This window comes from Falco rusticolus, chromosome 10 (assembly GCF_015220075.1).
Source record: "Falco rusticolus isolate bFalRus1 chromosome 10, bFalRus1.pri, whole genome shotgun sequence".
In the NCBI taxonomy this organism is placed as follows: Eukaryota; Metazoa; Chordata; class Aves; order Falconiformes; family Falconidae; genus Falco; species Falco rusticolus.
Genome location: NC_051196.1, coordinates 12,253,955 through 12,398,133, shown reverse-complemented (window position 1 = coordinate 12,398,133; position 144,179 = coordinate 12,253,955). Strand labels below are relative to the sequence as shown.

Below are 144,179 nucleotides of genomic sequence, written 5' to 3'. Positions count from 1 at the left end.
GTAGTTTATTTAAATCTCAATTAGTCACAAAACTCTTGCATTTAATGTGATACCAGTTTCTGTCAATCATATGTAATATATTTGTTTCAGTTTACACTGAGTCTTAGAAAGAGTCATTTAAAAAGGAATTAGCGTGACCTGTCTTTTAATGTTTCCCCAGCAAGTTCTTACCCTGTGCTTAAACTTCGTCTAAAGCATTGGTTTGCCAAAGGGTAGCCAACATGACCACTGGATCACCAGTGCAGTTTTTATATTTTTTGTGTAAGCAATATCAATCACTGAGTTAAAGTATGCCATAGAACGTTTTCATACCAAAACAGGTTGATCCAATATTCCAGATATTAAATCACACTTCAGTGGTTTCTGAAGTCTAAGGTTATTTGGTAGCATTAGCACAAGGCTTTGTTAGCTGGAGTTTTAAAACTGTAACCTTCAGGAGTCATGAGGATTAGTTTTGAAAATAAGAGATATTAAAATACACATTATATAATGTCTGCATCCTTACCTGGAAGTTACAGGAACTGAACATACTTCCTACATCAGTGCCAGTTTTTAGGGTGAGAAGGCAATGATAGCAGAAATACTTTTTTTTTTCTCTTCTGGCCTGGTTTTTGCCATAGCATGGAGCATCTGACAGTGGCATTTGCCATTGCAGAGCTGAAGTTTCTAGCTTGTGAAAAGCTGCAAACATAAAACAAACTGGTTGTCATTTTAGGAGCCTTGATTTGTAAATGTGCAGGAATTTGTAAACCAGCAATAAATTTATCTATCTAAATGATACTTTCTTTTAAAGCAGAGATTAGTAAGAATACTTTGCACTTACATAGCACTTTTTCATTTCTCTAGCACTGTTTTAAAGTGGTGGAATATTTTGTGTTTCTCTACACATCATAATCCTGCAAGGCAGACTTAGAAAATACCTGTAGCAAAGAAGAACTTGTCCATGCATGAAAAGCAAAATAATGAAGGGGGAAAAGAAAAGGAAAAAAAAAAAAAGGAGGAAAAGCTCCAGAAAATTAGTCTGCTTCAAAAAGCTATTAAATTGTTCCTACCCCTGAAGCTTTACAAACGTGCTAATTGTTGTGTTCTGGTCATGTAATATGTTTCTGCATGAAGTTAAGGCGCTTTCCTGTTGCCGAAGCCCTTGTGCTGTCAGGGGGAGGGACTGGCGGGCCATGTAACACGGGGTAATGAATCTTCCCTTTGGGCAGCGCGTGCTTCAGGTCTGAACGCCCAGAAATGCTTCACAGATGTGCTGGGCTGCCTAGCAATGGAAATTTTCTAATTCTAGCTGACCTAAAAAAGTAAATAGACTACTGAGCATAGAGCTACTCCCAGTATAAAACAACAATACCCCCCCAGCTAGGATTTCCATTTTGCCCCCTATGCACTCGTCCTTCATAACCAGCAACTTGCCAAACCTGTGACACTGGTCTCTTGAAACAGAGGCATTCAGGGACATATTGTATGGGTGGTTTGCATTGTGTAGTCCAATGTAAAACAATACAGCTCACACTGTCTCAGCACTTTCTAGAGCAATACTGCATGCCTTGGAGAGATTCTGTAGGTAAACACATTGGCCATTATCAATAACCCAGATGCAGTGATAAGTAATGTGTGCATTTGCATGTATACTTACATGTTGCATTTGCATTTGTACACACAACTCCTGCAACTGATGTACAGGAGGAAATCAGCATTGTCAATGCATGCAAAATTGAAAAAACACTGAGGCAGCCCACAGCTGGGCTGGTCCAGAGTCTCAGTGCAGCTCCTATTTTCTCCTGTTCTTAGGAAAGCACTTCATTAAACTCTAAATTTCATAGGCTCTATAAAGACTAGATACTTGAAATCAGTGGAAGTTTCCAGGCAATGTGTATTTTAGCAATAGCTGACAGAAGTATTCAATCCAGAAGTCTGCTTAGGTTTTTTGTTGTCTTTCTTTTTTGAGTTGGCAAATCAGGCATTGAAAGCACTTGTAACAGAGTTACCTGTCTTGGAGCATGTATAAGAACATACCTTTCTGTGCAGTGTTGAAATCTATCTGGACAATTTTATCAAAAGGCAGAACACATTTTATCAGTTATTTGTGTTGTTGCACCTCCTCGGATAAAATGGTGGGTTTTGAATGGGTGTATTAATGAAGTGAATGTCACATTTCTGAAATGTGATAAACTATTTAAACTGAGACAGTAGCCAAATAGATTATAGTGCACTTTTAACAGATAGCTTTGGATGCAAACTCAAATATTTGGTTAGTTTTCCAACTTTGCTGAAATTATAGAGGGTAACAGTAACAATGTGGTATATCGGATCTCCTAGAACAGATGCTTTTGTTTCTGAATGCTATTTCACCCTCCTCCTTACTTATATAGCTTTTGCTTGTACAGACAATGTCCTGAACACTTCTCAAGCTTCCCAGTAGAGAGACCCGAGTTGTTGTAGAGCAGCGCAGGCATCACCAGCAACCCCGGAATGTTTCCAGTGAACTGTCTGTGGTTTCATATGAAATCCATACTTTGTGGCATGTTGCAATGGCACCCCAAGAAAGAGGAGATACAGTGGAGCCACTGACTCAATGAGAATCTTCAGACAGTTTCAGGACTGAATTCCTCTCCTTGGTCTTTTACACTCCAAGTTGAGAATTTTGGTTAAGCTAATCAGCCCAGGTTTCCTGAATAATCAGCAGAGATGGGCAAGCACTTGCAAGGGTGATTCATCTCATCCTAAGTATATAATATAGGTTAAACCGAGTGGCTGACTTGTAGACAGCTGCAATTAGGTTGAATGAATCTGACAGGGAAAAGAATGTGACATTAACATTAGCATCCATCCGGGCTATCCTGAGAGCCCTAGAATTACTCAGACTTGCATCACAGGTCCCACACTCCTCTGATATAAGCTCAGAGAGGAGAAATTCAGCAAAAAGACCAGGAGAAAAGCTCATCTGCTTGCTTTGGACGTAGGTGATACCATCAGCATTTCCCTTCAGCATTTAGACAGTGTGCTCCAATCTCAACTATAGCATGCCTAGATAATATATCTCCTCCTGCCCTCCATCTTTCCCTTTCTTCACTCCATCTTGTCTTCAGCCCTTTGTCACTTAATTTCTTCCCCTCTGGCTGTTCTCTTTCACTCACCTTTCTATGCAATACTTCTTTCAGTTAGAAGGAAAATAAAAAAAAGCTTTGGCATTAATACAGTGTTTATATATCACAGTATTTTCCCTTCTGTCTAGATATTTTATCTTTCACTTCTTCCTTTTTACCCACTTTGCATATTCAGCCTGTAAACTCTTCAGGACAGAGACGATCTTTTCAATATATGCTTGGTAAGAGCTGGGTCAGTAAGTATTACAATAGTACTTAGTACAGTTCTGGTCGTAAGATTACCATGTATTTCTCTGAATTTTGGATCAGACAAGCAGTTGAACAGCTGTAGTCCTTGGATAGCCTACAACCATCACTGATTAATCCCACCCCGTTTTTAACACAGGGAGCTTCTTCATGATGCAGAGACTACGGTTATACCATGAAGCGGGTCTGGGATTTGTACTTGATTTAGAGCACTCCATGGTGCCAAACACCCAGCATTCTCAAGTGTCAGAGAAAGTAAATCTTCCTGATATTTTTATCTTTCCCTTGCCTCCCTTCACATGTAGCAAATCATCCTTAGCACATCTTGGAGTTTTTCTTTGGAATGAAAGAGTTTGTTCAGGCAATTGTCTGTACTTTCCTTTCCTGCCACGGAAAAGTAGTGACTAGTGCTGCACATACGAAAACCCACCCGTCTCTACTCACATGTTACTGGAAATAAGCAATCGGTACCGCTATCTCTGAAAGATTTTCCCTTTGCAACAGCTATTGTTTAATAAACCGAGTTTTAAGTTCAGGAATTCAGGTTTTAAGCACTTTGCATAGTTTTCTGGTCAGAGAACAGAAACAGTACCATGTGGCACATCCAAACGAATAAGCACAGTTTGAACTGAATCCTCCTGGATATAATCATACCACTTCTGTAAAGCAGATACACTGGAAAGCTGCACTGAAGAGGCACATGCTAAGATTCAGCATTCTGAGACATAAACCAGCTTTTATAAAGTCTGTCACAAAAGGAAGGGGGTTTCTGAAGGGTTCTTAATTTTCCCAGGTGTCTTTTGAAGTCACTGTTTAAATAATCTCTTTGTGGTGTTGGAAACCCACAACAAAACATCACTGTCCTGTAAATGAGGTGAAGTGAGAATTACCCTGGGTTTATTTTACATTCTGCAAGTGATGGAAAATAAGAGTTTTAGGATTGTGTTCAAGTATTTTAAGTATTATTAGCTATATAGAAAAAATTATTTTCATATTAGCAATGTGTCCTTTAGGAGACAGGGATATGTAGGTAGAAGTATATTTATCAGCTATTCTTAGTGGAAGACTTCTCCTAACACCTGATGTTAACAATAATTAATTTTGACGGCTCAGATTGTGCTTCAACTTAAAGAACTAGGAAATGCATATGGTAGATGTGCTTATTATAACATGGGTTGATATAGTTGTGATTACTTATAAGTCAATCACAGTTACCTGAAAAGTAGAAAATTTTAGAATGCTCTTTTTAAAAGTCAAGTCTTTTGTCTTTATAATCAGTTTAGAAAATTTCTGCATTGCTGGGATCTAAAAATGGCAATGTAGCATCTGTGAATATAGCAGAACAAGAGAAAACTGAATTCATGTCCATTATACAGAAAAATAGTTACCAACTGGTTTGTCTCCTGAATTTATTAAAACACTGAGAAAACTGCAATGTGAATGTAAGAGATGCATAGTAAACGAGTTTTAAAATATTTTGCCTAAGACCTAAGTGCAGTTATGGGAGGATAGTTTGGCACCATTCTCTCCGTTAGATAAATATTGTAGATTGTGAGACACACCATTCTCTCCACAAGATCAATATTACAGCTTGCAAGACACCATCACTATTTGTGAACCAAATTTCAGGACTGTCACGTGATTTCAGCCTGACACAGGTCCAGGCTGGTTGGAATGACTTTTCTAGTCCTTGCTGTGAAAGCTTATAATGTCTTCTCTGGTAAAGGGCTTACTGTTTTGTCATTGATAAGTGAACTTACATTAACTCAAATGTTTTTTGTAGCATTAATAGGAATTGTATATCTTTTCATAGTAATATTGTCAGATCTGTATGTGAGTTGTTACAGAGTTGTGTCAGCTTAAGTGATACATCAGTACACTACGTATCAGACTTTATACCTGCACATCTTTGTGTTTATTAAGCCCAAAGGCAGTGATTTGTTTTTGCCAAGAAGACCGGTTAGTTACTATGCTTGGTGATGAACTGTTAAAAAAGCAGTAAAGTTGTTGACTGGCAAGGCTAAGATGCTTCTGAAATGAGTATCTCTTAAGGAGTTTGTAACCATTTGGCAGCTATTTCAGCCAGAAATGCAAGGTGTGTCCTGTCAGGGAAAGCTGTTTGTTTGGGACCTCTTTCACCATGTAAAAAACATATTACAGTGGCCTTGAAGCTGTTGCTCAGGGCACCGCAGGGGATCCGTGCCACATGTCACCATTGCATTGAAGGTACACCCGATGTCCCTGGCGGGCTCAGCCACTGCTATTAAATCCTTCCCCTTCCCAAATAGCAAGAGCAGAGCAGGTCCAGAGAAGGCAACCAGGGTCACCACCAGTCCTGGTGACTGCCAGACAGACCCACAGTTGTGCGGTAAGCCCACTGTCAAGCTGAGAGGTCAGGGCAGCAGGTCAGGATCGTACCCGGAGCAGCAGGCTCCATGTTGGGGCCCTGGAAAAGCGATAACACAGGAAAATGGCCATGGCCCGAGCAGAGTGCAGCTCCCCACCAAAGCGGGGAGCCCCTGGTGGGGCTGTGCGGGCTGCTTCTGGCACAGCTCCTTCTGCCCCAGCAGCCCAGTCTGGGGGAGCACAGCTGCACAGTACCAGCTGGCCGCCGGCACTGCCAGCTCAGGCCTCCCGGCTGGGACAACCATCTTCACGGCAAGAAGAGCCAGCCCAGCGCCTGGGGAGGGATTTGGCATCCCTCTGCTGGCTCCCTCTTCTCTTAAGATGTAGGTTGCTTGTTTTCTTTTCCAACGGCCTCCAGGTCCTGTTCCCCAGCCTGCCTGTGAGATCTTAATAATGAATAAGAAATCGATTTCCAGTCAGCTAACAGTGACAATCACTTGACAGTTTTGATAACTTTCAAGCAAGTAACAGGGTTCTCCACTCTAAGGGGAGGTTTTATAAAGCTGCATTGCTAACCTCCTGCCAATTTCTCCTTAAAACCCACCTTTTCCATGATACCTACAAAAATGCTGAAGCCTTTTCCTAGGTATTATGATAATAGAAATAATTACTAGTAATTATAAATGAAGTAATAAGATATCAAAGGGAAAACATAATGCAAGGGCTGCATTGTGGACATCATAAGCAGAAGAGGAAACAGTAACAGGAACTCGGCCTTTGTACCATGGACTGTTCCTGTCCTCTCTTGTGTGGCCTTTAAGGAATGGGGAGAGTTCTGCTTCAAAGAGAAATAAGTAGGATATAAAACTCCCCAGCTAGAAGTCTGCATCTTTCTTTTTCCCAGCATTCCTAAAATTCTTCTCCCCACCCCCCTCTTCCCCTAAACCAAATCCCTTCGGCTTTGGTGACTTCAGTTTTCATGGAGTTGTAGCAAATGGAACTAGAAGGGATCTAGAGAGGTCATTAACCCATCTCTCTGCCCCAAGGCAGAACTGCAGCCATAGTAGACTAATAAGCAATTTTTTTGGTCAAAGATCCAAATAAATGGAATTTTAAAGATATTTTTTGTAAAGCTTAACTTCGGGAAGTCTGGGCTCAGTTGTTGAAAGCTTCAGTAGAACTGTTAGCAGAGTCACAAGGTTAAATTCAGTGGGATTACTTTAATATATATCGAATTAAAAATAAACTACCACCACTTTTTAAATGAGATTCAATGATTTTGCATCACTCTTTTTATTATGTATTTGTTTGCTAATGTATTACATTTATAATAGCTACCAAAGTAAAGATTTTGGAGTAATATGAGGAAGAATTACTTTGGGTTTAGATTTTTGCCAGTATATGTATACCTGCTTATCATATTCATGCTAAACATGTTTATACTTTTTATTGCTTAAAGCATTTTATAGAATATGTGATTTTAGTAGCCCTCAAGTAATTTTATGAAATTTTTCTGTATCTTGAGTGTCTTCTACCCTCAATTATTTCTGCGTATTTTAGCTAGTGTAAAAAACAGTCTGTGCAGGCATACATTTCCTCAAACCTGAAAAGTAATTTTATGAACTGATTGTTGTTTATACCATGTAGGCATAATACTGGATTTCACTAGTTGTCTCCACAGTGCAGTGCAAGTAGATTCCTTCAGAAGTATGTGTAGCTTATGTGTATCATTGTATAGTAATCAGTTCTTTAACATTATCTCTAGTAGCTAGCTCTTTGTTTAACCTGTCTTTGGTTGCTTAGGTTCAGTCACATGGTTTTTCTTTTATTTTCAACCTCTTTTATAGTCAGTTAAAGCCTGCATACTGTTTCTGTGCATCTTGTCACTGAGGTATAATCAATATCTGGAGAGGTTGTTAGGAAAACTGCTGGTCAATCCTCTTAATACTGAAGAGAAAAAAAGTCTTACAATGGAAAGTCTGCTTTTTATAATAAATCCGTAAAACAATCCCTTTGATACAATAAGCTACACTGGCAGAAGCACCTGCTAGTATTTTTGTCTACTAGGGATTTTGTTGATTTAAAAAAATAAATTACACCCTAACCAAATGTACCAGCCAACTGGAAGTTCCTCGAATAGCCTGGATCTTTTTACATCCCAGTCTTACAAAGCAGACCAGTGTCAGAAAACCGTCAGGGCTCTTATTTGGTCCTCAGTGCTGGGACTGGACTAGCTGATAGCTGGGTGTCCCTTCTGGCCTGTAGGTTTACATATTCTTGTCTTCCACTTTTTTTTTCCCCATTGAGAATAAATAAGGTAATTGGAAGTTTTCTTCAGGCAGAGGGAATGAGCAGAGGCAAAGTACGTAATAAGTTTTGTCTGAACTGTTTTCCTTTTGTAACACATGCCCTAAAGCTGTGTGCTTAGCTGGGTTCAGTGTAATTGTTCCTATTGCCACAAAGCCTTCAGGACCTGCCTGACACGGAGTGGACAGGAAGCACCAGCACTCGCATCGTGCCCTTTCCTAGCCAGGCCTGGCACTGTAATAGCCTGCTCCCATCGCCAGGTATTTCTTAATCAAGTGAATGAAGCTTAGAGTCCAGTTCTGAAGATCCCAAGTTTAAACCTTTCTAACAGCCCGCATGCGTGAAAATCGTGTGTGACCATGTAATTAAACACACTATGATAATGCAGATACACAGTCAACTTTGCACAAAGGAAGTTTACTCCAGCACTCTCTAGTTTTTACACTGACAAACTTTACATTTCTTTGAAATTTCTTATCACAAGGAGGTGATTATAGGATCCTGTTTTCACTTGCATATTTACTTTTGGCAGACTATGACCATTTTGCCTTAAAATATTGTTGTCCTGCCAGCTTACTGTAGGCTGCAGTAGTTTTGTTTATCCACACACTGAAATATTTTAGCGAAAGACTTCAATTATCTAAAAGTACAAATGAAAATACGCAATTTTATGTCTAGCATTTATGCCAGGGACGTCGTTTTGATGTCCTGCAAAAATCCACCTCTTTGGCCAAGGCACACGCAGTGCTGCTGTCACAGTTTAACCCTGGCCGGCAGCTCAGCCCCACGCAGCTGCTCGCTCCCCCCCCGCCAGTGGGATGGGGGAGAGAATCAGAAGGGCAAAAGTGAGAAAACCCGTGGGTTGAGATAAAGACAGTTTAATGGGCAAAGCAAAAGCCGCACATGGAAGCGAAGCAAAGCGAGGAATCCCTTCCCCCCTCCCCAGGGGCAGGCAGGTGCCCAGCCACCCCCAGGACAGCAGGGCTCCGTCACGCATAGCGGTGACTTGGGAGGACAAATGCCGTCACTCCCAACGTCCCCCCCGTCCTTCTTCTCCCCCAGCTTTCCATGCCAAGCGTGACGCCGCATGGGATGGGATGTCCCTTTGGTCCGTGGGGCTCGGCTGTCCCGGCTGTGTCCCCTGCCAGCCCCTGGTGCCCCCCAGCCTGCTGGCTGGTGGCTGAGGAGCAGGAAAGCCCTCGGCGCTGGGCAAGCGCTGCCCGGCGTGAGCTAAAGCATCCCTGGCCACCAGCGCTGTTTGCAGCACGGATCCCAAACACGGCCCCGCACCAGCGACCGCGAAGGGAATTAACGCTGTCCCAGCCAAAACCAGCACAACCATGTATTCAGCTTGCCCCCTTTCCAGGGATGTACCTGCTTCCCGGACCAGGAGGCGAGCCGCTGCCTGTGCCCGCACTCTGGGCCCAGTGCCGAGGGACAGGGACAGGAAGGGGGGACGGAAGGCAGTGCCAGCAGGAGAAAGAAGGACAGATCAAGAACAACAGGTGGGAAGAGGAGGAGGACAACATATAGAGGATGAGGAAGACAAAGGGCTGAGGCAAGAAAGGGTGGCCTGGCGCTCAATTTGGATGTAGGCATTAGGGACGGGAGCAGAGGATGGAATATGGGCAGAAACAGGTGAGAGAAACCCAGGACTGGCAGAAGCAGGAATGAAGAGCTTGGAAGCAGAAAGCTGAGAGTGACTGGAGCAGAGGCTATGGAGAGCAGATAACCGGAGAAGGAGTGCTTTTGTCCTGAAGACCAGTTGCAGGATGGGAGGCCTGTGCAATGAGGACTGGGATTGCTGACATGAGCAAATTCAGCCTCATTCTTTCAAACTGATAAGAGAAAGAGAGATTGAAAGGGGTGGAGGTCACAGCCTCAGAAATAGCAGAGAAGGCTGTCCACCAGAAAACATTTTGTCCTAAACTGGGACTTTAAATGGGATTGTTTCTCTGTGGTCAGCAAATATCTGTGAAAATGTCTGATCGTTTTGTAATGCTGGTGTTCAAAAAGGATCACAGCCTATTCATGCTATCACTTACTGCCTTAGTTCAAGTGACCGCAATGTCCCTATTGGTGCCAAAAATAAAGGCCTGTTGTTTAACCTGTGGGTGCCTGTATAATGCCACGCAATGCATTTCCAGTGTGTTCGTGGTTTAAAATTTAGAATATTTTTGTAATGGTCTTAAAATATTTAGTAGGGTTAATATTTGCAGCCCTGTTTTTATTTTTAAGCTGTGAAAAGAAAACGTAAGGAATTATATTTTGAAATGCCTATTCAGGCTTTATTCAGAGGTAGCGTGTGTGTGTGCGTGTGTGTGTTCTGTGATTTAGATCTTAGTAGCAGGATAATATTCAGCAGTTTTCAGAGGACCCTGGTGTTTTTATTGTTCAGAATACATCTGACCTGAGGATGAATGTGGAATATGCAGAGAAATATGTTCTCTGGAGAACCAGCAATATGTTGTGATGTTTGAAAATCTGCGTTGTGGAGAGGGCAAGGATTGCAGGAGGGATGGTCTCGTTATTAAGACAATTGAAGGATACTGTGGAAGGTCTGATGTGTCTCTGCCTATACCGCTGAGCTTCTGTGTGGTCATGTCGCTTCAGCCCAGTATTTTTATTTCTGTACTCTTATTTTCTGAGTGCCTGACTTGGAGTTCTTGAAGAAATACTAAGCACTCACAGCTGCAAATGAAGTTAGCATTTGATCATGTGAAATGCTGTGCAGTGCTAAACAATCTGGGAAAGCAAGTCCTAAATGCCTCATATTGTGTTTCTGAAATTAGTAGATACCTTTTGCCGTGTGTTTTATGTGCTTCAATTCCCTGTCCCTAAAATGGAGGTAACTTCACTGCCTTATCTCACAAGAGTGTTAGGAAAATAACACGGTATTTGCGAAGCATTTAAGTGCTGTGTACTGACATGTGTTATTGAAAAGCCATTCTGTCTTCAGAACAAGGTTTGAATAGTGTACAATAAATAAGTCAGAAAAGTTCAGACTAAACAGTGACAAGAAAACAAAATACTGAATAGCCAGTCACTAAATGAGCAGTGTACATCCTCTTCACAGAATAAGGTGGGAGAAGAGGAGTATATGTGTGTGTCATGAAACACCGTATCATAACAAATACATCTGTAAAAGCCTCATCCAGTCCCACCATCCAATCTGAGGATCTTTAATTTCTACTTCTCCTGTCTGAATCTTTGCAAATTTATAAATATCCTTCTATTTTCTATTTATAATATATATCAATGAACAAACATAGCAGTAACTAAGAGGCTGTGTAAATAGCAAGATTTTTTTTCTTTTGACCCCCCTTTAAGTCCAGGCCAGTGTGGCAGAGTTTACAGTTGTTCCCTAACTGTGGTATTAGTTAGTCCCTGCATAAGATGAGTTTGCTGAGTCTTTCTTTTTGCTCTTTGTCACCGTGCTTTGAATCCGTTTGGCAGACTTGGCAAGAGGGTCGCTAGTTGCAGGAGGAAGAGAGCGGGACCGCATTTCCCCTAGAGGAAGGCACCGTTCCCTGGTGAGGGCGGAGAGATGCTAACAGTGAGTGGGAGAAGGCTGGATGAGTCCACTTGTCTGTCTGCCTCCCACATACCAGATACCCTGCACCCTGCTAGCAGGGTACTACGCACTTTTTTGGAACGAAAATGTTGCTGAAAGATCTGCCAAGTCATCATCTGCACTTCACAGCTTTTCCTTGCCCTTCATTTTCCAGTGGTTACAGCCCCCCTCGTACCATCCAAGTTGTACATTGGCTCTTTGCTAGCAAACATTGTTCTCAGCAGACAAACAAGGTAGGCACGTGCCCTAGTTTATATCATGTCAATGCAGAAATGAGGCGTCATGGACCACTGTTCACATCCACATGCTTAGCCTTCTTAGGAATAAGGGAGGAACTGTAAGTTACAGCACAGATTCTGATGTAAGAGTGAAATGTGAGAGCATCATCATTACTAAATGGTGTGTAACGTGGGTGGGTTTTGATACATAAATGGTGCTTCATAGGCAAAAAGTGCTACAAATAAATACACGCATTTCTCCTGTTTCCACACTGAGGTATGTCATCTCAGCCTGGGTACAGGCTTTCCTACTCTACGTGTGTTACTTTACACATTTCCTTCCCTTGGAGAAGACAACAACCCAGCACACTTCTGGTAGGAAGCACTTTGGACCACCTCTCAAGTGATACTAAGTGCACAATCTCAAAGCCAGCAATGAACTGAACAGTCAGCCCACTGTAAATACAGATATTTCTTATGCTTTTTAATTGAATTCTTATCCTATGAAAGTTGCAAAGGTATTGAATAAAAGGCATCAGTATTTATGTGTTGTGATAAAAGCAAAAACATAGGAAAAAGCAGAATATAAGGGTAAGTCCACACCACCTCTGAAAATAGTTTTGCAGCCATTACTGTTACCCTGTTCCCTTCAGAAGCACATGCATTTTAAGAGAAGAGCCACACAGTTTAGCCTTTGCCTACTAAATCTTTCAAGAAATACGCTCCTTCCATGATACCAGTTTCATAAATTATTGCACTGAGCAGAAGATGCTCAACTGTCTCATCTGACCAGCTTTCAGTACCTCGCTGTGTTCAAAAGTGAGCCAGTAATTAACCAAGTAAAACCTCAGTTTTACATTCGTTTTCACCTTGCTTTACGAAAGCTAAATGGTAATGTCATGTCTTTTGTACATCTCCAGCGTAAAAGGTCCTCAGAGGGAGAGTTGAAATATTTTTGTCGTAGCTGAAAAATAAACTCTATTATGCAAGGACTGTGTGCTTGTGGACAACCGTGTAACCTGTGTCTCAGTCTCCTCATCTGTAAACTGGATGTAATGTTCCTAAAACTCACGAGGGGTGGCAAGGTTTAGTTAGCATATATGATTGCCTTATACAAATGCAACTACTATCACTGCGTGTTGTTATTAACTATCAGTAGAATATGAAGAAGAAAAATTGAGCAGAGTAATGCTGCAACCAGGGAGAGCCCACTCCATCTTTTGATCATCACATTTATTTTCAGACTCTGCCACAAAGTATGTGTGTTTGAAATAAACCTATACTGACGTTGTAATGCCATGGAAATCAAAGGATTTGATTTAGGGGCTGACATACAGGCAAAACACTTGTTTTTAAAGGAGAAATGCCCATAGATGTAATTAAATACCTTGTGCAAATTTGGATTTTGTTTAGAAAATTTTCATAAGGAAAAAATCTATTCCAATTTACAGAATCTATTGAAAATATACAAAACTGTTTCCAGGTCAGCCTAAAAGAGTGTCTGGGAAGTGTTTTATTTGTCAGTAAATAAAGTCACTGATCAGTCAGGAAAAAGATGGCATTTGGAAACATGCTATGGAAAATAAATTCTCCTGCAATTATTCTTTCTTTTTCTCCCTGTTTTTTTCCCCTCTCCCTTTCTTCTCTCTCTCTCTCCATCTCTGTCTCCCTCTCCCTCCTGAAAATCTCCTGCCACAGCGACTGCATTTGCCTCCAGACTTGTCAGACACAGTGAGCCGCGCAAGCAAACAGGATCTGGCAGAATCCGCCAAACTGCTGAGCTCAGGATGTGGTGCTATGGCCATCGGCAAGAAGCACCTGGACTTCTAGTGATTTCTACTTAGCAGTTTCACTCAGATTTATATGACACACTAATTATGAGTGTTAATTACTTATATAAATATTTTTCTTAATGATTTGACCCAGCAGTCTTTAAAATACATGTTATCATATGGTGCCTTCTTTTTGTTTTGTTTTGGTTTTGTTCTGGTTTCTTTCTATTAATTTGGGGCTTGTTTGAATTTTGCTTTTTGTTAAAGCTTCTGTTATGTTGGGTCCTGCCATTGTTCTGCTTGACTGGAAACATACAGGATTTTGTTCCTTTCCTTAAAATATGAAAATTACTCTTTCATTTCTAGATGGTTTTTTTTTACAGTAAACAAAAAGGGATATTTTTCCCAATGGAATTTTTATATACTTACATTTAATATTTTGTATGAATAGTAAGTCAAGTTGGATGGTTTATTGAAATAAAGGAATGAAACTAAGCAAATCATTGTCACGTGTTATTCCAAAAGCCAACTAGACAGTTACGGTTTTAAAAACATTATTTGTCGTAATAGAAATACCATTCTTAAATCTGAGCAAATATTTATATTGGTTTATTAAATATGTAATAATACACTTTAAATATATAAGAGAGTTTTTATTCTAATATGCCAGTAATTAATGGTTGTTTTTTACATCAGAATATATTATAGATAATTGCCTTATGGCTTCCTACATACATTAAAATGCACTTGGATGGAGTTTACTAACCATAGAGAAAAGAACTGATTTCCTTATGTAGTTCAAAACAGTAATCCTAAACAATTGAAGTCAGCACTATGAAATTATGTCAACAGATATAATTCTAGATTGAAATTCAAACCGACAGCTACATTAATGCTAGAAAACCAGAAGAGTGCATTTGAGCTTGGGGAAGAGTATCACAGCATGCTGGTCTAAAACAGGGCAGAATATACAAGTAATTCAGGCTTCTGTAGCCTCAGATACACAATTTGTGAACTTCCAGCTATTTTGTATGTAACTGTGTGTATATCTCGTCAAACAAAAGAACAGTAAAACAAAGCTGACCTGTAAATTAAAGTGGTTTGCATTCTTTCTTCTGAGGCTGCCTTCCATTTTGAAAGGTAATATCTTCTTCTCCGCAGAACTTCCAAGCCACCCAGCTGTAAGATTGCATTACAGTTTCAAAATTTAGTCTTTATAATAGTGTATTACATGGCTGGAGTGAAACTGACTCTTCAAAGAACGTGTTAATAGGATGCAATAACGGTAACTTATTTTGATGGGTTTGGAACCAGGAGTTGGTTAAGTGGTTTGCTTTTTTTTCTGCAATCCAGGTTCTACTTTATTTTTTCTTGACAACACTGTGTAAAACAAAGACATAGCTTTTAAAACTGTCTAACTAATATGATGAATGTCAATCACTTAAAAAACTCCACTGTAGCATAAACACATACTGTATACAGCTTTTATTCTGAATTAGAATAATTGAATCAATGACAGTGATTTGCCAGGATGTCAAATCTATCCATCATATCCTGTCACTACCAGTTTATTTTTTGTGATCAAAATCAAAAAGACTACTATTTTGTCATCAGCTATTTCATTAGTAGTAACAATCAGTTTTTCTCTTCTATATTTTTTAGATATGCCTGTTATATTTTTTGTTTCTAAAGACACAAATCCTTTTTAAATCTTTTCAAAATAAAGTTTCAGAACTGAACTGTCAGTTTAATAAAGCAAAAAGACATCTACTTTCTTATGCCAATATATTTAAAATATTATCATTGATGTCTCAAACATTTTTTCTCTTTTTGTATTACGTGTAACATTGAATAGAAGTTTTCATTAGATACTTAATTGTGCCTCTTGAAAGCATTAAATAATTTAAATACTTAGGATAAAGTGATTTTTAACAAAGGTGAAGTTTTACTTAGTACATCTTTTTAATGTAAATAACACAAAACAGTATTTCTTTGCAAAATACAAAGTCAAGACACATAAATTGGTGCCAACGTACTTAAATAGGTCATTGGCTTAACATACAGGGGAGAAAATATCATGAAAGTCAGTCAATTTCTAGTTAACACATTAACCAAAAATTGTTAGCAAGTAGCGTGTGTATTCCAGATATGTCTGTGTATGTGTGTGACCTATGCATTTATAAGACTTCAATTTCAAAAAATTTTGGTAGGTTAGTGTTAAAGCCAACAAATATTTTGAACAAGAAAGGGAGCTCCTGCAATTCTGGATTATTATTTTTTTTCTGAGTCACTAAACATGCTTTGTAAAATAAGTGTTAGAGTATACAGATGTACAGGGTTGTTCACCTAAGGCAAAAACATGGAGCAAAATTTCTCTTCTTTTCTTCCAAAAGAGCATATCAGTTACAACAACATATGACAGTGACTTGGCTAATCCAGTGAAACAGTAAGTGAAATAATGCTACGTACATGCTACCGCATAGTATGTACATACATAGTAGATACAGTGTAGATTCCATTTGTTGCACCGAAAGCGATTTTGACTTGAAAAGCAGGAGGAGCATTTACATGGTGATTTGCTGGGACTTCATAACCACTCTGTGGCTGTCCAGCTCCTGCGCACAAACCATCCTTCGGTTCCTTCTCTTGATTGAAGACAAATGTGTAACTAAGGGGTGCAGACCAGGTGATCAAAGAACGGGTGCAGCCTCTTTTGACGGGCTGCCAGCTTCTTTCTGCATCTTCAGAGCCCCCTTGTTAGCTTGGATGGAAAATCTGTGCGATCCTTACTTGTGCTCAGAGGGCTGTTTTCTGCAGAGACTGTGGTACGAGGGGGGTTTTGTTTGTTGTGATTTTTTAAGCAGAACTTCCTACTTTTTTGCAGGCTACAAACTGAAACCACCAAACTCTGCGGGGAAATAATAGATCTATCCCAGTAAAGATGTTCCCAATTCAGCATGAGAACCTGATCTTGACACACAGTCAAGAAAGCAGTAATGAAATTTAAAACGTTTTGTCTTTAATATGTCAAATAAGAATTCTTTATAGAATTTCTGTTGTGTTGAGGTTTTCAAAATATAAGTATTTGGAACATGAGAAGAATATTATGATAGATTAAAGCTTTTTCTATGTTTGTAAAGAAGTTTCAAAAGCAATTTCAAGAATGCAGCTGAATTCAATTTTCTGTAACAGTAGCTACAAGCATCTGAAAATGGGCATTCAGCTACTTCAGATTTGATACATGTGGTGGTACACCACTGGTTTCATCTTTAAATTTAATATAAAATAGTGATGTTCTACCAAACACAGCTTTCGGAAAAGTGCAAAAGTCTGACTTAGAAAAATCCTTTACTATGCCAATATTGGAAAGCGAGCTATTAATCAAGTTTTTCTGAAACCACAAGGATGTAACACATCCCTTTAAAAATGTATGTGTATTACAAGTATTACACACACACACATGTTAAACCAGTGTTTCTCCAGGATCATATATTAGAAATTAATAAAGTGTTCTTTTGCCTGCGCTGGAGAAATGTCATCCGTAAATACAGAGCACAACAGAAATAGGAAAGAAGGTGCTTTTATGCCTTTAAGAGGTGGTGGAAGCAAGTACTATCCCCCCATGACATCTCCTGAGGTTTTTATTTTCTCTTGTGAGCTACCTGAGTGCAAGGCCTACATTTCTTTTTTTAATCGCACCGAGCACATGATGATGCTTATTCAATAATAAATGTACCTGCATAGAAAAAAGAATGAAAGTGAATCCTCTTCATCTTAAGAAAAAAGGCAGCTCTAATGGAGGGAAAAAAAGAAAGCAAAAGCTCCACCACAATTTTTTTTTTTTTTAGTTTCTAGTCTAATATAAGCAAATGTTAGGCTTTTTAAAAAAAAAAAAAAACACGCAGATCATTAAGGTACTGGATGCCTACATCTGTATTTCAGCAACTGAATAGATAGGCAGATTTTTCAGGAGTGTGGAGCATCAAGCATCCCAGAGCATCTGCTGAAAACTTGGCTGCTCCACCTTTAAACAATTTTGAAAGTTATTAGGCACATCGAATTAATTTACAGAAGCTCTGTTCATGTCAAAATGAAGACATCTTTTGTGCTTTCTACGTTTTATTGCATGTGGATTTTCTGGTGCTGTAGAGCTTAATCTAAAAAAATCTTCCAGAGAAGTCAGTGATGACTCAGACCTGGAGCAAGCTGGGAGGATTAGGTCCAGTGGATCTTTTTTAAAAATATTAGCAGATCCGGAGAATCCTATTCCTCTATTTAAAAAATGTGGTTTAGGAGCTGCCTATTCCTCTATTTTAAAAATGTATTTTAATGTCTTATGGCATTGAAGGTAAATGTTAAATCCAAAATGGAGCAAAAATAAAAATAAAAGTCTTCACTCCATGCTGGCAGAGTTTGAGCCTGAATGTTCGTGCCCTCAGAATGCTCTCAGCACTTACGACATCAAAAGTCTTGAAATGTGTGAATTTTGGTGTACTTTCTGATACTTTTTTTGGAGTCAGGTTGTGGCAAACACACTAAAGAAAGCTCTTGCTGAAATTTCATGGGGCTAGACTCACTGAAGAACAGCAATGAGCTCTGGGTTGGGTTTAGATATGAAATCAAGCAGTTTTCAGTGCCAATATTTTGGAAAAGTATATTGTGTGGAGAAAAAGCTGTAAACTTGCTTAAAATGTTGCTTGAGTGAGACTTTTCTGCATTTCTTAATATTGTCAAAGTACCTCAGAGCTACTACTCATGGAGCAGGACTGCTTTGTGCAGGGCATCGTTCTTGGCCTGGGACTTGCACCACTGCAAAACAAATTTGCCTTCCTGATGTATATTAAATCAATAGGACAGGGATCGTTCTAGAAGGACTTGATGCCAGTTCTAGCCCCATCATCTTCAGCTAGCAGCCGTAGCATGGGAACAGCAGCTCTGGCACTTGATTCCTAACCAGGGAAGTTTTAGTGGGTTCATTTCCTCTCCAGGCACATTCAACATCTGTATGGATCCAGCCGATGAAGTGGTCAGACGACAGATGTGCATCTGCTATCCGTTGTGTGTAACGGAGCTCCTGCCACCAGCGTGGCTTTGCACTTGGGAAAGCTGAACTAATGAATGAAACGGAGCTCAGCCAAGACCAGATAGTGATAGACAGAGGAAAGCATTTGGAAGAATTCTCCAGCATGGTGAAATTTCCATTTATGGTCCTTCCCAGCCTTCTTCCAGCATGGCTCAGCGATTTTGGAAAATTACTTGAGTGAGGAGTTTGCCAGTATGCTCTTGGAGACACTGGAGTAGCAAGTCCATCTGTGTGAGAAACAGAGCCTTCCCAGGAGCCCCCTCAAAACTGGGGGGTTCCTCCCAGCTAGCAAAGGGCGCTAGGTACAGAGCTTCAAACGTACCCCATCAGTGTGCCGGCTTCAGACAAGCAAATAAAACTTCATCAGAACAAAACACTGGGAAGGAGGATGGGAGCACGAGGGCATGGTAGGCAGGCACAACTACTTCACACCTGACGGAGAGTACAGCAGGTAGACACAGTAAAAGAATGTATGCAAGGGAGCAGAACGGGGGGGTCATTTTGCAGTCCGTGCCTATAGAAGGCTAAACAACGTTTTAAATATGCCCCTGCCCAAAGAGGTGTAAATCAGCAACAGTTCATGCAGAGCAACTGACTCAGAAAATCATCAGACCCAACAGAAGTTTAAGAATCGAAGGGTTCGAATGCATATTTTGCAAAGTAACAGTGGTGACTTGAATTCAGAGAAATCAAAGTGGACAACTTGCTTCTTTAAAAGCAAAAAATTATAAAATTTAAATGACCAGATTTTTCTTTAATCCAGGCTGACAGAAGGACTTTTAAAAATAAATCAATCCTCCCCTGCAGTATTTGAAACACAAAGCTGCAGATGCTGAATATGAATCCACCTTTGTAGAGAGAAATGTAAAGGGTAAAACATAAATAGTTACAGGCAGAAATATACTTTTTGTTGTTGGTGTTGTGGTAAATTAACATCTGTATTGCAACAACCTCAAGGTGTTTATCTGCTGTATGCAATTCCATATAAATCAGAGTCCTTTTGTTGCCCTATATGTAACTTCTGTGGAATAACTGTCCATAAACTTCTCAAAATCCATTGGCGTAGGCCTGACCTGAAGGAGGTTATCTGTGAATCTACAAACTCCTCTGGTGCAGCTGGAAAAGCTCGTATGTCCCAGGAGAGGAAGAACTGCAATTCGCAGCCCTCACCGATTTTAGCTGCTGGAGTGTACGTGAGGTCTGTCAGGTGCCTGGAGGCAATTGCAACCTCTGCTGGAGGATTTCATGCAACTTACAGCTCCTGTCAGGCACCTGAAGGTAACAGGGATCCTCCTGGGTCACTCACAAAACCTCTGCTCCCACCTGACCCAGCTGCAATTCGACTTAGGAGGTCAGGCTCCAGCACCCGAGAAACCATAGACCTCTACCAGCCCAGCAAGAACAGTATCGTTGTCCTTTGTGGGGGCAAAGCAGCTCTGGCACACAGCCTGCCAGCATCAGACATGCATTTTCACCCCCTCCAAAAGTACAGTCGTCTCCCCAGGGATGTTACCTGGTGGGATATTACCTAGGGAGAGGGAGGGACCAGTACGGAAGGCCCTGGAATTCTCAGTGCGCTGAAACATGGTCATCGGAGGTTCACAATTAAACTTAAGGGAAAGCAGGTTTCATAGAGACTTTTCTCTAAAGGGCCATCTACAAAAGAAACAACAGGGATTCTGGCAGCTGGAGGTTTGATGAAACTCTGTCACACGTCTCAGCTGTACATGTTAAGAGACTGATCAAATGGTTTCATTCCTTTGAGGTTTCATTTCTGCAGTCCCTGTGAAAACACCTTCATCTTCCACACGGTAGCTACTGAAAACTATCTTAGGCTAGTGAACTATCCTAAATAACTGTCTGCTGAGACATTAGGTTTTTCTTTCTTTACTTCTAGGAAAATATTAGGGGAGGAATTAATTTAAAATACGTTCTAAAGCAAGGAACCTACCAACCTGGCTGCTATCCAAACTGTACTATCTTTACTACCACACGTCTCATGCAGATTGCTCCATCCTCTGCTATTTCTCTAAGAACTAGTAAACAGATAACATATGCGAGGGACTTGCCTAACGTCATTCTCCAGCAGAAATCCAAAGGGAGCTATATATCATGCTTTGTTTTCTACCTAAAGAGGAGGGACATTTCTTCTGCCTCTGCCACGCTGGGCAGGGCAGGGGCTTCAGGGGTCCCCACACGCTTCAGCCAGAGACGTGCTCCTGCGGCTGCCCCCTCTCCACAGCAAGACACGGAAATATTCACCATCTGAACAAGGCCAACAGCCATCACAGACTCTACTCTCACATCTGTAATACATACGCCTATTTCTAAAGGGGGGAGACACGTATTTCAGTATTTGCAGGTGCCACTCACACTTGTGATTAGAAACAGGGCTGCAGGAACTCGTTAAGCAAGCAGGTGTCTTGTCAAAGAAGAGTTATTTAAAAAGAAGATTCTACACCATTCCCAGAGCAAAGAGCTTGATCAGCTGCACGTGGAGCAGCAATAAGAGCAAATGGAAATGAACTGGGGAAAAAAAAAGAAGAATGATACATTTTCGGTTTTCCTAGTGCTGTTTATACCATGGAAATGCAGAACAAATTTAAACCTAGCATCACTTTAAAACTGCACATATTACCCAGAGGAAAGGAGATAACAGAGAAAATGGGTTAATATATTTTTGTCAGTAGTACCAGAAAAATCAATTAAAAATGCACACACACATGAAAGAAAAAAAAAAAAAAAAGAAAAGAAAAGAAAAGGCCAGACACCTTTGGCCATGGAAAGTGGATGAAACAAAACTACCAATGGCTGGAAATCCTGGGGGAGGTGGTGTGTGTGATCAGTCCCAGGTTGTTCTTTGTAGCAATAATCTTGCCCCCAAAGATAAATTCCACGTTAGGCTGCCTGAAGTAAACCAGCCTACAGGGGCATTTTGCTCACTTTATAAATAAAAACCTAGCTAAAAAGAAGCAGTGAAATCCCCTGCCTAGGTTGCAGCCTGGGTGAGAAAGCAGCTCTGGCTGCCTCCCGGAGCAGGGCACATGCTGCCGCATGCTTACCTTTTGAAAGCAATTAAAACCAGTATCTGCCCAGTGCGAGGCAATTCCAACATGTATGTCACCATATGCATGTCTGCTTCACCATCAGCATGTATGGCTCGTCATCTGTCTGCTCTGAACAATAACTGGTAGGTTAGCAGCCTTTTCACTTGTAAATGTAAATATTGTATGTAGAACACAATATTTGAAATACAAAATACAGTGTTATTAAGACAGCGCTCACACATCAATTCTTGTGTGACTATAATTTGTGAAATGCCTTAGGAGAGGCTTATAAATAAAGTAGAAGGTGTTATTATGAAATACATTTTAACCAAATGCACAGAAATGTCTCATTCCTATTGAAATCAATAGCAAAACTCCCACTAATTTCAGTGGTAAAAGGAGGAGACCCTTGGAAATTGCTGTTATGCTGAGCAATACATGACAACAGATTTCAGTCTTCGTAATACAGCTCGAGAAGTAGAAAGGGGATGAAAATGGGTAACGGAGGCCGCTGAGAGCACGCTGAAGGTTTCCATTTCCCATCTGTGCGGCTGGTAGCGGTGCCTGGCCAGGCGGCACGTCCCCACGCAGCCGCACGCAGCCCATTTGCAGCGGTGCCCCAAGGCGGGCTGAGCACTGGGCTGCTCCAGGGCCTTGCCTGGCCCCCAGCAAGCAACCAGGAGCTGGCACCAGTGCTCAGGCGTGGGAGCCCAGCACGCCAGGCCCCGCACCCCAGCCACCCTGGGGAAAAGGCTCTCGACAGGGCTGCAGCCGCACGGCGCAGTGCGAGGCTGCCCGTGGCCCGCAGAGCCCCCGGCACGCACGGCAGCAGCTCTTCCGGGCAAGCAACGCTCTGGGGACCACACGCCCTGACTTCTTCCCGATGTGCAGCCAGCCAGGGACGTCTTCCTGCCGACCTCCTTCCATAGGGCACAGTAATGAGCCAGTGAGCCAGAAATGTCTCCTCTCCACCGCGGCTAGCTAGCCTGTCACCAAAATAAGCTCAAGGTTCATCTGCACATGCAACCGCTCCGTAGCGCGGCTGCGACTGCAGCGGCGTGGGCTGCAGGAGGCTGCAGCCCCACAGAAGGCTTCAGAGGGGCTGGGGATGGCTCGATGGAGGCCACCAGCGGCTGGGCTGCAGGTGGTGGAGCTGCAAGGCTGGGAAAAGCCGGGAAGGGCAGGGAAGAGCCATGGGGAGCTGCCTCTGCTGGCATATCGGCACCTGCAGAAATGGCAACCACGGCACAAAAGCTCTCGGGGGAGGAAGGGATGGGAAGCTCATTTCCATTCCTGGTTGAGCAGAAGTTGGCATTTAGATAACAAACTACATTAGTAGGTATAAACACATTAAGTGGCTGTATAAATGCTGCTTTTGTACCTGTAATTAATTGTTCCCAGAATCGATTTAACTATGCGAGAAGGGACCTGCCTATTGTGGTGTTTAATACGATCTATCTGTATCTTACAAACTTCGAATGTCCCTGTGCATGTCTGATAAAAATATCTATAAATTAAAAAAAAAAAATAATCCATGCTTCATTAACATTTGCTAATCGATGGCTTCCAGGTAATTAAAACTACTTAATGCTGTTATAACAAATATACTTACAACTGACCAGTATCAATTAAAAAGGAAGATTTTAATCTAATCTTTTTTGCACATTTTTGCTTGGTTTGGGCTCTTGATTTTGTTATCTGTTTGTCTCGTGCTTTGAGCAAAGCTGCTCTTTGTCCCTAAAGGATTCAGAGTTTACGTGCATTTAATCTCATCTGCAGCGTTGCAGCTACCTCAGCACCGCAACTCTGCTACTCCAAGTTTACAGTGAAGCGTTATCTGTGGTGACAAATATGCCAAAAGGGAAACATACCCAGCCTAGATAGTATCTTTGCTTTACAAAGGCTGCTTGTGATGCCTGTGCTTTGACTCAAAACTCCCCGTGCATTGGCTTTTTAATCATGAGATCCCTTTTTCAGCACAGCATCACAAGTAACAACTGCACCACAATGAGCCAGCTTCATAGATATGGGAATGTTTAGATTTCCCTGCCAGTGACTAAAGGCCTTTAGCTTTCACTAGCCAGTCCCAGCTCGCATTGTTGTTGCCTGTTGATTTGTCTTCTCTCATTATTCCTTGACATGCAGCTCTCCACCCACGCCCACACTAACAACCCTCACACAAAGCGCATTGAGGTATTAACCAGGTTACAAGTTCAATGGAAAATTACACTAAGATTATGCTGTGTGGCAATATAAAGGGATGGTATTCACTCTCCCCAAAGAGCTTGTTAAAAACACAGCTGGTTTGTGGTTTTTCTTTTTCTTTTTAAGCATCCTAACAAAACAATTTTTAGCAGTCAGACATGTATATTTGTGTGTATATGTGTCTATACCTACTTTATGTATAATTACAACAGATAGACACGGGCATGCATCGCGTCTCCACCACGGACTGGCACTATGCAAACTCCCCGCTGGAAATTCTGCTGGATTCTGGAGTTCATTTAGAGCGTCCCCAGAAACCCAAGCTAAATAAACAACCTCCTCCTGCTCTCAGCTGCAATTAGATACATGAACCTATCTTCTTTTTGTTAGCCCAAATTACAGGCTAGTGGAAGGGCTGAAAGTCTATAAAAACTTAAGAATCCCTCCTGATTGAAAACTCAAAATAAATTCAAAATAAAACTTAATGAGATTAACCTAACACAGTAACAAAATTTGCAACACCACACTATAAGGTTAAAAAGAAAATAGTATAATAAAGGAAATACAAAGGCTTTGGCATGGTTTTTACAATCAACAATGGTTAATTTTGATATGTAGTTGTGAACAACTTCAAAACACTTAAGTTTAAAACTCTTGCAAGCACTTTTAATTGATTAGGAATGAATTCTAGATGCACAAAAATGATTGGACTGTGAACAGTAGTACAACTATATCTAAGAACAATTAACTCTTTCCGACCAAAAAGAAACGTATGATGCATGAAAATGTGTATAAAACATCTATAGAATATTCTTGTCAAATATAAATGAAATTAACTTTATTATAGAAATCATTCTGGGAGATTTCTAGGGAAGACAAATACTTACATTTCGACATAAAACAAATCGGATTATATCGAAGACACAATCTACCTTTTATCTATCAAACTCTTTTCTTCATCGAAGTTCTCTCTTTACCCCTGTTTGCACATAGCTTCAGCCGTTAACAACCTTTGGAAATACCAACAGATATTTTTCTTACATAAATCTAGTGCGTATTGTTCCAGGTTTAATTATATGCAATGGAATGATACAAACTTGGAACAGCAATCCATAATCTATGAACAGATTGGTAGAAGTATTCGATATATCTTGATAAAACTCTTAAATTCGTGGCAAAGCTTGTTGATCATGGCTTCTTTTTTTTTCCTTTTCTTTTTTTTTTTTTAAACAACTTCATGACCAACACAGATCAAACATCCATCCAGTCTACATTGTTCTTTTTTTTTTTTCATTATAACATACAAATGCCCATTTACAAATAATACACCAAAATGAATAAAAGTTTGGATACCAAAATGAAGATTTGTTCCAACTGATATAATGCCTTCAGTGTACAAAGGTCCGTGTGAAAGTCTTTTCCATGTGTTATAGCATAGGGCACAGTTGCAGTACAGAAGTACTCTGAGAGCCATTCTTCCTTTATAAAATACTGCTGAACATCCAACTGTTGTCCATATAGTCATTTACAGAATTAACACATGTTTTACTGTAATCTTGGCCAGTATTGAGACATATCAGGTTCACTGCCAGGAACTTGAACTGGAACTGACACTCCAGGGGAAATGAGACCTGAAAATTGAGGGGGAAAATGGATATTTTAGTTTTTCTATACATAGCACAATTTTTTGCTTTATAGTTTCATATATTTGTGCTTGTGTTCTGGTATTAAAGCTTGCCATCTACCAGCCTGCAGAGTCAGGTGGTGAGGTGGGTATATTTTAAAAAACTGTGCACATCTCACTGATTTGTTGTTATAAATAAACTGTCATGCTTTGAGATAAATGCCAGAGCTTCGGCTCGTTTGTATCAGTTGGGAATTCAGCCCAAAATACACTAAGCATTTCTATTCTTTTAAAATGTGTCCGGCTTGCTCCTGCTTACACTGACACTTACCCTTTTATACGCTGTTTTGCCTTCTTATGCATAGGTTAATATTTCTACAGGTTACCTGCCTTCTCAAGAACTTCAAATCGTTAGCAAAAAATAGCCTCTGACAACAGACACGGTAAAAACACCCCCAGTCCTGCAAACACTTTCACGTACACTGAACGTGATGGGTGTGGGTATCGCTGCTGAAATCTAACAGTGAAATAAATGCTGCTTTAGAAATCAAGTATACAGAGAAGATTTAGCAGGATGGGGGCCTCACTGAAGAGCTTTCCACTGTAGCGCTATTCAAGCGACACCTCTGTTAATCAGCTGTCTTTCATCTACCCCTCCAGTGGCAGCTTAAAAATCAGACTTTCTGCTCTAGCCCGCAAGGTTACACATTTTCATCTTCCGCCTGATTCAGCAGCTACTAAACCCGACAGAGACCTCTCCCAGCATTGGGGAGAATTCTCCCGGCAAATACATGGGAAAAACCTGATGGCTGGAGCAAGGAAGCCACGCTGGCAGAAGGGCAGGGGGAGTACGAGGCCACTCACCTGTGGAAGTGGTGCCAGAGGTGCCCATCGGCTGGCTGTTCATGTGTGTCTGCATGTGAGGAGGGGTGTATGTATCATAGCTCCGTCCATTCACCGATGGACTGGTGGGCAGCATGCAAGAGTAGGAGGAGGTCTGGCTGGGTACCGGGGGCTATGGGAGCAGAGGATGAAAGAGCGTTAAGTATCGGCCAAGGTAAACACAGCGTTATGCTCTTCTGGACGGATGTGCCAGCCCTCAGAAGCAGCGTGTGCAAGCCAAAACCAGCTTCGGTTTCAAATTCTGGGACCTAGATGTAAAGCCCTATGTAGGAGCTCAACCAAGAAGCCTCTTCCCAGAGGTTTTTTGGTCCACAGAAACAGCGTGGACAGTCCCCGGCACCTTTTCAAACACACTTGGTGAGCAGATCCCTACATCTAACGATGGTGTTACCTACCTAAGCCAAGGAACCAAAGCCTGAACGCTGCCCTTGTTTGTACCTGGGCAGAAGAAAGATGTCTCATGCCATTTGCAGCCAGAGACAGGGCTGGCATCTCATCTCACATTTGGTGGTGTAACTAAAAACTGTTAGGGGTGTAACTAGAAATTACTCCGCTGAGGCACACGGACTGGTCCTGCATCTGCAGGCATGTTGTACGTGCACATGTAAGTGTGGGGTTGGGGTGACCCAGGTTCTGAAGGGGGATCAACGTGCACGTTGCGCGTTGATCCCCCTTCAGAACCTGGGTCACCCCAAACCCACACATACATGTGTGGCAATCCCCTGTCAGAGCCACAGTCACAGCAAACCCCTGCCAGCAGCATCCCAGGAGATCAGACATTTGCCTAAACTCCAGTCCCTAAAACCCTATCTGCTGGGGGGGAGAGCAGCTGGAGGCAGAGGGTGCCAGGGAGGCACCAAGCAGGAGCATCTCCCACTCCAGGGTGCTGATGCGGCCCCAACACAGGGAGGCAACAGGGGAGCAGGAACCGGGATGAGTAATTCCCACTCCAAGTGCATGAGCCTCAACGAGTCCACACGTGTTTCCTCTGTCAGCACTTCCCCGACAGACACCGTCTCGAAAAATGCAAACAGCCTCGCTTACTGAGCACACACGCTGTGCTCTAGGAGAACCAGCAACGCGCCGTGCATCCACAGGGAGATGCCAACTGTTCAGCTGCCAGATCTCCCACTCTGACATCGCGTGGCCATCCTCCCGTGGTGGCCACATAGGCAGGACTTTCCAGAGCGGCTCACACATGCCAGGTCCCTGGCCCAGGTGCCCGGCAGCAGTGGATCAGGGGCCTCCTGCTTTCCCAAGGGTCCCCCTCCCACGTCAGCCTTTTGATCTTTTGTCATCTGCTACCGGGAACGGCGCCGCCAGCCTCCAACGTCACGAAATAGCGACCTAGCCACGTCATTTCTTTCTGCGAACTTGCGAGACTCTAACTTTATTTGGTTAATTTTGGTTCAGCAATTAGTAACATCGTAATTGCCACGGCGGAGGAGTCAGGCTCTCTAATCTGCTCGCCTGTCTCTAGCAGTGGTCAATGCTGTGTGCCTCAGACAAAGCTGTAAAACTCCCGTAATTGGCCAGCACCTTCCTAGGCCAACCCCACCATTAAAAAAGGAGGAATTTTGCATCTGAAAGGTCTATAGAAACAGACCCCAAAGGAATAGATTTCTTCCTAACCCAGCTGGTGATCAGCTAATGCTTTCAGGCATGAGGATTGACAGCTCTTGCAATTCTGGCTTAGCTGGCATAACCACTGATGCTAATCACATCCTTCCCTCTCTCAGGTGTTCCTGATGTGCCGCCACCACATTACCTACACGGGGAAGGATGGATCCCTCTGGCAGCTTATTCAGGCAGCAATTTCCACAATACCGCATCAGTGAGTTCCATAGGTTAACCATGGGGTTGGTTGTTTTTTTTCCTGAAAAGAGTTTTTTCATCCCAGAACTGCTGCCTTGTAAATTTGAGGACCTTTGTCTTTTAAAATTCGGAAAAAGCACTTGTTGAGCACCAGGTCTTACAGCACCCTTCCCCTTGTGACCCTCTCACATAGGGCATCTTTTCAGATGCCAGGGAAGCCTTTGGTGCCAGGTTCCCTGCAGCGTGGTGTGGGTCTGTAACCCCCTGTCCCACAGAGAAAGGGCCCCCACCCATGCTGCTGCACCCCCCAGGGGCCACTGGGTCCCGAGAGAGCATCATGCCGTGGTGGCAGCGCCAGACTTACTTGCATAGGCAGGTTGTTGGCCATGGTGAAGCTAGGCATGGGCGGCAGCGCGCTGTACGTGTTTGTGAGCGCTGTGTCCGTTCTGCCCAACATGGAACCTGATGTGAAAGAGGAAACTATAATAGAATAGACAGATAGATGAACACATTAGTTTAACCGCAGTTACAATGGGCGATACAGTCTCAGAGTCTCATTTTTTCCCCAAGAGGATGGATGAATGTGAGTGGGTTGGTGGCATTACCGGGGGTCGTTGGTTGCGGGATCGGCTGGTAAACACTTGTGCTGAAACTACTACTGATGGGAATGTGGCTGGGAGTGTTGCTGGCTTGTCTTCGCTGGTTCCTCAGCTTCTCTTCCCTTCTCCACTTGGCCCTTCTATTAGAAAACCACACCTGGAAACAGAGTGTTTGACAGATGTGAGTGACCCTACAAGGACTAGAGGTGTGGGGCTCCCCCCCGCCACCCCAGGCAGTGCTGATAGAAAGCTGGCTCACAGCACGGCAAAGCAGCATGCAAAAGCAAACCCCAGCTGTTGTAATTTTCCTGAAGGGGGAGATGGACAAATACCCGATCATAAATAGGGGCTGCCCTGTGCTCCAAGAAGCCAGGAATAGTAACCGTAAAAATAAGAACAGTTATAATTGCACAGCAATTCAGTACCTGTATTCTTGCCTCAGGCAGGTCTATTTTAGCAGCTAGTCTCTCTCTCGCAAACACATCGGGATAGTGGGTCCTCTCAAATTCTGCAGAAAGAAATATTGTTGCATTAGTTGCATGGAGTTAATGTGGCTGACCGTAAAATGCAAGTTGCTTCTGCACTGCCTATGCTCTGACTGCTCTTAACAAACATTGCTGTAAAGGCAAAGCTGAGCTGTGTGTGTGTGGTGTGTTGGGAAGGAGGACGCCTTGCCTGCTGGGGAGTATCGCTAAGGGGGCAGGCAGGCTTGGGTGCAACGCTGCATCTTTCAAGCAGCAGTGAGGGCTTCTGCCTCCACTGAGGGGGTCCCCAAGGCAGCTCTGACCCTGTCACCAAGAAGCAAAATGGCACGTCCCTAAATAACAGCAGAAAATAAGAACAAAGATCTGCAGCGGGTCAGAGGCGAGGTGCGCCCAGGCCGGTCAGGGAAAAGGGCACCTGCTCCCAGCCCGGGGCTGCAGCAGCGCTGGGGATGGGCAGTGAGCGTGGGGGCAGGCACGGGGGGCTGTGCCAGCCCCAGCTGCCTGCCCTCGCATGGCGACATGGCACAGGTGGCAGGAGGAGGTTTATCTCCCCGAGAGGAGCCCAGGGTGTAACATTGATGTTTCGGTATGATCTGTGCCTTGAGTATGTTCCCTTTGAAAACCTTTTAACAGCTTCTCGGTGGATGCCACAGCCATCGATGAATATTTGGAGCTCAGTGAATAAAAGAGGACGGAGAGCGCCACGGACTTAAAATAACATACATATATATACAGGGCACATGAATACCGTGCTTCCGCTCAGCTCTTAATATAGCCAGGGCACATTTTGCTTTCCTCTCCTGCTTCACCCGTAGGAAAATGTCATTCACCTTTCTCCAGGGCTTCGATTTGCTCTTGGGTAAAGGATGTCCTATTTCTCTGCAGCTTCCTTTTCAGCTGGAGTCTCATTTGGGCCTCGTCTGAATCTTCTCCATTAGAGCTGATGGAGTTAGTGTTTTCCCCTCCTCCCTCCTGTTGCGGACAGCCATCTGTGGAACCGAGAGTGGAAAAGTGAAACGCAGGTACCCTTGTTTTAAGATCCCTATCAGAGAAAGAAGGCAACTAGGGACAAGTTCAGCCATGTTTGCTGATACCCTCCCTTAAAAACCTCTCGGGTATCGAAGCGACACCACGCTAATGACACGGGTATCACAGAAACATTTCGGTTTCCAGTGTTATGATAAACATTGGAGATGAGGAATTCCGATCACCTGGTCTTAATTTCATTTTGTTTTCCCTCTGGAATAAAACCTGCATAAAAATACTTTTCCCCTGAAAGTGATTCTTTCCATGAATCGCTGCTGAAGTGCCATGGCAGTCTCCTCTGCCTGCTGCATTTATTTACCTATTGCTATATTTAAAATAGCAATGTTCAGTATTTCAGATTATCTATAATCATTAATTCCTATCTAATCAATTAGATGTTGATAGGTTTGCAGAAAATGCTATTAAGAAACCAAACCAAGCTTGTAATCTTTTTTAAAAAATATTTATCCAGTTTTTATTTGAATTCTGCACAGTCAATTTCATTTTAAAGGTTGTGAATTTAGAAGTGCCTGCATTGTTCTGCAGTTTTATTCAACTATTGTATGAGTGTGCATTGCCTTGACACCTATTACTGAGCACAGCTGTAATTATATCATCACCAAGAACAGGCTATAATTGCTGAAAATGGAATTTTATATTTAGATAAAAGGACTGTCCATTCTTTGTAATGTGTTGCACCAGAGAAAAGTAAGATTTCTTTTAAAATTTTAACATGTAATTTTAAAAGAAATAGTAGCGAGTTCGCTAACTAGCTAAATATGCTATTCTGCAGCTGAACGTTTGGCATATCATTGAAGTGGTACGTTTTTAATTAGGGCATTTCCACCACTTTTAATGTAATTTCTGTCATTAAACAGGGGAAAGTTTCATTGTGCCCCGCTTGCAGGCGGCGGCGGGGAGGCAGCCCGGGCCCGGCGGGGCTGGACGGGGACCCCCGGGCGCCGCGGCCCGAGGGCACGGGCGCTGCCGCCGAGGCGGAGAAGTCCTTGTCCCCGACATTAGCTCTCCCTCTCCTTTCAAAGCATATTTTTCCAGGCGTTTTGATGTCGCATAAAGGGGGAGACGGGATGGGGGAACGCATGGGCTGCTTATGCTAATTCTCTTGAAAAGTTACGGCAAAAATAAATAGCGACACTCCCGCTACATCCTTTAAATATTGTGGGAAATCAACTTTAAAGTAATATCATTTATAATCGGCGAACAATGGCCCCGGCCTTCAAAGCTCGGGGGGAATTGTGACAGGATCTGGTGGGACCCTTTCAACCACTTTGAAATGTTTTAAAACCCGAACTTTCTCCCCCATTTAAACACGGGGATTCAGCGGCCGCGGTGACCATATGGGCGGCCGCAGCCCCATTGAGGCGGCCGGCGGCGGGTGAATAGCGGGGGGGGCCGCCTTTCAGGGCACACAAAGCCGCCGGGCCCGCCGAGGGCCGCCGCGCCGGGGCAGCCGCCCTGCCAAGCGCCGGTGGCAGCGCCGGGGGCCGCGCCCGCCCGCCGCGGGGCCGCCGTAACCTCCGCCACCGCCCCCATCCATCACTGTCCGCACGGAGCGGCCCGGGGGGCTGCCCCCGCGGGGCCGGGGCTCCCAGCGCCTGCCTCTGCCGGGGAGCCCAGGGCACCCCGGGGCCGCTCCCCGGGCCACCACCCCGATTTCCCAACTGCTGCAGCCGCGGGTGCTCGCAGCCTCCTCGCTGCGCTCCGCGCTTCCCCCCCCCATCCAGCCGAAAGTTTCACCTAAACTCGCCTATCACCATTTAAAACCCCGGCGACGGACAACTGAGATACTTCTTTTTAGAAAACATCCCCCCCCCCCCCTTTTTTTTTTTATTTTAAAAGCCCCTAAAAGAAGCGATCTCAATAGGGCTGTTCCACCTTCCAGACCTAATCCGTAAGAAAGCGAGTGAATGTCCGTCCCTATTATCCTATAGCCAGACCATCTGACGCTGGGTATAGGATTTGTTTCCTGGAAAAAAAAAAAAAAAAAAAAAAAAAAAAAAAAAAAAAAGGGGGGGGGGGGAAGACGCTGGGAAATAAAATCATTCCTTAGTTTCTTAGTGTCTTAATCAGTGAGGCGGAAAACAAGCAAAAAAAGATAGCAAACCAATTGCGGCACCTCTCAGCTATAGAGCTGGGATCAAAACATTGTAGCATCTGTTGAAAGAGAAAGTGTCTAAATCCTATAGAAGGCTTTAGTCTTATAAGAGAAGGGGGGGGGGGGGGGGGGGGAAGATAAGAAACAGTGTCTCGGTGATCCCTAAAACCACTAAATCACTGGAGAATTTCTCCCGGATAGAGATGTCTCTTTTTGTTCTGTCAGCCCTCATGTATCCATTATTTTATTCACTGCTGCATGGCGTTTATCAGATTGAGACCATATTTGTACCCCTCTGAGACCTAACCTCGCCTTATGCTTTTTGAGTAATGGACTCTTAAAATCCAGTAACATACCCCTGCAAGGGAAAAACATTAGAGGGAGCATGAATATTCCAGAGGAAATCCATTTTATTAATTTTAATTTTGCGATGCGGATGTTCTAAGTGCCTGCCTGCCTCCCCCTCGCCTCTCCTGGCTCCGCACCCCCGCACCTCCGGCCCCGCCGCTCCGCACCGCGCTATCCCGGCTGCGCTGTGGGAGGGGGGCTCCCGGGGTCCTCCCGCCCCTGCGGAAACTGCGCTCACCCCCACGCCACGGGAAGGGATCACCACAAGCCCCCAGCAGCTCCACCGACACCTCCCCCACCTCCCCCGGGCACAGGCGCCTCCGCCGCAGCGCCGGCCTCCCGGCCCCAGGTGTGCCCGCACCGCACCGCGCGGAGCCGGGCCCGGGGGCAGCGCCCTGCGGCGGGGCGGCCAGGCAGGGGGGCGCCCCACATTTCTCTATTAACGCCTTTTCTGACAAAAAAAAAAAAAAAAAACCAAATACAACCGGCGGGAACGGAGAGCGCCCAGGTCGTTTGGAGCCGCACGGGCGGAAAGTGCGCACCGCTCCGCGGTGCGGCCCTCGGGTGCGAGGCGGAGAGGGAAGGACGGGGAGCCCCGGGGCCGCTGGCCCGGGGCAGGGGTGCGGGCAACGGGGCAGGGCAGCCCCCTCCCGGCCCCGAGCGCCGCAGGTAGGGGCGAGCCGGCGGGCGGCTGTCGGCGGGAGCCGTCCCGGCTCCGAGGGGGGACATCGGGCAAAACAAAATTTTAAAAAAACCAAACAACACAACAACAAAAAACACCAAAGTGGGGGTGGGGGGAAGCGAGGGCTCCGCTCTATCTTTCTAGTGTCCTTCATAGATTGTTTTCTTCTCTTAAAACTGACATGTCTAATTGGCAAGCGGTGCCATATCGTGTCCAGAGGTCTCCTGTGGAACATTTCTACAGCTGTCTCCTTCAACTAGACGCTTATTCATGTCGCCTTAATGAGAAACAAAACGATCTCTAATGAGCAATTACATAGCGACAGAATTGTTCCCATAACAAATTCTTGCGTGTGACAGAAACATCCTTTGTACCAGATATTCCGCACAGTTACCGATTTTTTTTTCCTTGCGGGGTGAAAACAAAAAGCAGGTTGTTGTATATAGACACCTCTTCTAAAGGACTGACCACAGCCAGGGAGAGCCGAGCCTCAACAGAGCCCGTATTCAAAAAAAAGCCATTAACCATCTTAAGTATGTAACGTAACATCCCATTATCCTTCATATTATCCCCTTGTCATTCCTACAACAAATACCTATTAATCTTCAGGATAAACAGTTTCCTATATTTACAAAGTTGTTTCGGGTCCATTGAGGAGCAGCTATAATCAGCCCTACGGAGATAGCTACCGATCTCCCCGGCTCCGCGGAGCCCGGCGCGGGCAGGCGGCCCGGGCGGGTGCGGGAGACCCGGTTACCGGGCTGCTGGGCGAGGTTACGGACCAGCCCCGGAGCCCGCCCGGCCGCCGGCACCGCGGCGCAGCGGACGCGGCTTTGACAGCGGCTGCGCCCGGGCTGCCCTGCCCACCGCCGGACCGGGGCCGGGGGCCCGCTGCCCGCAGTCGCCCCGGGAGGCGGCCCGGGGGACGCCCTCCGCCCCGCTGTCCCGAGGAACCTGCCCACCGCCCGTCGGGGAGCGGGCGAGGGTCACCCGCGTCGAGGCCGCCTCTGCCAGGCGAGGCCGAGCCGAGCCGGGCCGCCCCGGGCCGGGGAGCGGCGGCCGGGCTTTCCCTTACCTTGGGCGGGCTGCCCGGGTACCGAGGTGCCGGGGTACCAGCCGGGCCGGGTGCCCCAGGTCCCCGTCTGCCCGTTCAGCATCCTTAGCTTGTCGTACATCCCGTCGGCACCCATCTGTTGCTTTTCGCTAGCCAGGTTGCGTAGGACTCTGTTTATCGACGACACCTGGAAGGCAAAGGACAGGAAAGGCAATGGTAGTGCGGTAACCCGCTCGCCGCCAGCCACCCGCGCAGCCCCCGCGCCCCTCTGCGCCCCCTGCGCGCTGCGGGCAGCTCGACCTGGGCGCAAGTCAGGGGTTCCCCGAGCGCCGGTTGCGCGCTGCGGCCGGCCCGCACCGCCGTGTCCCAGCCGCCCCGACTCGCGTACTGCTGGTGGTGGTGCAAACAAACAAACAAACCACGGGGGGGGGGGGGGGGTGGCAGAAAAAAAAAAAAAAAAGAAAAAAGAAAAAAAAAGGAAAGAAAGAAAAAAACACCCCAAACCCAACCCTGCAAAACCAGAGTGATGGCTTTGACTGATGCTCGCAGTCCTAAGGCGCCAGGCGCAGGGGTGACCCGCATTTTTTTTTTTTATTTTTTTTCCCTCCTTAAAGGCATTTGTCAGATTCTGTATGAAAAAATGCGTCTGACCCTGCCACATGCAAATGATGTGAACCTGCTATCCTCTCATCTGATACCAAAACAAAGGAAGCAGAGGCTCGCTAGGGCTACCCAGCATTGTAAACGGCACACAGGAAGGTTTTTTTCATGAACTTACACTGGGTATATTATCGTTGGTACAGACCCCCTCTGATAGTAATCTGTCTCGAATCTCCCACGCAAAGATGGAGGGGCACTCTCGTTTATACTGCGCTATTTTGCTTACAACTTCTGGAGTCGCTACTCTCGGTTTACTACCTCCGATTGCCCTGGGTCTGATGGAGCCAGTTTCGTAATACCTGCCCAAAATTTTACTCACACATCCATTCGACACCTGGATAGGGAAGCGGACAGAAAATCACATTATTAATAATTTCAAGACAAAAATAAAATTGTTTAAGTATGCATTAAACAATGACAAGCTTACGTTTTGATTGTCCAGCACTTGGACTTTTGCATCTGCATGGGTCTATAACACAAAAATATACCTTAAATGGTATGAGAACTTACTTAGAGAGTCTTTTTTTTTTCTTTAAAAAAAAAAATTACATTCGTGGCCCTACCCTCTACAAAAGTGATACTTTAAAAACATTTGGAAGAAAAAAAAAAATCTGGTCAAAACGTAATTCTTTCAGTATCAATGTTAATATACGCCTTTAATGCGAACAATAGCTAAGTCAGGCTAGTCTCCATCGTCCTCACTGCTCTCAGAAGAGTATTTGCGGGGGACAGGGTGAGTGAGGGTTATCCAGACCTACACTTACAAAGTACCCCTGAGCTGCGCCAGATCGCGTTAGAGTCCGTAAAGACAGATTCCGGGCTAAAACAGCGTGGCTTTGAGGGGGGGTGGGTTTGTTTTAATTTATTTTCCCCCTTTCTCTCTCTCTCTCTTCCCTCCCCCCCCCCTCTTTTTTGTTCCTTTTTGAAGAAAAAAAAAAGTAAAAATAATTTAAAAAAAGGCAGTAAGCCACGCCAAATGCATACAGATCTTACAAAATCATAAGTAAATACGGGAGGGGGGGAGGAGGGAAGGAAAGGAAACTGAAATTATGCCGAGCCGTATAATTCAGTTTATTACAGCGAACTAACTGTAACGACAGTGCAGGTTACCACCGGATGGAAATAAAGGGGAGCGAAAAAAGAAAAAAAAATTTAAAATATTTTTAAAGGTAGATAGATATATACGCGTCGAAAGGTCTATTTGCAGCACCAATCAAGCGGCTGGATGGTTTTATTAGGCTGGAAGGCGGGTGGTGGTGGCGGTGAGGGTGGGAGGGTGGGTGGGTGTGGGGGGTAGCGCCCGGGCGGCCAGCGGTGGGCACAGCGGCTCTGGAGCGGAGCGAGGACGGGGGCGCCGCCGCCTTCACCTGCAGGATCCGGGAGATGTCGCAGGGCCGGGCGCCGCTGTGAGCGAGTTCCACGATCTTCTGCCGCGTGGAGTCGGGCAGCGGCCTCCCGTTGACGAACACCCCGCCGAGCTGGTTCACGCCGCTGTGACCTGCGGGAAGCACAGCGCCCACCATAGCACCCTCCGCTCCCGCCCCGCGCAGCCACCGAGCGCCGCTCCGCGCCCCGCCGCACAGCACCGCCGCTCCGAGGGCACCGCGCCCGGCCCCGCCGCGCCCCAGCCCGCCGCTCCCCGCCTGCGAGCCCCCAGCCCCAGCAATGTTCCGGGCTGGATCGCCGTGGGTAGCTTCCTTCCCTTTTTTTTTTTTTTTTTTTTTTTAAATCCTTCCTCCCCACCAAAAGAAAAAAAAAAAAAACAACCGCAACCCCAACCCCACCAAGCCTGCCTGCATCCGCACCGCCGAGCGCGCCTCGCCACAAGCAAGGCGAGGGGCTGCCTCGCCAGTGCCCGACCTGAAGCTCCAGGCTTTGGAGGTCTCCCTGGAGAAGCTCCGCGCTACGCGTCTCCGCTCTCCTCTCTTTGGAGCCTCCTGATAAATTGACTCCAAGAGCCCAGGCTTCTTAGCAATAAATAAGCTCCAAATATAGAAGAGGGGGAAAATATGATGAGCCTCTCTGACATTTGTCTTTAAAATAAAACTAGCTGCACGTCAAGTTTGAGCTTAATTTCTGGAAATAGGCGGAAGTCGCCCCAGATCATGCATGGAAGGCTAATTGAAAAGATCAGTTGGAGCACTTGTGGCAGGCGTGTCACTTTATGACAGTACTCTGCTTTTGAAAATTGCATCGTCACGACAAATAGTAGCATGATAAAACGACCCTTTCTGTCCGCATTTGGATATCACTCAGACTAGATTGAACTCTACTCGCTCTCCCTCCGAGGGAGGCTGCGGTTTGAGGTAGCCGGGGGCTCTGCGCGGACACAACCGAGGGGGCGCGCTCCCCGCGCAATGGATTCAAAGTGACATCGGGGCTGGGGAATTTGCCGCCCCGGCCCAGCAGCGCGGCCGGCGCCGCGACCTGCGCTTCCCACCGCGGGGAGAGGAGCCCCGCGTCCCTCCCCGCCTGCGCCCCGGGGGCGGTGGGCTGCGGCCCGGCTCGGGGCGGCGGGGAGCGGCCGGGGGGCGCAGTGCCTCGGTGCTCCCCCCCCCCGCTCCAACTCCCCCGCCCCGTCCCCAGCCCTCGCCCCCCCTTCCCGGCCTCGTGAATGCGTGCGGGGAGCCCATTTCGGGGGCGGGGGGACACACGCTCGCCGACATAAAAAATGGCAGCGGGGAAAGCAGAATCAAAGTTTCACTTAAAAGGTTAAGCCTTAATCATTATATAATTTCCCTGGAGAGCGGTGTAGATCTCGCCCAGTGGCAATGATTATGCGCCTTGTATTCTATTGCTAGTCATCTAATAGGAAAACATATGGTGTCAATTTGGATGCTCTGCACCATATACACCCAGGAGTTATTAACACAAAGCCTGAAGAGCCCGCCGCGACCTTTAAACAAAATAAAGGCTTCACCCGAATGATATCTTTTCTGCGTTTTGCAGTGGCGATCCCAAACGGCCGAGTGCAGGCATCCCCCATTACCATAAACCCCCGGCACGCCACGGCCAAGGGCAGCCGCCGCCGCCCCGCCAGGCGCAGGTGATGCCCTCCCCGGGCTGCTGGGGCTCGGTTTTATCTCGGGATAAATGAAAATACATCGCACGGACACGCACGCAGAGGCCCCGGAAAAAAAAAAAAAAAAAAAAAAAAGAAGAAGAAAAAAAAAAGAGAAGGGAAAAAAAAACCCAAACCAGCCAAGACCAACAAAACCACCAACAAAAAGCCAGCTCCACCCGAGGTTTCCTGAGAAACCCCCAAAACCTGTGTTTTTCCAGATGCTTCTCACACGGGGACACAACTTCTTCACCGGTTCAGCGGGGGGATGATAAAGGGGTCCCGGAGCCGTGCATCCCCGGCGACGTCCGGGAGAAGCACGGGGTGGGGGCCCACCGCCTCGCGCAAGGGCCGCACAACTCGGCCTGCGCTCCTCGCAGCTGCTGCCCCGCGCAAGATAAGCGCGCCCGCGGGGCCCCAGCGTGGAGCCCACCCCACGGAAGATCCGCGTCCCGAGGAGATGGGGCCTGCTCATGGCTGGCTGGGACCTCACCCCCGGTCCCTCCCGACCTCCGCGCAGCCCCTTGCGCCGGAGCGCAGGGAGAGGCCGCTCCTCGCCGGCCACCGCGCCCGACCCCGCTCCCCTGCGCTCCCGCGTTGGGCGAGTGCCTTCCCCTCCGAAAGCCGCGCAGGCCCCTCGGCCAGGTCTTAAACGACGTCAGCAATAACAACAACAAAAAGGCCAAAAAATATTAATAATCCACAAAATACATCAGCAGCACCGGGAAGCAAATAAACTCAGGAGGTGGCGGGGAACTGCACCTAGCGCGGAGCGGCTGCTCCCTGCCCAGCTCCCTCTGCGGAGCAGGGAGGACACACGGCAGGGCCTGGGCCACGTACCAGGCGAGCCCCGTCGGCCCCGCAGCCGTGACAGCCCTCCCGGCCCCGTCCACGCCGCCCCCGACGGGACCCGCGCCTCGACGGGGCGGGCGGCGCTCCCGGCCGCGCAGGGGCCACCGCGCCCGGCGGAGCCGCCCCCCCACACCCCCCCCTCCGCCCCGGAGCGGGCCCTCGGCCCCAGGCTGCCTGCCCGCTCCTGCGCGCCCGCGGCCGCCCCCGCCTGCCCTCCGCGGCCGCGAAGGGGCGCGGAGTCACTTACTGTTCTGCATGTTGGGCTGATAGAGCAGTATCCCACGGGGCTCGCCTATAGCAGTCTATCAGTGATAAAATAGGCGTTAATCAGGGGAGGTAGTGCACACCGTTAAGCTGCAGAGAGGCTAATATCTCACAGGCTTACTTTGTTATCCTTAGGCGTCTTCCCCCGATTAGCTTAAGGATTTGGGGGCTTTAATACCTCAGGGCAAAAAATGTACATATGCATCCCTAACACGCGAAAAAAATTAAGAAAAGCAACCCGCCAAGTGGTTTCTCGTTTTAATTGCATGCAGGTGGCGTATTGCCTCGTCGTTAATGCCCTTCGCTGAGGTGGTGTATTAAGTGGAGTGACAACAATCACAAAGAGAGTCCGAAGTCATGTTTTTAAACTTGCCTGAAAGCGGGGTGGACTGTCCTCTCATACAATTTAGGGACTCGCACATCTGCGTGTCACTAGTTAAAGTCTTCCCTCTAGGACAAAGCAGAAGAAGTACATTAAAAAGTGCGGAGCGACGCCGGGAAGGTGTGTGCTGTGCGGGGCGCGGAGCAGAGCGGGGCGGGCGGCGCTGCGCTGCGCGGGGGCTGCGCGGGCACCGGCGGAGGCGGGGGGGGGGGGTCTGTGTGTGTGTGCTCGGCCGGCTGTCCTGCCTGCTGGGAGCGGGGCTCCATTTTTACCTCCGGGTATTTTCTCGAGTTATTTTTTTTCCCCCCCCGCCCTTTCCCCGCGGCACTAGCAACTTTTTCTCCCCCAAACTCCCCGTCTTGTGATTAACTTCTTTTTTGGTCTTTAGATCTTCCCCTTTTTCACTGTACTGTGACACACGCTGTCTACCTCGCCTCACTGCTTTAAAAAGTAAGAACAGGAGGGGGTGAGAACTGTTAAACAAAGCCTACAGAAAGCGAACAATGGCCTCCATTCTGCTCCTCTACCCAAACCCCGAGTGCAGAAACCCAGGCTCCTTAACCGGCCGCGCAGCTTCCCAACTCAACGGACCAACAACCCTCCAACTTACAAAGAGCAGAGAAACAAGCCCCTTCTCCCTTCATTAGTGCCTGCCTTGACCCAGCGCCTGGACAGTCCCCAGCGCCTTTTTCTCTTCCCCCCCCCCCCACCCCGCTCCCTCCCTCCTTCCCCTGCTCCCTCCCTCCTTCCCCTGCTCCCTCTCTCCTCCTCTCGCCACCTTCCCTCCCTCCTCCCCCCCCCGGGCCACTTATTTATTTATTTATGCGTCCCCATGTATTTATTCGAAATCGTCGCGGGTGAAAATGGAAAAGTAATTTCTCGTTATAAATATCTGGCGGTAATTGTGTTACTGGTGCGAGTTGTTAGGGGTTGTAAAAAGATACAACAGCTCAGTGGGGTGCTCAATTGGGGAGGGACAATTACAATAAAGAGCCCATTCAAGGGGGTTGCTAAAAAAAAGGAGGTAAAATAATGAAATAGTCGCAGCCTTCATTTTCTCTCCCTTTTTTTTCGCCTAAAAATACTCATTCTCTTTCTTTTGCGCCTATAATGAATATTAATTTTACTCTTCCTGCATATGATGGAGAATTCAAAGAGGCACGTTTCCCCATTCAGGACTAGCCACGGTATAATTTATTAAGTAGCTTTTAGTAATCTTAAATCCATAAAAATAAACATCAAACAAGTACTTTCTCGCAGCATGAAGACTTTAGCTGGTAAATATTTACTGCTCTTTGGAGAGCTACCTGATTAGCAACAGAGCAAGCTACACTGTACTTCAATGGAGACGTGGCGATATCTCCTTCAGCTGAGCTGAACGTGAAGCCATCCCTTTAATACACCGAACACGTCTGCATAGACACACACCGAAAGGGAAACCCACTTCTCCAGACACAATTTCCTCACATATTTCACGCACAACTCGTAAACGTGGGGCCTACGGGGTTAAAGAAGCCATCCAGCAAGCCACCATTACAATTCCAGCCCTCAGCTCTGCCAACACGGACCTCAGAAATGAGAATGAGTGGATTTAAAAGAAAGGGGGGGGATGGAAAAAAAAAAAAAAAAAAAAGAGAGGGAGAAAAGGAGCGGGGGGAAAGCCACGAAACAAAAGCAAAGCAAACCCTAAACACAGCCGAAAGCATTTTACAATAGAGGGCGAGGGCAGGCGAGTGCTGCAGCAAGGTGAGGGGAAGCGAGGGGGCTGCTGGGCTGCTCTCCACCACCCCCCGGCCCAGCCCGGCCCGGCCCGGCCCGGCCGCCCCCGCCGGCCCCGCAGCCACACGATCGCAAACTCGCCCCTCTCCTGCCGTAACCCGCACCCGCTGCTCCCCGCAGGGACCTGCGGACCCGCACGGCTCCCCAGCCAGGAGGGGAATGTTTGTCCTAATAGGCCCGGCCTAAGCTGCCAGTCGGTTTTTAATCTCGAAATTTTGCTATCATCTGACGGCGGATAGCTTCCCCCCCCTCTCTCCCGGTGAAACCGCAATTAGACATTAAGATGACAAACTTTCGCATTCTCGGGGCAAATGAGAGAAAGATAAAAACGAATCGGTTCACTATTAGGCGTTGGAAAAGGTCAGCAGCTATAAACATTTATTGTCAAGGGCCACTTTTATCATTTTATGTCCCTAAAATGGAGAAGATGCAGTCACTTTTCGTCTCTAGGACGTTGCTGTCTTTTTCCAAAACGGCCTCTGCCAGGTACATTTAATCATTCGAGAAAGTTTGTTTTTAAACTTTCCAGAAATTATTCCTGCCCTGCGCGTCCATGTAACACCTCCGTGCAAAGCGTTACAAGGTTAAATTCAAATCCAGATTTTTTTTTCCAATTGCACTTGCGAGGGAAAAAGGAATCAAGTTTATTGTTGTGCTTCCCAGGAGCAAATGAGTAATTTTTTTTTTCCTTCCCTACAGCGAAGAGTTTGCAACTTCTTAAAAAAAAAAAAGGCTTTGCTATACTGGGGGCATCGCAGGGCTGGGGGATCAAAGGGGTGATGAAGTGGCTCTTGCAAAAATAAGCGAGGTTAGTTCTTTTTTAAAGAAAAAAAATTTTTTTGCAGCATCTCGATTTAAAAAGGCAGGAAAAGAGCTGCCCGAGCGGGGAGCGGGGCGCGCCCGGCGCGGCGGAGGAACAGGGCGGTGCGGGGCGCCCGGCGGGGCCCGCGCTGCGCGGTGCGGGCGGCTCCGCGCCCCCGGCGCTTCTCCCGCGCCGGAGCTGGGAAAGTTGCCGGCACTAGGGACAAGTTGGGAGGATCCCCGGGTGGCTGATTAAAGCTGACAGCCCTTCAGCTCCGCTCAGCTCCCCGCCTGTACCGCGCCTGGGAGCTGACTTGGCCTAGGATGTGACTATATTTTTTTAATTCCCACACACACTCCCACACGCAACTCTCTCGGCTACTCGCTCCCTCTTTTTCCCCCACCACCACGGGTGATCCTCGGCTAACCGACACCGCGGGAGCACAAAGCAGAAGCCGCGGACGCCCCCCCCGCCCCGGGGTAGCGAGGCGCCGCTCCCCTCCCTCCCACGCGGCGTGGCGTGGGGCCGGAGCCCGCGTTGGGTCCCGCCGCCCCGGCGAGCTGGGGTACCGGCAGCACCGGCAGCACGGGCACCGGCGCTTGTGGTCTCCCTGCCCAGCCAACGCTGCGTGGGAATTACTGCTGCTGGTGTTGGCAGTGGTTTCCGAGTCAGATGCTTTAGCTTTTCCAGAGGACACGGGCTCATGTGAAAGGCAGAAAGTTTGTGAGCTCCTGGGCTGGAAAGTTCCCTGGGAAGCTCTCCGGAATGCAAATGGGAATATGAGAGAGAGAGAGTGAGAGAGAGAGAGAGGAGGGGAGAGAGCGAGCCCTGCCTAAATATTAAAATGCAAGGAGGGAGAAGTTGGGACAAGAAATGAGCACTCACCTTTATGAGGCATCCTGTCTTGTTGTCAAAGCTCCTGTCAATAGTTTAAGAGCGCACTGATTTGAAATGATGGTGCTTTAAAAAGAGTTGCCAGCAAAATAGTTTTTCTCCACTGAAGCTGCTGGTTGTATGATCTTGAATTCCTGGGAAGGAGACAGAGATTGACAATAAAATGGGCTGTCAGTGACTGGAGAGCGAGAGATAAAAGAGTGTGTGAGTGAAGTGGGGAGAGAGAGACAGAGCACACCTATGCTGATTGGTGATGGTTCAAGTGTATTAATGTATGTGTGCCTTGGTCTCTGCCTCGCCTCCACTGCTCTTCACTGGCCCATTAGCAAAGCCTGACCTCTGTCATCATCTTCCAGCAAAACACTTCCTCCCTGCGCCTGAACCAGAGCGGGAAATGCGGCCGAGCCGGGGCCGCCGTTCAAACCCACTAATCACTCCACAACATGCAAATGCTCCGCTCGCTCCCACACGAAATATTGCCGTATGCAAAGCGCCGCCAGCGCCTCCCCGCCGCCGATTGGCCGCCCGCCGCCCGGCCCGGCTCAATTGGCCCAGCCGTTTGAATATGAATGCGCTGGGCCCGGCTCCCGGCTCCGCGCTCCGGCTCCGCGCCCGCCGCCCGCCCCGGCCCCGCGCTCCGCCGCCGCCGCGCCCGGCCTCCCCCCGCGCCGCCGCCGAGCCGGGGACCGGCGCGTTCTCAGGTCGGGACGGGGGAGGGGGCCGGGCGGGGGGGGAGGGGGGGGCTGCGGCGGGGAAAGGGCGGGGGGGGGGGGAGGGAGGTCAATTTGCATTTAAACAGTTCGCTCCGGTCCGACAATGGAGATAAGGGGAAAATAACATTCAAATGGTAAAGACATAAATATTTGGGAGACAGGCGCTTTGTGAGGGCCGGGGTCCCCAGGCCGGCAGCCCCCCTTCCCCGCTCCAGCGCCGGGGAGCGGGAGGCGCTGCCCGGCCGGCAAAGAGCAGAGCAAATACACCATTTACTTTGTGCATTGAGGGCTCTTGTGAAAGGCCCTGAAGAGTCCTTTACCAAACACTCACACAAACTTCTCCCACGTGCCATTTGTTGACTAAGGGCTGCAGGGCTGGTTTGGGCTTTTTCTTTTTTTTCGTGTTGTTGTCGGGGTTTTTTTCCTTTTTCTTCTTTTTTTTTTTTTAAGACACATGGAGGCGGGGGGGCCCGGCAGGCTGCGGCGGGCGCTGGGCAGCGCCGCTGCTTTGTGCTCGACGGCTGAAGGGGCTTCCCCCCCCCCCCCATCCCCCCCCGCCTTTCGTAAAGGGACCCCCTTCACTGGCTGCCAGAAACTCAAGGGGGAAAGTAAGTAAATGACTTTGCTGCTCTGACCACACACCACAAGTACATTTGTTGAATGCCGGACTATTAAGACACACCTCAGTAAACTCTAAAGCAACCCCTCAGCGCATGCATTTAAGGTTACACTGGGAGCACCAGTCCGAGCTCAGGGTGTCCCAATCGGTTATGGCGAGTGGTCCGGGGGAGAGGGGAGGGGGGGGTCTGCACAGGGGAAAGAAAAAAAAAAAAAAAAAAAAAAGTCTCGGGGAAAAGAAAGGGAAGAGGGAGAAGAGACAGGAAAAAGAAATTCCAAGAGCCACCGCGAAAAGTGGAGAGTATGAACGCGCAAAGCATAAAATGAAGTCGTAGCCGCATACACTTGACTTCTCTTGACATGTGAAAAGTGCTAAAAGTCAAAGCTCATCAATAAAGTATCTTGAAATTGAATAAGAGCCCTGACAACCATTGCATTCTTAAATAAAGTACAATGAGGAGACAAACGACTCTGCCAAGGAGTTTGCATGTGAGTGAAAGGGCGCCTCAATGGGAGCAGGATAATGGGCTGCCCGGCCGTCATGCACTGTCATCCCCGGTCCCGCCGAGAAGCTGCCGCAGCTCCCCAATGGCACAAAATGGGCTCTCCGGAGGCCGCTGCCTACCCCTCCGCCGCGGCTCCCTTGCCCCGACGCCGGGGTGCGGCGGTGGGCGCCCCGCTCCGGCCCGGTGGGCAGCTCCCGGGGGTCAGGGGCCGTGGCGGGCAGGCTCCCCCCGGCCCTCCCCCGAGGCCGGCACCGGCCGAGCCAGGCCCATCGGCGGTGGTTGCGGGCGGGGAGAGCCCGGCGCTGCTGCCCCAGGACCGGCGGCCCCACCTGCCGCAGCCCGGGACTGGGGCCGCTCCCCCCGCCCTGGCCAGGCCTGAGCCGACCTGCGGGTTTGGTTTTTTTGGGGTATTTTTTCCTTCCCCGAGTCATGCATATTTACAGAAACGGAGCCGAATATCGCCATGGACGTACGGGAGCATTGGGGTGTGATGGGATCTCCCCGGAAGGTAAGGCAGGGCAGAGGGGGGGCACCCCGGCCGTGGGGCACCCCAAGGGAGCTCTGCCACAGCTGGGGGCTCGGCCAGCAGCCCCCTCCCCCCGGCAGCCCCCCCTTTCCCCGCGCTCCCTCATCTCCTCCTCTCCAAAACTTCCCAAAGTACAGGCAGCCGCCAGGTCACCCTCCCCGCCGCCAAACATCACTTCGGGGGCGCCCAGATCTTTCAGAGCGACAAAAGAGAACCGAAAAGAAGGGCCAAGGGAAAATACGCACCAGTGTCCCGCTGGCCAGCCCCCGCGGCGGGTGGCGACCAGCCGTCCCGCGCCGCAGCCCGCCTGCGCTCCTACTTGCCGCTGGCCAGGGCCGGCCGCCCCGCCGCACGCATCCTGCAGGCGAGAGAGAGAGGCTGCGGTTTGTCAGCTCGCACCATCTCGGAGGCTCCAAAGGGACTTTAAAAGTTGGGATCTAGTCCTTTTGCTGGAGTCAGTCGTGACCGTGGGTTTTAATTTTTTTTTTTCTCCTCCTGATTTTTTTTCCCGTTGCACTCCCTCTCTAGCAAATGAGCGATTTATTTTTTAACTCTCATTCACGGGGCGTTAAAGGGGGAAAAGACAGAAACCACTTTGTCCGAAATTGCAGGCAAATATCATTTTTACAAGCTCTCAATTAGCCACCCCTTGGATTAGCACCTTCTTACGCCTCCTCGCCAGAATAAAGCAGCCGTAATCTTGTTGCTATTTTCCCCTCGGGCGCAGCGGGCTTTGTGTTCCCTCCCCCCCCAAAAACTTTTCACGCCCCCCCCAGCCGAAAAAAAAAATACCCGGGCAGGGAGGGAAGGGGAGGGCAGGGGTGAAGGCGGTGACGTCACGGGGGGGGGGGGCGGTGGAGCGGGAGCCCCGAGCGAAAGTTGAGAGGAAGAAAGAGCAGCGGGGCGGGCCGCCGGGGCCGCGCGTGGCGTCGCGCGCGCGTGGGCGCGCGCAGGGTGGGCGCGCGCGCCCGTGCGCGGGGCCGTGCGGGGCCGCCCGCCCCGTCGCGTCCCGCCGAGCCGGGTCCGTCCCGCCGCCGAGCCCCGCGAGGTCCGGCCCGGCTCCGCGCCGCCATTTTACCTCCGCCCGCGGTGGCGGGCGCGGAGGGGCTGTGCGGGACCGGCCCCGGACCGGCCCCACGGCCGCCGCCGCCCCTGGCCCGGTTGCCCCTCGGCCGCCCCGCGGGGGACCGGGCAGCCCGGCCGGCCCTGGCTGCCGCCTCCTGGCCCCCGGCCCCCAGCCCCAGCCTTCCGCGGCGGCGGTGCCCGACGGGGAAGCGGGACCTGCCGGGGCTGCCGTGCCTGGATACCTCCGAGGGAAGCGCTGGCTTTTCTTTTCCTTTTTTTTTTTTTTTTTTCCTAGCAGCTTTCCAGCCGCCGCTCGCCCTTCCGAGCAGGCTGCCGCCCTCCTGGCCCGCTCGGCCTGTTTTTCCTTTTTCCTCTATTTTTTTTCTGGTGGGTTTTTTTTTGTTTGTTTGACTGTTTGTTGGGTTTTTTTTAGGAAGGTGATTTTTTGACTTTTAAAACTGCTCCGCTCGCCTTTTTAATTAGGCGAGAGGAGCAGCAGCGCCGTGAGGTGCTCGGCGTTCCCCTCTCCCCAAAGCCCTGCCCTCCTGCCCGCGCAGACCGCCCCCCCGACGGCTGAGGGCTGCGCCGGCGGCACCCGCGCCCGCCCAAGCTGAGCCGTGAGACCCCGCGGCCCCGGCCCTGGCTCTCGGCATGGACCTAGGCACCCTTTGAAGATTGCTACTTTAAAATCCGCACAGGATTATTGTAACTAGCATTTTTCTGCATCTGTTTTTTCTCTTCCCCCCCCCGCCTTTTTTTTTTTTTTTAACTATTCCAAACAATAAGAAAAAAGAAATGGGCATAATAATAATTAAAAAAAAGTAAAAAAAAAAAAAAAAGGTAAGTAACTATTATATATGGCAAGGCTTTTTGTTTGTTTGTTTTTCCTGATTAAAATAATTTTCACTTTTTTACATGATCTCGTGTCTGGGTATTGATTTGTGTTAAACAGCAGCTTTTGCTTCCCTTTCGTATTTTGTTAGGTGCTGAAAGCAGAAAGTGCTGAGTTAGAGACTCCAGTATCGTCTCGTTGTATTAATATCTGGGCTGCAAACTACCTTTTTTAATACCCATAAAAATGCTTAAAGTCCTCTTGTCCAGTTCGGTCTAAAACTGAAGAGATACACAAATCCTGACGTCTTAGACTACAATGCTTTTGCCTTCAGGACACTTAATGCCTATTTGTATATGTAGAGACAGTGTTTGAAACCTATAATGCACAGGACACTGAGTTAAGTGGAGCTTTTCTAGTTTATAAACAATCTGCAGAAAGTTTGGAATCGATTTAACCTCTTTTATGTTGGCCTTTTGCATAAGGCACAGCTTTGTGTGGCAGGATAAAAAAAGGCTTTCTGGACCCTGCCGAAGTCGCTCTGAAACTGGAAGGCGAATATACATCTTTCTGTACGAGAAAGCCTTTGATTTTATATATATGTGTGTGTGTGTGTGTGTGAAATGTGTCATGCCACCGGCCCCGCTCGAAAAGCCTTCAGAAAAGAAGGGGGGTGATGGTGGTGGAAGCTTAGCGCATCCTGACGGGCTTTTTAAATGCTATTGATTGGGACAAGCTGTTCAAAACCCCAGTAACAGTTAATCTGCCTGTTAATCAAGCCACTAAGGAGCTCAATGCGAGTTTTATTAGCAACTGGAGAACACAGGCAGCAGAAAGGATCAAAAGCCTACACCCCTGATATTTGTAAAACCAGCCTTTCCCAAAAATATATTTTCAATTACAGAGTAATTCGGGGCTTATCAGGGCTCGCTCACAGCCCCGCGCAGATGGTTCCGCAGGCGCTGCCAGTGCCACAAAACCAAAGGCACCAGCACCGAGGTGCGGGCTCAAAATAACGCAGTTAAAGCGGGGGGGTGGGGGATGGGGTGGTGTGGTGTGGTGTTGGGGGTGTGTGTGTCCCGCTCTCGCCTCTGCCCCACCTGGGGCTCTCCTGGCCTCTCGAATTAGCAGCAAAACCTAAATTTGGCAAACCACGAGGAACCGATAGAGAAACTCCTCGGCTTCACGTCAGCTGCATTATTAAGCTGAGGGGTCGAGGGCTCTTTTTCTTTTAGCTGGCATATTTGATTTATCGCGGCAAGTTTGCAGGGTACGTTTCCCGCTGCCCATCCTTTTGGTGGAGCCGCTCATTTAATTCCTAAAAAGAAAAAAGGTTTAAATCGCAGGATTCGTAATTTGGAGAGCCTGAAAGTTGCATTTTAATTAATTTAATGACCAGAAATATTATTATATCGACTAAAATCAACATTTGATCTTGTCATTTTTAATGCAAACCGATTGCTTTATATGTCAGCGAGATATGCATATAAAAGACTATCTGGTCAGAGGTAATTATGTCACAGCTTTTTCTCGGCATGACAGCTGGATAAACACCATCTCCAATAAACATCTCTAATTAGGGAGGAGGATCTGAGATAGATGGTGTTTGATTTATTACTGAAGGAGAATGTCCATTTACCGTTATATTTTAGCGAAGCATCACGGGGAGCGTTCCTGCTAACGCACCGTCAGGAGTATTTGGAGATGCTCGAGGACAGGTGAGCGGTGTTTTAGATTTTACGCTGTTATTTTGTTTCGTGCTATTTCGGAGGAAGAGCGACCTTTCCAGGGGATCCCTCTCTCCCACGGACGCCCTCATTTAGCAGAGGCACCCAGCGCTGGAGGGGCGAGCTTGAGTTTAGGGGCCGAGAGGCAGTGGCTTCTCGGCTACCGGACCTTCCCCAGCCCGAGCGGGGCGACCGAGCCTCCGCGGCGACCGACGAGTCCCCGGCCTTACCAAGAGAAGAGCGGCCGGGACGCGGCCCCCGACGACAACCCGCCTCCCCACCGCCAGCCCGCCTTTCCGCGCCCCTCCGCGGGGGCGTGCGGGCCTGCCGCGCCCGACCCGCCGTGCCCCGCTCCCGCCCCGTCCAGGCAACCCGCGGGGCCGCGGCCCGAGCCGGCAGCCGGCTGTTCCAGGGCCCGGGGGGGCGGGGAGCGGGCCCCCCCAACGGGCGCGGTAACCTGCGGCTGCCCCCGCCACCTGGGATGGGTACCGGCGCGGGAGGGGGCCCGGGTCACGGGGCGGGGGGTACGGGAGCGGAGGGGGCGGCATCGCCCGCGCAGAGAGGGAAGTTTGGGAAGCGGCTCGCACCACTGGCCGCCCCCGCCGCCCCCTCCGACGGGTGGGCAGCGGCCGGAACTGCTCCCTCCCCCCGCGCCCCCCCCCCCCACCTGTTGTGCGCGGCTGCAGCCCTCTCCCCTCGCCTTGCCCCCACGGGGTGGGGGTGCCCGGGGTCGGGGTGTCCGGCCCCTCCCGTCGGGCGGGCGGCAGGGAGCGGCCCCGCGTCGGGGCGAGCGGTCGGGGGCTCGAGGGGCGTGCGGCGCCGTTACCTGTCAGCGGGCGCGGAGGGCCGGGGCGCGGCGGTCCCGCGGCCGGGAGGAGGCACCTGGCGGCTCCGGTCGCCAATTTCCACGCAAGAACCTGCCACACAGTTTAAATGTCAATGACAGCAAAAGAGGGGTGCTGCCTTTGCACTAACTTTCCCTTAATATCCACGCCAGCGCCTCCCCCATTGGCTGGGCCGCCCTGGTGACGTCACGGCGGACAGTCGTTAGCTAATGAGACATTTTAGGCGACACGAGCGCGGCCGGCGCGAGCCTGGACACCGCCCGCCCCGACGGCGGGCACGGCCCGGCACGGCTCCACCCGGGCTGCGCTCCGGGGCCGGGCCGCGGGTCGGGGCTGCCCCGGGGGCTCCTCCCGCTGCTCTGCCGGCAACCGGGGGCTGCGGCCCGACGGCTCGCCCCAGCCGCAGCGGTGCCCGCAGCCGGGCCCGTCCCCGGCCTCCCGGGCCAAGGTGTAGGCTGAGGTTTGGCTTCGTGCCCTGCGGAGCCTCCTCCGAGCGAGGACAGCCGTGCGTGGGTAGACAGAAGCCCCCACAACCCGGCCCAGCCCTGCGGCTCCTCGGAAGCGCTGTGGCCGCCCCAGCCCACCCGCAGCGCTCCTGGCGGAACGGGGTGCTGGCCCTTGCGAGAAGCAGAGAGGGCAGGACGCGGCGTGCCCCGGACACGCGTGGGCTGCCCCGCCACAACCCCTGCGGGTGCCCCGGCTCCCTGCTCTCCCCATCCGCACCCCCTCCCATTAGAGCGGGCGGGGGGGAGGCCGTTATTTGCACACACTTGTCAGGGTAAATAATTTATCAGCGAAGAGCCCCCTCCCCCCCGCGCCAGCCGATAGTTTTATTGAACTGCACTTAAATGTTTCATGAACCTGCCGCCTGCCTGGGCTGGGGCGGGGGCTGCCAGCAACTTCAGAACAGGCTTTGACGGGGGGCGGAGAGGGCTTTGCGGGGCACTGGGGGAGGCCGCCAGCACGGCCCCTGCTCCGGCTTTGCGGGGCGGGGGGCCTGGAGCTGCCATCCCAGGTGACCCTTTCCCCTCACGCGGCCCCGCGTAAGTCCCGCGCTTTGGCAGGTAGCGACGGCCCCGGGGGGGGGCGGCCCCGGCGGCGGGGGCCCGGCGGCGCTGCCAGGAAGGGGTTTCGCGGAGCGTTTGGAGCCGCTGCCATTAAGGGGCTTGCGGCTCCCTGCAACCCGGCAGAGTCCTCCAGGGAAGCGTTGGAAACACCACGGCTCCCGCCTGCTTATCTGGCTGTCAATAAAAGGAGATGGCTCCTAAAGCAGGGCCAGGTGCTGCCTCCCCTGCTCTCCAGCGCGCCGCTCTCCAGAAACTGCTCAGGCGTGAAGCCAAGTCTGCTTGGCCAGGCCTCGGCGGAGGCAGGCAAACAGTCCCCTCGCCAGCGCCAGAGCGCTCTCTGTTTGCCTTTTTATCTCCTAAAAAAAAAAAAAAAAGGAGAGAGGGAAGCGAGGCAGGAAGGTGGGGGAGCGCCGGGAGCAGAATCCGTATTTGGCTGTAAGATCGCCGCAGAGGCTTTAAAAAAAAAAAAAAAAGAAAATAAAAATAATAGGAAAGGATGGGGGGTGGGGGGTTGGGGAGGGAGGGCTGCAAAGCACTGCGGGGGCGGCCGGGCCGGGCCGGCTCTGCCCGCCGGGCGCTGGCTCGGGCCGCCCCGCCGCGGGGGCGCCCCCGGAGCGGCCCCGTGTCACCCCCCGGCGCGCGCAGGCGGGGGCGGCGGGGCGCGCAGCGGGCACCCCCCGTCGCGCAGCCGTGCGGACAGCGCCCGCGCCCCGCCGGGGCGGCTCGGGCAGGGAGCGGTCCCGGGGGGAAAGACGCCCCCACTCCCCGATCTGTGTGTGTCCCCGTTATTTTTTCCTTCTGTCACCGTCGGGTCCGCAGCCGTCACCTGGGCCGCAGAGGAGGGAGGCGGCTCCGCGGTGCAGCGCGGAGGGGAGCCGGGCTCGGCGCGGGCGCCGCAGCGCAGGGCAGGGGGTAGGAGTAGGGTCACGGCAACGTGTTACAAATTTATAAGCATTATACATATTTGATTTACACCACGATAGGAAGTTGTGGGGTTGGTGTTGTGTGGTATGATTTTTTTTTTTTCCCGAGGATGCCCCAAACCCCCGTGTTCACATAGATTGAGCAATTCTCAACACACACTGTAATAATGAGCTTTAATTCTCTATCCAAGCAGAACTTGAGCAATAATAATAAGCACATCAGAACAATTTGTTTACTGTGGCATTGCACAGGCTGCAGAGTCCAAGACTGGCTACAATAAACGGTAAAAACCAGAGGAAACTCTCTAGAACAGGAAAAATATTGCGATAGAAACGTGGTTTTGGCTTTCAAGGAAAGAGGCACTTGACTAGCATTTTAGCTGGGATTTTTTGCCCTTGTCCAAGGTACGTGTTTTTAAATACTTTCATTTTATTTCCCCGACACGTTTCTTTGCTTGTCTAACATTTATCTTTTGCCCCCAGGATTGCGTTTAAACCTTGGTGCAGAAATACAATTTTGCTCCTGTTTTGTTTTGGTTTTGTTTGTTGTTATTATTATTTTTTTTTAATCCTCTCGTCCTGTCGGTTCAGCCGCTCTTGCAGTTTGATAGAAACTGAATAGCTCCATCTCTTCGAATAAAAAATACCTGAGTTATTATTGAAATGGCTTTTCGTATGTTGCCATATAAAGTTCTGGGAGCTTGCCGGCTGTTGTGGGGATGGCAGCCTGAGAGGCTCTCCTGCAACTTGGTAAACGGTTGCATCCAGCCTTCTCCTGAGCATCCGCCAAGAGCGGGTTGAGCAGGCTGACAGGGGCACCCCGCTTTGAGGACCCTGGCGAGCCTGAAACTTGTTGTAACAAGAGGGATTAGCGTGCGGGAGTGTGTCTTTTGGGGGGTTGAATTTAAGATGCTGCAAGAAACTTCTGTGAACTGAAGCGTCCTAAAGACAGAAATTTAGCAGAAAGATAACATTTCCCCTTGTGAAGAATCCCGCTGTAGCCGACTGTATAATAAGACTATTATTTTCAATGCCGTCACCTTGTTTTCTCATAAAAAAAAAGCAGGATAAAAAAAAAAAAAAGCAACTCCAAGCCAACAAACCTTCTTGCTTAAAAAAGAACCGTATAGCTATAAATCATTTCTTTATACCTTAACTTTGTAGCTGGGCTTTCTCTCTCCATTTTTTTCTCCCGATGACTCCTAATGCTATTAATTTGTCTAAAACTTTATTCTGGGCTGTCTTGAATTATTTTCCTTCTCTATCCTTTAAAACATTTTCATAATAAGCGTGACTCCGGACAATGTTTGATTTGTTTTTCTCCCCTCATCCCGGTTTAGACTGAGACATTAGCTGAATTCCCTGGGGGTGATTGGATGCAATTCGCTGAAAGTCGACAGGCACGTCCTGGATGTTAGAAATTCACTTTTCCTCAACGTGACAAGGCTGAGTTCGATCTACAATTGTATTTGAAAGGGCAATGAGCGGAAAGATCTCCCATCATTAAAGCCTCCCTCTTCTTTAGCAAAATAACAAGATACTTCATTTGCACACAAACACTCAGGGAAAAAAAAATAATCCCCAAACCCCAACCGACCTGCGATAACTCTTTAATAAAACGCTATCTCTGCATAATTTGGGAGCGGGGGGATACGACATATCAAAAGGTATCGGAGGTCCCCCAAAGCGCCCATGTGATCAAGTTGACTTTTTACTTTAAATCTTGAATAAGATGTGAGTTGTAACAAGGGGATTTGCACTTACTCCATGACCCTTGTAATTGGATTAAATATAGACTGAGACGTACAAAAACATACCAAGATTGACACCTGCCAACTGGACTTCCTTATGATTGATTGTGATGCTTCGTGCTGGCAACAATAATGAAATAAATTGTATGGATAAAACAGCACATTTGTCATTTCCGTGCCATAAGAGAGGAAGGCAGCGCGTTAGGCAAGCTGTTATCTGACAGGCACGAACAGCAGCCACAACTAAAGAGCTAAACAAGGATTCCAGACATTGACAAGACAAATTATAACTTGTCACAACCTTTTTAAATTCAGAAGTTTTCAATTAACATATATATTGCTGTTACATATAAGATCGGGTGGACTTAAAACATAAACAGGCAGGGACGGAGGGCGTCGGGGGCCGTGGGAGGCTGCGCGCCGGGGTTGCCCCGGCTGCCGAAGCCCACCGGAGCCGCGGCCGCGGGGACGACGCCCCGCAGCCGCCCCGGGAGCCGCTCCGCCGACCCTGCCCGCGGGGCCGGCTCCCCCGGGGCAGCGGGGCCGGCCGGTGGGGCGAGCCGGCGGGGCCGCTCCCGGCCGCCTTTGTCCGCGGCGCCGGGGGGGGCCGGCACAGGTAGCGCATCCCCCCGCGGCGGGCCGGGCTTCCCGGGGACCACCGCCGTCCCCTCGGCCCGGGCTGCGGAACGCGCTCGGCGGCGGCGCGTCCCGTAGGAGATTGATTTGGATTTATGGCTCCCGGCGGCACTTGGCGGCGGGGATGGATGCGGCGCAGCAGGATGCTGCGCTCCTCCGCGCCCGCGCAGCGCTGCCGCCGCCGGGCTCCGCGCTCCCGCCGCCCGCCGGGTTTGCAGGGGCCCCTCCTGGAGCGGGGGGGAGGCAGCCTCCGCGGGACCCCCCTGCAGGGGCCAGGGCCGGGACCGGGACCCACGCCCGGCACCAGCCCCGCTCCCCCGGGGGCGGCGCCGTCCCTCGGTTCCTCACAGCCGCTCGTGGCCCGGGTGTCCCCGCAGGGTAAGGGCGCGGTCCTGCCGGAGAGGGGGACGCGCCCTGCGGGGGGCACACGGTGGTACCGGGCCTCGGGTCTGGGCTGGGGTCTGCAGGTTGCCCAGGCGGGCAGCGCGCCCCGCCAGGTGGGCCGGTGTCCGGGTGCGGGGCGCCTGGTCCCCGCCGGGTCACTGCTGGGTGGCTCTGCCCTTCCCGCTGCGCGGCTTAGGTGGGCGCGGACACGGCCCCCCGTCCAGTCCCGCTCCCGTCGCCACCCCCCAAAATGCCAACGAAAGCGCCGAGCGCTGGCACCCAGGACGTGGTGCGCTGTGCCCGAGGAGATGCTGACCTGGCCCGGCCCGGCGAGCATCCCCCGGGAGCAGAAGGCGACCCCGACTTTCCCTGAGAACTGTCGGGTCCCATTGGAGGGGCAACTCCAGCGCTTACACCAGTATTTTCCATCCCCGTTTCTTTTGCCTGAGCGGGCTTCTGCCGGGTCCGAGGTGGCGAGTGGCAAAAGTGCGGGGCTGCAGCAGCGCGGCTCTCCCGGCCATCGCCGGGGGCAGGGGAAAAGGACCCTCCCCCCCAAAACCCCGAGTCCCAACTTGGGAAAAAATAACTAATATTCCAAGGCGACCTTTCCATTTGCTGTAATTACTGCCGAACTCGTTCTTCTAAATTAAATGCTGCAAGTGATTTGAATCCTTGTAAAGCAAAACCCAAGTTCCATCGAATTAGTTGTAGCCTGCCTGCTTTCCCTAGTGACTGCATCTATTAACATTATAATCTCAAACACCATTTTTTATGTAACACTATTGTTAGTAAATCAACTCCTCAGGTCCACAGAGACGCTGACCCCTGGCAATTCAGTGAAAGTGTAATTATCTCCCCGAATCTTGGACAGATTTAAGAGATTACATTTCAACTAAATCTATATCAATGCTAATTTTTTCCAGACTCCAGGTGCTAGGCACTCCGTGATGGTGTTTCTGCCCAGCAGAATGGGTTACAAAGAGGAGAAGGCTTGCTGTGTAGAGGGCCAAAAGAAATGAAGCCCCACATAAAATTACACCTATTTTTTGCTACAAAACCTGGTTCTTGTATGGCAAAGTTAAACAAAGCAGCTATGCTAAATTAGCGTTAAATAAAGGCTAGTTTAATGCTCGGTTACAGTCAACTGGTGTATATTTGATGGCTAATTGTCTATCAAAATTAAAAAGAAAAGAACAAATGATTCGTTATAAGAAGGTGTTAAAAGCTTCGACAAAAGGACATTACACAAATATAATATCTGTGGATGGCGAATTGTCCTTTGGAAGCTTTTTTAATGTACTAAAGGCCTGGGACTCCCTAGATATGAATAATGGGGACAAACTCGCTCTTTTATTCGGAGAGAGCCTCTTTTAAACCAGTGGCTCTAATAAATGGGCAGGGACAATATTCCGGGAGGAACGGGGACCCGCGTTGCTGTGATTTCCGACGGCCACTTAAATAAATAATGCCTCGGCAGTAAAAAGGCATTTAAATGTTATTTGGTTTGCGCTTAAAGAGACCTAAGCGCCTTCCCGGTGGAGATCAGCTCTCACTTGCAAATCAGCCGGGATCAGCAGGGAGAAAACAGTGTTTGTAGGGCTGCGGGGCCGGGGCCGCATCCTGCCAGGGTGCCCCGCGGCCAGGCGAGGTGCGGGGCCGCCCGCCCCGCGTTTCTCTGTGTCAGAGCAATAGGCCAGGAAACATCCCGGGGAGGGGGGAGCCGCAAAAATAAGAGGGAAAGAGGGTAAATCCACCCACCCACCCAAACCCTCCCGTGCCAAGTTAATTACGGAGGACGCGATGCGGGCGCTGGGCAGGGTCACCCCGCTGGCTCCGCGGGTGCGGAGCCCTGCGCGGCCCGTCCGCGCCGGGAGGGACCGGGTCCGCGCCCCCGCGGAGGGCGTGTGGGAGAGCCGGAGTATGCAAAAAAGCCCCGGCTAAATCATGCAGCAAGAACGACAAACCGTCTGGAAAATGGACCCATGGAGCAGCAAGAATGTACTTTTTTATATCTTTGACAACTTGTGTCCTAAAGAAACTATCTTGAAGATAATTGAAATGATTACAATTCATTGCTGTCTTACTTTGAGTAGGAACAATCAAATAATGAAATCTTAGTAATACAGCAAAAATTTAATTTACATTACACCACTGCTCGAGGTTTCCTTTTTTTTTTCTTTATCCTTTTTTTATGCCCAACTTCCCCTAGAAATTTTGTGCTCACACATAATTCTGCACTTCGTTGCATTATTCATATTTTCGGGGTTATCTCCCATCCCCTCCCACCCTTTCTCCTTTGAATAATGGTCTTCTCTGAAACTTCCAGGTGTGGGCTGGGGTCTCTTCTGGAAGGAGAGTACACCAAAAGGCAGGGAGGGACCCCAAAACTAACTCCAGTGAGGCAGGGGTGTCTATGGGAGGGGGAGGTTAGCCAAAACCTTTGCTCAGGCTGTGATGAGCAAAGGCTGGGCAGGCATGGTGTGTGTCCCCCGCCACCAGGGTCTGTCCCACCCAGGGCAGCAGCAACAATTCATTTTTGGAAGCTGTTCTGGTGCTCAGCCCCTCCATCCTCATAATTATTATTGTTGTTGTTGTTATTATTATCGTTATCATTGTCATCACTATCACTCTTACTATCAGTATTTATTACTAGCATTATTACTATCACAATTACTATTGCTATTAATTACTATTTTCACCAGGAAAATGCCTCCTGGAAGCTGTAGGGTGTCCCCAGTGATGGTGGGGGTCTTGGCTGGGGTGGGTTTGGCCAGAGCTTTGGGCTGGAGGAGGGCGGCAGGGCTCACCTGCCCTGGGAAATGAGATGGAGCCAGGTCGACCCTCTGCCCCAAGGTCCCTGGGGTCCCTCCCCCGGACCCCCCACAACCTTCCTCACAGTTATTGGCCATGGTGCTGCCTGGGATGCCTGAGCCCCTTTTCAGCCTCACGCCTCGCAGATTGTGCAGGAGGCAGCCTGCCTTTTAATCCAAGTCAGAAATGGACCAGGATACATCCTCAATGCAACTAACTGTTTCTAAAAAAAAGACCATCTGGTAATTGTCTTCCTTTAGATCTTCCCTTAATTATGCTTTTAATTAAAGATGGTTCAAGGCATTGGACCACATGAAGGGCAGTAATTACAAATTACATTACAAACCCAACAGATGTAGCTCTATCTGCTGGGAAAAAGGTACCGGAATAAAATTTGACTAAACTTTAGGATAAATTAATCCGCTGCCTTGAGAACAGAAGCACATTTTTTATTATGCAGACTCTAGCCAGGATTTAAGTTCTCTGTCATGATTGTTTTCATATTTCTTTGACATCTATTGATTTGGAGGCAGCTGCAAGGCTTTGTCACAAGAGAGAAGAGCAGTCACAATATATTAGCTTGATGGCATAACTCGAATATGAGTAGGAAGGATAGAAACATGACAGGGAGCCACGTGACCAAGTGATGGGTCTCCAACAAAATAAAGAAATTAATTTTTAATAAAAGCTTTAAAAATACCACAGCTAGTGCAACAGTGAGGGGAACGACAGAACTTGTTAATTATCAAACGTTGGAGCCTCTGAAATTTACGCCTGAAGCTTAGGAGGGGACAGGCTTTCAACTCCCAGTTAGGGCTTGTGCACTGGGCAGGAGTCACAAGGAGCAAAGCCCCTGCACTGGGTGCACTCGGCTGCAGCCCCCCCTGGCCTGGTCATGCTGGGGTACCCGGGGAACTGCGGCCAGGCTCTCCTTCCTCGCCAGGCGCTGGAAATGAGCATCCTGCTTTGCCCATGATCCGCTCAGAGGCAAAACTCCAAAGCCCCGAGTAGAGTTAATGTAAAGCCCCCTTGGTGAGTGGATGCAAAGCAATGCGGACCCGATAGCTTCTGTAATGAGGGAAGGCAGTGCAGGCTCAAAGATTTCCAGAGGGAATATTGCCCTGCTAATCTGTGGTCACCGATGGTTCCCGACAAGCTACTTATAATGCATATTGCAGGGCGTAATACAGGCGTATGAACTCTTGTAAAATGACCTGGTTTGCAGGGGCTGGCTGGCACGTCGGGAGGAGATCAAGAAATTACGGGCGTAAGGCTTTATGAAACCCAGTTCTGGTTCAATGGATAAAGACATCATTGACGATCAAGGGGCTGTTTTTAAGTCTACCCGCAGTTCAAAGTATGCGCCTCTCGCGCTTTTTGCCAAAATCCTGTGCTAGATGTATAACTGGGAGCGCAAAGTATTTGAGCAGGTTTGGGCAAGGTAACAGAAATTCCCTGTCTGGGGGAGGCTGTTTGTTAAAAGCAGTCATTGAAGTCAAGCTGGAGAGCAGGGACAGTGAGGATTCACATGTCAGACGCTCCATCAGACCATTAAAAAGAAATTAAGTTGGGACATTTCGTCTTCCCCTCTCCCAGCTCCACCTCTGTGGGAAAAGCACCATAAAAATCCAGCCAGAACCTTGATGGGAGGGGGGGTGTGAGGCTGTCTCCCCTTCAAGCCGTGACAGTCTGTGATGCCTTTGGTGTTTCTTGGAGGTGAAATCGGATGCAGGAGGCTTTGGGTACAAGGTTGCTCAGAGTTCCCCCATTTTGCCTGCAACCACTTGCACCTGCACCCCCCGTGACTGTACTGGCTGTGGGACCTGGGCTCGGGCACCCCGAGTGCTCAGACCAAATGCGTGCAGGGTCGTATCGTGCTGCTGGCTTCCCTCTCGCACACGTAGGCACAAATGGTGGTGCTGTCCCCGTCCTGGCTCAGGCTTGATTTCCAGTGTGCCTCTGCTCAGCTGAGCACGATGGGACCTGGCCCAGCTGCTCTCAGCCCCAGAAGACGCCGCAGCACAACCCAAAGACAGATTAACGCACACGCACACCCCTTGCACCTGACCCCAGCTATACATTCACACTTTCACACACCCTCTGTTAATAGTGGCACGTTTTTTTCCTTCCGAGGAGTGCTAGCCCCTGTAAGCATCTAACCCATTTTCTTACCCATTTCTGGATTTCGTCTTACAGGCGGTGGAGAAACACGAGCAGATCCTCTCGGCTTCTCAGGGCCCTGGTGTCAGGAAGGTAGTTATTTGGCCAGATCTCTTCAAATGCCTTTTAATCAGCTGGCTCTGGGTTTCCAGTAATACTGTAATTTATGATTGCCAAGTGTCAGGAGGTATGGTTACACAGATACAGTGTGCAATACATTACCACTCCTACACTCTCACTTTCTTTTAAAATGAGCACCCACTCCTCTATTTGTTCAAATTTTAGGCCTGTATATTGCTATCATTTTGCACTTTCTACAAGTGACCTTGATGACAAAATTCCAGATCAGAAATGCAGAATAATTTCAGGTTTAAAAATAGTGTTCCTGTGAAAATTGCATATGCTACCCAGGAAAACCTAACGCAACTAGTCAATATAAGATTACAGATCCTCCTGGAAAGTTCATGCTGCTTATTTATAGAAATGTTTTTTATGTCTTTGTGTATCAGCAAACAAGAGCTTTTGCCCCAAATTGCAATAATGCTTTTAAATCAAATTTGATATAGAATAGAGATTTACTTAAATAGATTAATATCTATATGTATACCCTATATTTATATTCTGTGTAGAATATAAATATATATTAACAAAACTAGATATAAAATGGATTTATATCATATACAGAACATACAGTAATATAATATCGATTTCTACAATACTTAATTTCTTTGTGATTTGATTGCTCTGCCTATGGCTCCATGTGTCACTGTTCAGAAACAATGAAACGTGCTACCAGGCAAATGTTTCTTTGTGAAATATATGGAAGACTACAGATGTTTCACTGCTCTGCTGGGTAAATCTCAGACCCTTTTTGGTGACGTGGTCTGTACTTGTTTACATAGCAAGTAAGCGAGGCGTGCTTTTCTTTGAGTTGCAAGACTCACCAGGCACAAATTTAATGCCATATATACAGCTCTGGCTTTCACAACTCTGATCCAAAGCTCGCTGGCGTGATGGACAGATTCCCAGGTCCATGTGATGTGGTCACTAGGCTGAAATCACAGCTCGCATAGCACGTGATGGTGTTTATATCAATAACTGAAGACTGCAGGTTTTATTTCTATTCTTCCTTCATGATCAATACTAAGCACATAGTTTTTTTCTATTGTTGTCTAAAATTGAGCTTTCTCTTGAAAACTGAGTGCTCTTATAGCTATTTAGTGTGGAGAATGTACAGTCTTATGTATGAATTCCCTGGTTCTGGGGGTCTGCCCAGTGGGGTGGGTAGGGGTTGAAAGCAGGCAGCAGCCGAAGCATGTGGAAGAGTCTGCATCTTTAACAGCGTATCTCACAGCCGCGATCGCTATTCACGTGTGAATCGTATTTCATGCAGTAATGATGTTGCATAAACTAGCAGTTTCAGAGGTGTAGAGTAGATGCAATAATGTCAGCCTTTTTCGGCACCGAGAGCACGTTCTTTGGAGTTTCTCTGAGCTGACATTGCCTGTGGAGGCTTGTGAGTTGGGAACGTCTCCGCACAATTCACAGTGGCAAACCCAGCTCTGCAGGTTTGTCCAAGTGATCAGAAAATCCTTCTGCCAGGCTGTCATGCACTGTGTGAAGCCATGTTTTTAAACATGCATATAGATAGATTATTGCAGCTTTTATCCAGTTTTAAAGACAGATTGTCTCAACCATCCTAGCAAACAAAGAGTGAGAAACTAAGAGAAGCAAATTTAACACTTTCAGAAAGTGCTGGCAATTACTTTCCTGGGCATAGGGTTGTCATGTTTTTAAGGTGTAATATCTTGGAGTTCAGTCCCTGTTAGACGTTTATGTTAGGCACTGTATTCTGGGTATACCTTGCCCAGTGGTACCAGCTTCATCCATAGCGTGCTGGATATTGCAGGCTTTACGTGGAGACTGGAAAACTGCCCGTTCTGTGCCTCTGCCGGAGCGTTCATTCCAGTTTAGCCTGGGAACAGGTTACAATTTGGGTAAAGAAATAACAGATATTGATATAATCATCTTGGAGTAAGTGGGGAAAACCTGAAGCTGCTGTGGTGTTTGGAATGATAGGAACAGTGCCTGGGGACAATATCCAGGGTGCTGGTGGGAATTCCTCCTCATTCCAGCATGTATCTGTTACCTGGCTTTTCTCCTCCTCGGTGTGTGTATTTGATCTCAAAGATTAGCTGAAATCTGAACATTTCTTCACACATTTTTACTTTTCCTGATTAATTTAAAATGGAAAAGTTTGTGAAAGCAGTTTCCCTGCTTTCTGTAGCAAATTATTCATTTGTCCTTAGCCAAAGAGTTGCAAACCATTTCTTGTAAACATTTGCATTGCATTGAAGTTCAGTTACATAAAACATTGTGTAAGCGTGTATGTCGGCAGGACTCTGTGTGTGCATTCACAACCTATAGACATGGCCCCTCACTTTTCTGGGTATTTCAGAAAGAGAGTATTTCTTTTTGTTACAAGGACACATTTATCTGTGTAGGATCTGTTACAGGGCGAGCATGTCAAAGGGATAACACTATACATGCAAGCTCCAGATAAAGGTGCAGCAAGACAATTTTTTTTCTGTATGACCATTAGGATTTACTGATTTCCACTGAGACCCAAATGCTTCCCCCGCACCACCACCTCACCAAATCCCATCAGGAACGCTACGTACACTTGCACAGTACAAGTGGATTCCAAAACAAGGTAAAACAGGAACTTTCACAAATATTGCAAGAGTTCTCCTTTGCTTGTCTTAAACAAGAAAACGTTGCTGGTCTGCCTGTACTTAATTTGTGGGCAGTACACCTACCTGGCTATTGATAGTGGTGTGCACCACAGCCGGGGTTGGAAGGACCCAGCTGTGGTCCTGAGCCGCCCCAGCTGGGCAGCAGCAGAGCACTCTCTGCTGACATTAGCTTTTACACGGTTTCCCCAATGAAATCAGAAATCCCAAAGCAAACCCCATCACTCAGGGACAATGCATAGATTTGTCACAGTCCTTGGAGGGCTGAGAATCCTAAAATCAATGACTGGATTACACTGATCCGTATTTGTAGATGTCTCATCTACAACAGATACAGTATTGATAGTTTGCTTCATTTTAGCCAGGCGTTTCAGAACACCATGTGGAAAGGCACAATGGAACGGTAATTACTTTTTCTGGTGTGTGAAATACTTCTTAAGGAAGCCAAAGCCATGGCATTTGATGTGGCTGTAAATTGCTGCTACCTCCTGCGACATGTCTGAGCATACATTTGGTTGCGACATCTCTGTGCTACGTAAGTTTTTACAATAACAACCATACATTTCTGATCCAAGCACTGGGATGGAGAGACACACTAAGCATATCTGCATGTGGACAGGGAGACAGAGCCTTTCCTGGAGGTGTTCATCTCCAATATGTGATGCTGCTGTTTCACTGCTGATTTCTCCAGCTACACATGTCCAGTTAATACTAAATGGTGTGATGTGAAAAATCCCACGAACAGGGAAATCAGTTGGACTATTAGGACATTAAAAGAAAAATCAGGACTGTAATATTTTTTATTTTATGAGCAGTAGGACTTTGCATTACCAGTAACAGTGGGGTTTTGGGGAGTAAAGGGGTTTGTGACCTGGGTATAAATTGCTTTTTATAACCGATATTGTTAAATACAAAGAGTTAGAGAATACAGAGCAGTGAGCAATTGCTACATGCATCAAACAGAGATCCATATTGATCTAAATAATATGTGATTAACACTAACCACATCTGGCAGAAGTGTGCATCATAGCCCAAAGCCAGATTTACAGCTAGATGTGAAAACCAGAGACTAAAGCTGCACGGGGGAAAGCTTAGTTTCTCTGAGGCCGATGGAAGTTTAGGCATTGCCCTCCCCTTTCCCTGTCTGCTGCTCAGTGCTTCACTGCAGTGTTTTACCCAACCCACGATACTGCAGGTAAAAGGAAGGAGATATGACTCAGATATTGAAAATTTTGCAGATTTTGCATGCGGATGTCCAGGTTTTCCAGACAACAATGCGTTTTTTCTAAGGGTTTTTCATGAAGTCTCAGTATCCTGCATGATTTCTCTCTGAGTCACATTCTGAATCCCCCTATTTAAACAAAAATCTCCCCTTTGCTCTCAGATTTTGACTAAGCCATAACACCCTCAGATGGTTGTTTCAAAAATCTGCTGTACAGTTTGTGCACAAACACACAGCTCGCATTCATGAATAATTGTACGTCCCAGGCTCTTAAATTCATGACTGCGTGTGGAGGCTCAGGCACATCAGTAGGTGTTGAAATTCTTCGATTAATAAGGAATTTGCAGCAGCTTTACCATTGATTTTTTTTTCTTGTCTTCAGCCATGCCCTTAGCAATGTTTATTGCACATAGCTGTGTTCTTTGCATATTTGGAGGAGTAAATGAAGCATCTATGTTACATGCACATCTCTTGGAGCCTATGCCTGAAGCAAGATAGAAAAATGATCTAAAATTAAAGGAGTGTTACATTTTCCCTAAAAATATTATCCAATGAGCAAAGCTAATAGAAATAGTGTGCTTTATAGTAAATAGGTATAAACAAATTCATTGCTTCTACATGCCACCCTAGGAGTTCCAGTTCGAATCAAACCAAACCACTGAAAAAAGCAGTGGTAAGGAAATATCTATGAGGAAGAATGGATGTTAAGAGAGAAGAAACTTTAATGAAAGGAAACCCGATACTGACAGATTCTGCAGGGCAGAAGGAGATGGGGTAGAAAAACGCAGTCAAATACAGACAGAAATATGCTGTTTAGCAGGAGGGGGCAGCTACATAAGCCAGCTCCAATTTGTGCGATTTGTGCTTCCCCTAAAACGCAGAAAACTTTCCGGAGCTCCAAATCCTTGCAGGGAGAATGGATTCAAAAGGAACAAATGCAGAGACTTCAGTAGAGCTCTAAGCCACGTACAGCCCACCCGCCCACACCCCAGGCTGGCACTTCTTCACGTGTCCCGCAGATGCAGTAGGTTTGGTTTGGAGATGAGGTGCTGCCCACCCATCTCAGCCGGAGACTCTGGGATGAATCCTGAGTTTCTTGCTGTACGCAGGGTTAAGGCTCCGCCTGAATCCTTGCAGGCTCAGGGACCTGCACCTTAATTATAAAGTGGCATCCATGGTTGTGACTGATTTTTGGTTAAAAAAATCTTTGTGTATCGCATTTAATGAAGGTGTGATTATAGTAACAACAGGGCAAAGCCGCCCTTGTATTACAGAACTTAGAAGTAAATTGGACTCAGGTTTGATATGCTGTTTTGCAAATGACTTTTGTCTCATGTTACATGAAACAATTTTATTTTACTGATATGAGATACTCCAAAGTAATAAAGACTCTCCCAGTATCTGGCTTTTGCTTAATACTAGTAATTTATGTTGATTGTGTGTACTCTGCTTTTAACCACTATTCAGCCACCTAGAAATCAATCACCTGCGGAAATTCATTGATAAAACTGCAGAAATGCATTTTTGAGCACAAATCTCAGTAGGAGTTTTACTAAGTGGATTTTACCTTTAGGAATAAAACACTGCATGCAATAATTTTGCACGTTTTAAATTATATTTTATCACCCAGCAAAATGTATCTGCAAATGTCCTCATGTAAACAGAGAGCTGGTATTGTGGCAGAGCAGGTCTGCGCCTGTGTCTGAAGGGGTCATGGAAACTAGACGTGCAAGTTCCCACACGGCAGCATAAACCCGCTGAGTATTAACAGCAGTTTATACAGGGTGCTTCAGTGCAGAGCAGATGTAGCAAAAAATATCTTGCAGCTTGCACATAAGCAGTAAAAATACAGAAAAATATTACACAGACAGCAACTGCTTTGCAAACATTAGTGCCATGGTCATGGTCATGTAATAATTTTGGAAGTCTCATTGGTGATAGGTTCATAATACGGATTAAAAGCCAGAAAAACGTGGTGTTAAATGCCATACTCTCCCAAGCACAAACCAAAGCATCAAATACCAGGAAAACACACTGCTACACCCCAGGCATTTTTTTGTCAAGGCAAGAAGTTGTTCGTAGATGTTCAGTGCCCAGGACGTGCTTGAAACTCTTGTGCCTGATTTTCAGAAGCGTTGTGCCCCTACCCCTGGATGGGTAGCTTGACATATACACACACACACACACACACTCACACACATATATATATATATATATATAGTAATAGAATAGAAGGAAAAGCCCAGATGCTGTCACAAAATTGTAAAGTGATTTCCTATTTTCACTTGTATCTGCAAAATATTACCAGAATATTAGCTGCACAGTGCAGTAGGAAAGGGAGGCACTCTTGGAAGGTCTTAGGCTCATGAATGATTTCCTCTGGCAACAAGAAAACCTACCCACACCTCCAACTTTATGAAGAGCAAATGTACTCACAGAAATCCCCACTAGTCTCTGCCCTGAAGCCAGCTTCTTAACTTTGGGATCACTTTTATTTAAATTTCTTACACTTCAGCAAAATGCAGCAGAGCTTGAAAAATTCATTTTGCGAGAGAAAGTCTGCTACAACTTGTTTGCTTTCTGGGTTTGAAATGGGGACACAGTGGAAAGCATTCCTGAAAAAAAAAAAAAAAGACTATTTCACCACAGTTAAGCTAAATTTTACCGGGACTGTACAGCATCATGGTCTACACCGGCAGGTATTAGCATTGGTTAATAAGCTAATAAGGTTAATAATTGTTAAAAATCCTTGTACACATTTCATGTGCAGCTCTGTTATTTGGGCTTATAAATTTTACCCTCTCAGGCAAACACATGATTTTGTTTTGCAAATCAGATTTTTTTTTTTTAATGCAAAGTTACAATTAGTCTTTGAATAGCAAGAAATGACTACTAGACACTAAAAAAATCTCTCAGGACCTTGAAATTATAAGTATGCACTGAACTGGATCACTCTGTTTAATCTCCAGTGTCTTTGACTTCACTAAGTAGGTCAGACCAGCAGCGAGTACAGATGTCGTAAGATAAGGTTAAAAATCCCAGCAAAATTACAGAAAATGTGTGATCCCCAAACTCTGCAAGTAAATGAATGCTTAAACCCCCTCAAACCTGTTCTCAGGTAAGAAGTGATATCTGCAGAGGATCTAACTACAATTTTCTTCTAAAGACACAGTTCAGAGACAGCTGTTGGTGGCAGAGGCCATCTAAGGAGAGATGAGATTATGTATAGGTTCGTTAGGACTCTGCCCTTATTTTGCAAAGGGGGTTGTCTGCAGACAGGGGGTGGGTCAGGCAGGACAGACGCGTGTCCTTGTGATCCCCATCCTGAATGGCAGAACTGTGCTTGGACAGCCAGAGCCGCCTCAGCCATCCCCAGAAAAAGGTGCCTGGGGCTTGTTGCCCATCCAGGCTACCAAATGCTATGGGGAGGCTCACAGAAATGGCCTTACTGCGCGGGTGCTGCACACAATTACCCCAACAATGTACCGTGCCCACCTGCAGGGGTTGGGGATTGTGATAGCTTCCACGGGGTCCGGGGTGCCAGGTGGCACTGGGAGCTTGCCCAGCCTGGGAGGGTGTGGGGACCACAGCCCAGCCTCGCGGTGCTGCCTGCTGCAGGGACAGGGTGTGACTGGGGAGGGCATGTCCTGAGATGTGACCAGGTGTGGCATCTGCTGTGATGTGACCCAAATTGGCATGTCCTGAGATGTGACCAGGTGTGGCATCTGCTGTGATGTGACCCAAGCTGGCATGTCCCGAGATGTGACCTAGGCTGGCGTGTGCTGTGACGTGGTGGAGAGCAGCAAGTGCCCAGTAGCAGGGCTGGGGCTGCGGGGGGCAAGGGCGATACCTGAGTCACAGGGCTGTCACCGGGTCGCCTGGGTCTGCCGGCCCTGGCAGGCACCAGGGAGCAGCCTGGGAGCTCCTGGGAACCGCAGGGCACTGTGGCAAGGTGGCATCCAGGCAGGCGGCACTGGCACCAGCTACCTGGAGGTGTCCCCAGCTGCAGCACAAGTGCATGGCTCCTGGAATTAATAGGGACAAATAATTCATAAGGAGATTTAGGCCATGAGGTGCTGGCTCCAATGGGCAGAGGGTCTGGGCAGGGGGCAACAGGCGCAGGTGAGTGCTGGCCCATGGACATGACGCTGTCTAGACCAGCCACGGTGCTGCTGCCCTGTCTTGCCTTCTGAAATGGTTCGTTGGTGCCCTTTCTTAAAATCATGGAAAGACTATAAAAATAGCACACTTAGGGGTTCCCCCTGTCTCCTACTTTTGAGGTTTCCTCCCCAGTCAGATGCATTGGAAATGTATCTCTGAAGGAAAATTGAGCTGCTCACAGAAAAGCCTGGCCCTGGGAGCCCCCAAACAGCAGCAAGTGCCACCTGGCTCCTGGGAACCCACCAGAGCCAGGGGCACCGGCAGCTGGGCAGGAAGCTGGCGCTTGTGCTGGAGCAGTGCCCTGTGCTGGGAGCATCCCAGTGCCTCGGGGCAGGAGGGGCATCCTCAAACTTCCACCTTCCCTCGATAGAGGTGGGGGAGACATGGGAGATGCTGACATGGGATGCTGATGTGGGATGTTGATGTGTAGCAAGGGAGCTGGGACACATCCTGCCCATGTAGTGCCACCGGCTGAGGCTGGCTGTCGCTCCCTCAGGCCAGAGGAGGCCTTTGGGGACGATGCTCCAGTCTGGGACCCTGGGACTGCAATACAGCCCTGCAATGTCACGGCTGCAGATGAGGGCTGGGTGCCGGGTGCTGGCACCAGTGAGGCTTTCCTGGGGGCTGGCTGTGCCCGATCCCATGCCATGAGCCCAGCTCGGGCTGTGGCTGTGGCAGGAGCCGGCAGGAGCCCAGCACGCCCGGGATGTCACCCTGGTTCGCTCCCACTGCAGCCCTTGCCGCCGCCTACCAAACGAGGGGCACAGGGGAGATGACGGATAATGCACTGTATTGTGCTCCCCAGCACCTTGTTCTCTTCCACAGTCTAACCATTGTGTGCATTTTATCACGATTAAACTCCAGATGAACATCAAAGGGAAAGAAGTTCATCAAACCGGGAGAGAAACACACGGGTTTAAAGTGCGGGGCTTGCACACCAAGCCATGAAGGTTCACATTAAATCCAGACTACCTTATGGCACCGTGCTGACGGCGAGGGCAGGCAGCAGCCCTCAGCACCATCCAGCAGCTATGCTTGTTGCTGGAGCTGTTACAGCAAATCCCTCTCTGTTTTCGGGGCTCTGCCATGCGTGGGTGCCGGAGCTGGCTGAGGCCGCTGGTGTGCAGGGGACAGCCAGCAGCAGCCTGGGAAAGCACATGCTTTATTCATACAAGTGAGTGGCACTTTTCAGCTCAAAATATAAATAGTGAATGTTTTTTTTTCTAATGAAGTGCTCTCTAATGACGGTTGGGAGGCTTTGCTTTTCCCCAGGAATAAATGCTGGGAACTCAAATAACCAGGAATAATTTTGCAATTCACAATCAAGTTTACAAGCTATAAACTGCGTAAAATGTACTGGCCGCTAGAGAATTTTAAAATCCGATTGCAGCTCATGCACAAGCTCATTTTTTTTTACTAAAAAGCGAAAAAGGACCTAGTGGGAGATGGGGCGAGGGAAGGGCTGGGTAAGCGATTAGCACTTCTTGCCCAGGGAAGGCAGAGTGGGTCTCCTTAGGAAGACGTCCATTATCTAAGGTCACATGCCAAGAACGAGCCCGAGGGCTGCTCCAAAGTCCCTGACATCCAGGACAGAAAACAGTTTGTGATTTTAATGGGATTTTAAACTCACAAATAAATATTTATTACGTACTTGTTTACTTGCTTATTTCCCCTAAATGAGAAGATTTTTTTGTTAGACAAGTTGACATCTTCCCATTTCCCATTCAATAATCATTCCAGGGAGAGAAAACACAGCAAAGTGGAGCAGAAGGTGAGAAATGCTTCAACCCTCAATGAAGAGGATGAATAAAACTCATAGTTTTGAAGACAAGAAAGGACTTTTTTTGAGTATCTGTGGAGAAATACATTGTTTATGGGTTGGGAGAGCTAGAAGATGGAAAAAAAAGAAAACATCCCCTATTTACCAGCCTTGCAATCACCGAGCGTGCCAAACCCCCCTTGAGGTGATGCTCAATTTGTGCCAGAGACAGACCATATGGCACAAAGCAATTTTCATTCTCAACTCTAGGTAAAAAGTTTGTTACCCCGGGCTTACAAGGATACCAATTTATTCAACCCAAAAGTGGAAGCCTGTGAATGATGGGCTGTAAGGTCTGTTTTGGGGAGTAGCACAAGCCACTTCGTTAAACCTATGACATGAAAGGTTTTGTAGGCAGAGGGAATACGTTTATCTAAAACAACCACCCTGCTATTAGTAGGCAGAAAAACTGAAAGCAGCAAATACAAATAAAAACCAGAGAGGGAAAAACCCCTCTTAAAATCTTCTAATATCAAAGCCAGCCATGCCCTCCCCACGAGCTTGTTTTTAAAAGTGACCCATACAGGGAATATATGTGCCAAAGAAATCCACAGGCTGGAGGTATTACATGGTGTGATTCAGACAAAGAGGATTTTTTTTGTAAGTCCATATAAAGCTGAAGGCAAAGATAATCTACAGCTACAGAAAGCCTGCAGGTCGCTACGAAAACCCCAAGAAAGCCTCTGCAAGAAGGGGTAAACAATTAACACAAATTTTAAATCAATGCGCTGTCACCTTAATAGCCAGTGAAGTCAGCTAAGACGGGTGTAATATGATGAGACAGTTTAATTCTTGTTATGACATTAGCTGCAGACTTTTACAACAGCTGAAAATGCTGGAGTGAGAAGAGTTTCCAATTATCACTGAGCTACGCTACACAACTCTGGATTAGACTGAGGCATGAACAAGGGCTCCTCAGCCTGACAAGCAACACGGAGCAAAACCTGCAGAAGTTTCTGAAATCCGATGAAGACATTCTCCCTTCTCTCCTTTTGCTGCTACGCTTCTGAAAAGGTTTATTTCAGATCAAGTCAGGCCATTTTTAAGAGCTTAGCAGTGAAATCAGCTCGTGAGCTGTCTGTGATATGGTATTCTACATCATAAATCCGTACATCCAGGAGGTGAACTGAACCAATCTGAAGTGATTCTGTTTTCCCAGCATTAAGCTTCAAAAAATTAAAAGTCACCCAGGCTTGAAGGCAGATAGACAGGTAATAAGCCATGACAGCACTTCATGGGAATCCGCAGGAATAGGCAAGTAGGTCTGGGTGTCAGCCATATAAATATGATCATCAGACCCAAAGCTCCGAATAATACCGCCAAGTGTGAGCATGTCAATATTAAAGGCAAGCGGGCTGTGAAGAGGAGCCCGAGGCAGTGGCGAGTTCAGCTGATGGCCCGGCCGGCCGGGAGGCTGTGCCCCTTCCCCACGGGGGCTCAGCCAGCCGGGGAGGGCAGATCCCTGAGCTGGGAATGGGATGTAATTCACACGCCACTGGGAAGGCTCTCCTTCTGGCTAACATGGAGCTGGGCTCACTGGCAGGGGATTTCCGCCCCCCCCCCCCCCCATGTTCTGGGATATGCTTGCCCCAGTTTTATTTCACAGCTTGTTTTTTAATGCCTTTTTTTTTTTAATATTAATTTTGGAAAGATGGGTCACGCTTTCCTTTTCCCATAAAGAGAAAATTTTGTCAGGCCTCCTCCCGGACAGTGCTTCTGGGTTTCCTCCTTGTTATTTCTTGTAGCTGAGAATGTAGGATCTAGAAAGGAGAAAATAACAGCTTGGTAAGAAGATAACTGAAGAAAGGCCCACCCTGAGCTGGAAAAGCTCTTTGCTGAAAAATAAGTTGTAATTCACTAAAATGCCTTTTCCATTCTCATGAAAGTCCTGTGAGTGTTCCACTTCCACTGAGTACATCTCAGAAGTTGTCCCCCATCTCAGCTGGGTAAGGCTTTTGCTGAAAAAGAACTCATCTCTCTCTAAAGTGCCTTTCCGCACTCTTTTAAAAGCCTCACGAGCGTTTGCAGAAGTCACCCCAGGGGGCTTGGACGGCAGAGAGCAGCAAGGGTCCTGCTGCTCCAGGCACTGTCTGATAGCAGGCAAGGGAGAAGAGGAGGTCACAGAAGGAGAAAAGCTGAAACTCCACTCAAACCACCCAAATCCTAGCAGGGGAGACCTGAATAAAGTCAGTTCTTGTTTTTTTTTCTTTTTCAGCAGTCTTTATTCGGCAACTCAGTTTTAAATAGCTTGGCCCAAAAAGTCGCTGTGTCATGCAGTACCTTATTCTGCATGGGAAGGTAAGATAATTTCTCATTAAAATGGTTGGCTTTCCACCTCCTCCCCTCCCTGATGAATGAATAAATAAATAAATACGCTTGACTATGTCCAGGTTATGCTCTCTTTGCTATGTGCAAAGCAGAAAGGAAAGCTTTGGGTCTGGCATGCGCTGCCCTCTCCCAGCTGCTCCAGGGACCAAGGGGCAGTGGAGGAGTGGCTGAGGGGTGGTCGAGGGGTAGTCAAGGGGCATCTGAGGGGCACCCATCCCCTTGCAGATGTCCATTGTCCTGCAAAACACTCCTTACCTGCTTGGCTCTGCGCTCAGCCCCTTCGCACACCGGTTTCCCTACCCCAGTGCAGCCTGCAAAACTCTCAGTTCAGGATGTCACTTGCTGTCTGCTCCTCTCCCAGAAAATCACCTCCAGCTTTTTTATTTCATGATTCCAAATCCCTGGAGTGAAAAGGGGCTTTCATGCCTTTATATGGAATTGCAAACCTGTATTAAGCCTCAAAAGCTGTTTTTATCAAAAAATCTTGACAGCTGCCAACTTCCCTAAATCCCAAACTATCATTACGTATTTAGTCTTAGACAGGGGATTTTTCTGGATCTTCCCTCCTGACCCAATGATAAAGCCAAGTTGGTTTGAGATTGAAGATTCATTTATCTCTCCTTGGCAATTATCTCTATTACTGCCCACAATCCTTCCCAATCTTTTTAAACAACATCCTGCTATTAAAGCCACTTGGCAAGCATTTAAAGCCCTGGGATAAGTTAACCATGCACAAAATATCCCACTTGGGGAAGGATCCAGCTATAAAAATAAATGGTTTAGGTTCCGAAGGCCATGGTTCAGGATGGGTATTCTTCATTTGTGAAGAGAGGTCATCATTGCTGACAATAAAATTATGTAGGACCTGATCCTCCCCCACTGAGCTCAATAGCAAAATCCCTCCTGATTTCAATGGTGTTTTCCGGGGTCAGTCGCCAGGAAAGCCGACATTCCACAAAGTTGCTGAAAATCTATAATTGGATATATTAAGAGGGCTTTCAAAGAGATGTCAGATTTGGAGGCTTAGTGTAAAACGTGCTGCAGAGGGGATCATTTCGTATACCCGAATCAATAAAGCTTCTTTTTTTTTTTTTTTTTTTTTTTTTTTTTTTTTTTTTTTTTTAATGTTACTTTTCTACTTGATCTCTGATGGTGGAAAAGCTAAGCCCTGGAGACTCACCATCAGCACGGAGGAGGTGCCAGGAGCCTGGCCGGAGGGTGAGCCACTGCCTGGTGGGAAAGATCCTGCCGAGTGACCTGGTGTAAGCTGCCAGCGCGAGGGGTGTAATCCCGCAAGTGTTTGATCCAGTGGCTGTGCTTACACTACAGAGGTAACTCGTGCGTGTAAGTACTGGAATACTGAGCCTTTTTTTTCATGGGGTTACTGGTCTCCTGTCACAACACATGTCTTTGGGAGATATGATTGAGAGTTTTGATTAATTTTGCTGTGCCTTACATGTCTATATTTAGTAAAATGAAACTTAGTTTGTATCTTTGGAACAAGATATGGATTTATCCCCCAAATGCATTTTTTGAACTCACGGGCTGTACTTCAAAGTGTTCTTTAAAGCCGCTTTGAAAATGCTCACTGGTAGCTCTTTATGAACTGGAAATCTTCCATTTCTACTTACATGGTGCTTTTCTGGCTGACGAGCATTGTTTTCCTTTTGGTTCTCACGCAGAGAAAGGGCTGCTTGGCGCGGAGCGGCTGTGCCGGGCAGGGCAGGCACAGGGACAGCAGCCTCACGGAGACGGGCACTGATGTGCCCGAGGGGCTCCCCCTCCCGTGGGACCCCAGGGCAGGGGCACGGTGTGGGGTTTGCACCAGGTTGCTTCACTCTTGCAGCAGCCTGATTCGTAACTGTGTGCGGGTCATCTCCCCTCCAGCATCCCCATGCCACATGCCCCAGGGGTGCGGGTGGCAATGAAGCAGGCACCAGCAGCTCCCATGGGTGACGCTGCCATCGGGACCTGCCACAGGTCCCCTCTGTGGGTCAGTCACGCTTTCCCGTTGTTTTTCTTTCCCTGCCATGCCGGTGAAGTGGCCCTCCATGGGGCCACAGCCACAAAGCTTGCTCCTCATTCCTAGAGTGCTTGATTTGTTTTTCCCTTTCCTTTCAGTGAAAGCTGAAATTCAGCAGAAGTTGATGAGACCACCACAGAGAAACGCTGGTTCACCATACTGGCTAGTACCAGCTTGATCTGGCTCCGGCTCTGGGATGTGCAGCCTACAGACACAGTAATGAAAAGAAATATTCTGAAAAGGATGAGTCAGCTGGAGGCCAGTGGGGAGAGCGTGCGGGATCTGACTGGAATTTAAAAGTTATGAGGCTACATGTTGTTTTGAGCCCTGCCAGCGGAGAAACTCATACACGCTAAATGTTTTGTCATCTGGCATAATTATGTTACTTTGCTGATTAGCTGGTAAGCTCTTTTCAAAATGTTTTTAGACAATAGCAAGTTTATGAAAGATAAAAAACTTCCTGATGCACCACCAACAGGCGCCTGCTTTACGCACTGTTGTGAACTGTCTTCCCCAGAACCCCACCGCACTGTTGAACAGCTGCAAAACTGTGCTGTTACTACGTATTGGATGATTTATCCATTAAAACAGTTGGGATAGCTTCACGCCTTCACTTCTGTGCTGTAAGTACATCTGTGCTGACGTGAGCTGTGCATACACCCACGCTTGTAGTGCAGACTGTATTTCTGCCCTTGATTTTTGTACGTTTGCATGCGTCAGGACAACAGCAGTTGGGTGTGAAGCTTCTTTGCTCACTCCTCCAGCCAGGTACCAGTGCATCCTTCCTGCCCTCGCTGGAAAGTGGTGCTCAGCATTTGGATAATTTGCAAGACAGATTTGAGGGTTTGGCTGTAAGGTTCTTTAAATAAATGACACCAGAATTATACCTATTCGTTGTGTGAAAAGATATGCTTTCCATACCCTCTTTATAGAGAGCTGATCCATCCAGTCCCACTTCCCAAACCTGGACAGACTAGTGGGGAGAGTCCGTGCTTGTTGCTGGAACATCTCCTGAGAGGGGGCTGGGACGGAAACACCCCTGACACCAGCTGTGACTGGCCACCCTTTGCAGTTGCACTATGTCTGCCTTCCCTGCATTCCTTCATCTTTCCTTATCGTTTACAGAGATGCTGACATAAACTGCGTAACTGGCCATGAGAAAGGTGGGTACCCACCAGTGGGTGTAAGCCACAACTAATTGCTCCCCCTTTCAGAGAGGTAGGTCCCTTTCTCAAGTGTGGATGAATAAGACATCAGTTCTGTCAGACTAAACCAGAACAGGTAAATTCTCAAAGTTATTTCCTGTAATCTTTTGTGGGAAACAGGAAAATATCAACAGTGTTTTATCGCTCTCATTGACACACGTGTGAGGTTATTCCCCAGCTGCCTGGGATGGTTAGCAAAGGGCCTGAAGCGGGTTCAGAGCCATTAGTGGTTTTCACCGAGGGCTTGTAGGGGACCTTTAGGCTGCAAAAAGGGGCACCGGTGAGTTTTAGACAAGGCAACCCAATTTCAACCCCAGGAAAGTGCTGCAGCAAATAATCATAAAGCTATTTGTAAACACCCAGGGGGGTAGTGACCAACGGGAATTTGTAGGGAACAGACCATGTTAAATCACTCCAGTTATGACAGGGGAAATCCTGTCATGTGGAGAGAAGAGGCGGATGTACCCCTGCCTCCAGTTTTTATTCAGTTCAAGAAGGTTGGGCGACATGGTTGGGCTGAAGCTAGTGCAAGAGATGCTGCAAAATCACAGCGGCAGCAAGGCAGTCGCAGCTGATTCAGTGCTGTTTCAAACTGGCAGTGAGGTGGACTCGAGGATGTCATCTTGCGACCAGCCAGGGTTAAATTGTCATTCCTCCCTGGAGAGTGGAACTGATAATACCCAATTACAGTCTCCGATGACCCAAGGTAAAGAGGACCAGTGGATGCAGGGAGGTGGGATGGCATTCAGGAGGACCATGTGGGGCTGGGAGAAGCAAGGTGCAATGCAGGAGGGACCAAGGTGTTGCATCCTGGGATGGGGTGAAGCCCCAGCACAGCCAGGCAAATGCCACGCTCCCAGTTGGATGCTGCACTTCAGGAGCAACAGAGATGCCCGGAGAGGCTTCAGAGGTGAGCAGTGAAAATGATGAAAGACCTGGAAAATACAGCTTATGAGGAACAGAGGAATGACCTGGGGTTGCTGGGCTTAAAAAAGGAGGAGGTGCTTGTAGAGGAATTGCAGAGGAATGAAGGCAGGTTAATTAGCATTGATAATATACAGCTGTGGGCTGGCTTCAGGGGTGGTGGGTTGGCTGACGTGGATAATGTGCAGCTGTGGCTGGTTCCTGCTAGTAGTTAAATAGCTCTAAGGGGTATGGAAGAGGAGCACTGGATGAAGAGAGACCTGGAAGAAGCAGAGGGAGGAGAGAGAGTGCCCTGGATGTGGGAGAGACAAGGAGAGGCCCTGGGAGAAGCAGAGAGAAGGGGGCTGGATGAGGAGAGGCTGGCTGGAAGAGGAGCCTGAAGAAGGAAGAATCCAGACACAGCAGTGGCAAGGATAGGGTGGACTGGCCTGAAGAGGATGAAGCAACAGCATGGACAGTAGATGAACTTCTGAAACCTTGTGGGGGATTGGTGGCTGTGCTGGGGCAAGGTGTGGGAACTACTTATTGAAGTTAACCTGGTATGGGGTGGTAAAAGCCAGCTAGTTTTGCTAGTGCTGCAACAGGTGCTGGGGAGGAAGAGATTATAACCACTTTCAAGTATGTTAAAGGTGGTCACAAAAGGGAAGAGGACTTGCTCTCTGTATTCATCCTGCATAGGACAGAAGCAAATGAGTTTAGTGTGCAGCAAAGAGCTTCAGTTCAAACCTGAAGCAAGCCTTCCTTGATGGTAAGGCCCAGGAGACATGAGGACAGGCTGCTGGGATGAGCCACAGGAGCTGCAGGGACCCAGGGGATCTTCTCTAGGGGCAGAGGGATGGTCCACATGACCCACTGAAATCTGTTCCTGCTTTTTTTTATATATATTGCCATGAAAGAATCCTATGCATTTCATTAGGATACCTCCTGGAATAAAGCTTCCTCTGTGGGCTTGTTTCTCTGCCACAGCTCACCTGTGTGATCCTTTGCTCCGGTGTGAAGTGGGTGTGAAATGCTGCTGCTGGGATGTGTCGCTGTCGTACACCTCCGCTCCAAAGTGAAAATAACTCCCCGGGCTGTGAGCCGGGGGGGGGACGGGCCCATGGTAAGCGATGGGCTCTGATTGATGAATTTTCACAGCAGGTGAGAGCAGCAGGAGGTACGCACATTGCAGACTTCATGTGCAGATAGCAGCACTCAGGAAGACAAATTGAGTCAATACCCCAAGATGTGGCTGCTGGGTCTGACACCAGCCCCCGTCATTACCCAGTGGCGGACAAATCCCTGCCCTCATCCCGGGAGTGGGGCTCAGGGACAGTGCTAGCCCTGGCTATCCCTGCCAGGATGGAGGGGGTGACACTGCTTTCGTGGCTGGCTCCCAATTTTCCTTATTACCTGCTCTAAGCTCCTTTCAAAGATAAGTGGTTCTTGTGCAAAGCCGCTAATTTAGTCCCAGCAAACAAGAAAATAAGTCTGGATGCAAAAGGCTGGTGGGGATTTTGACAAGATGCATGTAGAGGTTGGGTGACTAGTCTTAATTAGGCCATCTTTGTTTACATTTGATGTTTATCAGCTAATTGGCATGGCAAGGTGTGAGTCACACAGCTTCCCTCTGGCATGAAATCAGTTTGCAGGAGAAAAACTGGGAGAACAAATGATCCCAATTATAAGAAAACCCACTGTGCTAATTACCATCCCATGGAGGACAGAGCCTCCCACCCGTGTCCTTGTGCAGCCGCTTGCCCCGCTGCCTCCCGTGCACAGCCCTGGTGCTGTAATGCTCCTCCTGCCTGTGCACCCAGCCCCTTGCTCTGCCTGGGGACCCACCATGTCCCTGCACTGTCACCACAGGAGCAAAGGTGATGCTTTGCCAGCTGCTCATTTGGTGCCCCGCAGCACTTCTCAGGGGCTGAGGCTGCTGCCTATGCTGCTGCCCTTTTTGTTTTCCTTCCTTTTTTAAGCTTGGTGAGGACCATGGCGCAGTGGCAGCTTGTAGGGAGAGTCTTGTGCTCCCAGCATCGCAATGCCCATCAGATGAAAGCCTGGATGTTTGCTACAGTGGAGCTGGACAGGAACCTCACTCTTTAGGCTAATTAAAACCAACATTCACACCTTGCCTTGACTCTTTCCTCCCTTCCACCTTCTAAAAATACTTTTAGACCATCAGTAAGCTGGCTGGTTTCCTGCTCTATCCTCCTTCTACTGCCCTGGCACTTGACTTTGATGCATGTGCTCACACATACTTCATCTATGTATGTACGTACGTAGGTATGTACTGTAAATCTCCATCTTTCTCCTGCTGTCACCCTCTCTCAATCCTTTGGGGAGGTGTGTTGCCCCTATACCCTTTCAGGCCTTTCCTCTATACACTAAGGGTCCAGTGCGCAGGAATGTTTCTTGGCTGCCCTTGAGTTGAATGATGATGCTGGAGGTTTGGAAAAGCCACAAAGCTCAATGCTCTCTGTCTCCCTGTGTCTCTCTTGTCTTCCCTTCTTAGTAGGGGTAACAGATGGCTGAGGCTTTCACCAACAGTCCCGAACACATTGTCACTCCCAACTGAAAGTGAAATATTCAGTGGCATTTAAATTAAATAGACTCTAATGCTTCAGTAATATTAATTACGGTTTCATTCATCCCTGGCCTAATAAATCAACACATAAAGATAGGATGATCCTGTGGCTGGCAGCAAAGCAGGGCTATTCTGCCCTTTGTAAGGTTATGCACACAAAGCCCCCATTCTTACAGGGACATGATGGCCCCTGCAAACATCTGTGCTCAGCACCACTTGAGGAGAAGCCAAAGTGGTAACATTTAAACTTTTCTTGTCCAATTTGTCCACGCAACAGGGCTCAATTCAACAAGAACTTGCAAGTTAAAATTATAAAACCCATGTTAAGTGGGTGAAAACTTTTCAGAAGTTTGGCTGGGGGGCCCAGATTTATTCTGGCAGTGCCGGCTGAAGCCAAGGGCAGGGCGTCCATTCTCGCTGCTGAATTTGTTACCCCAGCTTCAACCTTTAAAAGAGGGGGCTGGGGGCGGAGAAGGCTTGAAGGGTTTGAAAACCTCATGGCACTAAGCTAAATTTCAGGATTTGGGGAGGCCCTGGGCAACAATTTTTCACACAATTTTTTTGTGTGAATACCACAGGGGAAATAGGCTCTGTACTTCACCAACAACAGGTTTTTTTCCCCTCACCGCTATACATATGTAAAAGGAGGCTAATAAAACGGTTGAAGAAAAGATCGCTGCTAGTAAATCTTCTGGAGACAAAACCCTCCACTTGTGATGCTTCAAAGCTGCCCAGAGCTACCAGTTTACCCCAAAAGTCCCAACTCAGGGCTGCTGATTGGAAAATAAAAAGCCCTGTGCATAAAAACTTCACTCCAATTGTTACGCAGTGAATGAGACGTTTACATACAGCAGCTTTACTTGACCAAATGACTCGCAAGTATACAAATGAAAAGCTTGTTGCCTATACAGTTTAGCTCCTTTGGAAAGGTCCAGCTAGAGTGGGTTTATAATGAAAATAAATATATTATAATGACAGAGCAGCGCCATAGCTTGTAAGTGCATCGCAGAAAGCTGGACCGATTGAAAGCACTAAAATGAAATGGGGAAAAAAAAGCCACTGGAGCTGCTTGACGAAGCATTGGGAAGGTTTAATTCGGCAGTGGTCCTTCTGGGAGGCAGTGGAGAGGAGCAGCCTGCCCTGCGGCAGCACAGCCCCTCTCTGGCTGTGTTTTGGCTCAGTGGCCCAGCGGTGATGCCTGTGCTGCAGACGGCAGCTCGGTGCAGCGGGTCCCCAGCTTGCTACAAAGAAGGCAGCGTGGCAACCGGCAGTGATCTTGAAGCAGCCCGAAAGGAGTGGTGCCGAGCCTGTTTCTGCAGGTAGCACGCATGGGAGTGCAGCGGCTCCCAGCCCTCTGCGGAGCCATCGCCTTTGGGAACTCGCAACCTGAGTGAGGCCGGTCTGTGCCAACAAGTTGCCCTGTAGATAAGTGCTTAAGAAAGGGATTTTCAGAGCCAATCCCTTAAGCAGAAAACTATTTAAACTACCCTGGGAGTAAATGCTTAGGAGCTTACCCTAAATTCAGCCAGGTGGAAGCCTCCACTAATCCTGCTACACTGCATCGTGCCTCTTCTAGTTCGTGCCGAGCCAGTAACACCCACGCCATGCGGTACAGGTGTTCCTGGCCAGGTGCCTCACTGATGATGTCTGCCACTATCAGTCTGGGGTTATCCCACTTAAACCCCATTAACTGCTCGGATAACTCATTTGCTTTCCCTGTCACTAATGCCTATCAGTTTGAGACCATTTCTTTTTTTTATGCTTTCTTTAGCTGTCCCAGGAATCACAGTATCTTATGAAGGCACTTTCTGACAACACTGCTTAGCTGTAGCCTATGCCCAGCCCATCTGCTGGGGGACCCACAGAGTCAGACTCATCTAGTTTAGGACTATGCGCCCAGGTCGCTGAGGAGCTGACACCAGGCTGCCCATCGGCTGGGCTGTGCCTGCAGTGCTCTGGCAGCCCTCCTTGCAATTTTGACACGTCAGTGATGCCCACCTGGAAGGTGGAGACACTGATGTGCTTGCTCAGGGATGTTTTCTCCCTATTTTTTAACATAACAAAAAAATCAGTGTCTCCTGGCTGGGATTTGGAGTAGGCACTGGCCCCTTGCCACTCTCCATTTGTGTTACTGAGCACAGGTTATGAAGCACATGACAGGGATTGATATGTAGCGGTCTCCAGGGGTGGGTTTTGGCAGAAGCTATCTGTGGGACGGTGTGGGGCTCACAGGGGCTGAGCATGGTGATGGGATGTGCCAGCCACCCCATGTTCACCTTCCCAAAGCAGTGCCCACAGAGCTCAGCCTGACTGCCCAAGCAGGGATGAGTTCTCACCAGTGAACACTCTCCCCATGCAAGAGCAAGTGTAGAGCCCCTGAAAGGACCTCTTGAAACAGGAAGGAGAGCCCAGCCTTCCTCCCCACCGCTTTTGCTCTCCCTCTGGATTTAGGCCTGGCATCTAATGCAGCATAGCCAGGTGTCCCCTGGGTTTGAGGCACAGGTCTGGGTGGGATGCAGGAGGCTCTTTTCCATGAGGAGGAAGCTTGCCATCAAAGAGTTGACTGTGGACCACTGATGGTCCCTTCTGTCCCTGCCGTGGCTCCAGGGGAGAGCATTCCCAGTGGTGAGGCCAGCCCAGAGTGAGAGGCAGCACGGGGCAAGGCAGAGCAAGGGCAGGGCTGCAGGCAAGCAGCCAGAGCCCCCGTAACTGGGCAGAAAGATGGGAAGGGGCTGTGCCGCAGGGGACTGGGGGGTCCAGGGAAGCTTGCTGGGGAGCAGCAGCTGCTGCTACACCCCAGGGCACGGCTTATCCTCTGCTGGCTGTGATTTCTGCAGCCTCCACCAGACTGCCTCTCCAGGAAACTGCCCGTGTTGTCTGTGCCTGAAGCTGGCCCTGGGAGCTGGGCTGGCGGGGAGCTGCTCATCCTGCACACTCCAGCTGGCTCCGAGGCCACCGCAGCAGCTGAATGAGGAGGACGCACTCCTCTGCATGTCCTAGTTCCCATCAGCTGGCCGGGGCAGACCGTACGCCCGTTAAAAACAGACAAGGAGAGCACGTGTTGCTCCAGCCTGTCCTTACTCAAGCTTTTGATTCAGGATCATGAGGAAAAAAACTGGGCCAGGAGTTGCACGAGACCCATGGCGTACTCTTGGGGTGGCGATGGCTGAGTGCCCGTCCCTGTGCTGGCACCACAGAGGAGCTGGTGCCAGCCTCGGCCAGGCAACATGTGCAGCCAGGGGCTGGCAGGCTGCAAAGGTGAACACAAGACACTGTATAGGTTCTGAAGGCAAAAATGCATCCAAGGGGAACTTCTTTTGGCTTGTAGATTCAAAACACTCCACAGAAATCTTAAATGAGACTCCTTTGACTCCTAGTTTGGAAAAAATATTTAAAGTATCAGGACTCAAAAATTAGTGTGTGTTCATGCAAATCAACATTTTGTCCTGTTCCTTTCTGGAAGAGGGTTCACCTTGGGTTTGAGGGACTTGAAACTGCTCTTTACCACTGCACTACTGTCCCAGTGAAGGGGCTCCTGTCTTCAAGGCAAGACCACTCCCATGCACTGGTAGCTGTACCAGTAACCAGCGGATGGGTCTTCTGCCTAGGTCACGTATAAATACTTAACAAAACCATAATTCCTTCATTTAGGCTACATTTCATTCTGAAATACATCTCCGTGGCCTGGTCTGCAGAGAAGGAATTAGTCTTTGAGGAGACTGGCCTGGAAGGTACCTCCTCCTCCATGTATTCATGAACTACAGGAAACATTTGAATGAATCAAGTTGCTAAATCTTAGACCAAAGTTAGTGAAGTCCCCTGGTTTCAATCAAGGAAACATTGCTCACTGTGGACGAGAAGGAAAACAGAAAGGCAGATGTGTTCCAGTAATACAGAAAGCATACACACCAGCCTGCATTTTGGGGGCACAAGCAATTGACAACTATACCCAAAAGTACAACATACTGTGTTGAACCATGACTGTTTCCGTGCTCAGACATAAACCTTTTGCAACCTGTTATGGGCTAACAAAAGAATAAGTTGAAAAGCAGTTTTTATATGGCAGAGATTAGCAGAGAACGTTTAGCTGAATTTATCTCGAGATATAATTTGCTAACATCTTTTTCTTCCTTGCTCAAATCATTCTCTGGTAGTTATTTTTAGTAATGACATATATGTTTCCTAGTAAGGCACTTTGCATTTAATAGTAATAAGAAATAACATTATCTACTTTTTATGATTGAAGATTATGGAGTCTATTCTAATAGCTTCAGTTGTCAACACAAGGTCCTCTGGTACTATGTTTCTTAGCTTCCCTGTTGTAAAAGAACATGTCTATGTAGATATTATTAATTTATCATTGCACAAAACAAAGTTTATGAACACTTAATATTTAATGTGCTGTGAATTTAATAATAAAAAATTAAGACTCTACCTTACATAATTTTTTAACTACCTGATTTTTATTCTTCTCATTAGCTCTTTATGGCTCTATTCTGAGATTTTAAACCCCTGACTTGGGTTTAAGCATTTAATTGTGTATACTGAAATGTAAATACGTAATATCTAGCCCAGCTGAATACAAGGACAACACCGTGATGGTATTAAGCACCACAACATTCCTACCATATGTTGACATAGGGATATAAATATAAAGCTGTACTGAAGTCAGTTGAACCACCTCAAGTTACATGACCCGAAGACCTGAGTCTTCTCGCTTAGTAGCCACACCAGATAGGTGTGCTTGCTGTTCTTTCCAAAACTTCTGATGCTTTTTGCATTGACACTTCGCCCAGCAAGCGGCTAGGCACCCGTTACAGCTTCTCCAAGGGCCTATGCTACTTCTGTCTGTCTGAGTAGTTCCTTGCATAAGCATGATTAAAAAAAAATAGTTTTTTACTGCAAAAGATTAACGGATCTGATTTGCTATTCTGGCTTCAGCTTTCCTCAGCACAACCTGACAGATCTTGTTCTCAGGAATCACTCCCTAAGTGCCCAGAATAAACAAAGTAGGTCGGGGTCTTAAACCAGGGAAATTGGCTTTTGATGCCAGTGGCATTATGCAGCCCAGCCCCAGCTGAGGATCTGGCTCTGTTATGTCTCGACAGACATATGCTTATGGTATATGATTTTGTTCCTCCAGCGTGATTCATTCTAGATTTCAAGTACTGAATGTGAGTCATACTCATTTATTTCTTTACATCTGTATTATCTAGCCTAGCTGTTGAGGGTTTAGTCAGAAGAATAATTAATGTTTGGTTGATAATCTGAATCCCAACAGCTCATCCCAGACAACGTTTCTTGACAGCAAATCCTGCACCGCAGAGATTAAGAGACAAATTTGCAAATGTCAGAAGGCAAGAACTGAATGCAGAAATGCAGGCCACCTCCACCACCCTGCTGCTCTGCCCGTAACATCCACATCACACCATCACCGAGCCACAGCCCCGTCTGACGTGATGGCATACAGCGATCCTGTATTTAGGAATGCAGATCACCAGGCGTGCGTTTAACTGGACATGCAATTATCTGACTTGCACACCCAACACGTGTGTGCCTCTTGGGGTTTGCACATCCTGCAATCCAAAGTAGCTGAGCTTTAAAGTGGCTGCAACAAAAATAGAGAAGAAGCCTTCATTTTGTTAAAAATCTGGCACCGGTTTCACTTTTTTTCTAAATGAGACAGAAGGCAAATGTTCTCCAACAAAAGATAAACAATGACAATCAGAGCTGGAATATTAATATGCCTGAGTATGGGAAACAAGCTGGATGAGCCAGAAAGGAAAGCAAACAATGGAGCTTGTGCCTTGCTGGGCAATTATTCCAAGCGGAGAGCCATTGTCAGGGGCGCTCCTGCGGAGGGAAGCACGCATGGGGAGAGGAAAGAAGTGGCACCATCCATAGAAAGGCAATTTAGAAAACCTAGGAAAGGATTCGGAGTAGAAAAAGCAGGTTGTTGAGAATGGAGAAAATAAAGAAAAGCCAGAGACTGATGACCATTGCACACCAACAGGCCCCCTTTAGAGGTAAGGACAGGAGGAAGACTCAGAATTGCCATTGACAGGGTAATGTAATAGCCTGGCCAGTGAATGCCAGAAGGTGAAGTTCAGCTCCCTTTTTGCTTCAACTGCCTTTCCTAGTGGGACAGCATCCCCTGGGCAGCTACGCTGCCTCTTCCTGTAGGGAGGAGGAGGAGGAGGGGGAGGAAGCCTTTGTGAGCTTGACCTTACAGGAACGTGCACAGTATCCACAGGTATTTTACTCAGGAGGAAACCAAGAGTTTATATGCCTCTATTTTATGAGATGAGGCTTCACAGAGTGCGCTGGTACTCCCCTGAACTCCAAAAGATGCTCATCATTTTACCACTACAAGAAGATGAGGCAGTGCTCATTGTCTAAGGGAGAAATTTGGCCTTAATGGCCAAAGTATCCCAATAGGTCATTTCATAGTACTAAAACTGTGATCACTGGAGAAAATGTATATGTACAGTAATGTCTAGCTACGTCACTGGAAATGCCAGGTGTGAATAGCTTCCAGAAGCTCACCACAGCATCCCCTGGCCCACCCACTCCTGCCAGACCCAGGGTACCTTGCTCCTCCTGAGATTTAACAGCAGAAGATGATTTCAGGGAATGAATGGCAGGCGTGATGCTAGGAAGACAACCATCATCACCTGATATATCACAAATCATCTGCCACCATATCACACTACAGGTCCTCTCTTCCACTCACCGTTGCTCTGAGATGCTCATGTCCAGCCTCTCCAGGAGAGCATCCTCAGAGGTCAGAGCTGGTGTGAAAAGGGAGTTGTCTCTCATAGCCTGCATGCTGCAAAAGAAAATTACTCAGTTCCTCCTCTCTCCTCTCTGAGCAACAGGACAATCCCTCACACAACTTGTCACTGACCTGGTTGTTACAGGTGACATTCAGCGCAACACTTAGGGGACGGAGCTGCAAAATGCCACCAAATACAAACCTCTAAGATAGTAAACAGCCTCCACCAAATACGAATGGTGGTACCTTGGCTTTTTAAAAAGGAGTATCACTTGAAAGTAACAGGGTTCTTTTTCTTTTTCTTTTCTTTTCCCCCCACTCCTGCCATTCTTGAAGTCTATTTCTGTTGCAGTCAATGATTGCGCTGCCTGAAACATGGAGTGACGTTTGGCTCCAGAGCCTTCCCCACCCACCAAGGCTCAGACTGTGCTTTATCAGCCAGGCTGGTTGGCTCTGGCTGTGGGTAACTAGCCCTCAAATCCAGGTTTGCCTTGCTCCGTGCTTTACTGCTTCATAGCCCTCTGCAGACAAGTTAGTATGTAACCCCTCTCCTAGACAATGAACATTGTATTGCATACACAAAAAACTCACACAAAACTGTAACATAAGGATATGTAACCGTAACATAAGGACAAAGGGACTAAGGACTGAATGCCAAGTGTCCTAGGCAAGTGACCGTTCCTTGAAGCTCTCATGATTAAAGTGCTGCCATACGAAATTTTGGAATACATGTGTGTAACTGTTTCCTGCAAGTGTCTTTTTAAACTCAAGCTGGATCCTTTAATTGCAAGGCTGGTGAAAGCTGCTTTGTAATTTCCAGAGGGTTTGTGTAATGCATGTACATATTTAGTGAGAGGTAATGAACCCTTCTTCACCTCCCATCCAATGAAGCATTAGCACCACCAGTTGGTCATCAAGCCTGAATAACACCCAGTCCCAACTGCAATAATAGTGCAAGAGCTTTGTTCAGGTTCTCAAGAGCAACACGTTGTGTCATCCAGATGTATCGTTCAGTTGGCCTGAAGCTGAGGCAAGTCATGTTAAAATTGCATAGGTGTTTTTTTTTTTTTTCCCTGGGTTTGTTGATTGTACCTGATCTGTTCCAGCTTGAAATTTAAACCACGCTAATTAGGGAATCAGAAAACTGTAATGAGGAGCTCAGCTAAATCCCAGATCTTTCAACACAGTCACATTTCTCAGTTTACTGGTGAAAGACTGAAGAGGATCCAGAGAAAACACTATTAGTGTTTTGGACTTCTTGAGCATCCCAATCCAAAGATGTACTAATCCTCAGGGGGAAGCGAGGCACACTTGGGTGCTGATTTTTCAGTTCTTAGGTCAGGAAATTGGCTTGCCAAGCTGCTTCTGCATGGCACACGGCTAGATTGCCATGGGCGAGCACGAAGTCTTGATTCACACACACATATGCAGTGATGCTCGTGCCTTCGAAGACAGGTGTGTGCCCCTGGTTATTTGAAGAGCATATCTACTCTTCTTTGCTATTTCAGTTTGCATAAACTGCAAATATTTTCCCTTTTCCTGGCTCTCTGCCTTCCTCTTCCCCTGTGTTTGCTCATGAAGAGGTGTACAGGCATTTCACAGCACTCACAGAGATTGCAGGTTTCATTCTTAATTGCACTAAGGCTGGCATCGCCCAGGGATTGAGCAGGGACACCGACCGTTCTACCTGCTTTACAGGTCTTTTCTATCGTGAGTGACCTAAGAAAGTCTCAGTGTAGAAAGGAATCAAGATGACCATGTCTTGGAGTTTCAACCACCACTTCACAACTGGCTGAGATGGAGAAAGGGTTGTAACCAAGACCGAACTCTTCAAGGAATGCAGAATCCCTGGCAGAGGGACAGTTTGCCAGTTACATGCATACAAAGGAGGTAAACAATACAATCTGCTCCCTTACAGAAACGTTAACCGGTACAAACAGTAAAGTGGTTATAGCCCCCCCCCCCCCACCCCCCCCAGCTGGAACAGCCATACTTGACCCGTGGCACCAGTTTGATTAGTACATGTTGGTGCTTTACTGCATCTCATCTGATCTGTTCAAATGACATCCTTGCGGTCCTCCCTGCTTGGGATGGCATCTGACAGTGGCATCCGAGGCTGTAAAAGCTAATTCTCTATGGCAGGATTGTCATTCTCAGAACCAGCACATCCAACAAAATGCAATGCCCTAGACATTTTGAGTTTGTTAGTATCTTTTTAATTAATCTTGCAAATAGGTGGGCGCAAGGATCTCGCTGATGACTGTGGCTTCCCCATGCTACACCCTGCACAAGCACAGGGCAAGGGGCAGATCTTGCCGAACAGTTTTATACCCCAGGGCCTGCTGTTGAGAGCCACTGGTGGGGTGGCAGTGCAGCCCTGACACCAAGCCCAGGACTTTGCCATCACTCTTGAAGATCTTGATAGGCAAGACAGATGAGAGAGGGAAAAAAGGACTTGGAACTCACTTTTTCCCACTGGAAAAGTTCTGTTATGCTTTGTCGCACTCTTGCCACATGCTTTATGAAATACTCTCCCCGTTTGCACTTGATAGACTTGTATAAATAAACATAATAAACATATTTTTGTTTCCTCTTTCCTTGCACGTTCCCCTCCTCCTTAGTCAAAGTGAGCTTTGATTTGAGGATATTCCCACAAAAAAAATATGTAACAGTTGAATGCAAGCCACTCATGATGCTCTCACTAGGACACTGTCAGGGGCTAAAACCCTAGAGCAAAATGTCACAGTTCTCAGTATGACTTTGTGCCTGACGCTGGCTCATGATGCTTACAGAGTCAGGAGCTCGACTCACATGAGTAATGCCAGAACTCACCTGAGCAAGCTTTTCTAGCGTTCAAGCCCTGCCTTTGCAAGGTTGGAGAGTTTTGATTTTTTTTTTTCTTTCGAGAGCTTATTAAAATTGAAAAATTATGCAGCCCATTGCTTAGTTGTTTCTCATAGGCTTTACAGTGCTCAGACAGCATATCTTTTTTGTACCCTGGCTCTCAGCTACACATGCTCGCTCTCTCTGAAGAGGCTGGGCAATCTTCAGTGCCATGTAGCACTCAGAAGTGGCGCTTAGACTGTAAATATTATATGCTGCTGTAAGACCATTTGAATGGTAATACTCAAGCAATTACTTTCCTTTCAAGATCATTAAACACAAATCTGACTTGTATTTTAATAGGACTGCCAATGTATTTAATGGGGGGCAGTAAAGGGTAGTTTTTTTCTAATGGATGAATGTTTATATTATTATCCACTCTGAAAGACCACATTAGGAGGAAACTGTATAACGCTCATGTGTTTTGCCTCAGTCCTTTTCACACAGTATTCAATTTTTTCTCAGTTCCGCATCTTACAGTATCATGGCAAAACTGCGCCTACAATAAATCCCACCACCATATTCCTATTATGAGACAAAAAAAGACCAAATACAGTCACGCTGAGAAGAACTTGCAGTTTGCATTTTCATCATGTCTGTTAAAAATTTAGGGAAAGCCAATGCTTGACAAATTGACAGGTTGGGACAGTGACACCTGCTAAGCAGCCACGGGACAGGGAACATAAGACTAAGAGCAGCATCAGCTCCTCCACGCCACCCTGCAAACACATCTGGGGACTGCTTCAAAGCATCCCTCAGCAGGGTCATTAGGTGTTTCTGCCTCTATGTCTATTCTCATTTGTGTTTGGGCTGCCAAGGAGATGGTCTGTGTGAGGGATGCCATGCGTGGTTGGGTCTGTGCTGAAGTCAGCAACTGCTTTGCTACAGCTCGGACCCATCCACCGCCACTGCTGCCTCCACCACGAGGACCCGCTGGCTGGAAAGCAAAAAAGCTCCTTAGTTCCTTATCAATTTTATGAGCAATTTGGACAAATTCATTCCTGAGTACTTATTTCATATAAGTAGAACACCTGCATCATCTTGTCATTGTGGATTTAAGCCACATATTTTTGCTGAAGATGGTGTGTGGGGTGGGCAGGACATCAAAGCCAATTTGGGGCTGTCCCCAACAGGCTGTGCATTTGGGGAGCTCAGAAAAGAGCAAACCCTGCAATCTGTTTCTATTTTGCACTCATTCTTGAAAGTGAAAGCTGGAAATGATTGTGCAACATGACTGGTTAGCAGTTGATAGCCTCTGGACAGTAGTTAGAAAATTTTGACTATTTTTGTCTTCCCACTTGCACCCATACTGTAAACATTCCCTTTCCCCACTAACTGCAGTGAAGGGTCTGCATGTACTTCTGAGCAAATGTCGCTCTATAGATTATATGATGTTATTACCTGTGCCCAAAATCCAGCATTGAGAAACACATTTCTCTAAGGGAAGTGCTTCCATATCAGCCTGAATTTACCCATGGAGGCTTGCTGTTCAAAACGGCACCCAGCTCAATAGCTGAGAATACGCACCTCTACACTCACTAAAATGTTTCAGGTGCAAAGCTTGATGCCTCCTTGTTAGATAGTTGTGGGCAGTAGCTATTAGCAGCCTATCAAGTAGATTTTGGTAGATGTTTATAGGTCTGCAATGTAAACATTGCAATAAAAAACATCAGGAAGGTGGATCTAAATGCAGAGCTCATGGAAAGAAGCCCAGGAGTTAAAGGAGAAAGCAAGGTGGAAGGTTTTCTATTACTTTGCATTTTAGTGGACAACAGCAAAAGCTGACCAGGAATTGCTACAGGATGTATCGTGCTAATAAATGGAGTGATAGGAGTGGGAACCTCCAGCCATAAATGGCTTCTGCCAGTTGTAGGCAGAAGTAATGAAAATGAGTACTTCCATCTCCCCCTGCCCTCACACTGAACTGAGGTCCCCCCCCTGCTATCTGTCTGGGGTGGGGGTGGGGGGGGTGGGCTCTGCTGCAGCAGCACCTCTCTGAGCACCTGCTTGCCAAGAGCTTCTCCAGGGCTAGGGGAAGGCTTTGCTGAAAATTCCCAACCTTAGAGGAGAGACACAACACAGAGAAGGTAGCAAAGGCACTACACAACTGCAAGGGCAGAGAAATGTGTGGAGCACAGTATCTAATGGCTGGGATAAAGAACGTGCTCAGTGGTGAGTAAGCTCCCAGGTCTCCTAATGCTAAGGGGGGTACTCCAACCACCACAGCTGCCACATTTGTGACTATTATTACAGAAAACTGTTGACATTTTCTGGGTTATGGATGGTTATCTGGAATTCATGGATAATTTAGTCCTTTTGCTTATAGAAATAGTTTGATATGCTCTTTAAATAAGCACATAAAGAGATTGATGTGTGATGTTTGTGGGTTCAGATGTTCTGAAAAGTGACATTCCTGTATGGCAGAGAATAAAGCTTAAAAGGGGATATTATTTATAAAAGCACCACCATGCACAGGCAGTGTTTATTTACCATTTAAATGCCTCATTTCTGTTCTGGCTGTCTGTGCTATAATTTGCACAGGCACTTAAACTTGGGTATAAATAAATGCAAAGAAGTAGTGTTTATGCAGAGTTAAGACGAGGAAATCAAGCACTGAAAGATGGAGGCCAGTCCTGCAGCATGGGTTCAGCCATCATACCCACCTTTGGCTCCTGCTGAGCACCCCTTCAGCGACAAGCAAGAAGCCATCCACACTTGCGTTTGAAGAGCTTGATCAGAATATCAGCGCTGAAGATGCAGCTAAGATTTAATGAGCAGGTGGGCAGTGTGAGCCAAGCACCGGGTGGCATCTCATCATTACTGAAATGCACGGGATGTGATGAGGCACCTCAGGTATCTTGCCAAGATCCTTGAGATGGCAAGCATTTTCCTCTGGGCCAAGTGAGGCACAGACTCTGCTCCAGGAAAAGGGCAGCAGGTGCCAAGGAACAGCCCCAGGGTGGCAGGCTGCAGTGGGGACATTTGTCACTGTCCCCTGTGAGTGTTGGAAAGGAGGGCAACCAAACCGCACCTCCTCCTTGAGCTCTGCCCCCCACACCACCAAATCTGTTAACAACCTCTTTGCTCTTGCACCTTTAACTCTCTCTCCCTTGTGCTTATGGGCATGTATATAGTCCATATATACCCACAGCCTCGTGGGGACATGATGCAAGGACACGCTGCCTCCCGCCGGCGGGGGTATTGGGCAGGGGAGGTGGGGGTGCTCCCACGGTGGCAGGACACCTGGCAGTTCAACTGCTGAACTCTGTAGTAACAGATTTACACCAGTTTTATGGCTGTATTTGAGGAAAGAAACCTGTGGTAGAGTTTGATTAAAATATTAGGAGTATAAACCCCTCATCTGGTCCCCTTTATCTGTCCAGGCAGAAGAAGTGAGTTATTTTGGTAGAGGAAAGGAGGCACCTCTTGCTTACCATGCCTGTTAAAAAGGTGGAAAAGTCACATCTTTTTTTGTCATGTTACAGCAAACTCCTGCCTTGAGCTGCTGAGAAGAACAGGGAGTAGAAAGAGAGATGGGTATAAGGAAAGGTTATGCTACTTACTTTGTTGCAGTCCATGAGGAAGGTGCTCTTGCTGAGTTGTCCTCTTCCATAACACCAGACATGATGACTTTTACAGCACAGCTGTACATCTTCTGCCTCGAGCAAATCATCCTGGGGTGCACAGCCTCTCTAGCAAGTCCCTGTGAAGCCTTTTCACAGTGAGCAAGCACCCGTGGGGCAAAAGGGGCAAGTGGGGGAATGGGTGAGCACCAAGATCTGGAATGGCTGTTACAGAGTTGTAGTCTCAGGAGATGTTTCTGTACTTGGGATAAGCCCTGTTTGGAAAGTCAGATCTTTCTTTGCTTCTGCTTTGTCTGCATCAAAGAGAAAAGCCTGTGAGCAGCGAGAAGTTCAATGCCAACCACGTTGCAGGTAAAAGAGAGGAGATGCTGACCGGCGTCTGCTTTGGCTTCAAGCAGGGATCAGGTAGTGCCGGTGCCATACTGCTGTCTGTGACTCTGACTTCCCTGAGGAGCCATCCTTACCTTTCTTAGACCAGTGTTTTCCACTGCTATCAGTACAGCATCATCAAACAGGTATGTTGGCACTGCGAAAGCATTTTCTTATGTCCTGCCTTCACTGTAGGGAAATCTAACAACTGAGACATGTTTGTTGTGTGGCTACGAGATCACACCTCTTCCTACCTCGGGTGTTGGGGCAGCCTGCAGGATTTGCAGGATCAGCAGGCCAGCAGACACGGCCATGCCTAGCTCACTGGTGCTGCGTGGGGTCCTTAGCACCATGTGTGGAGCTGTGGCTGCCACGGTGCAGCTGGGCACCAGCGTTGCAAAGTGCCCCCGTCCCCTCGAGGCTCTAGTCCTGGCTCTGCAACAGCCATGTGAAAACTGAACGTGTCGGTCCCTGGCCAGCACCGACGAGCTGTCACGTTTGTGAGGTATTTGAGAGGGAAAGAGAAGTTGTCCTGAATGACCAGCAGGGAGTATCAGGTTGTTGTTCCTCTCATGCTTTGCCCACAACAGTGTGTTTGTTCTCAGTCGTATTCTGATTTAGTTACAGTGAGCTTTGGGAACAGCCCCCGTCATTACTGACAGCACCGGTACGCAGCCCATTGACTTCAGCAGGAGGGGAATGTCACCCCTTCCATGCGCATGTGTGTGTACTAGTGTCTTTTGAAAAGCACCAGGCATACATTAATACTAATAACTGAGACTGCTATTCCTTTGCATCTGCCTGATAGGCAGCAGGCAGAGTGTGAACTGCTCTATGTATCAATTAAATGAAAAATAAATAATAGGGAGAAAGTAATATCTTTTACAGTGTATTCGCTGGCACATATTTATTAGATATCAAATATAATGCTGCTCATATCATTGTTTATGTGCATCATGAAGCCCTAAAGTCATTTATGGCATCATGGTTTAAATGATGAAAGCCAGATGCAGGAGCATTGCCATGTTCCTCAAAGCAGGCTGGCTGATAATTCTCTGCTTTTTAAAATTTTTTACTTCTTTCATACACTTGTTCCATTACTGATATGCATCCCGTGTGGGACACCAGACTTTTCCAGCCTAAGGGAGTAAAATTAATTTCTAGACTTTTTTCAGGCTGCAAGTTTTAAGTCTGCAACTTCGGGGTGAGGACAGTCAAGGAACACAGCAAAAGCACGCACAATTTGTGGATGTACGAGTAGCAAGGCAACTGTCTTCTGAAACATGGTTAAATATGTAAACTCTGCCTAGGGAAAATGTTTATTTACCTAGATTGACAGCAATCAGAGTAAAAAGCACTCAAGATAAGTGGCTCTTTAGCCAACTTTAATTTGTTGATGGATGGATTGATGGGAGGATGGTCAAAGAAATGACAACATAACTCTCTGTAATGGAGATATTCTGTCTGCTGGAGTTTGCAGTACCATTTGGTCTAATTATTCCTGATCCATCTATGAGCAAACTTTGCTTCCAGTGAGACAAGTTGTCATTCCTTTTCTTTAAATAAAAAGATGAGAAGGTAAAATCAAGAACAATTAGAGCAAAGGCTGATGACATCTTCTGCAGTCAAAAATATATACAGAATCATGTGTATTGCTTAAAGATGGTTTCCTATATTAATTGAAATAGTTGTGCATTCTATTATGCAGATTGTATGGGAACAGATGGCTCATTTCACAAATTAAACCTTGTCTTTTTACATTGCTTCAACAAAATAATGGTGAATGAACACTGCTATTGTAAATGATCCCAAATTCAAACCTTGTAGCATTGGAACGGGCTATGCTTTTCTGGTGGAAATTAGCAGGAAAGCAAGGAATCAGTCACAGAATCATAGTTTGGGTTGGAAGGGACCTTTAAAGGTCATCTAGTCCAATCCCCCTGCAGTGAGCAGGACATCAACTAGATCAGGTTGCTCAGAGCCCCATCCAACCTGACCTCAAATGTTTCCAGGGATGGGGCATCGGCCACCTCTCTGGGCAACTGTTCCAGTGTTTCACCATCCTCATAATAAAAAAATTCTTCCTTATATCTAGGCTGAATCTACCTTCTTTTAGTTTAAAAACATTACTCCTTGTCCTACTGCTACAGGCCCTATTAAAAAGTCTGTCCCCTTCTTTCTTGTAAGCCCCCGTTAAATATTGAACGTCTGCAATAAGGTCTCCCCAAAGCCTTTTCTTCTCCAGCCTAAAGAACCCCAACTGTCTCAGCTTTTCTTCATAGCAGAGGTATTTCATCCCACTGATCATCTTCATGGCCCTCCTCTGGACCTGCTCCAACAGGTCTATGTCTTTCCTGTGCTGAGGACTTCAAGCTGGACGCAGTACTTCATGTGGGGACTCACCACAGAGGAGTAGAGGAGGAGAATCACCTCCCTCAGCCTGCTGACCATGCTTCTTTTGATGCAGCCCAGAATATGGCTGGTTTCCTGGGCTGCATGGGCTGCGAGCTCACACTGCCAGCTCATGTCCAGTTTTTCATTCACCAGGACCCCCACGTCCTTCTCTGCAGGGCTGCTCTCAATTCCTTCATTCCCCAGCCTGTACTGATTCTGGGGGCTGCCCCGAGCCAGGTGCAGGACCTTGAACTTGGCCTTGTTGAACCTCATGAATTTCACATGAGCCCACTTCTTGAGCTTTTCCAGGTCCCCCTGAGTTGAGAGAGTCATCTGTGTGAATTTGGTCTGTTCTGCTGATCAGTCAGAGATGCCCGCTCACAGAGCATCCTGAGGAACCCCAGAAATATTCTGCTGTCATTACTGCACTTACTGCAGAAGCAAAAACTGCCAATCAGCAGCACAAACCGATGTCTCGGATTTTCTGATCTGGCTGAAACATGCTTGCTCCAGGACTAGCAATAAAAGAGCAAATACCAGTAGCTGCTTCCCTAGCCAGAGGGGTGGTTGCCCTCAGCATAACTAAGGGCAGCCATGAGGTTGCTTTAAGGCAACACAACCAATGCCAACACTTGCTTTCCAGGGTTGAATAGCCTGCAGTTTCTGAGGAATCAGTTTTCTTTTAGCTCGAATTCCCAAAATTTGGGTTAACCCATATCAGTGTCACTACTGGAAATCGCAGCTACAGTGCAGCTCGTTTTATGTGGGCTGGCACAAGGATGGGCGGCACGAAGGAGGGCTGCAGTTAAGAGCAACTTAACTGGCGGTGTCAGCTCACATCTTTGTAGAAACCATCACCACAAACAACCTGAGCGTGAGCTCTGCATGGGCCTCTCAGAGGAAAATTCATCATAGCGGAGGTAGTGGGAACTAAATTACTCTGGCGCCAAATTCACTCAGCCTGGACCCACCGAACATGCGGGCCAGTGCTTGATTTGCTAAATGGGAGCCAGCCAGTCCCCTCTTTGGAATGACATCGGGGGTGTCATTGTACAGCCAGGGCCCTCCCTGTAGATGTCTGCCAACAGCGTGGAGGCCACCGGCAGCAATTAGCCACCACTCTGACACCTACTGCCAATGGCAAACTCCTCTTGGCATCAGGATGAGGCTGGGACGAAGCACTGGGTGCATGCTGTGAGGAGCAGGGGACCTCCAGGAGACCATGGCTCTATCGCATTGTCCCTGCCGGGGCGGGTGGCACGTGGCAGGGGATAACCAGGAGCCCTTCGACAGCTCTTCTCGTGAGCGCAGCACTGCAGGGTAACTGGGCACGACCCTATCCAACACACTTCTGCACAGCTTGGATCAGCCCCAGCTACATGACAAGCACATATGCTGCTGCTGGAAAAAGTATGTGGAAAAAACCTAGTCTAGATTGTAGTTTATAGTTCTTTGCAGCAGGACTGCATGAAGCTAATGACACAGAAAGCCATTTGGGTTAAATTGTGAAACAGAAAGATGCAGCACCTGCTTTTATGCTTCACGTGTTACTAAAAATACTTCTTCCTTTCTAAAATGCAACACAAATGGCAATACAAAAGAAAACTCCACAGTAACTTCGGTGACACCATTAAATGAGGTTTCATCAGTGCCCCTGTGCACAGAAAGATGAAAAAAAGATCACAGAAACAGAAGACATCATTATGCCATTGCTTAAACCCTCGGTGCATCCATATCTGACGTAATTCATTGCTCTCCTGGTCCCTCCATGTAAAAAAGAGGATATTGATAGGTTTTAGACAGGAAAGATGAGAGTGATCCGAAGTATGGAAGAGCTTCCATGTGAGGAGAGACTAAACAGCATCTATTTATCCTGGAAAAGAGACTCTTGAGGGAAGAAACATGGCAGAAAGGTGTTGAGGAGGCGAATCAAGATGCAAAATACTTCAACAGACAGATGAGAAGGAGGACTTTAGAGACAGAAGTATGTAATTGAACTGAAATCTAACAGTTCAGGGGAAGTATGGAAGCCAGATGAAATCAACGGTTGACACAAGGGGTTACACTGACCTTTTCGGGGCAAGCAGCCCTGCGGCCACCAAGCACCACGCGGTCACTGGCCACCCAGCCCGGTTGCAGGTAGCCATCCCACCTGTGCCGCACCAGAGCCTACAGTCAGCCATGTCCTCACCCAGCGCATATCACCTCAGGCCATGGGTGCATGTGGGCACGTGGATCCCCACCTCACCGGGCACGGGGGACCCCAGGGCAACCCGTCCTCATGAGGTGCCACCAGGACCTCTAAGGAGCTGCCTTCTCACAGGTGCAGCTCACACAACTCAAATACTACATTTATTCTTAAACATTTTCCCCCTCCACTCTTCAAAATCAAACAAAAAGCCCTGACTCAAGAAAATTTTTTACTGGTGAAAAGGGAGCATTGCCAGAGAGTATGAACCCCTGTAGAGATTTTACTTTTGCTATTGATTTTATGTGTGAGATGCTTAGCTACTCTGATAATATCTGACAGTATAAGGAGCCAGAGAGAGAATAGAAAGGTTAATACAGTAACAATGTCACCAGGATAACTGGTAAAATTTTTGGAAATCATGGTTTTAAATCTGACTGAAATACCTCATTGTTTATCAAGATGAGAAGTGTTTTGACAAAAGAAATCACCCTCCCATTGAGGAGTTTTAATTTTTTTATTGTTAGTTTTGCGAGAAGGATGTGCAAGGTAAAATGGGATATATTAGAGAGCTATTAATGCTTCAGAAAAGGAAAAAAATTAAATGGCAGAAATCTAAGTGGTGAACTGAGGCATTCACAGTGGAAGTACATCCATTTCCTACCTTGCTAACAGCTTGCTATGTGACTTACGTTGCATTGGTACTATTGGTACTATGGAGAGTTAAAAACCCTCATTGAAATTGTAGTTTTTGAATAAAGAGGTCTCTGAATAACAGTCCTGCTCCTCTGGGACAACACAGACCAGAAGGCATGGGGATGGGGGACAACGCGTCCTCAGCTCCTCTGCAGCCTCAGAAGACATGCAGCCAGACCTGCCCTTTCAACAGCAAGCTGCTCTACCAAGCAAAGCTGCTCTCTGAAGATGTCCACCCACCCAAAACAAAACCTAGAGCCAAATGTTTTCTAGAAGAATGTTATTTCCGAGGGAAAACTGTTTTTAAAAATAAATAGAATTTTAGCTGAAAGGCTGGCTGTAGTTTGGGTGCTCCTTGGGTTTGGTTGCCCTCCTGGGGGTAACAGTTTGGATCTTTTTCAACTGAGGAGGGACTTGAATTCATGTCAGTCACTTTGTGGGCAAGTCCTTGCTCAATCACTATCAAGGGTCTTCAATATAAAGCATAAGCTAATGCATCTGAGAAATGCAGGTCTGGACAGCTGAGCTCTGGAGATTGAAGCATGATCCCACTCTTCATGGTTCCAGCTGGTCAATGCCATGACCTCAAGAGTAGCAAGGTCTTAGGGCTTGCCCTTCTGGGCAGCATGTTCCTCCCCACATATGGTCTGGAGAGCCCGGACCTCACGCTGGGCTGCACACCAGTGACCCAGCCCTGAAGAACAAGGAGGTGCAGTGTCTGACCCGTGCTGGCCTGCCTCCACACCAAACCTGTCCCCAGATGTGCCTAGTTTTGGGCTTTGAAATTACATGTCAGAAATATTCATTAATTAAAAAAATTAGTGCTTTCCATACAGTTACGTGAGGATTATGTGTCAAGAGACTAAAATATCTTTCACTTGAGTTCATTTAGTCCAGCAAGTCTCCCCACTGTAACTGTAATCCACTCTGCTGTCAGGGAATGTACTAGAGCTACCGCAGAGTTAGAGAACCAAAAAATGTACATCTGAAGTGACAGCAGGAAAAAAGTGAATGGGGGTGAAATATAATTAGCTGAGGCAAGGACAAGTAGGTAAGTCTCCACACTCATAATTTATGTGGGATATTGTTATAGTTATTACCATGCAATTTAACAGGAATACACCAGAGCAATTTTCGTATCTTAAAACATAGAGATGCACTCACATACATATGAGAAAAGTCTCAGAACTCAAATCATCCAAAATAATCAAGAAAGTTATTATCATAAACAGCACAATTAACACAGGCATCACAAGGGATGAGTCTCCATTTCTGATAATCTTAAGAGAAAATGAAAGCATTATTAAAACTTTAGTGTAGAAATGGTAGCTATGTTCACATCTCTCTGCACATCACCAGCACTCGAGTCTCCGTCAGTCCCTCCTCCATTGTGTCTTTGTCAGTCCCAGAACCAACAAAATGTGTAGATTTGAGATCTGAATCATCAGAGCACATGCGGTACTAAAAAATATTCAGTCTGACCTTGCCAGTTTAATTTTTTTTTTTTTTAACTGAAGAGGAGCAATCCTCAATTACTAAAGAGGAGGAGGAGGTATGGACACTATGGGTACAAGCTTCTGGGGTTTTAAAGTTCAATAAGGCCAAGTTAGGCAGGCAGGACTTGGCTCTGGTGAAGCCATGCTGGCTACCTCAAATAGCCTCCCTGTCCTCCATGTGCCTTAACACAGCTTCTAGGAGGATCTGTTCCATGATCTTCCCAGGCACAGAGGTGAGGCTGAGAGGCTGGTGGTTCCCAGGGTCCTCCTTTCCATCCTTTTTAAAAATGGGTGTGATATTTCCCTTTCCCAGTCACCAAGGACTTCACCTGACTGTGCTACCATTTCAACAAAAGGAGACATCCATCATTTTAATTCACACTTAAATTGCTGAACATTATCCACTGTCCATTAAATTTCAACAATATCCAAACGTAAGCTCTTCTAACAATATGCTAAAATACAATAACCACCAACCCTCAGAACCAGCTGAAAAAAACCTGTCACTCCCACACTGATGAAGTTTCTACTTCCCTCAGAAGTTTTTTTTTTTCTTTTCTGTCCGTGTACTTGCATGTGCCCAGTGTGCTCCCAACTCAATATGCAGCCAACCCTTGACTCCTCATAGCTGCCTAATTAAGGCTTGCGTATATACATTTTTCAGTTTAGTAAATAGGGTTTAGAAAGAATTGTTCTTGTCTTGGGGCATGAGGATAGGCTGGAAGAGCTCCTGAGGTTTACTGTTGTCTTTAAAAATCTGTTTCTCAAGCTTAAAAATGTTGTCCCAGATTGGAAAAAGGAGCAGTTAAGAAGAAGGGATGAAGCACTGCAGCTGTCAGGGCCATTTCTGGTGTTTCTGGATCACAAAAGCATTCCCTATTTGCCATGTATTCAAATAACAACAAAATTAACCTATGGATAATGTGATTTGGTGGTTTTATCTTTTTCATTTTGTGCCTAGAGGTGAGTTGGGACCTTCTCTGAGTTAGCCCAGTAAGCCCCAGCACACCATGCCTGCCTTCCCACCAAATGAATCTCTGCAGTTAAAGCAAGAGCCCCATAAAACTGTTACAAATTAAGGGTCATGCATGTTTGTTTAGATCTGTAATTTAGATGAATCAAATAAAGAAAGCCCATTATGTTATTCCAGGGTTGGGGTTTTTTCATAATATTTTTTTTAATGCTGTACCAGTCCATGCCTGTAAAAATCTCCCCTCTGTTTGCTGAATCATGCCTGGAATCCATATTAGAAGTCAAGTGTAAAAAAAAGGAGGGGAAGCTGCGCTACAGGCAGCTGTTGTTGTCAATGCCCTTTCTTTCCCTGAAATAAAAGTCACACAAAAAAACTTAAAATCTTGCTAGGCCTCTACTCCTTACTGTCAACATCACCTCCTTTACCCAAGGCAAATCTTTTCCTAGCAGCAGCATTAACCCATTCACAAGGTTTTGAAAATAGGCTTTCCGTCTTTCCTATAGCTGCCACCACCTACACGCCTGTGGGTTGGTGTCTTAGTCTCTCTTTAGCATTAGGAATTATTTCACAGAAGGTCCAAAAAGAGCAGAGAAACAGTTAAGCTTGAGGCTCGCCGGAGCTTTTGTTCTGCTCTAATCTGGGCACCGAATAACAGAGCAAGGCAAAAGCTACTGATAGCACTGCAGAGGCAAATGTTACAAGTACACAGCTATGGCAGAAAGTTTTATAATCCAGTATTAATGTGAATATGTGGGAATATTCTGATACAATCTCAAGTCAATAATTAGGCTGCTAATTGACAAGACACTTCCTCTTGTCTCAGTAAGAGTCACGATCGTGCTCCTTAATCATTGCACAACGCTCCTTGAATAGGAAGCAAGACAGGTAAGCATAACCACAGAAGAAAGGTCTACAGTTTTTTCTAGCTTCTAGACCAAAGTGAACTTTATTCCTTTCTCACAGACCACCAACTTGATAATCTTACTTCCCACCATCAGTGCGAGGCACCGACACGTTTGTCCACATCTCCTAACAGACTCCTGGCTAGGCAGCTGAAGCCAATGTCTAGCAGCACTTGCTCCCTCTCTTATTAGCGATGCATAAAGCATATTTTGAGATAATTGGGTTTCAGGAGCCGCATACTCCTGGCTCCAGTGGAACTGAACTAACTTCATCACACTGGCTGATGGGGAACCATGGCCATATGTCAGCCACTGATGCCCTGACCAGGAGCTCGCCAGTGCTGGCAAGCAGGGAAGCTGGCTCCTAACAACAGCTCTTTGGATTTTTCATACATTGTTGTAGTTTCCAAACTGGTTGATTCATCCCTGGTCATCCCTGAGGTCCTAATAAATAGTCCTCACATGCTCTAGGAATATACTAAACAGCAACGTAGGTGAAGCTGTTAGTTTTGTATGACATGGACCTTGATTGAAACCCCTGATGTCTCTGCCCTGTCACCTCGTGTCCCAGGCTCAGTAGGAGGATGGGGAGTTTGCAAGACATATCAATGGCCAACAGTGGTTCATTGGTCTAAAGTGCTTGGGAGTCACAGAGTTACTGAGTTACACATCCTTAACACTGTTTTAAGAGTGGCCTGTTGAAATCCTGTCTATCTTTGGGGAAGGACCTACACAAAAACCGTGGACCATAGCAACCATAGGCTGTTGAGATTCAGCTCCAAATCTGACCTTTGTGATGTGTTCCTCACTACAGAGACAACACAAATATACACAGACACACATATATATATAAAGCCCCTATCACTGTATTGATAAACGTTCTTTGGAACCACTCTTGATGGCAGAGGTAAGAACAGGAAAGAAACAGGTAAAAACAGTTATGCTACATTGGAGAAAAAAAGGAATTCCGATTGTAAAAGTCAAGCAATGCTTTCTTTGTATACATGCAAAAACGTGGTTTCTGTGTATTCAAATGACAGGCAATTCCAAAAGGGAGTGGATGTCATTTAAAACACATAACTCTAGACCAGTTGGTAATCTGAGTGTTATACTACAATGCTACTAATATTTAGTGAGCTACTAACACGCCTAGAATCCATTGACATTTCTCATTCAGGACAAGGGTGAAACCTAAAGATGCATATTTGGTGATATGTCAATGCTGAAATGAAACGAGGAATAGAAACCCTGCATGATTTTTGCCTATTTCCTACTAATTAAGAGTTAGGTGTTTTACCGAAACTGTTTACAAGAGCTCTTAATTCAGAAATTTTTAAATAAAGTTTCCAGAGAGCTGACAACAGTGGGTCTCCAGAAGAGTTCTTCTTAATATTTTTTTTTTCCAAAAGGAGGCAAGAACCAGAAACTTGTAGTCTGCACCTCTAGCCTATGCTATCTTTGCCAGCAGATGATACGGATTTGGAAAGGGGAGACTGGACAAGCACTTGAAAGAGATCTACTGAGGGCACACGCAAATTGCATTAGACTTGGGCAGGTTCTTGAATCAAAACCAGTTTGAGGCTAGGAGAGTAATATCATATGGAAATATTATAGATGCATGCCTCGTTCTTACTCAAACCTAGGCACTGGCTATGGCCACTGCTGGGACAGGATGCTGGGATGTGCCTCCTCTGAGCCCTTATGGCTATTGTTATGTTCCAGTGAAGTCACAGTAAAAGACCTGCTGGCAGGAAAGCCATGTTGGCTTCATGTTGACATGAAGCAAGAGCTTAGCTGTCCATCTATTTATTTATTTTTAAATATATTTTCTAGTCTTCAGTGCTTCAGTTACCTCTCAAATCTATACCTACAAAGCAGTTAATTCCTAGTGTTACATAAATGGTTATTCTGCTGAATTTTAGATGGATTACATCTCAGGTACTTCAGACAATGCCAAAGTGAGACGATTTCCCTTATACTTCTGTGATACACCTGAGAAAGTGGTGACACATCCAGAGCAATTTCCCTGCCTTGCAGTTCTTCCCACATAAACATCATCTTCCTTTTTTTTTTTTTTTTACTTATTATATTTTTGTGTGTTACCTTTATTTTTCACTACTGTGAAGTTACATAAGGTGATTAATGCTCTCTGACTGTGTAATGACTTCATCTGATTTTTGAAAAAAATTAGAGAAGAAAGAAACCGCCCTTAGAAAAAACTGTGAGACCAGATGGAAAGGTATGTCTTGGGCGTGGGAATGGTAACACAGTAGTTTTGGGGAAACAATCATTTGGTGATTTTGCTCTCCTCCTCCACTTGCTTAATGATGACCTCAGTGGCCAGTGTGTCTTCTTATTTATCAGAAAAGTTTAGGAGAGAAATTCATTAGGGAACTTTGCCCTTCTTGGCTAATATATTCAACTGAGTTAAACTTCTTCAAGACTTTTGACCGGCCAGGGAAGTCCTTCCCCATAACTTTAATATTTATCAGAGGGTTTGGTTCAGTTTCAGAGGACAAATCATCAGGCTGGCATCTCCACACCCAGGTGGGAGTGAATACAGACCAACCTCTGCCAAAACAATGACAATAATAGGGAGAGATGTGTTGACTAGTTTTGCTCAGCTACTTCCTCCACTAATGAAGCAGGAAAGGAAGGGCAGAGTGCCAGGAAACAAAAGCAATGCAATGCCATCTATTAGCACCTACTACTGCCACCTTGCAGCAGGTGCTTCATACTTCAGTGATAAAGATTTAGGACTATACACCTTGTGAGAGACCTCAAAGTCCTTTTGCCCTTTCCTGTAGGATTTGGAGCAGTAGTAAGCACATAAGGCTGTGCAACTCACCGCCCAAAAAGCTGTATAAGGACCCAAGCTTAAACATAAGGAATTACTTGACTCAACATACTGTGTGAGCCTGAAATAAGATTGACATTTCAGAGAAGTTCTAACTTTATTCACTTGAAAACTTTTCCTCCTAAAAATATTGCCGATAAATGTCCAAGGGTGCTAGAAATCTTAAAAAGACACCTGTTTCTGCAGGTTTTCCCACTGCCTTTCAAGGTCTAAAGCTTGATTTAAGTAGTACATATTAGCATGGTGGGGGAGATCTTGGTTGGTGCTGACCACCAAAACAGCACTGGTTTATGTAACACTCAGCAATTTATCACATCTGGCAAGAATTAATGGACCATCTTTCTGTATGGATACAACAACCATTTCCACCTAACTTTTTGATAAAAATTCTCTAAAAACTCAGTATTAAAATTGGGCTATCTACCATCCCCAATTTTTCTTCCCCTTTCGTTAAAACAACCTGGCTTTTCTAGGACACAGCTTTACATTTCATTTGGTCTAAGAATCCAGTGACCAGGATAGGGTGCAATACAAATAATTTCCTCCAGCTCCAATGTGATCTCAGAGGCTTTCAGCTGGAGACATTTTAGAGCTGGGACCAGTTCTATACAGTTCTGAAAAGTGTCAAGCCAAGCTTTGACATGTCATAAAATATTTATGTCTAACCTGGGAACTTGTGTAGCAGCAAAGAAAAAGACCCAGTCAGTGTGACTATACATATAAAGGTTCTCATTCACTCTTGCGTTTCACTGTTGATAATTAATTTTGCTACAACATGATATTGATTCTGCTTTAGGAACAATTCCTTCCCCTGCCAAAAGAAATCCTCCCAAAATGAAGAAGAGTTAGGAGCTATATTTTGGGTCTAATTCCACTCTCCAGCAAAGACAGGGTGTGCAGAAGGTTGATTCCTTTCAGTCTTAGGAGCACTTGCTAGTTCAGAAACCAGATGACCTATACTGGTTCATTGAAATAGAAGCGATGGGAATTTTATGTCTTGGGGGAAAAAAAATCTCAGTATTGCCAAGTCTGAGATTTCTCTGTTACCTTCCCAAAGGTTCTCTAGCTTGTCCCAACGTTAAAATCCATAAACATATATTTGTGACCTCAAGAAAAATGTGGGATTTCAGAAGCTTCTCAGCATTTGCTGGTAGAAAGGAGCTGCTAGGACACAAATCTAGTATTGATTAACTGTTATCTTAATACACATTAATATATATTAAGATATATTTCAAACACATACTTGATTAGGTGGCTAGTTGCGGTAGAGATCGCAGGGAGATTATCTATTTATTTATTTATTATGAAGAAAGCATGTTCTCAAAATCTTATTTACTTCTGAAAAATGAATGGGACTGAGTAACGAGTGCCAGGGATGGGTAATCAGTGCCAGGTTAGTCATGCTTCACTGGCTTGCAAGGGATGAGAAGCTCACTGATATAGCAGCTTATCAGCCCAGACTTACCCTCTGCCTGGCTCAGTGTCTGGGCACTGTGGATTCCCACTGTGCTGCTTTCTGCCACCTCAGATGGCCATGTCACTCAAGGGGATATCAACTATTTCTGGCTTTTCCAGGTAGATGTCTCCTTGTTCATCTTACAAAAGTGCTTCGGTTGCGCCTGCACCACAAACCGTAATTCAGACTGGCAAAGGCTATTCAGTTCCACCAGGCGTACCAACGAGTTTTTGCAATGGCTTTGGCCAATTTCCTAACTATGTTTCTTTTGGATGCGGGATTGCTGGCCAAGAGCTCAAGAGTGAGCAGTGCACTCCTTCTAGGAGAAAAGGAAGTCTGTTCATTGCCCAAGTAGAAATTCAGACGTTAGAGGGGCCTGACGATGCAGACACAATTAGCGGACACTGCACCTGCCAGACCTGCAGCAGATATTCATGTTGCTTAGAAAAAAGGGTCATGAACAGAGATGTCAGACTCTGAGACTCCTAAGGAAATTACGCTGTCAGCAAAAGGCCAGGCAGACCCCCGGGACGGGAGAATGCGCCAGGAGGTTCCTTTTGCTGGGAATGCAGAGTTTTCCCCGTGGGGAGTGGGGGTCGGCAGCTGCACACCTGCCTCCTCTGCAGCTTCCCAAGTGCCTCCCCAGATGGGAGTGTTTGCAGGAGATGGCCCACGCTGCTCTGAGCAGCTTCCCGAGCCCTGTGGCTGCTGTCAGGGGAAGGAACAGTATGTGAAACATGGCATCGTTTCATTTCGCTAAAAGGAAGCAGAGAACGCAATGGTAAAACAATGTTCACAGGCCCCATGTGTGGCTCAAAACCAGTGCTTAAAAGCATTGTTTGAATATGGTGGGCCCGCAATAAGCACACAGAGGGGAGTTTTTAAATGCTTCTAATTTGCACTGCAACAAGTTCCCTGCCTTTCCTCCCAGTTTTCACAGCCTCCATCACCATGGCACATAAGTAACTGATGCAGTGAGTTGCACCACGTACCTTCTCATTCTTGAAGCAGTTGGGCTGCTCTACACCGAGTGTTCTCCTTTCACTTGGACACTGAAGGGCTCGCATGAAGAAGCAAAAGAGCTTTGTTGAAACTTCACCCGTGAAAGCCTGCAGGATAGAACAGAAGCCCTGGAACCACAAGCTTTGCCATGCTTGGTTTCTAGACTTGGCCCCAGTAAATGCCCTCAGATGCCTGTAGGCTCCGTCTGCAGCGCTCGGTGAGTGAGGGCCCTCAGAAGGGGCTGGTGAGGGCCCTCAGAAGGGGCCCCAGTCCCCTGAGCCTGTGGCCAGGGTACTCACAGCCTGATGCTCGGAGGCAGCCCCTGGGGAATTGGGTTTCCTCCCCTGCTGCCCCTCTCCCTGGCCAGCTGCCCTGCCTGGGGCAGAACGCAGGCGATGCTGCTCTGGGGTCTAGTGCCAGGAAACTTGTCCTTCAAATAAGAACCTTCAGGCTTTTCTTTTTCTTCCACGAAAAGATCGGGGAGCAGTCTTACTTTAAAACATGATAAGAGGAGCTGATGGAGCTGTAACATTTATTCAGTCACAAACCAGTTAGAGCACTCACTGAGCAAGGACTTGGGAAACCCCCAGCAGCCCAAGGACAGCTGTGCCTTTGAAGCTAAATCCTGAAAAAAAGCACCCAAACCCAGGCAAAACAACCCAGGAGCAAGACCAATGCGCAAGTCACCTCCAGGACTCCCACAAACACTCTGGGTTCTATGTGCCACTAACGCTTTCTTCTCTTTGGCCCAACAAAACCTGAGCAGTATTCTGCAAAGTGGAAACTCCAAATCCATCATAAACATCACCTGATCTGCAATATGGAAGTAAGCTAGAATAACTGCAAAACCAAGAAATTAAAAGTTAGCCTTTTCTTCCTGTTTCCACAGCCTCTTCTCCCGCCTTGTTTCCTAGAAATATCGGTATTCTGGGAGCGGGAGTCCCTGCAGCCAGCCGCACTGGGAGTTCACCTGGAGTGCTCGCTGAAACACCTCAGCTGCCCAAACTTCAGCAAGCTTCTCACAGCAGTGTAAAAACCTCAACATTTGCTGCATCAGAGGGAGAGAGAGAAAAAAATAATCTGCTGTGCATTTAAAAAAAAGTTAATTGCTCACCTGTGGACCTAAGGTGAGCAAAGAGAGAGCCTGCAAGTTTGTCCTGCAGCGAGACAGCGAGCGAGCTGCATAGCAACAGGACATCTTAATACAGTTCCAAAATTAAGCGAAGGGCACTGGAAGAGGGATATTCTGTCACCTAGTCCGCTTCTTTGGTGAAGCCATACATAACACAAAGTTAATTAAAGCTTCTGCTCTGAGAAAAAGGAATGTTCCATTTGGTAAATTTAGAAACAGCTGGTTAGTTTTATCCATTACTTTTGTGCTAACATCAGTTGAGCTCATTCAGCTCTCCCTTTTTATGAAGCTGTCCTTCCTATGCTACCTGATAGCTACTAATTGCTGCAACTACATTTCTGAATTGCAAATTTTCTGCACTGATAAAAACTTTGATTGCCTGTCAGCTACACATAAGGAAAAGATCACCAGTGCTAAATGAGGTGTTCCATGCTTGGATAATAATGCCTAATGAATTATTCAAAAAAGAATGCTTGAATGAAGCAAACAATTTGAAGGGTTACTAGCAGCCGTAACAGTTCAACAGCCAAAAGAACAAAAGTATCATCCTGAAAATTACACTAATGATTAAAAAATGTGTATTAATTCTACATTTGGAGAAAAAAGAAATGCCAATCTGATTTTAAAGGTTAATCATTATTTTTTCACTAATGCTCTAATCTCTGGGAAAAACACCCTTTACCAATATTTTGGGACATATAATATTGTGACATAACATATTTATATAATTTTCCAGGCATTAACCCTCTCTGCAAATTTCAAATTTCACTGTAAAATAATCAAAAGCCCTGTTTGAAAGCTATTCCTGCCCACAGGATTCTTTCTATTGCTTTAACCGAACCCCGGATCATCCCCAGTTTCCAGCACAGTGGTGTCGAGCCGGTTACATTGTGGTCAAGCACCACTACTGGTACCTGCTCTCAAGAGATGGACTGTCGATCCAGAGCCCATCCTCAGCCGGGCCAAAACACGGTCCAGAGGGTCTGAGTTACTCCGGACTGACTTTTGGTGGAGCCAGAATCGGGCTCTCACTGGTCACTTTATGAAAAGATTTTCTAAAGGAGAAAACGGGTGATGGAAACAAGACCCACATGTTCAAATTATAATAAAACCAGCAGCTATATTCACATAACTGCTGTAATAAGTAACTCTTTCCAGCCCAGATTTGACTGTACCTTTAAAAGAAAAAAAGTGGATGGCTAATGGGGAATAAAATATTTTCTCTAAATGCTGCTGGCTAAAAGGAGAAGGATAAAAGAAAAAGAAATCCTTAATAAACCATGAGAATTTCATGGATGTCCAATGCTGACACATTTTCAGCTTTCATAAAAAATATACTTCCAAGACCAAAAGTGATAATTTATTATGACAGACTCTCTCTGGTTGCCAAAAACCAAGAAAAATCTGAGAAGTAAATCCTAACGAACATCTCCTGTAAAATATTAGCATTACATATACATGAAAAATAACAGCACAATGGCAGTGACATGTTTATCTGTTTTGCTGTTAAAAACACCCCCAATTGTTCTGCTTGGAACTGAGCTAACAGAGACACACCATCATACGCAGAGAGGTCTCACAAGGATAGCACAATGTTGGCTATCCTAAGGATGGATTTGTAAAATAGCATTTATTAAAATGAAACCCAGTTAACCGCTACCTCTGTTGCAATTTTACAGCTTATAAAGCCTTTGGTATTAGACACCAATTAGTGATTTTATTATAAAGATGTTCAATGTCAAGATAACACTTCTTCTCGTTTCTGGCAGTGACACTGAATGGTGGATAGAAGGGATGACTTCAGGAAAGCTTAGCTGACCATCTGCTTAGGCCTGCTCACTCACTGATGATTAATCCTTTCCCTCGAGGACAATGTCTCCATGTGTTTCTCTTGCTGTCTTTTTAATGTCACAAAAAGAGGTTGATAAACACATTCAAGTCACAATTAAAAAACATTTTAACTGACCAGTTGCTACTGATGATGTTATTAGACAGGTTTAGTCACTGTTGTAAGAACACGTTTAGTGGTGTTGATGGGGAGATGAAGTTTCTTTAATGTGCTTTCTACCTGGTTTTGGGTGTAAGTGACATTTAAATGTTGACCTTGATTCTTGCAAACAAGCAGTTTGCAAGGGGCACAGGGAGGGTCATTTTTTAATCTACAGAAGCAAAAAAAACCTCTGGAAACAATATTTGCAGGACTGCAAGGCGGCTGCTGCGCTCCCTTGCCTGGGATGGGGGAGGAGGAGGAAGAGGAGGAGCAAAAAACGCAACAGAGCTTTTAGGTAGATTGCAGCAGTTACTTCTAAACCCATAGATGTTTCTGCCAAACGTACAAGCGACTGATTTCCCATTTCCTCATAACAGCGCAGTGATGAGCTCATGGGCCTCGTGAACACAAGGGAGTCACAAACGTGCAGGGACATCCCACTGGTGACATGGAAGCTCTTATAATGAGCTGAACAGCGTTGGCTCCTACCTGCCCTATTTTCTGTCACGGATGATGGTATGAATTTTGCTCTGTGTGGGAGGTAGGGTCATGCTCACTACTTTGCTGAGCTGTCCTGATGGAAGAGGTGAACAGCAAGGGACTGACCGCTGACACAAGAGAGGACCAGCTTTCACGAGGACTGGCAGTCACAGAGCTCAGCACCTCTGGAAAAATATATAGAAATATTTTCTATTTATATTCTCAAATACAGATTTAGGGGGCCAATTTCCAGTGCTCAGGGCCTGACCTTTCACCTCTACCCCAGCTTTTTATCGCATAGCACACTTTTATTCCCCCAATTGATGTGCACATGCAAACACCAGAATCACATTTCTTGGCAATCCCAGAATGGAAGCACTGTAATTCCCAAGTAGCTGGGCTGACATATTTATCACCCATCTGACTTAAAGCAAATTTGGCCAGCAGAAGAGTTAATGATGATTCCAAGCATCGACCTGCACCTATGTTAGCAGTGGTTTACAAACTCCTTACCGACATCATTAGATTTACTTTCATGAAGTCTCACACTTAGTGTTTCAACCCCCATCAAATAAAATACATTGAGCACCTGATAAACCAGAAATCAAATAGCCTAAAAGGAAGCATAGGATCTAGTGATGTGAATTTACTTTATTCTTGAATCTGAGCTTTTCTGTGCAGATTGTCTCTCAGAGTTTCCTTCACCTTTTCCAGACCTATGTCTACATCATTGCTCCTCATTAGATTAAGGGACTTAATCTGTCCTGTGGCTTTGTGGCAGTTCTGCATCTCTCAAAGTTTCTATGCTAACAAACACACTGCCTTTCAGTATCAAAGCCAGTCTGTGTTTTCGAGGAGTTTGACCCAGAAAACTACTACTGCCTCTTCTGTGGCTATATGGGTATATACCTCCTCCCCTTGCAAGCTGGCGTCTCTGAATAGGAATTTTGTTTGTGAATTGAGGTCACAATATGGCCCTGAATGGTCCTACCTCTCCTTTTGCTGCAGTGCCTTAGCTTCACACGCGCACGTAAAGCAGGGCAAGGCTAGGGAAGTACACTATAATTACCTGGCAAAGTTATTAGATATGCCAATAATACCATCTTCAACACAAAAAGGTAAGGAAAATGCCCTCCTGTTGAAACAGAAACATTTACTACTATTTTAGCTTAAATTTGTCCCAAAGTATTCCTAATGGAAAAAGTATTTTTTTCAGTCCTACAGACTGTAAAAATTGTATGTAAGATGTGGCATAACAGGAAGCCAGTAAGTTATGAGGGAGGACATAAGAAGGAGAGGAGTGAAAAGTGGTTACTTGTTGAAGGCAGATTTGACTTCAGATTTCAGTGACAAGCTACAGAGAGGGATTTTTCAAAAGCCCTGGGGTGACTTGGAAAACCAAGTCCCATTGACTTTTAATCAATGAGACATTTTTGAAATTCATGCAGATAATAAGTAAGCAAGTTTACAGTCCAGTCCAACCTGTACTGAAGTTGATGGTGATGTTCGCTTTATGAAAGATAGATCCATTCCTTAATTAGATTTCCTGTAGGCATTGCAGGGAGGGGGAAAAAAAAAAAGTGATTTATAAAAGGAAAGGGTAGTGGCCTTGCAGTTTACCAGTTCAGGAGCATTTCACTGCATGAGAGCAAAGACAGATCTGGAAAGAGGAGACAAGCAGGATGTCATAACTCACATCGCTGGCAGACGGACCTAGGTAGTGTGAGATTAATAGCAACATTAGGCGTGACAAGAAGGAAAGCCCAGACAGTCTGAAGATGATGAGAAAAGGTAAGAACTTGGTGTGGCATGGAAGAGATTCACTGGAGGAATATAACAGAGGAGGAGAGGTGATTACAGAGGTGAGCCTTTGATTTTGACAAAAGTATTTTTTCCATATGATGGCAGCAGGAATGGATACTGAAAGCTTATTTTCTCATTAACCCCCCAAAAATAGGTAATAAGGAAAAGGTCAGGGTTTAAAATTCTGTATCAGTGAGAAAAAGTTGGTGCTTATAAACAGTTTCTTTGGAAACCATCAGGATACATATAAAATTTTTCAGCGGAATCACATAGATGTTTTATAAGGGGAGAAGAGGAATAACCCTTGTAGAAGCTCTCAAGGGATGGCTGCTGACATGGAAAACCATTTGCCCCAATCAAACTTTTGGTTTTAATCTGAGATGAAGGATCTAAGTCATTTAAGGGTGTTTCTGTTTACCCCTCAAGCTTCCTGGAGGCAAGAGAGAAGCTTCTCTGATCAATAGTATCAAATGGCATGAAGAAGCATAGAGCAATACACACGAACGTACTTTGTTTTTCAAAAGCAGAGACCATCTACTAGCTAACGAGGCACTTTCCACATCATAACCTACAGTCAAACAGACCAATCCAGTGTAGTGGCAGGGGATAAAAAGACTGACTTCTGGTTTATTAGAGTTCATAGAAAATGGAAATTAAGCAGCACGTGGTACCTTAAGCAAACTTTTGAGGGTGGATTACCACAACAGAGCTAAGCAAATACCAGCTAGTAACAATTTTTTAAAAGCCATTTAAAGACTTCATCTTGCAAAAATTTCCTGTGCTTATTACAGAACCACCAGTTTCTCCAATGAACTCATGACAGTGTCTTCACAGAGCTGGATGTGAGAGGAAAAATTAATTCTGTGAGAGGTAAAATTAATTAATTCCCAACATCTAGTTAATATATTATCCAACTTTAAAAAATGCTATACCTCATCACTTTAGGACATTTTTTCCAGTGACAAACTACCTGGTGTCTATTTGAATTTCTCCTCACCACATATTCTTTTCACTTAAAAAAAATATAATCTTTTATCTCAAGAATTTTGACAGAAGAGTAGACAAGATTCTTCCTGACTTAAAACTTCAGAAGCCAAATTATTCAAGTCTCAAACAGACCATTCAAAAATTGAGATGCCAAGGGTGTCCAGACGCTCAAACCCATAGGCTTTTACTTTAAAACTGCCCGCTAAGTTCATGAGAAGTCCAACTTAAAATTAAATCATAAACCCAATTACACTGACAGTTGCAAAAGCAGGAATGGATCTGGCTTATCCTCTTGGAGTAGAAACCCATTATTAACAAGGTATATTTTAAGAGTTGAATCAAATGCTGTTGTGTTTGCAACTGAATTCTACCAGGGCAAAATCCAGGGGAAAGTAAAATGTGCTACAAAGGTAAGCCTTTTCATTTCTCTTTCTGTGTATATTTGGTTTGTGAGATGTTTCCAAATCATAAAAAGATGGTTTTGTAAATAGAATGTGTAATCTAATCCTGAAAAAGAGGCAATTCCTTGCCTTCATGAAGCAGAGCTCAGATGGCAAATAAATGAAGTAAAGAACTGAGACTAGTGACAGATTTTCATAGAGACATTTCAAAATGTTGACATTCCAAGTAAATTCAAAGAGATTAAATGGCTTTGAGTAGTCAAGAAACAAATCACATGGATCTGTCATCAGCATAACACTAGAGGCTGAAACCAAAACCATCCTGATGGGTGGAAAAAACAAAAGGAGGAGCACACACCATAGAAATACATCTGCAGCACCAGCAGCAACCAAAGTGACTTACTCTGATAAGGTATTAGTTTTAATGAGTCACATAGTTAAATGCACTATAGCTGTAACCAAGGTACCAATAGAGCTCCGCAAGTATCCTGAGGTCGTCAAGACTGCTGTCTTGTGACCTGTCCCCATGACACTGTTTCTCCTTCTGTTGCAATGAATTTAAGCACCACAGACTTCTACCCAAATGACACAACTTAGCCCTTCCTTTAAAAAAACCACAACACCAAAACCAACACAAAAAAGTCAGATATAGCTTTAAAAAAAAAAAAGTTAGATATATCTTATTTTTCAGTTTCTACTCTGTCACTGTTGCAGCCTCATCATCAGTTTGGCCATCTCTCCTACAAATGTATTTTTCTCTGGTGGCTGTGCCTGGAAGCCCTTACTCCTGCTCTTCCTTCAATCACCAGTCCTCCCACAACATTCTCCTCAGCACCAGCTTCTGTTGCCAATTGTCAGCAGGAAACTCCCCATCATACCTGGAAAATTGAGCTGGACGCTGAGAAGTAAAAATAGAAAAGTGGAGCCCATCTTGACTTAATCCAGTGAATTCAGAGATGCGTGACTGTAAGGAGATGAAAATAGGTGTTGGGGATCACAGCAGCCACGGAGGGGGACAATGGGAAGTGCTGGTGTTAACTCTGAAAGACCAAAACAAAGCACAGAGACACTGCCTTAGGCAATTAGATCTGGATTAAGTAATTAGTTCACCAGACCTCCCCAGATCCAGGTGTGTGCCTCAAATCTTAGCCATAAGCTGTTTTAGCAACACCACAGAGTGTGCACATAATGAAAAGCCAGATACACGACCAAATCCACATCATCCATTTCACTTCAGTCCTAGTACAACGTCCTATGAAATAGTTATTTTCATTTCTCTTTACCTTACTGCCACCAATATAAAGGCAAAATAGGTGGTGGTTTCAGGGTAGACATTCCAACACATTTTAAAAGTTCAATTGCTGTACTTTCTCTGCTTTTCCAGCTCCAAGACTGAGGGACTTTCCTCCATGCATCCAGCTCACTTCTTTGTTTTTCATCCTAATAAAAGCACAAAGTACAGAGAGATTTCAGAAAATCCAAGCAACTTAAGCGCTTTCTGTTGAACTGGAAAAACAAGTACCAAATGGACAGGAGCAAAACACTGTAATAGAAAGAAAACGAAATGCCAAAGCCAGTCCCATTTGTGTTCAGCTTTTCAAGTATTCCTCTCCCTGTATACATAGCCTAAGACAGCTCTCTTCTCGTAAAGGCTGTTTTGTCAAAATGTTCTGGAGGGACTTTATGTTTGTCATCTCTGTATCAAGAACAATGTGCATTATTTCACATTTTGCAGTAATAAATTTAATTTGCCATGTGTCAGCTCAATTACTGGGCTGATCTAAGGCACGATGAATATTTCTTGCCACTCATTTTGTGCTCAGTATGCATCATAATTTAGTAACATCAGCACATATAGCGAGTTATAGTGGGTCTTTCTAGCTAGGTAATTCATTTAAAAACAAACTATGAATCCAGGTATTAATCACACTTAACTCTTCCCTTTTGGGGGACAAAGATCCCTCAGCACAGAAAATTCATTTTCTTTCATGTATTTCTACGCCACATCCTTCTTAGCTCCTGTTAGGTTCATCTTCAGAAACAGCCTGTCATGTAGATCCTTATCAGAGATTTTTTGAAAACCTAGATAAAATATGTCATATGCACCGCAATTATCTACTTTATAACTCCTAAGCTCATTAAAGAGGTCAATTAGTCATTATTGCCTTTTTAAACCCCCTCTGGCAGCCTCAGGTTAGGCTTTGGCTCCTTAATGCAGGCAGTACTGGGAGCGAGCTAGTGCTCCCAGGAGCCAGGCGCTGCTGCAGCCGGGGCTGAGCACCAGCACTTTCAGAGGGAAAAAAAGGGAAAAGGAAGGTAACTGCCCACTGTTCCACTCAAGTATTAAATATTGATGAAAAGACTGAGAAAATAGAGCTGGAAATGTAAGGAAATCACATCTGAGAGATGGAAAAAAAAATAAAAATCACGGAGAGAACAGGCGGAAGGGGGGAGCGAACACTGCAGAGCACTTTTGTAAGCAGAAGCTGAAATTGGCAGGGGGGTTATCTATTTGCGAGCAGAACAAATACAATTAGATGGTCCCCCTGCTAATTTTGGCTGCTGGTTGCACAAGTGCAACGCAGGGCACACACCTTCCTTACTCTTCCCTCCTGTTCCTTGCTTTCCAGGTGATGCCTGTGAAACAGCAGAGGAGGAGCGCCTCCATTTTGAGCACCGACTGCAAGCGTCTGGCTAGGACGATTCTTAGCAGTTTGTTATGAAACTAAGCACACACGTATTTTAGGTTATTCCTAACAAAACCTTCCTCAGAGCACTGCTCCAGGGTGGTGCACTGCTGGATGAACCAACACAGCCAAGCACCCAAAAAGTCTCATGGATGCATTGTTCTTCCTCTCCTTGGCCCATCAGTTTCCCCATGTGTCCCAAACAGGATCACACAGTTTCACATGAAGATGGAGAAACCCAGCTCAGTGAGGAGGACAGGAGAGAAGTGTGCCCCGACCTCAGCTGAAACTCCATCTAGGACCCCTCTGCAGAGCATGTCTTCCCTTTTGACCATGAACTATTCCCAACTCATCTCTTTGACGTTTTCTCTGCCGTTGTTGTAGTGCAAATTGGAGGAGAGAAATGAAATGGAATAAGAGAACGAAAGAAGGCTATTCCTGCCTCGATCTCATTATCTCTGCTGAAAAAATGAGCAATCATGGCAGTGAGAAACAAAATCTCTGAGGATTGCTCACTCCAGGCAGAGAAAGCAGCAACAGAGGGAAAGAGAGCATCAGTACATGCTTTTCAACCAACTGCATTCCAATTTACTACTGGACTCTAGCTCTCTTTTATTAATTTAGGAGTGTTTCTAGTTTACTCTGTAATCTGTGCTCCACATTTTACTGAATTAGTTTTCTATTTTTCTATTCTTTTTCTTAGTTTTGTTTGTCAGTGTTACAGATGAACACATTTCTTTCTGTTTGCAAGTTTGCTTTATCTTTATTTCACAGTTGCAATCTGGGCTGTCCACTGTCTTATTATTGTGTGATAAGTGGTATCTGCCATAACTGCACATCAACTCATTTTTCTCTGTTCCTTTCATATATCCCTTCAAAGATGGCTCATCTGAAATAACAAATTGTTGTCTTGTGCCTGGCAGTTATTAGTTTGGGCTTATTACTTTTGTTCTCTAAGGTAATTTAATGTGTAACCTTATTACAGTTACTCACAGCTCAGGCCTCTATTTAAAGTCCAAATTGTTTTTACCTCCTTAGCTATTAATTGCAGCCTAGTTGGGCTGTGCATATATTGGAATGAAGCAATAATTTCATGCACAAATCTCTGCACCATTTCCTAACACCCACGTTTTTAAGGGCACCCAATTAATGACAACTTCTATGGTTAGGTAGGTAACACATACGATTTGTGATAGTATCTTTTGCATACTAGAACTCAGGTTAATAACATAACAGAAAGTTTTGTTTTTAAAATTCCATAAGCCGGTCTTGCACTATGGCAAGGTAACAGATTTAGTAATATCTTAATATCTGTGATATACTGAGGTTGTTTTTTTTTCTGTACGCACTTAGGCTATTTATATCTCTGATCTTTCTGTTTCATCCATGCAAATGGAACTTCATATCCATGCTGAATCCTAAGAAAGGCCCTTCCAGAGGTAGGGATATGTCCATCTGTAGCCACTGAAACACACAGACAGCTGAGTTAGGGCAAACAACAAAAACTCAGATTTTTTGCATTGCTTCCCAAACTAGACATGTTATTAACCTCGTTTCCAATTGACCTAATATACATTGGATACACTTACTTGTGCTAAAATTCCTGATGACCTAGAGCTCAGAAAGCTGATGTAACTGAAATTTATTAAGAATTTGAAGGAGTCTACAATCACACAGTGCAAAGTAAAGCTTCATCCTGAAGGAAGAGTGGATGCTAAGAGATCAATAGTGAAGTATAGAATGCTATTACAGTAAGAGAGAAACATATAAACAAATAGTTACAAAAGTAAGTTGTAACAAACATCTTGATGATACTGGAAGAGCATTTTGGGGTTTTGTCTGACAAGTGAGAAGACGGCACAGCAGCAAGGAAGTTGTCTGTGAAGCTGAGCCTTCACATCCAATAGATGACAATTTACTCCATTTATTTATTAATAAATTTCCCTATTTGTGAAGGCATAGTATCTTTTTTTGGGTGGATGTGGCTGTGTGTTAACATGCTTCTCTGCTCACGAATATGATCATATAGATCTGTGCATTGTTGAGAAATAACTGTACATGTCTGCTGCTGTAAGAAGGGCTTTCTAAGGTGACCATTGAGTCCAGCGATAAAACAATTTCAGATTTTGCTAGCATCTCCGAATCCTCAGCCACCTCCTCCACAGGAAGGAATAACGCTGGTTAATGTGAAACAAGACCACTATGGATAAGAGCACTCTAAGACCTCCACAGCAGGACTATGACTATTTCAAAATCTTTCAATACCCAGAGCTTTAGACTTTCAGCAGTGCTCAGACCTGTGTCTCTGGAATACTAAACCCACTAAATAGCCTGTAGCAAAATCGTAAGTCTGGGAATGAAAAATCCCATTTTACTAACTAAAAGCCACCTTACGTGCCATGCAGCACTTGCCAGGACCGTAGGCATTAAAAGAAAGTGCTATGTAGATCAAATGTGGGCTCACCTGCCAGGCAGCATATGCTTTGCTACTGTCAAACCCAAGGGCTCTGTAAAGAATTGAGACAGATGCTTATCTCACCTTCTGCACCTTTCGGAGAGATCATGTCACAGCGCCCACGTCATTGGAATGCTTTATTGTGAAACACAGCACCCTTTTTAACACTACTTTGCCAGCAATCTGAGACTTGCTGGTAGAGGTTTTTTTCCATGCCAGCCAGTCTTGGCTATCTTCAGTTTTCCTAAAGTGACATGTTGGAATTCCCTCCACACATACCAACCTGGAGATATGCGAGGTTCAGTGAATTGTAAACTTTCACAACTGATTTACATGTTCTAGGTTTTAATACCCTCTCAATTCTTAAACGGATTAAGGAGGACAGTCTTTAGCTACGTTTGACAGAGATTATTCTTGACATGGCCTATTTTTCATGGTAGTCATTTATTGTACTTGGTAATTAGCTATATGGCCTTTTGCATTGATTTTTCCTTCTGAATCTACTTTAGGTCTGCTCCTTAAATGCTGGATATGGTGTTTAGTGACACCACTTTTGTTTATTCTGCAGTCTGGCATATTTGATAATTCATTCATTTCTTCACATGACATAAATTGGCAATGAATAAACTAAAGTTGGAAATAAAATGGTTTTGGCTGTCATAGGATGGATAAAAGCCCTGGAATGGCTGCCCAGTAACAGGAATACTGAGGGCCAAAAACCCAACTGCTTTTTTAGATGAAGCTTAATCAGTTTCTGAAAAGGTTTATAAGACCTAACATAGTGGCTCTGATAATGAGGAAATGGGTCCCCAAATACGAAACGTCTTTTCCAGGCATATGAGAGATGAGTGCGCACACACAAGATGATTAATCATCACAAAGTATCGCAGCATTTTCTTATGTGTGCACAAAACAAACAAAAAAATAATCATAGCTCATTAGTTGTAGGCTTTCCTTTGTGCCTTGGTACCAGGCTAACTAATTTTGAACAACAATGTTTCCATAAAGGTGTGACTTTGAAAAAACTCAGGGGCACATGCAGGATGCAGCATGTACTTGCAGTTTCTAAGGCTGCACATGTTAGCAGTCAACCACATCCTGCTTTTATGATATTTTCCACAAAGATCAGACTGTATATGCCTTTTTGTGTACACAGTTGCAGCCTTGCTATTTTGATAATCAAGCTATCTTTTTTTCAGGTTTTCATCTTTGTCTGGAGACAAGATTTCGGGAGGTGGTCAGATGCACAGGAAGCCTAAAAGCAGTGGAAGAAGTGCACATACAGCAAGTGTTCAAGCTTCAACTTATTATTCAAATCCTGGTGACAGATTACCTTCAACACCCCAGCAACAAGAAACAGACGTTAGTGAAGACGTGGGGCAAAGCTCAACAGCAAGCTTTGGCCCCTAAGCATTCCTTTCACAACCATCACGGAGCTCCAGCAGGACAGTGCAGGGAGCTGTATTTGTGCAATGTGCAAAAATGCAATGCAGCTGGATAGATGAGGGCGTCTTTGGGCTCCACCATCTGCCTGTGACCCACACGTGTCAGTGTGGACAGAGGTAAACAGACGATACCCAAAGCCCCTACTAATCCCACCACACCCATTCCTCTCCCATGCTTTCTTCTGCTGCTTCTCTCTCCCAAGTATCTCAGCTTGCATCTCTGGACCTGCGGTCCCTTTTCCTGGACAACAGCAGGTGACAAAATTCAGCGCCTGCTCCCTTTTGGTGCATCCTTTACTTTCACCGTATTCTGACATTACTGGAGAGGGCTGGGAACCACAGTAACACAGGAAAGTACCCTTCAAAATACACGTCAGTTTAGCAGAAGGGTCAGATAACGTTCACGTCTACAACACCTAGACTGCATCTCCAGCCCTTATGCTGAGATCTCCTTGTGCAGCACAAGACAGTTGGAATCAGCTCCAGGAAGGCTGCCAAAATCCCTTGAGAAGCCTCACCAAGGCACAAGCCCAGATTTACATGCCTTGGACCCCAGTGCCTCACAGATGAAGCCCTATAACTGCTAAAGCCACCTAAAGGAGAACAGAAAAGCATTTCATGCCCTTCTGTGTATCTGTAATGACAACAGATACCATGACTGTGACAAGTCTGGAAACAGACCCGTGGGATTCATCGTGTATCAGTGTGAAGGTGAAAGGCAAACACAGGCACAAAGGCAAGAGGAAGCACAAGAACCCAGAGTAGAAGCATTTAAACAAATCAATGCGCTGCTCTCCAGAAGTGAGCTCTCCATTACAGCACACTCAAGGCTCCATTTTACACGTTCCCTGCTCCAGTCACTCACTCAGGTCATTGCCAGCAATGACGTTTCTCTTGCTGCTGCAGTGGCAGAGGGGTGTAATTTTTCAGGTGTGGGGGATGGGGTAGGGCTGAATTTACCTGCTGCTTAGTGAAACAGGTAAAGAGCCAGGAGGGGCAGTTAGGTAAATATCTACATGTAATAGTAAGACAAATATTTTCAGCATCAATTGGAATCTGTAAAGCTGCCTTTGCCTCATGTAGTAATAGATTTGGAAGTTGTTTGTATAGCCCTTCATATTCCTATATGAGATAATAAATATCCTTCATATTCATATATATAGTTCTATATACTAAGCCAGTCCAGACCTGCTCTTTTACAGGAGTTCATGGCGTATGGAAGCAGCGTTACCACTCCCGGAGCCTAACGGAGGTCAGGTTCTGCTCTGCATCAGGGCAAGGCTCTCAGGGCAGGTTTGTCAGCACCTCTGGCAACAGAAAAAGTTTTACCATGGAGGTCTATTCAGGGGCACAGGTTGTGGATAACTCTGTAGCCTGAGATTTTCTAGCTGCCATGAGAAGTGTTAAAGATAAGTTAGTGTCACTTAGAGAAAAATATTACGTACACTTGGGAGTACTCAACCCCAGGGTACCGAGAGAACCTCTGAGGTTATATCAGTATAACAAAATGTCTTAAAACTTTTTCAAACCCTTCTCTGAATGTCCTCAGCTAGAACAGAGAAGTGGAGTCCACCACCGTCCCTTATGGCATGGAGTTCAGTAAGAATGTGGTTGGGACCATCCCACCCCGTTCACCAGAAAGCCAAGAGATAACAGAAATGCTAGTTCACTCTGAACTGAAGAGAGCAGTTCAACAACAATAAGGTACCTATCCCCATTCTGAGCCAATCTACAACAGTAAGTCTTCAAGAAAATCAGTGTGATAAAACTTCAAGTCAAAGCAATATTACATGCAGTCTCAGTTTGGTTAATCACAATTACTTTAAATATTTAATGTTGGAAGTGTGAGGAAAATGAAGAAACTGAATAGAAAATGGACGTGAAGATGTGGCAGTTCTAGTAACATAATGCCTTTGTATGATGGACTACTAATAAAATGCCTTATATGATCAGATGCACAACAAAAATGCCTAGATGTGTCTTGCCATGTATCAGATAAAATGTGGACTACTTATTTGGCATCAAAACTAGCTGCTATTCCTTCAGCACCCATCCCACTTCCAATAGCTTTAGAAAGAACAAGACACAGAAGCATAAGAGGAAAGAGAAAGAAGACAATGATAAAGATATGAGAAATGCCTGTTTAATTATGATCCAGATTTTATCTGTTTCATACCAGCTCTCTCTCTTTCCTCTCCAAGAGAAATAACTGGCATGTGCTGTATTTTGAAAGTAGATTGATACAAAGAAAGAGAATTGGCCGTGTCTCCTGGCATTAATCTCCCTCCACAACAGCCTGTGATTGAGTCAGAGCTATTATTCTCACTTTCAGGTCTGAGTCACTATCAAAAAGGATGCTATTTCTCCAGCATCCTTTGCAGCACTGATATACACTGTCTGGCAGAGATGGTGCAGAGCAAGTCCTTCGGAATTTGCTCTGGCTCTTGCTTTTGACCGGTTCACAGCTCATTCAATGAAAACCACAAAGCCAAAAGGAGGACAAGGAAACAGTATTGCGGTTCTAGTTTTCTTATTGTCTACTTTCTTGCATCCTTCATGTTCAGTTTACTCCATGACTCCATGTCTAAAATGTTATCTTCCTCACTATAACCATACTGCCCCATTACATTTGAACTCATCCACTTTACACTGTACATACAAAAAACATCATCTCCCATTGCAGCTTCTCTTTCATCTTCTCTGCACCTCTGTCTTCTGCTTACATGTATCTAGATCCTTCTTCCTAAAAATCACTTGGCATCTTTATTCCGCTCTGAACTTGAGACAGCCCTTAACTGGCCATCTTAAATATCCCCACTCACTGTTTACAAAAGGAATCGACAGAGCCTGCAGTATCTCTCTATGGCTCAGCTGCTGAGCTCAGTATAGGACACCAGGTACTCAAAACCATTAATTCTCATCATATATATCATGCCCACTCCCTGACTCAGCTTCACCTCAGCAAAGCCCAGCACCCCACCCCATTAACCAAAAGGAGGAAAGACCCTGTGCAGGAGGAAGATACTCACAACTGCCTGCACAGCTGATGAAATGGTACAACACGTAGCTCACTGACCCTTGCTTTAAACCTTCAGTTCTTTATCTCCCTCCAATCCTCTTTCAAAGTAACTATGGAGCTTTTTATTTGGGTGGGGAGCTGGAAGAGACTGACTCAGATGCAGCACTTCCTCCCTGAATTTTCCCAGCTCTCCCTAAAGTTTCTGGGAAGCTCAGGTTTAATGCAACTGGGACAGAGAGCAGACACCTTCCAGCCTTCCCCCACTGATGATGGAGTATCGCACCCATAGCAGAACAGCAAATTGAATGCTGAGCTTAACAAACGCTCTTGGTCTGCTCTCCTCTGAAGCTGAAGAGTATCTCATCTTCTCTTTAAAGATCTTATTTTCCTCTCTTCAGTAGAGTACCTGAGTGCTTTCCTCAGCCAAATTTCTCAGCTCACCACCTGCTCACCGTGCAAACACCTGTGGAGATCTGAAGGCAGAATTGTGTCTGCTGTTGCAGTTGGGAAAGCAATGCAGGACTAGCATCCTGCAGTACTTATGCTCAGAGCCCTTTAACCAAGCAGCTTTCCTGAATCATTTTCCTGAACTCTTTTCAGGAACAGTTCTGACTTCTGCTTTTAGCACTGCAGATATTCAGTGTGACCGGCAGTGGGACTGGCTGGCAGATGCACCTGGCTTCGGAAAACAGACCAGGCTGAAACTGCTCTGGGGTTTATCCAGCATTCATGGGAGCTCATTACATGCAGGAGATCACATCCCAGTACTTCTATTAGCAAAGGGATATTTCGCCAACACAAGTAGGTGCCAGTGTTCAGGGCACTCATCCCTTACCACCTCAGCATCAAAGATACTGGGGCTCCAGAATGGGGTCCCTTCTAGCGGGTTTTGGGTGGTGCCATTTCTGGACCTGAGGAGCTGACACTACTACTCCTATGATTATTTTTTGCCGTACCTAAAACTTGTTTTATTTCTGTCATCTGAAAAAAAAGTTGAGCTACAGCTTAGGTACATTTTTGTGTCTGGACAAATCTCAAAGAGCCGTCACTTAATCCCTTCACCCAACATCACACATCGCTTAAGTGACTTTTCGGAACTAAGCCTGTATGGAACTGACTGTAGTATTTTACCCTCGCTGTGAAATATTCTTCCCTTTTGTGACACCGACTAGTCTTGAAATGCTGTAAAAATGCTGACAGAAGAAATACCAGAGAATGGTTTTAAAAAGCTTGTGAAGGATCGGTAGGTCCAGAGGTGTTTTTTCAGCATCAGAAGAGCTAGGGGACATTTAAAACCAAACGGAAAAAATTCCAGAGGACACAGAAGATTTAGTGTATTTGAGGGAGTCACCAACATGAAAGGTAACATATTTTGGTGGAGGCTGGAGGGGACAGGATCTGATGGACAGTATGTCAGCCCTATAGGAGTAACGGGGGGGCAGTCAGCACTACTGGTACATGGGGAAAGCAATGAAATGAGAAAGGTAAATGAAGCGAAGTGTAGCATCAGGCAGAGGCCCCAACATCACAAACACAGTCGCAGTGTACAGTCTCATAGATCTCCTGAGTTTTACATTGAAGAGAAGTGACAAAATCATCAGGAGAGAAATGAGAATGACCAGCAGAAGCCTCAGGAGAAACAGTGTGAGAAGGGAGTCAAAAACACTAAAGAGCTGCCTGAGGTTAGTGCTACTGGACTATGATTTATGAAGGGATATATTCAGAACTGCCTCAAAGGTTAAATGCGAAGCTTGGACAAGAGAATAAGAGAAAAGAAAATCTTCAAGAGTCCAAGCTGTAAGTGGGATGCGTGCACGTACAGCTCAGCTAGCACAATTACACCGTGAAACTGAATTCCTCAGCAGCAGCAATTTGCTTTACTGTCCTGAAGTGGCACTCCCCGTCCTGTCTTTGTCATTTGAACCCTGCTGGCTTCCACTGCTACAGCACCTGCACCGCAACAAAGGAAGAAGCCTTAAAATAAGGCTGTGGAATGTTCATTAAAATCATACTAGTCTTCCAGGATTTCATTTTCAAATGTAAGCACCAGTTCACATATATGCTTACCATATAGATGCATGTAGAGGTACATATACACATATAGACTAGGTTGCATATTCTGCTGCTCATCAGAACTCTTAAAATACTATTTAGTTGTGTTTAAAAGTTTTGCTTAGGAATCCAGATACAAATAGAAGTAATTTATGCAAACATGTCCTACAATCTCACTTTGGAGACCCAAGCGATACTTCTCAGTCTCCCCAACAAAAGCACAGTAAAGTTACATGTATAAAAACTCCCTCTCACTTAGGCTTTTCCCAAGTCTTTGCTGCATTCTGGAAGAAGCGTTTCCCTTCCAAAGCAAGCAGGCCCATGGGCTCTTTCCCGGATGCACACTGCAGGCTTCCGTTTGTGTTCGTCCAGCTGCATCAACAAGAGCCTTGTCCACCTACAGACTGCAGGATGTGTCTCCTGAATGGTGGAATATGTGGCCAGTTAGTTTAATTTTGCACCCTCTATAATTATGGGGATTATTCTTTCTTTTTTCTCATTCAAATCATATAACCATTTTTCACTTAGCTTTGTTACAACTTTAATTATGACCTTAGGTTGAGGTGGTATAATTTTAATTTAAGAGATATGCCAGAACTCAAGTACTGACATCTCCAGGTTTCACAGAAATTGCAGGGATCATAGGAATTTAACTTGATAATTACCTCAATATTTCAAGTCAGACAATCACCATATAAAATAATTACGGGTTGTTGTCTTTCCAAATTCACTTTGTGGGTTACTGTAGGTTACTGCGGGTTGCAATATATGATGTTAGATAGATATAGAAATAGAGATAAAGAGGTATAATATACCTAACTGCAAGATTATTCAACTGGATGTAGAAGGAATGCTAAAAGACAGAGGTGCACCTCTTTTAAATGCATGAAATAGCAAATACCACATTTCCAATTAAGGAATGTTCAGATCAAGGATTCTTTTCCACCATCTCTTCAGCCACAAAAATTTCTTTCCCCATGGGACTTGCAAAGATACTAAGACTGGCACAAATGGGAGCAAAAATACCCTTCGTACACTTCTTGCATGAGACCTTCAACAACTGGCCCTTCTGTCACCCATATAATCTCTCTTCCTTTACTGACAGAAGCACTCTTAGCCAGCATTTCACCATGCTTCTTGGCACAATTATGGTGATTTAAGCTATAAGCTACTGCTTGGTAAGGTGTTATTTCTTCAGTTTTAAAAAAGCAATTAACAAAGACCAAAAAGGGAGTGTTTTAATATACTCTAATTTGATGAAATTTTGTGGGGTTCCCCCTCCCCTCAAAATGCCAATGCTTTTGTTATCTCTTGCATGTGAAGATGGAGAAAAAAAATTACTTGGCGTGATTTCCGTCATGTTGATTCTTCTGGGTTCTCAAATATTATGATCCATGGAAAGTCTGGATTCATGCTTACTTCTACTCTTCATTAAGTCAGTTGTAGTTGAATTGCTGGTAGGGCAGGCTGCTGATACAGTAGGTGGGCATGCTGAATAAAATACATACCACAGCTGTACCTGCACTTGTCAGAGAGCCAACCTGCTTTATGCCAGTCTGTTCTCCACTGCTTCCTGGTCATAGCCCATCTGTTTCTGAATTCATAAAATGCTGAAGAACACAAATATCTGAACCTATTATAGGCAACATGCTTCAATTAAATTCTGATTGTGGAGCTGTGCTTAACAGACTAATATTGGTAATGCATCTCTCAAATTTGTCAGTAAAACAGACACCCATCCACAGATATTTCTGTGGAATTCAGAGGTTTTTCTTGGAGGGGTTTCTACATATGGTGCACCTGGCCAATATTCTTGCAGTTGCAAACAAAATCAACCCCCAAAATAACTGCCAAACTGGAGTATGGAAGGTTACTAAGACAGATTACATAAAAACCTACATATAGGGAGAGGTTCCACAGTAGGAGCACTTACATGTGAAGTAAGCCAGACAGCTATTAACCTGAAGTTTACCAACAGCTTAAAGGAGTGCTTTACTTTTCAGTTGGATTCAGCAATAATATAGAACGATAGTGCACGCAAAAATGATGAAACTAGTAAAAGTTTACCTTGTACATATAATTTTTACACTAGAGGTGAAACACTCAACTTTCCAAGGTCAGTTTCATAAAAACTGAGCATCAGAGGAACTCATCAGGCTGTCAATAACTGATTTAATAGGAACAGACTTTAAACAGAAAAAGTAGGTGAGGGATATATCCCCAGGAAAATTGCTGAGGATACCTACAATACCTATGATTAAACTATCTGTCCTCTGGATGTCATCATTGCTCTTTTTATATGCTGTTGGTGAAAGGTGTATCTATGTAGAAGGTAACTGCATTCCTAAGGAAGCTGGCTTGGGTGCATCGTTTTCAGTAGCTCAGTGCATTTCTAATTAAAACTGAATACACAAGAGTGCAGTCCGGATCATTATTATTTATAATCTACAATGAACCATTTTCTATAAGGTAATGCAAAAAAAAAAAAAAAAAAAAAAAAAAAAGAGACCCCCTGTGCTGTGCACATTTCATTTGATGTGAATTCACATCTCTGCTTCAAGAAGCACTTTATGCCTCTTCACAAAAAATTTCCATCTTTCCATATGTGCAGCTGAGACATAGCTGCCAGTCAGCAAGAGTGTTTGCAGTATTTGCAAAAAATCTTTGCTTTAACATGGAGCCAGAATTTAAAATTTCAAAATAAGGTGCTTGGTTTCTCCAGGGAGGGAATACTCCATTAGCGCTGATGCGCCAGAGCAGAATGGAAAAATATGGAACAAACCTTACTGTGGCAAGGTTGACCCTGAGAGATTTGACAGCAAACACAGACCAAAGTGGGGCACTGCAGATATTTACCATAGTTCTGCAAGACCTTTTATAAGATATTACAGCAAAATAGTCTAAGAAGCAGCAGATTCTAGGCTGAACCTCTCTCCCGGCATGAGGCATAAGGTTGAATTTAAATCTTCTCAGTGTTGTTCAAGTCCAGATGAATCCAAAGACATGGAGGGGCGGCTGTCCTGGCACAGTTGGGTCAGCTGGCAGGTGGTGCAAGCTGAACTGGCTAGTAAAGGAGACTGTCACCTTTGAATTTCTTTTCCTGAGCTGTGCCAAATGTTTCTCGGCTGCTGTCAGCATCCATCCTGAAACACCTGAAACTGTCAATTTTAGCAGCATGGGGACCACTCCAGAAATCTTAGAAATACAACTGTGATGTCCTTTTCCCTTCTGCATGGCCATGGCACACAGAGTGAGTTGTCGGAGAGCTACATTGCACCAAAAAAATGTTACAGCTTGCACAGAGGAATTATTATGGAGCTTTCAGAGAGAGATGCCACCCAGGTTGCTCAAGCTAGTGCTTAACATATTCCTTCCTATCAATAAACACTGCTCTCACAAAATTGACTGAGGTCGAATTTTGCACAGGGGCAGGGGGGTAGGTGCTCCATTCCCAGCATTATCCAAAGTATTAGTTAGATGACATTCAGCAAATCACTTACACTTAGGTCTACAGAAAGCACCTGGACTGAGCCCTGCAAGAAAGAGAGATGGTTTCAGTGCTGAATCTCTGAGATCCTGGTCAGCCAAGCAGAGGCGCTTGTAGTCTGTTATTAGTTTTCTGTGTGCTTATGAATTTGGGAACACCGAAAAGCCTCATACTGTTAACAGGGCTGAACAACTTAGCACTGTTTTCATGCCTCAGCCCTGTGAGGATCATAAAATTTTGTATTCTTGTAAGCAGCTCATAGGTGGAACAGAATTTGTTAGGTGAGCTAACTGGGCAAAACCCTCAAAAAACCCACTTAGCTTTCCTTCAAGGAAGAGGTGGAGGGTTCCCTCATCCTTTTACCCAACAGCTATTAGGTAGCACACCAGCTTCTGAGGAAAAAGGCCATTTCCAGGGGTTCTGACTTCTATTTAAACTGACACACAGCAACAGGTGACAGAACAGGAATAAATTACAGGATTTCTGTCTCCTAGGGAAGCACCTCAGCCATATAAGTAAAAAAAGTGGTGTGCACTTGCTCTGCCTCTTTAGTCCAATTAATCCTTTTAGTTTCATGCAAGTGGAGAAGCTTGAAAGAAAAAGTTTCCTTTCCCACATCCCAGTAGCCTCTAACCAGAGGCCAGAGCACTGTTGTGGGAGGCAGGAGATGCAGACAGCAATGTGTCTGGAGCCCCCAGACCCTGGCCACTGACCTGTTGTGTTGGAGGGGGCACCAACACTGCCCTGGCCATGTTTTGGAAGGATGGCTGCTGGGTTTCTTTTTGAAAAAAGATGAATGGCTCTTCCTTCAGGAAAAGATCTCTATCACCAGCTAAACAGCCTAAATACTACAGGGCAAACCTACTGGGTTGCTTAAACACTGCCCCATGCTCAGTCTGCTGGGATTTTGTGCATTTCCCAGCAAAGGTAAACCACAACCCCTCCACCTGCTCACCACGCTGGCAGGACACGGGCAACACTGATCTGAACGGGGCAGAGCTGCATTAGCCCAGTATCATCAGGCTTAAGCTTTGAGGAAGGCTTATTGGTTTGAACACAGCAATGGGTTGCTATGGCTTTATGGCTTCTGCATCAGCTGGCCTGGGTTTCCTCTGGGATGCAGAGAGACTCTGCCCCTAGAGAAGCCTTATATGCCAAACAGGGTTGTGCAAATGTTTCACTGGCTATCACAGAGCCAAACTCCTTGGAGGATGTGCACTTTAGCTTCACTACGTCATCTTGTCCTGGCTACCAAGTATTTTCAGAGAAGCTGTGCCAATTCATGTATTACAGTCTGCACACCATTTTGTAGTGAAGTATGAAGCAGCATTATTAAAAGATGCATTTTAGGATGTTCGGTCTATTGTTTTGAACCATCCTCTGGAGATGCAAAAACATGGCTAGAAAAATAACTTTGATGTGCTGCCCTATTTCAACACTGGAGTTTTGCCTTGCATGTTAATGTGTACGTTTTCATGCCTCAGCTACACTAACTGTACTCCTTTCCTGTTTCTATTTATTTTGGAAGCAATATATGTTTACTAAATCAGTTGAAAAGTGTTAATGATCAGTTCACAGAATACTAATGTGGATTCAAATTACTTCCACATGAATCAAGACAAATTAAAAAAATACTATTTGATCATAAACTGCTTCAAATCCATGCCACAAGAATTCTAGTATCTGGAAATAAAGATTCATTTTTTTCATTTTGTTAATATCTCATTAGATATTTAAGTTGATCAAAAAGGTGTGGGGACAAGAATGCATGGATTATCTCTGGTTCATGTAACAAGAGAAGAATGAAATAAACCCTTTGTGTGTGTGTGTGTATGTGTGGCAAGGAGGAAGGGCATCAAAACCAGTTGCACCACCAGCAACATCTCTTCCATGTGCCTGAAAAAGAAGGAGACGTGTAAGTGCAAGCAAAAGAGTTGTGACACGGGTACAGCCAGCCCTGACTCGTAGCATATTATTCAGTTGAGAAATAGACATGAAACCTGAAGACTGGTAACGTACATGGACACTGGGACAAAGTATTTCCAACAGAAATTTTTATTGCTCCCCAGCTAATTCACTGAAATTGAAGCATACGCCAAAGATGAACCCATTTCAGTGATGCTTCGGCTTGATCCTGTCTCGACCTGAAACAAAGCTGTGTTGCAGAACTACCTTTCAAGTATGTCTTATATGCTAAAGGTAGGAACTCAGACACTATTAAATTCCTACAGGTTTTAGTAGAGCAATCCGCTTCAGTGACCTCCACTGGGGAAAGGCAGACAACTCAGACAGTACGGTACACATGCTGTTTGGGAGCAGCGCGCTAGCTAAGAGCATATGCCATAGCCACTGGCCGTACCTCCATACAGGTGACAAGGAACACACAACCTCTAGCAAACCAGGCTTCAGTAGTTCTGCTGCTCCTAGAAAGCCATTTTGTTTTCCATCTGTTAAAACCTGTCCTTTCCAGGGTCCCAGATGTTGTAAGTTAACCTCTTAGTGCTTTATCGTACAGGAATACACATATGCCACACTAGCAAAACACTTCTTACATAGTTGTGTCATGAAAATACACACGGTGACTGCTGGGTGAGTCAAACTAGCATCACTGAGTAAATCCATATTGGAGGGTAAAAGCAGTTTTGCTGGGAAAATTGAGCCTGTACCAGGGCACTCACTAGATCCCAGCGCAGTGAAGCTGCGCAGGCAGAGCAGCCTGTAGTGCAGGCCAGTACTGGGCACAATGTTCTCTACTTTCTCCTTTCTCCCAGTAGAAAGCCGATAGCATACAGTAATAATGCTCACCATTACGCTTGCCTCATAAGCTCACCCATGAGCAGTAGTGAATACCAAGGACATACCTCTGCTCACCTTTTCCTTACCCATGAAGGATGAAGTGTGGGGCACAACATTTCTTTAACCATAGTTGTCCTGAATTGTAGTTTAGGAATTTAAGGCTGGGTTCGCTGCCTCTGTTACTGTTTTGCAGAGACCAGGTAGAACATTCAGCTGTTCCTTTGCTCTTTTATTTTCGTTTTCATACAAACCCGTAATATATCATGGGTATTTTATGCATGCCAGTTGAGACTCATCTAGGAAACTATCAGAAGGAATAAGTTCTCCAACCTACTCTATTTCATTCAAGACAATTTTATCTAACCAATTTTTAACAAATTTAAAACATTGCCCCTATCTACTGTAGCTATGAGATACTGGTAATCAAGTCAAGCACCATTGACTATGAGAATAGTGAACTGTATAAAATGACTTCTCAGCATTATGTAGTGTCACAGCACAATTTAAATAACACGTTCATTATTCAAGGTCTCATAACTTGTACATATAGAAATAGATGCAGGGAGCTGAAAGAGGTGTTCGAGCTTTCAACAGTTAAATAAATTAGCAACCTGTATCATAACAAGTGGACTGTACATTCTTTAATTATCTGATAGGTTGTTGGAAAGTCCTTCCAAAATTAAATCTGGTACTACCAAGTGCTAATTTAGGATGAGAGATGCATATATAGTAGTGATGGCTATTACATATTGACGGTGCCTTTACATGAATGAACAGAAGGTTTGAGAGAAACTGTGCTTTCTGGGTAGGAATCTGAGACATTATTATGGCGATGTACAAAAGGGCTCTTACAACTGTGATCACAGAAATCTAATATTAAAGTAATGCTCTTTTCTATTATTTTAGTGGATAGTATTTGTTTCTGTGCAAGGTTGAGTATACTGCAGAGGCTGTTGTTTTGATTTTCATATGCATTTAGAAGATTTCAAAGTGAAATTGTTGCAATCACATTCCACCTGACACTTCTGGTAGGAGCATAGTTGAAGAAGAGTATTCCACAGGTTTTTTATAGTACTCAAACCCAGTCTCGTATAATTCCCTGTAACTCAATCACTTCATATTATACTTAGATGAATGTGAGTTAAAAAAATATAAATAGGACGTGACTGTTTATATATTGATAAAATTTATAGATATAATACCCTGAGCCATTTATAAGCAATTTTTAAGGAAATATACCAATTTAATATTTGATTGTGGATTTGGCAAACTATTTCTTCACTCTGAGGGTGGCAAGACACTGTAACAGGCCCAGAGACATGGTGGCTGCCCCATCCCTGACAGTGTTCAAGGTCAGGTTGGATGGGACTTGGAGAAATCTGGTCTTGTAGAAGGTGTCCCTGCCCATGGCAGGGGGGTTGGAACAAGATGATCTTTGAAGTCCCTTCCAAACCAAACCATTCTATGATTCTGTTTAACAAATACAAACCAAATGAAAAAAAAAGACAAAGAAAAAGACAAACCAAATTTTACCCATCAATTGTTGCCAAAGCAAAAGAATTTCAGAAGTCTTCCCTGCACCTGATACTTCCCTGCTTGGGACATGTTATCTATGTCTGCTGAATTTAAACTGCAAGCGAGAGATAATTTATGCCATGCTGGTAAGTATCTCAGCAGAAAATATTTTTCCTTCTCTGAGAAGAAAGTCTGTGTCCCTAGATGGAGCCAGGGCAGACAGCTGCATTCCCCTCCTTACTGAGGAACAGATGAGAAGCACTGTCCTCTTCTGACTGACACTGCAGCAAGTCTTTCAGAAGCCTGGTGCTTCCGAGGCATTTATGAGCTTACTATTCACTCACTGTTGACCTCAAAGCTGTTTTCCCCAAGGAAAACACAATTTCCCTCACCTAAGGACACATAGGGGAGGTCCATGTGCTCTCTTTTCTGAGTACTCCTGCCCAGACTCCTGCCCAGTTTACCACTGGGACAGATATTGAAAGTATTCTTGAAGCCTTGTAAAGCTTTACTTTGCCATTTGTCATCTCCATTGATACTCCAAGCTTTCCCCTTCATCTCTCACTCCCAGACATAAATATATAGCCTGCCTACATCACTCCCTGTGTTTCAATAACAGTTTGCCCAGTCTATACAGCAGGCAGCCAGCTGTGCCTGACATGATCATAATCCCTTCTGAGCCTCTCCAGTGCCCTCTTCTAACCTCCTTCCTGTCTTCTATTCCACCATATCCCACAGAATTTGCTCTATAATTTTGCTTTGGCCTTGCTATCACGCCATGCCCTATATCAAAAGCATCTTCTTTTTCTTAATACTTCCTAATGTTACCAAGCTAGTGAAGCTTCCATCCAGCCTTTAGGCATTTCTACCACTTGTTCATGGCAAACCCCCATACAGAATTTCTTTTCCATGCTGATCACTTCTTTATACACAATCCTTCCTGAATCCTTATTCATGACTAAGGGGGAGATATTTAATATTTACCAATATCTTATTACAATCAATAAGAGCACACATGAACTATCACTTGTGATCTGTAAGCCCCTGCTCCAGCAGATCTTGCAGTACCTTGTTTATGTAGCCTTGTTTTCCTTCAGCATCTCAAAACAGGCTGGGTCTATCCTGCCAAGCATATATACTCCACGATATGCCCTGCATCCTCCCACGGGCACTCCTGCTGCAAATCAGCTGCACAGTCGGATGCTAGGCGCTTTCCCCTGTATGCTCTGTTTTCCTCTGGTAGAGAAACTGGCTGTGTGTAGGGAGGATGTTACTACAGATCCCACAGGGTCCCGCAGCCTGGGTGGTTGGGAGATCACAATTACAGGCACACTGTGGAAAGCACTTTCCCTATAGGGCACCAACAATCTTTGTACCTTAGTGCTGGTGTAAACTGGCTTTATTGAGGTCAGTTGAACTGCATGAAGTTGCAGTGGATTTGGCTTTGTGTTATCTGAATATTAAAAAAAAAGATCTTCAGGCCACGTCATTCATTTAGAGACATTTTCCTATGTCCCCTCTGCTGTCTGCATTGCTCTTTTGGAGACCTAGCTATGTACGTGAACATATCCCCGTAGGTCAGACTAAAATCCATCCTTGCCCAACATCCTGTCTTCAGGCTATTAAGAAACAGGACAAATCAGAAATCCCTGTGCACACTCTTTCAGCTTCCAGTAATCAGCTGCTTAGAGGACTTCCTGCACTACAGCTTGCCACGGTACTATCACATTAATAGTCCCCCATGGACCTATCATCAGTAATATATCTTATTTTTTTGAACTCATAACATCCTGTGGAATGAGTTCCACAAAATAATTATGCCCTGCATGACAAAAGTTTGCTTTAAATTCCCTGTGTGATTATAACATTGGAAGCCCCTTAGGTCCTGTATTGTCAGAAACAATGCATTAGTCACTCCCTAATCACTTTCTCCACGACACACATTATTGTGCACATCTTTGTCTTTTTTTCCCCTTAGTGGATCCTCTGAAAGGTCTAGATTATTTATTCTCTCCCTGTTATCTTTCCCTGTACGTTTCCTAGTTCTATGCCTTTGGAACACAGCAGTCAACCAAATACAAGATTGAGGATGAGGACACATTAGAAATGTGCGTGACAGATTTTAACAGTCTGATTTGACTGAACTTTCTTGTGACTAAATTGTACTTAGAGAGTTTGGCCACCACCAGGACAAAAATCAAAATAACTATTAAATTAGCATTGGCTAACAAATGGTAGTAATAATAAACAGACTGGTTTCCCAAGGCACAATGTGAAACAAAAAATGAAATAAATAGGTGGAATAAAAAGTAATCACAAGATAATTTCCAAAACCAGTCAGTTCTTTTCCTCAACATCTACTGAAAGATTCTTTGCTGTGGGAGGAAATTCTTGAAGGAGTTTACCACTTCAGGGGAATGAAAAATAAAGGGAAATACAGAGTTGACTCTTGAGGTCTCTGTGATACAGCAGACAATTGCATCTGCTCTGCTATTGACCCCTTGAACAGGGTTTCAGAAAATCCATGCATTTAAGAAACACTACATGACAGCTTATTACTTGCTAGAACTGTCATTTATCTTTGGCTGCAAGTGACTCAGCTGAACAAATATCGTCTCATACATTATCATGTATCTGTTAGCAACAAGATTGGTTTTCTTATGCATGGTCAGCACAACACTTTTTCTCTTCTGAAGGCACAAAAATAAGGTATATTATAGGCTGAAGAGCTCAGTATTTTCATAAGACACTTCCAGAGGCAGCTGTGCCTCTGGACACTCTCAAAGCACCTATACCAGGAGCTGAGCTCCTCGGCATTGATTGCTTTGTGCTGGCAAACTTGCCATTCCTCTCTGATTCACAGCAGAATCAAGGCACCTCTTCACTAGGACAAAGTATGTTTGCAGTCACGGTTAGCTAACGGGAGGCAAAATCCTAGCAGGGATGTGACAGCCTGCAACTGGGTCAGTCCCTTCACAGGCTGCCTCACCCAGCCTATGTGGCCATTGCAAACTGCCTTGTCCTCATGGTTTTCTCTTACTTACCCTTACAACAGCCAGTAACCGATTTAACGGCCAGTAATTGAGGCTACTTCACAGGGATCTGGAAGTGCCTTCTCCAAACTACCATTAAGAATTAGTACCCTTGACCTACAGAGCTAAGTCAGCAGGCTTTGGTCTGGTGCACAGACCCTGTGCAGGTGACAGAGATTCACACAAGCTGTCAATCATTTTGCAACAACATACTTCCATGTATCATGCCCAGCATAACTCAAAGCCTTGCTGTTCTCTTTGATCTTGTAAGTAAATGGATATTTGGATATTCTTCGAGGAAAAATTAATGTGCCAAGTCTCCTCTGTTACCACTAAGAAAACATTAAACAGGTTGAGAAGGCACCTCTTGTTCTGCTGGCTTTAATAATCAAAAAGTTTATCTATCAGTTGACAAGCAGCTATCACAAATTCCATGAAATACGTGTGTGTAACTTCTTTCCCTATGCTTCTGAGTATAGATGGAAAAATGGAGTGTGCTGTTACTTGTTACTGAATGTTTCAAATTTCTTCTCAAGCAATAAAGAACTTGCCTCAAACCCCAGTGAACATCCACCCTGGTGCAAATGCAAAGCACAAGTATTGCCATTTCCTAAGGGCAAATCCTCCTCTGCCTCAGCTGCAAACCTGGCTGGACTCCAGAGCCCTCCTGCCATCAGGGCTGCCTCAAACTGATGTTATGGGTCCAAGCTGAGGACTATCAAAAGCATCCAGTCACGGCCTTCTGATCCCCTTCTTTCTTGCTCTTGCCTTTAAAATTAGGCATAGATTTTTTGCAACAGAAGTGACGCTGATTTGAAAGATGAGCCCTCGTGTATCACTAGTGCAAGACCAGCAAACCAAATCGGCAAGCCAAAACTGGCAAGCCAGTTTCCTGATGGGACAAAGACTGGTTCATACTGCCTGTTCTGCAGCCCAAGGTACTAAGTTTGAATGGTAACATTTACGTTTACACTGCCCAGATACAATCAGACACGGTGTGAGGTGATAGAATCACAGAATCCTTTGGGTTGGAAAAGACCTTTAAGATCATTGAGTCCAACCGTAAACCTAACCCTGCCAAGTCCACCACTAACCCATGTCCCTAAGCGCCCATCTACACACCTTTTATATACCTCCAGGGATGGTGACTCAACCACTTCCCTGGGTGTTCCAGTGCTTGACAATCCTTTTGGTAAAGAATTTTTTCCTAATATCCAAGCTAAGCTGCCCCTAGTGCAGCTTGAGGCTGTTTCCTCTTGTCCTGTCGCTTGTTACTTGGGAGAAGAGACCGACTTGGAAGAGGAATTCCTGTGGCATGGCTCATGCAGGGATGGAGGAGAAAAAGATTCTGGTAACCATCTAAATTTATATGATCTGAGAAAGTGCTTGAATACAATCTCCAGAGTAGATGGTGGGGAAAGGTGGGGAAAGGAGCTTATCACCTAGACAAAATGAAGGAGCCACAGACAGAAATAATTCACAAAGTGTGGAAGCACCATTTGGATTAGGAACTGTGGCTAAGATGACCCTTTGGAGAAGTTACTATAGGTTGTGATTAAAAAAAATGTTGAAAACTGAGAGTATAATGTCTAGTCAGTATATGGGAAGTACATTTTTTTTTAAACAAGCCTGACGACTTTTTTACTTGTCAAAAAATTTGGTTGTCAAAAATTGCATTTGCATTTTTAGTTCATATTATCTGAAAGTTTTTGCGCTACATTGCTAAAAACCAACACTACTCAAAATGCATAGCATAGTAAAGTATATTAAAAATTGGCAAAAGGAACTTATTGGCTATTATATCTGAATATGGGTGCATCTAATAGTATTTACAGTGTTCCTATTACATTTTTAAAAATATCTTTTAACTACATTCAGAACAGGAATTGATGGAAATGTATTTATCTGTGCAGGAGAGAAAATACTTCAAATATTTTAAACTGGTTATTTTACAGGTATGCAAAGGAAAAAATTGGCCAAATAACTGTTGGAGAGATAAGGACTGGTCAGTTATAATGTGCTATTTGAATCGAGTGGTAAAACCAAGTAATATTTTTAAAAAGGTTTGAATACAGGCAGACAAAAAGTCAGATATGTCAAAAGAGAGAATGTAGGTCACACTAACAACACAGAATACCATATCCTGAAATGCAGTGACACTGAAAAGGACTTCAGAAAATCAATTTACCATGAATTCCCCATGCAATCTATGGACTAAGGTTAATGCAATACTTGCATGATTATGCAGGAGACCATGATATTACAGGTATGTATCACTGATGGGACCAGCATTGCTATGCCCAGTTCTGGTATCCAATTTTCAAATAATGACAATTCTGGAATACTGCAAGGGAATCAAGAATGAGTCACTAAATGATATGAAATTGTGGAAGCCTTACCTATGCAAAAGAAACTGCAGACAGCCACCCTAAAAGAAGGCAGAGATAACTCATCGCAGTGCTAGGGAAGTGCTGGGAAGGGATAGTCCTGACACCAGTGGACTTTCAACTAGGGAACAAAGCCACAAAAGCAATTAATGATTAAGAAAGAGAAGGTAGACAAATGCAGGTTGGAAAAAAAATGTGTCTGTTCTTTTAACAGGTAAGGTAAGTATTATGTTAAAATTAACTGCTTGAGAGCAGTAGATGTAATAAGCTGACATCTTTTCAGTAAGAATGAGTGCCTTTACAAAAGATACACTGCAGCTCATCTGGGACCTAGGGGCTGAAATCACATGGCTGGCATGATGCAAGAAATAGCACCGGATGTTCTTAATAACCATAAAGCCTCAAAATGGTAATACATTCACTAGAGTATGGATATTTAGACACAAAGAAGAAGCAGAGTAAAGGAAAAGTAAATGCCTGTGTTTACATGGTAAGCTGTTCACCAGTTAGCTTTTCAAAGCAGAATAACCCACATCAGCTGAAACCAAAACAAAACCAGACATGCTACTGCCTTAAAAAATGCAGGACAGAAATGAGGCCTGTGGAGAAATTTCACAAGCAAGCAGCTAAAATAAAAATAAGTAGTACTTTCATACAAGCACACAGACAGAATCACATACCCAAGAAGCAGGAAGACTGAAGGAGGAACAAATGAGCATTTAAGGACGATGTGTTCAAAGATCCCAAATATTTTATTTACACCTGTATTCAAAAGAGGATTTTAAGATGCTATTTCAGCACATCTATTCTCCCTTGTAAGAAAAAGAAATCAATATTAAAGAATGTTTTCAAGGCAGAAAGTGCTGCAACATTTGCATTTGGGAGCAACGGATCTCCAGCACTAGCTTGTGTGCATGCAAATATTTTCAAGGAACTGTCGGAAGAGCTAATTAAAAAACCCTACATCCTTGCTCATTACCATCAGCTGCTGTGAGAGCTGGAAGCTGCTATGTGAGTACTAGCTTTAAAAAACATGTTGAGCTAGCCTTGAAAATTGCAGCCTACTAAACTTTACTACCGTGAAAACAAACTCTTAATACAAAAAAAAAGTATGAAAACCACCAGATTATCTATATATATAAAAGTGAGAGAATAGTGCAGAGTTTTTTAAAAGAAAAGAAGGCTCAGAATGTAACAAACTGCCTCAAGTACAAACATATCTGATTAATCTAGTGCTCTTTCTAAAAACAGCTGATAGCCTTCATCACAAAAAGTGACAAAGGGAACAAAACCAACTTGGGAAGTGAAAATCACCAAAGAAGAGGAAGAAGAAAAGGCTTTGAATTGCTTTGACAATGAGGTGACTCAAAGAGCTGTGTTAGGTACAGCTTTGTTTCCTATGTTAGCAAACAGGAGAAGGGGCTTCAAAATCCAGCCGGTAACACTGGAATTTGATACAAGTATAGAGACTTGTCCAATATTCCGAGAATCTTACGAACCACTTTGAAAGGACCTAATAAACTGACTAAACAGGCAGAGACATGGCAAATGAAGGTCACTGGAGACACATGTGAATGCATATTGGAAAGAATTACTCCCATGCATCTGCGCTAAAAGGCCTGCGCTGACACCGCCTTCGAGCACGTACAAAACCGTATTTGTGGGTAGCGCTGTTGACATTGCTGGAAGAGCTCCGGTAGGAAAATGGAATGCTTGGCTGGATCAGGACCTACACTGAATTTGTGACCATTGCGGGGGGGGAGGTGGAACGGAGCAAAACTGTGGGCAGCTGGCTGAAAATCTGTTTGTGTGCAAGAGCAGGCAAAGAAATAAAGCAAAACAAAACACGTTCTTTCTGCTCCACCATAAACAACTCGACCACGAAAAGAAGGACTAGGTACAGACTAAACTAGGAAATAGTGAGGCCATTACAATTTCATTTTGTAAAGGAGTGATTTGGCCTTTCTGCTCAGCATAGCCCAAGGAACTGCAGAAATGAAATGGGTCCCAGAAGAGGCCACAGAAATGATTAGCTCGCTGAGGAGAGAGCAGAGGGAGGCTCACCCCCAGTGACGCATCCGTCTGCTCCCTGCAAGAGCTGAGCTGGCATCAGGAGACTGGTAAGAAGCTGCAGCGCATTACCCCTCGGGAATTGCCCTGGTGAATTACCCCAGGGACCCAGGGGAGGGTTGGAGGACAGCGGCGGGGGAGTCACGTTCCCCCCCACACTCCCAGCCCCTGTGGAGAGGGCGAACCCCAGGCAAGCTGCAAGCCCCGCTGACCCCAGAGCTGGCGTGTGGCCCCCCTGGCAGGGACCACGGCTCACCCCCGCACGCCAGAAGGACCTGCAGGCACAAGGGATTTTGAAGCCTTCTTCAGGAAAAGGGCCAAACGCCTTAAGTGCTCCAGTAAATGTAGCTGAGCTCCAGAGATGTTGGAATAATACCAGCTTCATTTCTATAAAAATGGGGGCTTTCGGGTGGGCTGGGATGTCCGACTATGTAGCAAGTTTTAAGCCGAAGCAAAAAGGGTCTGTCTTCCTAATGGGAAAAAATAACATTTCATTATAACTAACTTTCTGAAGATACTAGTGACAAAACACAAATTGTTCAGTATTTTCTGGTATAACAAGCAGATACAGAATATAATAAGAAAATATCTGGGTGTTTTACATTCTGCTTTTATGTATTGTGCATTGAGCTTGCCTAAGAGCTAAACAGCATTTGATTTGTGCCTAACAATAAATAGAAAAAGGATTGCCAATTAAGAATGTGGGGCAGCTATTTTTAACAAAATGTTTTTAAACTTTTGGCTAACTACGAGAGAAAGGCAGTGCCATCTGTTGGGGAAAGCCAGCTGGTTCAGGGAGCGCAGCGGGCACGGCGCTGCTTCGCCTTTACAGAACAAAAGCCCGTTTAGACTCAGTACGTGACAAGCCTGGCTTGGTGCAGGATCAACTTTGGCTGGGGTAGAGAAAGGACAGGTAAAACACTCTAGACGGATTCAACACCCAACCGTGTTAACCAGCAGCTATTAGATGTATTTAATACCTTCACACTCTTTCTCAGCGGCAGGTTGAGATCTGCGGAGGCCGGACACGGGGCACAGGCTGGAGCGAGGAGGGCAGGAGAGGCGACAGTGGCGTAAATCCGTGTGACTTTAGCCACCGCAGCAATAACAGACATGTTCCTTCCATTTCCTCTCATGAGTCAGCACTTCTGATGTCAAGGCTTGACACTCAGATTGAAACAAGCAGCAGTCCTGCGTGGGAGGAAGATGAATCTGAGCTCCACAAAGGGATAAGCTGGCAAGCTGAGCTGCTCTGTCAGTGACTGGGGCTTGTGTAATTTTTGCTCAGCATTTGCACACTGCTAGTGATTTTGCCTTAGATACGCAGCAGTCGAACAGTTGTAGCCAAATGCAGGTTTTGATAGTTGCACTGAATTCAAAAGCCAAGGTATTTAACATTTAAATACACTGCATGCACCTTATGAATTATTTACTTATACCAATCTTTCTGGAGATGTATGTATATTCTCACACCCACACATGCACAGCAGCACAAACACACCTATGTATATCAGCTGAGTCTTTTAGCTAATCATGCTTTTCTACAGCTATTTAGCATGTTACTATTTTCATTTACAGGTCAGGGTAGGGCAGTGGATATCAAATATGGACATTATTTTTGCCCAGTGAGGAACTGACACATCGGCTAGAATCACGTTGATGGTTATTCAACAGAACTGCAGTAGCCGCTATTTTTGCTCCATTCCCACAGCTGCAATAAAACAGGAGCACAAAACAGAAAGTGACACACCAGATACATTGAACAGCAGCTGCCCTTAAAATCCAAGCAGCCCCCATGGACAGATTTGCCATTCGGAAACGGCTACTTTTTTTTTTTTTTTTTTAAATGAAGGAGTGTAATTAAAGAAGAAGGGTGAAAATGGGATCATACTAACAGTAAGAACAAAGAATAAACAGTGAGACCAGAAATACATTTCCACAGTTGAATGATCGTGCTTGGAGAGGTGTGTGGAGAGGAATGCATCAGTGAGGTGTTTTCTCTAAGAAAAGATGATCAGGAATAGCAGGTGGACAGTATCATGCTTCACTGTCCATTCCTTGCCCGATTGGTAAAAAAATTAATTTTTTAGTCAATACCAAAGCAAACAAATGTGTATATAAGCCACATAAATTGTGAAAGCATAGATCAAAATTGCCCTTGAGCAGGATTAATGTATAGACAAGATTCTGGAAAAGAATTTTCTCTTTTTTAAAGAGATAAATGTATTTTGAACTAAGCTGGGAATACTTATTTTTATGGTGTTCCATGCTGCCCTGTTTTAAATATTGCACATCATAAGATATGAAATGAAAAAAGCACTTCCCTGGTGCCAAAGGGGAGAGGGAGTTGAAAAAACCGCTCACAGAAGTACCAATTCACTCTTAAGAAGTGCACTCTCATTTTTTTTTCCAGCTGAACTCTGTAAGTGTACAAAGTCCAAGCAAACAGAATATTAATCTTTGATGAAGCAAACCTGAAATTGCATAGGCTTGGACTGCAATCATAATTATATTGTATTCAAATGCCAGGGCTCCTTTCTGAATAAATGCACTTAAAGTATTCTATGAATCAACATCCCATGGGGACACTGAACTAAACAGCACTTTCAAACTCAAGATGATACGCAGGCCAACCAAGACCAGAATTGGAGCTAAAAATACTCAATGACCCTATCACTGCATAGCTTGTGATAGTAGTCTTTTTTTTACATAACATATGTTCACAGATATGTCATCATCATCTGTTGTCAGACTAGTGGCAAATAAAGACTTGCAAATTTCCCTAGGTTTTTCACATCTCTGCTTGTTCCAGCAGTAACATTGCCTGCTTGCCTTTCATTCACCATGTCTGGCATGTTCTAGTAATTCCCAGTCACTATAAGATCTTGTGGCCTCAGTATTTGTTTGCATTTTTTTTTTAAACAGATGTACAGCAATGTATCTTCTTTTTTTCCCTCTTTCTTATTAGCTGTATTACGTTTAGTTCTGATTTAGGAAGGACAGGAATCCCTTTCTATATCCTGCATACATCCTCAACAGTTTAAGACTCAAGTCATCTTTTTATTTAATATCAACAAAAACCCCAGCCATATTTGATATTGGATGAATATGTAACTGTCAGCATAGCAAAGCTCAGCTAAAAGGCCTGTCCCCAGTACTTCTAGCCTGGAGATCTGGAAACACTTCCCAGCTCCTGTGACTGTTCTGCCTGCACGTCAGGATGAGTCCTAAGTCTTAATCATCTCTCATACTTTGATTTTCACTGGGAGAAGGCCAAGGCGTACCGGTTAGGAACGTGCCACAGCATGCTGTACTGGGTCTGGATGATCTGGACAGTAAGGCATTGGGACTACAGGGTAGAGCCATAGAGTGTGATATGGATTTTGCTATTTACAGCACTGGAATGGGGGTGGGTGTGTGTGTGCCCCAAACTCAGGATTTCCCAGTACAGAAAATTAATTTCCAAAGTAAGAGAGCAAGTGAAGATTAACTAGCATTAGTGGCTGGTACTCACTGCCAGAATCCTTTCATCATATCCAATAAGCCACAGTTTTGCTCAAAATGTATTTTTTTATCTAGTCAGGCTTGATCAGCAAGTAAGTATGTGCAAAACTTCACATCTCAGTGGGATGACCCAAGTGAGTCAAGACAGAATTGTATTTAAAAAAGTGTATTGCCAATGCTGACAATAGGCAAACTCCATCTACCTTAGGGATATTTTACCAAACATGCAGATTTTAAGGCTATGAGTTAGTTTCCCTCATGCTGATGGGAATTTTTACCTCAGTCAAGGAAGTATCTGGGCCTGAAGGAGCCAAAGATGAGGAGCCAAGGATGCCAATAATCACTAGCAGGTGACGAGTGTCTGTGCTGAATGATCCCATTTAAAATCCTGCCAGGCATCTATTTACCTCTTCAGCTCCTTAGTTACTTTTGTGTATCTGGCCTTTGTTATTTGGAGAGTCTTTGGTTTATTCTTCTTTCTATAGTCTTTTGTCTTTGAAGGATTGATTTATTGCTATCTAATACGAGCTACATAATCCAGCA

The 144,179-nt window shown here is 45.7% G+C and overlaps 2 protein-coding genes and 1 long non-coding RNA gene across 21 annotated transcripts in view; 2 read left to right on the top strand and 1 right to left on the bottom strand.

Annotated features, from left to right (window-relative positions):
• Window positions 1-14,069, top strand: part of ELP4 (elongator acetyltransferase complex subunit 4) — a 149,965-nt gene extending 135,896 nt beyond the window's left edge. The window contains exon 10 of the mRNA XM_037402681.1: window positions 13,500-14,069. Within this exon, the coding sequence (XP_037258578.1) occupies window positions 13,500-13,631 (132 nt within the window). The 3' untranslated portion in view covers window positions 13,632-14,069. The remainder of the gene's footprint in view (window positions 1-13,499) is intronic.
• A 10,483-nt stretch (window positions 14,070-24,552) lies between these two features.
• On the bottom strand, window positions 24,553-50,199 carry PAX6 (paired box 6). Of its 18 annotated transcripts, none has more exons than XM_037402969.1 (15): window positions 50,068-50,199; window positions 45,863-45,975; window positions 43,246-43,388; window positions 39,771-39,847; window positions 39,381-39,435; window positions 36,588-36,718; window positions 35,648-35,689; window positions 35,339-35,554; window positions 34,582-34,747; window positions 30,165-30,323; window positions 29,275-29,357; window positions 28,856-29,006; window positions 28,615-28,730; window positions 26,397-26,547; window positions 24,553-25,539 (listed from the first exon to the last, which is right to left on the bottom strand). In XM_037402969.1, the coding sequence occupies exons 5-15, from the start codon at window positions 39,388-39,390 to the stop codon at window positions 25,454-25,456; spliced, it is 1,311 nt and encodes a 436-aa protein (XP_037258866.1). In that variant the 5' UTR covers window positions 39,391-39,435; window positions 39,771-39,847; window positions 43,246-43,388; window positions 45,863-45,975; window positions 50,068-50,199; the 3' UTR covers window positions 24,553-25,453. The 18 variants fall into 18 exon arrangements, with proteins under 18 accessions (XP_037258866.1, XP_037258872.1, XP_037258877.1 ...); XM_037402975.1 differs by having other exon boundaries at window positions 28,615-28,712; XM_037402980.1 differs by having other exon boundaries at window positions 28,615-28,712; window positions 35,540-35,554.
• Window positions 50,200-52,293: 2,094 nt separating this feature from the next.
• Window positions 52,294-76,401, top strand: LOC119155128. 2 transcript variants are annotated; one of them, XR_005106616.1, is made up of 4 exons: window positions 52,294-52,481; window positions 71,992-72,071; window positions 73,263-73,445; window positions 74,223-76,401. It is a non-coding gene; the product is annotated as an uncharacterized LOC119155128 (long non-coding RNA). The 2 variants fall into 2 exon arrangements; XR_005106615.1 differs by having other exon boundaries at window positions 52,295-52,481; window positions 71,989-72,071.
• Window positions 76,402-144,179: the final 67,778 nt, after the last annotated feature.

Coding starts and splice junctions, on each gene's coding strand:
- PAX6 (XM_037402969.1), bottom strand. Junction 35,690..36,587: donor ACATCTCCCGGATCCTGCAG/GTGAAGGCGGCG, acceptor TTTGTGTTATAG/ACCCATGCAGATGCAAAAGT. Junction 25,540..26,396: donor CTCTGGCACCACTTCCACAG/GTGAGTGGCCTC, acceptor CTCAATTTTCAG/GTCTCATTTCCCCTGGAGTG.